Raw genomic sequence first — 140,190 nt, 5'->3', positions numbered from 1 at the left:
ACACATTTTAAAATTACAGTGGAAACTAAAACAGTTATTCCATATTACATTCTGCACATTTTATTCCATACTCAATATGCCAGGAGACAGACTAAGGAGATGCACAAGTGATGAGATTCTTATTTGCAGGAGAGGGGAAAAAAAACCTTCAGTAACGAAGACAGAATTCACCCACATATCATATGATAGTGATAACTTAACTAATATAAATTAGACATGACATTTGGATGCTGAAGAATAACCTACATTCCACATTTGTTGTGGTGATTCACAGCAATGAACTTGACCCAAAAAATGCTACATAAGTGCTCAGTGTTATTAATAATAATCATTATTCAGAGAATTCCCAGATGGATTAATTCAACTTCCTTTCTGCAACAGCTCCAGTCTCCTTTTATTCAGCATGTTCATTTTATTCCTTTCTAATTAAATGTGATTTTCTCAGCAGATGCCTTTATTTTTTTATTTGACTATTTGACTCAGCAGAGCTGAGCAATAGGCATCCCATCCTGCTCACCGACTTACCGCTCCGGCTCTGCCTCGCAGCCCCACGTGCCACGTGCAGCCATCCTCAGAGAAAGTCACAGTTCTGGAAATGCACCGAATGGAAAAGCTGTCACATTTTGATGAGGCCCACGGTGCAGATCACATCTTCCTCTCTGGATTGATGTCAAATTATAATCACAAGGCCAGCCTGTATATTCTTGATACAACATTTAGGGAATCAATCTTACTGCTATGATAAATGAAACAGGCTACTAGGTCCTTGAAAACACAATCTGAAACTGTTCTGGAAAAGGAAGGTGATGGGTTTTTCCTGGTTCTTCATCTTCATGATTCAAAATAACTCAACAAAAAGACAGATTTCTAGCAAAGAGCCGCATTTTCAGGCCAAATTTAAACTCCCCCATCTGCTGTTATCAGTGTAACTGTACCCTGATGGACCCCACCTGCATCCACAAACCAGAAGGGGAGATTGCCCAGCAGCTCAGGGAGTCTCACCAGCTGTATGGAAACCGAATTTATGTAATGAGGGACTGTGGCAGGAGCTTTTCCCCATGACCCCTGGCAGGCTGGGGGGACCTGTGCAAGGCTGTAGAGATGTGCTCTCCTGTACCTGCCAGGTGGCACAAGAACCCGTGGACAATGTCAGGCTCTGATGGGATGCAGGTACCCAGACGCTCATCTCCAGATACAGCACTGCAGCTCATACAAGCATTTGCTGCTGCTTTGCTGGTTGCCTACCTGGATCTTGTCTCAGAGGGCTGCGGGTTTGTTTGTTTGTTTGTTTGTTTGTTTGTTTTTTAAGGATAAATGCTTTCTGGATTTAGCTTGTGCTTTAAAACTTTGGACAAAGGAAGAATCAAAGCCTCAGTTTCTCCCTGGACCATGTGGGTGAAAGAGGCAACAGGCAAATCACCCCATGCTGAGTTTGTATTAGCCTTCACAGCTCACAGAGAGTACGATTGGTCTCTCTCTTAGCCAGCATCAGTGAACATAGTCCCAAAGTTGAGGTAAACTGAGGCAACTAATTTGGAGACATCAATGCAGGGCCTGCAAAGAACATTTGCTGGAGTCAGGAGAATTGTTTTTCCAGTGCCCTGGAGAACCAGAGATAATTATTTCCATATGCACCCATCACGTCCCTGAAGGCAAATGTGATTCCTCAGACAGAGCCCCTTCAACTCCCCAAAGGGGACATACACCCTATGTTTACTGGCAGACGGCGCTGTAGGAAAAGACAAACTGGTCAAAAAGGTCATTTGTCTGATCCCATTTCCCAGTCACTAAGTTCAAATGATGGAGGTAACAGAAGTGACACCACTCTTCAAAATTTTGTTCTCTTTTCTCTCTTTTGTTCAGTATTTTGTTTACTGCTTGATTCTGTTTTCATGAGTGAGGGTTTTTTCCCCATTATTTTTTTTTCCTAACCTCCTGGATACTACCATGATTTATAGCATTTTTTTTTCTTCACAAAAACCAATGTAATGAAAGAAAGAACTGTCTTATGGGTAAGTTATCAATTTCTGATAAAGAAGAGTCACCCAAGAACAGAAATAATGCACAGTCTTGCTCCACTAATGATTGCATGTTGCAATTTGTCCCTCCCATAGGATTACACAATTTCATGCAAAATAGAGCAGCTGCAATAAACCTGCTCCTTTCATAGAAATGAGCTGAGATCTTCACCTGGTAAACAGTCATGTATCCCACTGTAGTCAAGTAACTTCAGTTTTATCAAAAGCAAAGATCTATCCCCTTTGCTCTCTTCACCAAGCTGCCAGAAAAAAACCAGTCCCATTGTGAGCCAGGATCTGCCTTATTCCCTCTCCCCGTCTGTGTTAACTGTGGTTGCTCCTGCACAGCACTATGCCCTCCACCTCAAGCTCAAAGATGGCTTCCAGCCTCCCAGAGCTTTTCATTACCTTATCTCCATTATTTAGACAAATGCAGAACACTTCTCCAGACAGGTTGCAGGGCGCCAGTTTATCTGCATTATTATAATAATGAGCCTTTATCCACAGTAGCCAGCCTCTCCTTAAAAATCAATCATTGCCTGATTAATGTTCTGTAAATAGGGGGATCTCCATGCTACAGTACTAGATGTACTGTTCTCCTCTTTTGATCCCGCTCCACTGTGTTTCACTCCTTGCTTCTTGTTTTGCTCTTCTGACATCACCTGGCCACTTGCCATCTTAATGTTTATTGTTAAATAACCAGTTTGAAGAATATTCACAATCTGTTTAATGGGACCTGTGTCACACATTCAAAGGAGTTTAGCTTTAATGCATTTACCTAGCTGTTCAGGGGCAAAGGGTAGCCAAGATGTCCTGAAGCTGTGACATGTTAAGGATAACTGTTATCTTTGTCTCTGTACTGCCCATGAAAGCTTGCAGTGGTCAGGATGTCCCAGGGCTAAGCATGATACCATGTAATTACATGGAAAGAGGAAGCCCATAACGTTTATTGTGTCCTGGGAATTATATGAAGCTATCCTATAGCAAACCAGTCAAGCGATACAGAGCTTTTTGGGTGTCATACTATTTTATATGTTCTTTTGAGGATCACTTATTTCTTTTAAATGCCAGGTTATAAAAAACTGTCAGAGAAAGACAAAGATGTATATTTTCCTTATGCTCTGGCTTCCTATAATCTTACAAATTATAGGAGGGCTTCTCAGAAACATAATCCTATAAATGTAGCCATATGTGCAAATAAATAGCATTTCAAATGCTGCCTTCTAGGGGCTCTAGCTGTGCTACTTAAGACAAGATATGCTTTTTACGCTATCTAGAAGCCTTGGCAAGAAGAAGAAAAGAACAGTGTCTTTAAAAAATGTGGTGGATCACCATGTTTCACTTAAAAGAGATATGGACACTAAGATATACAAATCTAACATAGTGAAATAAGATGGAATATGGCTTCTTTTTGAGACACAGGACAAAGGACTTACAAGAGTCAGTCCCAATTTTCTGACTTGTCTATTGGAATAGAAGTTCCGTTCATTGCAGAAGGATAATTATCTTCTTTTGGCTCCATGTGTGAATTTCCATCCAGCTACGGACTCTGCCTTATCGCAGATGGGCATATCATGAGAGAGGTCCAGTTATGCTGGGCACTGTGCATACATATAACAGAGAAATATCCTGTCTCTGAAGAACTGAAGAGATAGCAAAAGCTAGGAGAAATTGAGAAATTTTACTCCTATTTGACTGACCTGCACAAAAGAGAAAGCTCACACGGAATAGCCCAAAAAGCCCACACTTCTTGCGATGCCCATAGCATCCAGTGAATTGGGGAGGTCTCAGCAAGAGTCCAGGAAGCTGCCTCTTGTTCAGAGTCAAACCTTGTCAGTGTGGCCCTAACCCCCCAGTAAGCACCTTTGGTCACAGCTACACTCTGATCCACAACGACCCATATTCTGTCACTGTCCGTGATGGAAATTACTGCCTTCTGATGCTGCTTTTTCCTTGGCATTTTTCCTTTTGGAAGAAATGCATTTTTCTTTCAATGGAGAAAGCAGTTCAAAGGCAGGATATCTTTCCCTAACTTTCCTAAAGAGAAAAAGGAGGTCATATATGCTGGCATTTTCTTGTAACCACTTTAAACATCTGCAGACCCTCACGGTATGCTTGTCCAAACCAGTTAGGACAGGAAGGTTTCTATTTTTCTTTCTAGCTGGGGGAGAAAGTTCATAAAACAAAAGGAACATGCCTCAGAGCAGCATTTCAAACAGAAAATTATCTACCCTGAAGATGTGAAAACCCATTTTGCTATATTTATCAGTTTCATAGCAGAGAAAGGTCAAAATGTGAATTTATCCAGCAAAATCAGCAAAGCCTCCTAGGCTTCCACCTTCCCAACTGGCATGAAACTAAAACTGCATCTTATGGTTTAATGTTGGTGGGGCTTGGCTTTTTGTTGTATATGAAAATGTTCTATAGAATGTTTGGGGTATTGAGACAACACAGGGCCAGAAAAATCAGATTAAAATTAGCAGTCCACAAATGTGGAATTAAAAAAACAAACAACAACAACAACAACAACAAAAAAAAGCCACTAGGAAAAATGATGCAGAACTTCTACTCTAGAGAGAGCCAAACCCATTAAGCTGTTAAGCAACTGACGTTTGGACCTGACATTTTTTCTTCATTTAGGATCTTTCATTCTTCATGCAAGAAGACCTCTCATCATTTCTTATCTAAACAAACCCAAATATACAGTCATTCTTCTGCAAACAGTTTGCTGATAAAATTTTCCTCTAAACAGTCACAATCTGAAATTTGAACAGTGTGACTTATATGACCTATTACATAAATCCTATTTTCTCTTCTTTTGTGAACCAATGACCCAGACTTTATAAACAACTTCCTTTAACCCTCCTTTAACAATTAGTTTCACTCCAAAATAAGTTTCCTTTTAAGATTTTTGTTTTTAAAACACAACAGGGAGATGGGTGACAAGATGCTTTAACGCAAATCCCCGTTCTGTCACGTACTTCTCGTAGGACACAGACACGACAAAGCCAGATCCCCAGAAGACATCTGGCAGAGCAATCCAAAAGACAGAGCTTTCAAATGCCTCTTCAGCTGAGAGGGGCTTAAATTCGCAGGCTGCTGGGATCCCCCCAGTAGAGCAGCTCTGTTCTGGCCACACACATGACTCCATCCATCCAAGCAGAGCTGAGAGCTAAAAAACTCATCAGGAATCACAAACCAGTTGTTTCTTCTGCCCCGATCTGACCAGGGCTTTACAGCCTGGGGTTAGGGCACGGACCAGAGGCGGGAGGAGTTTGTAATCAGTGCCCCGGTCTGGTCAATATTGTGCGAAGTGGGGAGAGAGGAAAGAAAAGAAAGAAATCCCTACCCAACAATGCCAGGAAAGTCCACAGACTGGAGGTAAGCGCCAGATTCAAACCTTGGTATAAATCAAATCGGCAAAGCATCTGCTCTATCTGCCAGGGAAGTGGGAAACATTGCATCTCCCCATGCCCCACCATGGTGGCTGTACTGCATGCAAGTAGAACTGAAATGAGTTAGGTGTTTAACTAAAACCGGCTAAGTGTTTAAATACTGTTTTCACAAATGCTAACTCTGCACCGAGGAAGGCACATACCGCCAGGAATCATTTAGGCACCGAAGGCCATGAGCCAGACCAGTGATGGCCACTCATTTCTGGTTTACGGGCTCCTGTGGAAAGCCTCCTTAGAAATATCAAACAGAAATATTACTGTAGGTATATACAAGCTTGCTTGTCTTCATCAGCTTTCACAGCTTCCCAGGAAGTATTCTGTAGGCATCCAGGGGCCTGGTGTGTTGAAAAGCATCAAGTTAGAGACTAAAGACATGTCTGTTCTCCGAGTGCAGCCGCATACAGAGGTCCCTTAGCTAACACTAAGTGAATCATCATTGAAAGTAAACACCTCCATTTTCATGACAGTACGAGTGGGCACGCAGAGGAGCTTACATGCCTTGACTCCATTCCCTTACAATAACTCATTCATGCTTCTGTGTTTTGTATAAATATTCATATCTTGCAATAGCACATCCATTATCGCTCTCTCTATCCTATATAAATAGCCACCACTGAAGCCAATGGATACAGACCCACTTTATATGACAGCAAAGAAACAAGTATCTGTCCTTCGGGATGGCTCTTCCACACCACACTCGTAGCACAGTAAGCAGGCAAGTGAAGCAAGCCCATGCTGAGCACGAGGCTTACACACCATCATCCCATAAAGAGGGAGAAAAAAGCTGAGGAGTGGGGCAGGCCAGCGGACTGCAGCGGGGTGGCACCATCTCCATCCCTGAGACCATTGCCGTGCCAGACATTAAAAGGCTCTGCTGTCTTTTCAGTACATTTCTGCTCCTTCCCTCCCCCAGGGAAGTTTCTGAGATTAAAAGCTTAGAAAGTCTTCTAGTCATGGCAGTAAAAGTGGGTGCATTTCATAGGGTCCCTTTAGCCTCTCTGTCAGGATCAGAGGAGAGGAGACCTGCTCACATCCAGCCCTGAACTTCCTCTAGGTGAAGTGCGTAGCATCCCCGGCAAAGCTTCTGGGATGGGTAGTTAAATTGTTCCAGCACAGGCTCGCACACCTCCCAGGGCTGGCATGGAGGGGGTTTAGCAGGGAACCAGGAGCACGGCAGGGAGTGGGTCTTCGGATTCCAGAGAGCTTGTTTTTCTGTGCTTTTCCTACTCCATCATGGTCTCTAGAAAATGAATGACCAAGCTTGACCTCTAACAATTTAATTTTCTGAGTGTGTTTTGTCATTGATCAAGAAGTTGCCTATTTTGGACTTTAAGTGATTGTCTCTGAACTGTTACTTTATATATAGATGCCTGCAACTGAGGCACCCTGTGACATTTTTGCTAAGCTAATCGGTTCCTGCCACTGAAGCTTAATAAACGTTACTCCTCTGCCATGCAAGGCCTGAGGTTGTTCTGCTGAGGAAAAGACGGGTAGAAATTGAATTTGAAGATAAAACACTTTCTGCAGGATGAGAATTTGATATAAGCCTTAACCCTTGAATGTTTCTTACTAAAATAACTCATCAAAACTAAGAAAATGAAAACATCCACTTTTGTAAGCAGCAATACTTTTTTCCCCCCAAAATTAATTTACTTACATGTCTGGAGAAAAAATGCAGACTGGATTGCCTTTACGGGTCAGATTCTGCCATCCCTCCTATGTTGAACCCACTCTATTGCCAATACAAAGTTGAATTATCATTGCTGATAATTGTAAAAGGATAGCACTGGATTTTGGTCTGGTATTTGGAAAGTTCCCTCTTTTCAGTCTTTTGGGGTATTTGATGACTAAATTTCAAGCCTTTGAAGGAGTGAAGAACTTTGGATTTTTAGCAGACGTTTCCCGTAACATCAAATCCTGCCCCACGAGCGGGACCGCATGCACCGCTCCTTGGGGGAAAATGGGCTACAGCTCCCTTGCGCAGAAGCAACAATTTAATGAACGCCTCTTGCATCACAAGTAGATGTCCTACATATACCAGGGAGCTACCTCAGGGATATAAATTACCGTAAAGAGATCAGACGTGTATTGTGTCACATACTCCCATCGGTAGCTTGGGGTCCAGAACTTTAGTGATACAAAGCACTGAAGGGATCAGACATTGATGAAATTAAGAGCCATCTCTCTAGAGAAAATACAAACTATCCCAACAGCCTGTCACACTATTGCTCATCTCTTCCTTCTTCTGCCTTTTTATTGCTAAGACCTTTCTTTCTCAATTTCCCCTTTTGTTTAAATTTAAGAACATCTCTTTATGTCTTAACAGGAGGAAATATTTCATCCCAGAAATGTTTATGGGTCACTGACAATGATGCACAATTTGTGTTTTGCTCATTAAGGACCTCCCAGCCAAACTTCGGCTCTTCCCTGTCCATTGCTTCAATTAACCTTCCATTTGGCATTTGGCTGCCTATTAATGCTAACAAAATATTGTTATGAAAACATATCAAGTTGCCCTTCTTAGGCTATAATCAGTCTTTCTGGCATGAAGTGCAGTCAGGTTCAATCTGGACTTTAAGTTCACTTCTAAATTTCAGAACATGATGCAATCTGTAAAAGTTCAGTAAGTTAAATTCTTTCTGCGCCATCTGATATGTGAGCTAATCTACTTCTCCATTTAATTTTTATATGCCCTCAAAGCCAGATATCACATCCAGAAATAGTTCCATCTGAAATGTTTGTTGAGTGGGTAATTTCCCCTCTATGAGTACTGGAATCTACTAAGAATTGTCAAACAAACTTTTGATTTGGCTTTATTTGTTTTGCTTACAGGTCCATGTGGAATTTCCTCTGCTGGCCTGTTGAGACCCCATAGCTACCTCAGATCTTCATCTCTTGGGCCCTTCAAATTCCTTTTGAACCTGCTCATCATTTTTTGTGCACAGAAGATCTTTACACAGAGACACTGGGGGTGGGCAAGTTCCTTTTACATTTCTCAGAAGGCTTCACAAATATAAAACTCATTTTCATAAAACTGTTCTGAGGGAGGTCAGTCTCACCTCCCTTGCAGTATGATGAAGGAACTGAGACACAGATGCTTTGTCTAAGACTAGTCCCCCTCTGGGACTGAGAGGATGGAAGCCACGTCCGGTCCCAGGGCATTCCCGTGCAGGCTCATTTGGTTGCTGACAATTACTCAAGTCAATGTAATCACTGTATCTCACTTAATGAATACCACAGACTAAACAAAGTTTTTTTTCCTATATGCATATTACGTAGCAGATCTATACAAGTCCCAGATTTAGTTTGCCTCACAAAAACATAAAACAGTTGTTTCAGTGCTTCAGGGACAACTTAAACTTGTGTATGCTGGAATTGAATGTAGTATCAAAGTATATACGTTTGAAAATATGACTCTCCGTGATGGCAAAGGAGATATAAGATATTTTGAGGACAAACAAATTTAGTTATGTAAATATTACTTTTTTTATTCCAAATGTTTTGTTCCTAAGTATTAATTTAGAGGGGATTTTAGCTTGGCTAATCCAATAAAGAGCAATGGCTTGGAATAAAACCAGCAAAATTACTCCAAGTCCTCTGCTTTCTCTTGTAGCAAGCAGTCTATTCCACCATTAGCTTTTAAGCTTTCAGTCACAGCCTTTCCATCTCACCCACTGCTGACATTTCCCAAATGAACCGCCTCCGTGGACAGCAGTGTTTCAGCAAACAGTCATCGTCTCCTGCCACAGGATATCCTACAGCTGTCTGATCCAGCGAACCTAATCAACCTGCTGGGGAGACCTGAATTATTGCCGAAGTAAGTCTGACTGAAATTAATGATTCCCTCCACTTAATCCCAGTGTGAGAAAATGAGACCTTGCATGTATAAATACCAAGTTATCTCAAGCAAGTATGGAGCAATAACGACCTGAAATACCTGCGTTGTTCTGTCAGTACTGCATGAATTACTGGAATATTTGGTAAACCAGTTGAATGCCGATTCCAAGTTTGTTTGAGATTGTCATCCTGAGTATAGCTTTGTATATGAATGAGTCATAACAGTTACAACTTATTAGATTTCTTAGGAAAGATCTCAAGGCTCTAGCCTCAACCATCTGCATCTCATAGGAAGAAGTCTTAAATAAGCCTTAGCAGATGTGGCCAAGAGCCTTTTTGTGACTGCTGCTGATGCTGAAATAAGAGCCTCCAGGGACAAAGGAATCACAGATTCCCAGCCCTGGACATGGCACCCTGGATCAGGAATAGAATAGAATAGAGTAGAATAGAATAGAATATTTCAGTTGGAAAGGACTTACAACGATCATCTAGTCTAAATGACCACTTCAGAGCTGATCACAAGTTAAAGCCTATGTTTGCCATGGCAAAAGGAAAAGTACTGTGGAAGTCAAGGAAGACTGCCGGACTTCAGAACAAGTCCAACACCACCATATCAGTCAGGGAAGAAAACTGCTCAGCCTGTCTGAATGAACAGCTCAGGTCCGTGGGCGACATGAGACCCCACCAAAAGTACCACTTACTTAGTCTAAAATTGTTCTGCTGGAGCAGTACTATTGCTGGCCATAGATGCCTTGATATATAGGTGCCCACTATCAGTAAAGCTTACTTCCCTTCCCACATGGGATGAACAACCTGCTGTAAATGAGCTGACACCAGCACAGCTAGGACATTGATTGCTGTTGCAGACAGGCAAGCCTGCAGTTGTCCCCAGGATGGGAGATCATGGTCCCAGCCAGTGTCCTGATAGCTACAGGGATGCTGCTCTTTACAAGAGTCAAGTCCTCTGAAAGTACTGCGTACATTCAGCAGGTGCTTTTTAAAAAAAAATAATCATAAAGACCTTGCTTTTTCACCATGGGTTCATTCTCAGAGAATACTCCTCCTTATGGTTTCTAGCCCCCATAGGCCAGATGGTGAAACTCTGCTCCTGAGAGGGTTTCCTGAACCATGAAACCAGTGGAGGACCATACTCCAATCACCCTATTTGCTCCAAGCAGTGCCTTATATCACAAGAGACTGTAATGAAGTCATTAGGCCTACTGGAGGAGAAAAGAGCTATTTAAAGTAGATCTAGCACCAGAACTGGACTGAAGTGGAATTTTCCATTTTATACATATGAAAGATTAGGCTGCATCTGCGCCACGCTGCTGCAGAATTAGCCATGGATCCAATTATGACTCTTTTCCCTTCAGCCTTGTAAAGATCCCTATCTGAATTCGCAGTCAGCAGTAAAGCAGTCAATGTTTATCTAAAATGATTATAATGCTTCCTTCCCCCTTGTGCTCCTTGTCAGTTTGTCCTTAGATTGCAAGAAAATATATTGTTTATCCATCCTGGAAGCATTTCCCAGACATCTAGGGAAGACCTTCACGTGTAGCAGGTGCTGCTTTTAATGACCAAGGCTTTTAACTTTCATAACTATGATGTCACTACCAGAAGTGCTATTTGCTGCATGCTGTGGTTTAAGGGTGAAAAACAAAAAACAAAAAAACCCCACAACAACAAAAAAATGCTAACAAGCATGTCAGCTCAGCACACGGCCTCTCCCTCTCCTGGGCTATCGCAGAGTATAAGCCCTCTGAAGGTTACTTCTCTACCTGTTTCAAATATTGACCTTGATGTCCTGTCCCTTACAATATTCTTTAAAATCCATCATCTGCAAACGAAGTTAAGTCAGAAAACCTAATTAGTAACAGAGACAATGAATAACAAGCTTAAGGGGAGGGAGGAGAGAACCTCTTGCAGGTGGCCAGCTCTTAGCTGAATAATTCTCCGTGCAATGGTCATGCTTCAAAAATTTAATTCTCTGTAATTTCATTTAGGATGGGGAAAACAAAACAAAATGAGCAAAGTGATATAGGATTTCATTTATATTCTGACAGGTACATTCATCTAAAGTTTACCTATAATAGCTGCAGTTACTGTACCTTTCTTCCAAAGCATTTAATGGTGTGAAACAAATGGCAATAAAAAAATCATACAGGACCTACTTGGCATTGCTATTTGCTATTTTTATACCAAAAAAAGAACTCTCCCTACTGTCAGGCTGATTGTATTAATCTGAGATTCCTACAGTCCTTCAGACTTGATTGCTTTTTGATTCTTGCTTGGTAGAAGTGGCGATAAAGAAGCTGAAATCGTAATTCCTATTTAGAAGGCAAAGGGGAGGCCACTTCAGTTCTGTGGTGAGTGGCACATTTTGTTGCTTTAATTAAAAAGTTGTTCTGAGAAGCTTAACTGCTTCTGCAGTATTCAGAGGACATTCAGAGGACAAAAAGGATGGTATTTACAGAGACACTTTGGGGATCACCCTTGCAATTTTTCTGAGGTATGTTGATGCTCTTGTTTAAGCATACTAAGAGAAGCAGAGAAGTAGTCATTGAATTTGAAATATTCTTTTATCTTAAAAAAAAAAATCAATCCTCTCATTGATGGAAATATATTTTCCTTTATGTAGTTCTTAAAGTGCTATCCATCTCTATTAAGGCTCCTAAAGGGAGATTTTCAGCAACAGGACACCCTCTAAAACCAAAAAAAGACTTAAGTATCAAGCAGTAATTGAAGGCCTTTAGCCCAGAACTGCAGTGATTTTCAAGATCCTGCTCCCTTTGAGATGAATGCCCAGAAACCTCTAAGGGTCAAGGTTTTTATTCCTTGAGAGTAAGCCAAAAGTGAGCATCACTGTACAACCATGAGCTACCATTCTTTTCTGGAGACAGCAATGGCTGACGGATTCATCAGTATATTATGCAATCCTCTGAGCTAGCCAGACTCCCTCAAGACTCAATTTTCACTTTCAAAAAATCAATACACTTCACTGGTACTTTCAGCTTTTCATATAACAGCAGCATTGAGAATTAATATTTTACTGAGATTAATAACAGTGGACTAAGGAGGGCATGTAAGATTTGGGTCCATTTCAGGATCATGTGAGAGCTCAGGTGAGATACTGTTGGCTTAGAGATTCTAAATTAAATCACATCTGGGTTTTTTATTTGATAGTGCCAGGATCCTTCATGTTGTCTGTAACTGTAAGATCAACTGTTCCTTTTGCACTGGAATCATGACAAAGGCCCCTGCTAGCTTTAGATCTAAGCTCAACCCAAACTACACAGATGTATTTGATGTGCCTGCTATGTTTTCCTCTGCTCTAGGTAGCAGCAGAAATACCTCTCTCATGTCAAACAGTAAAATTAGCTGCAAGGGATGTAAACATCCCAACATCCAAGGTTCATTTCCTGATCTCTGAAACTATCCTTTACCAGAAATCTGAATTGCAAGTTAAGCTTGTTCTCACCAAATCTTTTGCTACAGGTCAGAGTTGTCCAAACCTACAGTTTTCACCTTCACTGAACAGGGAAGGAAAAAGCTCAGTCCTACTCAGTTCTTCCAGTGGGACCCTCAAGTCCATGTCCTTAAACAAAAAGGGCAGTAAAAAGTCAGAATCCGTCCTCCTGTCTGCAGATGGCACCTGAGAAGAGGGTATAGCTGGCGCAACTTTATTTACTCAAACTACCTAACAAGGGAGGTAATTGCTTTGTAAAAGCCATGCCATTAGGGCTAGCAAAAATCAACATGCAGCATATGCAGTCCTTCCTTGAACAAAGCAGCTGATGCCTTCCAAAGGAGGACTTCAAATTTGAAAGCTTGCTGCATCCTTGTTACTGAACAGGGGCCCAGCTCTCGAACAATCCACCCAGCACCTTCAGGAGGGACCCAGATTCCCCTGTTCTGTCAGGCAAGTTTGCTCCCTAGTGCCCAGCAATGCCTCCAGCTCTCCCCTCTACCTTTGCAGGGACATTGGTGGTAACTAACGCTGGGTAAATGGGACAGCTTGGAGTCCTCCCGTGAGGGGTCTGAGCATCGACTGCTACAGAGGTAGCAAGGTTCAGGCTGCCTAGAAGTACAGTAGAGGCTGTGCCTAAGATGTACCTTGGTCTCAGGCCCCGTAGTCAGCTTGGGCACAACTCACACACGCGCTACTGCTCCATCCTGCTCGTGATATGCTGCCTTCGAGGCCATGCCCCTTGGCTGTGGTGAGGATAGTGAGTGAATGCCTGTGATGTGAGGCAATGCCTTTCTAGTTATGAACCGAGATCTAGCTTGAAGGGTTTCCCAGCATCTTCAGATGCTAGTTGACCTAGGAGAAGCTGACCCTGTGCTGATTACATTATCTATGTTGCTTATCTCTAGTTTTGCTTTGGAACTCTCTTGTAACACCTCAACTGAACCCTAGTATGTGTGTGCTTTTAAATACCCCCAGCTGCTTATCGCTTCCCTGAAAACTAACCTCTGGCTAAAATTTAAGATCCGGGTTCCTCAGTAAAACACCAGCTGGAAAAGTTGGTCAGGGAAGCCTCAGACTGGCAGAGGTCTACCTGCGCATCCCAAAGCATGTAAGTGTGGCCTCTCCCACTCACACCTGGAACAAGGGAGGAACAGCTAGCTCTTCCTTGGGTCTTCAGCTCTCCGCAGGCCACGCTCTGTGCATTCATGAAGAGGTAAGGGAGACCAAAGTCTCACCAAACCCCCTCTTGTTTTGCTGAGTGGTGAGGGAGTAGCATTATGTCACGCTTGGGGCTGGTCCATCAATGGAGGCCATAAGGGGGACCGGTTATTTGCCCCCCTCTCCTTTACACATCCTAACTAGCACACACTCACTATGAAGCCCAGGAAAGATGCCACAGTACATAGGAAAACACTCTTGAGCTGGGACCAAGCAGAGCCTTGAAATGCTGCTGTGCATTTAACTTCCTAGCCATGTCATTCTGCTCCGTTTTGTGACACTTGAGGCAAAATTATTAAATTCCCTACTTCTAATACCCTCATTTGAAGGAAAGCATCTTCAGCAGCCCTAATGTTTGATCTCAGCCTCACAGCTGGGGAAAACTAGCAGCTGTTTTGCGATTCAAAAGGAACAGAACAATAACCCACTGAGGCTACTTCTCCTGTATGTGGATGGGTGAGTCAGATGAATAATTGGACAATGCAGATCAGTTAAGCCTAATTCAGTTAATAGAATTAATTTGCAAATTAGTACACATTAGGTGAATCAGCTGCAATTCATTTTGACAGAAACGTTAAAAAATATTAAAGTAGTTACAATGAAACATAGATAAATATTGCAGCTGAAAATGTTCCGAAGAAGGCAGTTGCTACGTGTAAGTTTTTGTCTGTAAAGGCTGGGGATGCATACGTCTGAGTTTCATAAAATCAGCAGGAAGCATATTTTCTTCCTGGCTTGTACAGCTTTTATCACCCTGACAACTCTCAGTGGATGTTAAATAATCATTGGAGTCAGGCTGAGAAAGTTCTGATTGGGATCCAGGCATAGATGTTGTTGGGGATGATATGGGGTCTGGTACAAGGAAAAGGAAAGAAATGGTTTTAAATTTGAAAGCTGGCCTAAGAAAATCAGTTTGTAAAATAATCTGGCCCTCTCACACTCTTCCTAGGAAAGCCTGGAAACATGTCTGGGCTACTGTTATTAAGTGACACACACTTAGATCAGATGAGCATCTGATATTTGAGACAGCTTGATGTCTTCACGGTGGTGATCACTGGGAGGAAAACGCCAGTAGTATTATTTTATATGTTACTGAAAGGCTGAAAAATGCTTTGGTCAGGTACAGTTAATAGGATCGCCCGAGCAAAAGTAGAGCTGCAGCTACTGGAGCACTAAGATGATTTAGGAAGATGCTGAGCTCTGAGGTGTGATCAAAGCAAATTGAAGAACCAAGATGAACGCAGGAGAACAAATGTGCAATCCCCCCTGTGACAAAGAAGAAAACCTCCATTGTTGGCTTGATTGTGCAATGATGGCAAAACCTGGTGTTGAATAAACGTATCTGGAGGAAGATCAAATCATGGCTGCATCAGTTTAGCAGTTTAATCTGACACCTCCCTGGAATTGACTAGTACCAGAAGCATATTGCTGTGGTGCTCGGTTGCTTCACAGTATCAATCCTTGTTCCTTCTGAGCTATAAATACGGAGTTTGATCCTTAACAGGTATGAATTGTGCCTTTCTGTAGATTTCAGTACATGTCTGGCAGTTTGTACTTGCTTTGGATCTCACTAATCAACACCATGTACACAGGATTTCCTCAGTAGTGCAAAATGGGTAACAGTTTTAATTATTTATTTATTTATTTTAATGATGCTCCTTTGTGTTCTGCTTTACTGACACTTTCCTGTATGGCAAGGATTCACAGGTTTGGAAAAGCTTTTGTAAAGAACTTCACTGCAATCAATTTGACCTCACATGAAAGCCATGGAGCTGCCAGAAAAGCTAACCTGCCTAAAGAAACTATTACCTATAAAATTTTTATTCTGTGTGTAAAACTTCACAGGCACGCTATTGTACATTTTTGAAAGGATTTAAGATAGTAAAACAGCCGTAGCAGTTACGTTGCCCAGCTGCTGAATTATACATCAAGAAAATTGACCTAGCATTACATTGTGCCTATCAAACTTAGAGCCTCCCGGCTCACAGTCATGGCTTGTCAGGTTTGATGGGGAGCTGGTTAAATGCAATGTCAGAGGAGGTTACTTGGGGCGATGCACAGAAGGCTGCTCGCCAGTAGGCTGGCAGCCCTGTGCTATCTATCAAATCCAGCAAAATACTGGAAAGTAATTCATGATGTAGACCTCCAGTGATTGAGTCATGGGTTCTGCTTTTCCATGTTAATGCTTCATAACTATGAATGAGAAACCAGCCACTCTTCCCAAGCACCGACAGCTCTTCACAACCTCCTGCTCCTTGCCCACAAGTTACGATACACAAACCACACACGGCGATAGCTGAAAGCCCCCCAGTTTCCAGCTGCAGGATTTAGGCACCACAGCAGCTCACCAGGCTGGCCAGGCCTCATCGTCGTGTGGCCTTCTGTAATCTGACCCAAGGCGTTTCCAGTGGTGGCCCGTGACTCCCCCTCAGCAAGCCCTGGGGAGGCTGATGCCAAGGGTGGATTCAGGTTCTCTGCCTGATCCCGTTGCAGTTGGAGAGGCATCAGGACACCTACCCCTCCAGTTGCTATTCTCACTGCCGTCCCTTGATGCTTAGCCTCCAGCTGAAATCGTGCTCAGCAGGGAGAGGCAGAAGTGGATGGAGTAATTTAATTCAGAGTTATAAATCAACAGACAAATGCAGAGCCCTTCCTTTCAAATTTGCATCAAGCCAAACAAACAGCGTGTCGACTTTAAGCCAACTGTAACGCTGTTGCCGCCACCCGATTTTAGGCAGACTGCTAAGACAAAGACCCACATCGTTGACTAAACAGCCCTTGTGCAATCAAGATTCAGATCCTGCTGGAAGAATATAGACTTCGGCCCTGCTGAAGAGTCACATTAAGATGCAACAAGAAAAACAGTGGATGAAACCCTCCCAGAGCTGTGTGCAGCTGGGGGAACAGCGCAGGAACCTTTGCTGCAGAGCTCTTTTCCAGGACACACTAGCAAAGACTAAACAGCCCTGGGCTCTGGTAATCTTCATCCAGCTTGAAAGGAGGCCATGCAGGCCGGAGTTCAGAGAGATTTTCAGGCCCAGAACGTTCATTAGTCCTAGAGCACATTGATTGTTGTCATCACATGAAAAACAGAGCCAGAAAACTGACTGTGATTTTAGGGCTTTTGACCTGCCACAGCTCTAATGAGATGTTACAGAAATGTCATGTATAAGATAAGGCACGTATGTAGATAGTAGCTGATATGCTGCAAAAGCCTTTTGTTTGTGCAGTCCTGCATGTAGCTCAGACAGTGGCTTTCTCAATAGGCAGCAGGAAAGCACTCGGAGGTGCCCAGCGTAGATGTTAACCTTGCTTTCAGGACACCGAGTTATGTAATTCAGCAGTACAACACGCCATGGCCGGTGTGGGGTTTTAACTGTCGCTTCATCCAAAGTGCCCCACGTTGTTGAAAATTTCACAGTTCAGCGCACAGTAAATTGATTCTTTTACTAGGTCAGGCCTGGTAACAGGCATTGATTTAAGCAGCTTATTGCAACAGATGACTAAATGCTGTTCCTAAACAGCAGCTCTCTATGATCAGACAGAGAACGGATTCTGCTCCTGGTGACATCCCCAGAGACACAGCCGTGCTGGGAGTGTGGCAGAACAGGAAGATTGGCCTCTGTTATTTGGTAGCATTTCAGGGAACACCAAATGTTGTTTACTTCCTAATCTTCCTACAGAATGTAAAGAATTGCTGCTCTGGGCTATTTCAGAGAGATAACATGAGTGACTCACTTGAGTTGTCTATTGACCTCAGGCACTGTAAAGATATATTTTACAGTGCTTTTAAAAACAATTAGTGCAGATTTCTGTACTTCTGAAGATGCCTAGAATGCACTTAGAGATTTTCATGAGGTGTTAAACCACACACATCTGGCCAAGCCCCATGTTACTTGTTACATTAGTCAACACATCCCTAATCATTGGTCGTACCATCTTCCAGGCTGTATTCTCTATGCTAAAGCAGCTTCTCAATTCATATTTACAGTCTTAGTTTGCCTACATATAACAGCTCTATAAGAACCATATTAACTATAATCAGTGAGAGATCCTTACTAAACCCTATGTTCAGACATGGAAGTAGATTCTGTGACCAGCTCTTATCTCTAAACCCTGAGCTGAAACCAGATCTACATTCCCACAAAGTCTTTAAGTGTTTAATTATGGACCTGGATTCAGCAGGTCTGGTTTTGGCTTGTGTTTAATTTTAGTAAGTACCCACCACTATATTTGCATTCTTTTTGTGTTTTGCCTGTCTGAATACTAGATGCTTTGAAGCAGAGATTTTGCTAGGCAGGGAAAGTGCTTGTGCCATGTTGCCTACATTCATTACCTACTGAGTGAGATGCCTGATCATGGCTTCTACTTTCTACAAGTGACTTTTAAAGACAAACTTTCTCAGGCTGTCTCTTCCCTGTAAATCATCTGTCTTCATCCTCTAAGTTTCCACAATCCCCATTATACCCATCTGAGTTCACCTGCCTCACACCCAAGGGCCTCATACTCCCTCCCTCTCCTTGCCTTTCAGTTGTCTTTCAGATTCACCAGGTCACAGTAGATCAAAATACAAAAATCTCCCCTACATGTCCCGCTTTCAAGGGTCCAATAGCATTTCCATTCCACTAGGATGACCCCAGACCCCATGATAAGTGAACCTGGGCCCTATTTACATGGTTACCCAGCAAAGTTATCATCTGTATTGCAGACACAAACGTGAAGAAGACACAGCCCAGGAACAGAAGGAGTCAGTCCCACTGAAAACACAGTCCACAGCTCCTTTTTGCCTGAAGGCCAAAGTTACAACTGCCTCCCACTTAGTTTTGAACTGCACCCCTGTGAGGCAGTGACAGACAGGTTTGATGAACAAAGGGCCTGGGGCGATGTGACAGGAAGGGATCACAAAATCAACAAAACAGGGCTCAACCAGGATCACCACCAGCATTTTGCATGTAAGCAAGGAAATGCCTACAGGGCACCATTATGGAGAAATCCCCAAAACCCATTCTGGGAAATCAGCATGCTGAGGGGTCTCTCTGAAGTGCCTGCACATTAATGCACACAGTATGGGGAATAAACATAATGAGTTAGAGATCTGTGTGCAGAGACTGCAAGGCTACAGTCTCATTGGGATCACAGAGATGTGGTGGGATCGTTCCCATGACTGGAGTGTTGCAACAGAGGGATACAGGCTCTTTAGCAAGGATAGGCTGAAGGAGAGGGGAGTTGTCCTTTCTGTAAGAGCAGCTGGAGTGCATGGAGCTCTTCCTGGGGATGGATGAGGAGCCAACTGAAGGTTTATGGGTAAGGATTAAAGAGAAGACAGGTAGGGGTGACATTGTAGTGGGTGTCAGCTACAGGCCACTTGACCAGAAAGAACAAGTGGATGAGGCCCTCTACAGACAGATAAGAGCATCCTCACATTCACAGGTCCTGGTCCTCATGGAGGACTTCAACCACCTCGTTATCTACTGGAGGGACAACACCACAGGGCATACACAATCCAGGAGGTTCCTGGAGTGCATCAATGACAAATTCCTCACCCAAGTGATAGAGGAGCCAATGAGGAGAGGTGCTCTGCTGGACCTCATACTCACCAACAATGAAGGGCTTGTTGGGGATGTGAAGGTCAAAGGCAGACTTGGCTGCAGTGACCATGAGATGGTGGAGTTCTGGATCCTGACGGGAGGGAGAAGGGTAAAAAGCAAGCTCACAACCCTAGACTTCACGAGAGCAGACTTTGGCATCTTCAAAGATCTGCTCAGAAGAGTCCCATGGGATAAGGCCCTGGAGGAAAGAAGGACCCAAGAAAGATGGTTAATATTCAACGATAAACTCTTCCAAGCTCAAGAGCAATCCATCCCAATGAGTTGAAAGTCAGGCAAAAAAAATAGCCAGGAGACCTGTGTGGATGAACAACCAGCTCCTGGCCAAACTCAAACACAAAAAGGAAGCATACAGAGGGTGGAAGCAAGGATGGCTATCCTGGGAGGAATGGAGAGACACTGTCCAATCATCCAGGGATGAAGTCAGGAAAGCTTAAGCCCAGCAAGATTTGAACCTGGCAAGGGATGTCAAAGACAACAAGAAGGGCTTCTGTAAGTACACAGGTGACAAAAGGAAGACGGGGGAAAATGTGGCCCTACTGCTTAATAAGACAGGGGACCTGGTTACAGAGGACATGGAAAAGGCTGAAGTACTGAATGCCGCCTTTGCCTCAGTCTTTAGTGGCAAGACCGGCCTTCAGGAATCTGTCTGAACATCAGGAAATTTTTTTGCTTTGAGGGTGATTGAGCACTGGCACACGGTGCCTAGAGAGGTTGTGGAGTCTTCAACCTTGGAGATACTCAAAAGCCATCTGGACATGTTCCTGGGCAACTGGCTCTAGGTGACCCTGCTTGAGCAGGGAGGTGAGACCAGATGACCTCCAGAGGTCCCTTCCAACCTCAACCATTCTGTGATTCTGTAATGACTATTAGCTGATTAGTAAGTGACAAGGGAGGGGAAAAAGGAAGGGATGGGAACATGTATAATCATTTCTGTATCACTTTGTTCTTTCTTCCCCATAGCCAGTCAAAAGCTGGGAAAAGAAAATGCTATCTCCCTCTCTTACCACTATGAAAATTTGGGAAGAAGCCCTCCCTTATCAATGCATGCAGGTCTGTGCAATCTCAATTCAGCATGACAAAAATCAATGCCTGAAACACTGAGAAATTATCATCTGGTGGATCTCTTAATAATCTTCACATCAAGACAGAAATGTTTTCCAGAAACTCAGAAACTCTGCTTAGTCAGATGCAAGTCACTCACCTCAAGCAAATACAAGCAAAACTAGTTACAATTAAATAGCTTATGATTAATCTTAGATTTTCTTTTAGATAGTCAGTCCAGTTTAAGCTTAGACTCCATTAATGTGTGAATCTGAGAAAGCCAAATCAGTTTCTCTCCACTGCAAACACACACAGGGGCATCTTTTAAGCAAGCTAGCACATGCTTTACTGTCTTTCGTTTGATTGGTTGGTTAGTTTGGTTCATTGGTTTGGGGTTTTTTTTAAAAGCATAATGGTACTTTAATAGCATATCTGCAAACATTTCAATTTTTTCTTTGGTAAATGCACTGAGGAAAGATTGACCCTCCACAACAAGTGAAATGTACTCAGGCAGTTCTTTACAGGTATGCCTTTCCACTTCCATGCAATCAGAGAGGAAAAATGTTGATTCTGAGAGTGGTAATAAAGACTAGGAATTTAATAGCATTCTAATACACAACTTAAATGTGTGTTTGTTATTCTTCCAATCAGTGCATTATAGGAATAAATACAGAAAATACAACTGTGATTGCACAGAGGTGGTAAATCATGGTGCTCTCAAGATTTTATGTAAAATCCACTGAATTAATTGAGTCTCCTTAGATTCCAATAGCCTTTGGCTGAGTCCCTTAATGATACTAAAATCCATCTGTTATTAAATGTCATGTTTAATACAATAGTATGCAAATGCTGTGATTTGTAAATATCATTATGCAAAAGTTCAGGTCCAATCATGCTCCTCTTGAAGTCTGCAACATAATTTCTGTAGACATCAATAAGAATAGGTCTGGGATATCAATTTTTAATTGCACTGTGTACAAGTATTGACAGAAGAATACAATACGGTAGTCACGAAATTAAAGAGGCTTCTATGAAACCTACAAAGAAGAGCAGCACAGAATCAATGAAGTAAAAGCAGTATTTCAAAAAATAATAAATCAGACTTGGCAGTTTTGGAAAACAGTACTGAAGAAAAAGACAAATGAATTGGCACAGTATAACAACCTAATTTCTAAGTGCACTTTATAATAACTCTCCTTACAAGCTGCTGTTTCCCCTGAAGATGATGACAAAAAGCCTCATTAGAATATCACTGTTTTATAGTGACAGGTTTTATTGCATTGCCAGCTGTGAATCTAAAAAAAAAAAAAAAAGACACCCCCCCAACTCCTATAAAGGTTCCTAAACCCCCTGTTTTCTTTTGTTATCGTCAAAAAATAGCAACATAGCACTTCCATATGTTTGTGAATAACCACAATTCTATTTTTAAAAAAAATAGAAGTTAAAGAAAAGTGATTTTTGTCTTAGCTTCAAAAATAATGTAAAGAAACATTTAAGAACAAGATATTTCAATGATCAGAGAGATATGTACAACGTGATAGATTTGAGTCCAATCCTGCAAATACGTGTTCATGAATGCAGACTTGAGAACCTGTTGATCCTGAGTAAGTGTAATTAAACACTGCAGGATCAGGCTCTTAGCTTCACCCATTATAAGCTTTTCCACAATCTGTCCTAGGCTAAAAAGTATAGATACAGTATATACTCTATATACTGATTTATACAAAAGGTCTTTTACAGCTCTAACCCTGTTATTGCTAGGCTAAAAATGAACATTTGGAACAAATTACATGAATCACAAAGGATAAAATTGAGATGCAGCTTCTGACGACTGAATTTCCACTTGAGCCATTTTAAATTGGGTACACTGCAGCCATTTGCGGAGCACAGATGAGCTATTGTTCATTTGTCCTGACCCCTGTAACATCCTTAGGCTGTGATGGTTGACATTGCTCTGGATGGCTTGGAGGCGTAGCTGGAGTCCAGCAGATAAATGCTGTTGAAATAATGCAAAACATTCAGTTTCCTTCCTTTAATACATATATTAATACAGCACTGTGAAGGGTACTGGTTGTTGGCCAGGGAAAATTCTTCCACTGCCCCAATGTCACATTTTTTTCTTCCACATCCTGCACTGTAGTGTTGCCATGAAAGGCCAATGTGCTTACAGAAAGAACTCCATAGTGAGACCAACTCCAACACTTTTATTCTCATCACCAGAATTCTCTTGACTGGCAAGCCACACTGATCTACCTTGCTCTCTCTCACAAACAGGGCCAGCAGTTTCACCCAAGCAAGCAGGCCCACAATATCTGCTACAGAACCTGAATCTCCTGAGTTGAGAGTCCCAATCCTGATTTGTCAGGGGACTCTCAAGCCTAAGACATCAAGAAAACCACAGCTCAGGGAACAACCAATCTCAGTAAACAGGGAGAAAAGGCCCTGCCGCAGAACCTGTTAGAAGAAAGTGTTTCAGAAGGGAAAGGGAGAGCCGTACTGATTACAGGACAAGTATCTTAGCTGATGATGCTCACACTTGAGACCTTCAGTGCTGAGCCATCCAGTGCATCTGGATACACTACAATGATCTATTTTCAGAGAGTCTGGAGACCACATCTAATGATTTTATTTCCAGAATTTACAGAAATGTATAACACTAAGAATAAAAGGATAACGTATTAGAAACAACTTACCTTTAGATTTGACTGTATCATTGGCAACCACATTGGTATGAGCTGTAGGAAGAGAGGTATATTTTGTTACTACACAAGTGACCGTAAACATGCTCCAGTTACTGTGAGACAGAGATGGGTATATCTAACCCATTTAGCTGTCTGAATGGACATAGCCTGAACAACAAATCTGAAAACATGGTTATTTTTAACTGATGCATATGTTTTGGGGCAGGTAACTCTCAGAGGTAAAGAAGCCAGCTTCACTTGTTTGTAGCTTGATGAATCACCAGTAGCAATTACTGATACCCTGTTTAAGGCAACGGTGAGAGTACAGAATAAACTCATTAAAGGAAATCACTTCTTATTTTCCATGTGAGGGCGTTTCTGTATGTGCAGGTGAGCAATACTGCAATAAATACAGTAAACATTCTGCATGGCGAGGCCTACGTTAAGAATTGAAAAATATGCAGCAGAAGTTCCTAATAATAGGCCAGATATTTAAATGGTAACCAGCATTTTATAAACCACTAGCCACATCAGTGCTTCACTTCAGAATGTGACCTGTAGGCCTGGGAGCACAGGTAAAAACTCTTAGCTATCCGGAACAAGAAGGCAAGGAGGTCTGTGAATCTGTCACCCATGATTGGCTTGATGGGTATTTCAGTCTCCTGCTCTTCAGAGAACTTTTATTTCTGAGTAAGTATAACATGACAAGCTTATGGAAGACAGAGAGGCATTTCTAGCAAAAGTATTCATGTTCTCCAATATTAATTTAACCACCAAGGTTATTGCTCTAAAATGTTCCTCCAAATGGCATTAAAATTTGCAATTTGCCAATTATGCTACTGGGAGCTGCAAGTTAAACCTAATCACTATTGACAACATTAGATAAAGTGCTGCTTCCCTTGTGCAAGGAACGATAATTGTTTCAATTTCAGTGCTGTTTTGCTGGAGAATCATATGCAGCGCTGTCAGGACTGATTACTTAGTCTACCACATGAAGAACCATATTCAAACCTCAGCATTTACAGATAGATGAATGCCAAAACAGCTGGAATGCAGCCAGATGCAGCAGACACACGAGTTCTGTACATCCTTCCATGGGCTCTCACACTAATGAAGTGCTTAATAAGATCCAGTGACTGCAAGTCCTGATGTGTTTTTTAGAAAGCAGAGAACAGGTAAGCATACTGAGAAGCCATGCTCCATGCCCCACTGCCATCAACAAAACATCACTGAAAATTTCATCCAGCATTAATGAAGTTCCTCTGGAGCTAGCCAGTGGTGACAGGACTGGTGACAGAAGTATGTCAAGCAAGGAGGGAAGCTAGGCAGAATACTCAAGGTACCCCTCTGCATCTGAACCAATTCACTGGACATCTTTTACAGTCAGCTGAGAGAATCAAGCACTTCTCACATCCAGTTCATCTTGTCCCAAAGCAGGTATCTAAAATAGATCAAGATGAATCATATCCAAAAATACCTGTTTATCTCCACTGACTATAAAGGGCACTCAGGGAAACTATTGATATCTACACTGTAGAGGTCTAAGGTTAGATACAGATCATTGTCCTCCATTGCCACTTCTGTCTTCAGGGTCTGGACACATTTAGGGAAACAAAACATTCTGCTGCAGGCACAAGCAAGCAAACCCTCCACTCCTACAGCTTCCTACAGTTAGATAAATGAGACAAGAAGACATTTTTATTGAAGCACTTGAGGTTTATAACCTAATCCCCAGCCAGTCTTTTCTTCACAAAGGAAGAATACATAAAGCTAGTTAGAAAGAACAGCTGGAAGAACAGACTGCTGTCAGACACTGTCAGTTTTTTGGAGTTCATATTTTCAACAGAATTATGTTGATTCCAGTGCAAGTTTTGATGGAAACCAGGCTGGAGAACAGGTTGGTCACTGTGCTTTTCTGGTTCCCCAACTCTGCTGCCTACCCAGTTCTCTAGAATTCTACCCAGCAGCTGCTGGAGCTGCCTAAAACCCCTGGGTGTCTGGAAAAGACATTGCAGTTTGCTGAGCTGCTCCCTTCTCTGCTGTAGGCTCCTAAATTCCTCAGACATACATCTGATGGTCAGACAGAGAGCTGTGATAAGCAAGGAGCTGGTCTCCATCATCAATGGCTGTCCTGGGATGTCTATTTTCCCAGTTCCTTTGACATAGAAGGAAAGCTGAACACTTTCATTTTAGCCCTCCTAAAGCAGAATGCTTCCCCTCAGAGGAAAATATAATGAATTAAATATATACGTGGGTATGTGTGCATCTGTGTAAATGTGCGTATATATATCTATCTCCAACTTAAAAAGAAAAATAAATACATAACACTTGAAATGTTTTCACAGGAAAGAAACTTTGTTCTCCTCAGCAGATTGGTAAAGATAGTCTAACATCAGATCAAAAAAATATCCTCTGAGAATACAGAGAATGGCTCAAAGACATGTCAATGCTATCAGTGTGAGTTTAATTTAATAGCAAAGGCCAACACAGTACCAGGAAGAGGAAACCTCACAGCACCAACAAAAGGAGGAGATGAAGGAGTGCTTATCTCAGGTATAAAGCTCTTCTTTCAGTGAAGGAAAGCTGAATTGTTTACATGTTCTCTTTCTCTCTTGTTTTAGGACATATTTTCCCCTCATTTGTCATACAGAAAATGGCCACCTAAGACAGCTATCCCATAAGCCACCTGGCATCATGTGACATGCACCACCTTCTCATTGTGGTGCATTAAAAATACATGTGTGTTGAGTCATGCAATGACTTCATTAACAAATGAAGTTTCTGCAGCACCTGATTCTGTATGTGGAATAAAAGACACTGCAGTAAATATATGAATGATAAAAGGTCAGGATTTATCATTGCTACTGTACTCAGTTCCAAGAGGAAGTCATTGGGAATTATTAATTTTGCTGAACGAATCTCCAGAAGACTGTTAAGAATGTTCTTTTTTAAAAATCTCTCTCACTACACTATGTACTTTCCTTCAGTGAAAACTAAACCTTGTTTGAAAGGCTTGTATCTAAAATAAAATTTAAAAAATGCTTTAAAACACAAGATAAAATGGTTTCATTATCAAAGGCAGGGCAATAGAAGATTGTCTAGCATAAAACAAACCACCAAAAAACTGCCCAGTCAAGTAATATTCAAAGAATTATCATCCTTGCAGACTTCTGAAGTAGGAGTAACAAAGTTCAGGTCTTCTTCAGAGCCACTGAAGAAGAGACAGTCTCAAAGCTGATCTTTTTTTAAATTACAGAGATGCCACTCACTTACTGGTTCCTGTGTGAATTAGCTTTACACTTTTGTCTCTTTAAAGGACTTCAAACATACAGTCAGTCTTTCCCCAAAATCATGACACTTACTTTTCAGATCCACAATAAATTTTTTTGCAATTAGTTAGTTTTGAAAAAAAATAAGTAACCTGGGACTACGAATCCTATAACACTACTATGCGTATATATATTGTTCCTGCGGGATTTCACTTCAGGGCTAAGTAAAGCGGATTTGGTCAACCAGATTCTACTCTTCCATCTCCCATCCACTGAACATGAAAGAAAGCTTAGCACTTTTACCTCTGAATTTCACAGGTTTATGAGCTTGATTTTGTAGTAACAATGTCCTTTTAACCTGATTTAGCATATTATTGATATATACTCTCAAATATACCCCCCTGAAAGCATTCATTTGAATTGTGACAGGAATTTGGCCCTAAAGGCCTCTCTTCTCACAGCTTTAAAGCCATTCTTCATCCTTGTCAAATTCTGGACATCCTGGATTGGCTGAAAGAGAAGCCCATGTCTTCCAGGGCCAGCCATGATCACTTTAACATCCCATAGTGACAGAGTTTCTATAGTGAATCAAGTAATTACTGACTATAAATCTGTATTTTCACAATGAGTGTGAATACTTTCATGCCAGTTAACATCAAGACCTTCAATTTTAGCTACTTTATTTTCAATTCCTGCTTGACCATAAAAGACTGGAGTAAAACAACAGTCAGAAGTTTCCTTTATGGCAACAGAAGAACTATATAAACCAACATATTTCAGTTAGATTCAGAGTGCATTTAAATACTTGATTTGTTGATATTTTATGTGAAAACTCCCTTCAGAATAATGCAATGGGAAAACATGTAAAAAAGGCTAGTGAAGACGATTTATGCTTGTGAGACTACTCCAATCCTTTGGGCATCAGTTCTGAAAATGCTTATTTCCACTGATTTCCAAAAAAAGAATTTTACATGAATGGACCATGCAGGATTTGATTCTCTAATGAAAGAATACCCTGTCACACGTCGTAGGGGAAGAAGATCGACTATCAAATAGTATTTGACTGTCAGACACGTAGGCATATAAGAAAACCACTGTGGCACGAAGTTTTTGTTATCAAGAATGATATGATCAGAACAGTGAAGTGATCTGCAAAGGACCTATGATGATTAAGTTACAGAATGGCTGAAAATTCAGAGACTACCTAGAGGTTCTCAAAGTCAGTGACACCAGTTGAGTCTATTAGAGGAATAAGACCATTGCAACAACGAAAGGAGGAAGAAGATCAGAAGTTCATTTAAAAAAAAAAAAAATCAGAAGAACTTGGATTTGAGATTATGGTCTGGTCTTACTTCTTACCAGAGATTTTATTTTTTGTTACAGAATCACGGAATCACAGAATGGTTAGCATTGGAAGGGACCTTAAGGATCATCTAGTTCCAACCCCCCTGCCATGGGCAGGGACACCTTCCACTAGACCAGGTTGCTCAAAGCCCCATCCAACCTGGCCTTGAACACTTCCAGAGATGGGGCATCCACAGCTTCTCTGGAAAACCTGGTCCAGTGCCTCACCACCCTCACAGTAAAGAATTTTTTCCTAATATCTAATCTAAATCTACCGCCTTTCAGTTTAAAAACATTACCCCTTGTCCTATCACTACACATTCTGATAAAGAGTCCCTCCCCATCTTTCCTGTAGGCCCCCTTTAAGTACTAGAAGGCTGCTATAAGGTCTGCCTGGAGCCTTCTCTTCTCCAGGCTGAACAACCCCAACTCTCTCAGCCTGTCCTCATAGGTGGAGGTGCTTCAGCCCCCTGATCATCTTCATAGCCCTCCTCTGGACTTGCTCAAGCAGGTCCATGTCTTTCTTCTGCTGGGTGCCCCAGAGCTGAACACAGTACTCCAGGTGGGGTTTCACAAGAGCGGAGTAGAGGGGCAGAATCACCTCCCTCAACCTGCTGGTCACGCTTCTTTTGATGCAGCGCAGAATGCGACTGGCTTTCTAGGCCGCGAGCGCACATTGCTGGCTCATACTCAGTGTTTCAGCCACTAATAGCCCCAAGTCCTTCTCCACAGGGCTGCTCTCAATCCACTCATCACCCAGCCTGTATTTGTGCTTGGGATTGCCCTGACCCATGTGCAGGACCTTGCACTTGGCCTTGTTGAACTTCATGAGGTTCATACAGGCCCACCTCTCAAGCCTGCCAAGGTCCCTCTGGATGGCATCCCTTCCCTCCAGCATGTCAACTGCACCACACAGCTTGGTGTTGTCGGCAAACTCACTGAGGGTGCACTCAATCCCACTGTCTGTGTCGCCAACAAAGATGTTAAACAGCGCGGTCCCAGTACCAACCCCTGAGGAACGCCACTCGGACATCGAGCCATTGACTGCAACTCTTTGAGTGTCACCGTCCAGCCAATTCCTTATCCACCGAGTGGTCCATCCGTCAAAACCATGTCTCTCCAATTTAGAGACAAAGATGTCATGCAGGACAGTGTCAAATGCTTTGCACAAGTCCAGGTAGATGATGTCCGTTGCTCTTCCCTTATCCACCAACGCTATAACCCAATCGTACAAGGCCACTAAATTTGTCAGGCATGATTTGCCCTTAGTGAAGCCATGTTGGCTGTCTCCAGTCACTTCCTTACTTTTCATGTTATGCTCTCCTAGGTTTTATTTCTGCATTAGCATTCAACCTCAGCTTCTTCCACTTTCTTTTTCTGGGTGGGAGGGGAAGCAGAGGACAGTATGTCTAGAAATCACAATAGACACGGAACATCATTAACTAAATATTCATGGTCTGGTATGCCTACCTTTACAAAGATAGTAGAGTTGCATTCCTGTAGAGCTTCCATTAAACTAATCACATGCAGGCATACCATTTCCACCATCTTGAAAAAAAAAAAAAAGGCATAAAAACAAATTAGTGTCCAGCATAACAGTGTTGTAAGCTCAGCCAACAGTCTCTAAAAAGAATCTTCCTGCATTTGCTTGGCAATTATACTGAATCGCTAGATATGCATTTATTAACCACTGACATATAAGATTAAATATTACATGAGCATATAAAGGACATTTTTCTTTATTTAGTTTTCCCCTGATGCAGCAACACCTATCTGTTAAATATTTCAAAGTGCTTGATGTATTTTAATTCGTATCACACATCAAAACAAGTTGCCTTCAGCTTTGTTCTTTTCAGACATCATAAATCCTTTTACATGCCTTTGCTGTGTAGTTCTCATCAATCAGTGTGTCAGAAATTGATATTTTTATTTACTGTATCTTTGAAAATTAGCATACCCACAAAAAACATCTTTTTTCCCCCCATCAAAAGACAATTTATTGTTCTGAACTGGCAGCTAGTCCATAATTCTTCCATTTTGTACCATGAATTATGACAGATGCAAATATCAGTTATTTGGTAGTAGACAGCATTTTATGTTTTATATTGTGTAAATTCATAGGTACAAGACAAATACCCTGAGCCAGCAGTGAGTATTTACAGTGCCTGTCTGAACTATGTGTAAATTCCCCTTGATAATAATAAACTTAGCTTTTATGTAGTGCTTTTCATCTTCAGAGCACTTTACAAACACTAACTAATTAACCTCACAACACCCGTGAGATGGGCAAGTATTATTATCTACATTTCACAGAGCAATAGCTGAGGCAGAGTGTTTAATAACTTGCACTAAAGCCACATAATGAGATACTTTCAGAATAAGGATTGGAACTTCCAGGTCATATTCTTGTTCTAAGGCTTGACAAGAAGCCTTTGTGTCTGACTAAACAACTGGCTAGTTAGAAGCATTATGCAAATTTCCCATTCATTCAAATGGAGCTTCATGAACTACTGTTGCCAACAGTGGCTTGTCAACCACAGAGACCTCACTAGATGTCAGAGGCTAAAATATAATTTAAAGACAGCTTTAGGTGGTCCTTGCCTGTTATGGACAAGACAAGGGAATAGTAACTGGTTCAAAGACATTCAAGTGCAGCCCACGCAATTACAACTGAAAGGGCAAAGGTCCATACCTGCCTGGGGTGAAGATGTTTCACATGGGGAAAGGGGATTTACATAAAATAATTTCCATATAGATAGCAGGTCTCCATTTAAAAAAGAAAAAAAAAAAACAAAGAAAAAAGGAAAATCCCAAACCTTAGGAGCACCTGACTTAGAGGACTGGGCCACATATAAAGAATCTTTCTCTCTCAAAGCTAATATCAGGTTCACCAGAGCCAGAGCTACTAGTTACCATTTTGACAAGTCATGACAGACTTGTCATAACTCTCTGGGAAGTGGGAAAGACAACACATCTTGCTCATCAGAAACGAGCTCTCAACCCTAAGCCTGCAGGCGCAGAGAATCATTAGTCAATGGGAAGCAAAGGTAGTACCTATGAAAAGACTGCTGGAATCCCTCTGGGTTCTTATTGTACAAAGCTGCTCCAACAGCAGTGAGTGGTTGGGATAAATAAATGCTTAAAACTTATTTCCAAAAAATGGTCTGGACAATTTCTGGATGGAGTGAACATTTCCCTTTCAAACCTTATCTCTAGAGATACCTCCCTCAAGTCATTGATTACTCAAAAATGTTTCCAGAGATATTTGTGTAGCTTATTTTTGATGAGTAACCAATGGGTTATGAGTAGTCAAGTGTCAGCATTTGTGTATTTTTTCACCATCATGTGGTAAAAAATATTCAAATGGATATCCACAGAATTATCCTAAAACACTTGGTTGCTCCTGTAAGGCAGAGTCAGATGAAACAATAGGACCACTGTGAAGAGCAGGAAGATATATGAAATGAGACCTGATGCAGGGAGCCCTTAATCCAACAAGCAGCAACTCTAGCTCTTGATTGTTTCAGGCAGATCCTGGCTAGATCCTTTCAGGTCCACTGCAAGGTTAAATCACTACCAATTAGCTTTCCTTTTAGTTTCTCAAAAGCATCAAAGCTGCTTTATGACGTTATTCATAGTCTTGATGTATTCCACTGAAACAAAGCCAAACCCTCAGAGTTTAATCTGTACTAAATCTGTACACAGCACCTGACTCACCACTTTGTTATGTGCCATTAGCTGTAGGATGCTAGGTGTCACTCGGCTCCAGAACTCCAGGGCTGTAAGGATTGCTGTAAAGCTAAATTCGTTCTGATTCTGGACTGTTGGAGCTACTGCTGTTTGTTCACAATACACCGTCCAGAGCTGAGCAAATATAAATGCATGGAAGAGGGAACACATGTGCAGAACAGATGTCTGTAGAAACAGAAAATAGAGGAAAATGTTTATTTAAGTAAGTGTATTGGGATACAGTGCAGACGCTTTCACCATCCTCTGTCTTGCACCCCACTGTGCAGTCTTGCCCCTCCCTTTCCCATGTTTCCCTCCCATGAGAAACTAGTAAGTCAAGTACCCTTGATAACATCTTCTCCATGTTTAAAAACTGATTTTATATTTACAGACTAAAAACTGCATTTGCAAACACACACTCCCATGCAGTCTTACTGTATGGCATTAAGGTCAGTCCCTTTATAGAGAAGGTTAGTTTTGCAGAACAGCGACTCAGGACTAGTTCTGAGACTTTCTTGATGGAAAACTCCACTGCAATCTGTGGAAGGCCTGGAGGCTCTGGCATGTATGACTGCATTTCAAAAATGCTGCTGCAGTAAATCATTCAGATTCTGATCACCTGAAAGGAACGCTATCGTACAAAATACACAGTCTTACATCTGTTCTGTTAATCTGTCATCCATTTCTAGCTTGCTGGGACAGAACTTCTCACAGTCAAGGAAAGTAAGTTTTGAAAAGCTAACAGAGAATTCATTTTGCATACTCAAGCATGGCTCTTTGCTTATATCTGTTATATATCACAGTGTCTGAGCCTCCAGGAGTGCTGGACATTAACTACTTCATTACAAGAAAGATGCTTCTGGTAGAGATGTTTTCTCAGCTTGCAAGTGCAATAGTGATTCATGCTCTGTGGTAGTATGACTGCACCAAACATTGCAATGGTTGCTTGGTAACTGGAAAGAGGTATTTGAAAGAGAAAAAAAAGGCCAAAGAAATGAATGGGAAGCACCAGTGTCTTGGCCGGGTGAGGGGAAAGAAAGGGGGATTTTGCATATGAGATAAATGTGTGATCATTCTGTTTCTGTTGCTAATAAAAACCTGATTGGTGTCAACGAGTGCTGCTATATCTGTGTTAAACTACTGTCACAAATGGCTTATGATTTGCAATAACTCTTCTTGTCCAGAGCAGCTTGAGAAAAAAAGTTGTGCTTGAACCATCACTGTTTGTAATTAACTTTTGATCATAACATTATTTATAGGTTATCCAATTCTACTACACAACTAGAATAAATAACTGAGAGATTTGCTACAGAGATGGTCACTGCTAAAGCTTCAATTTGGAATTCAGTTTTTCCTTCCTCACTCCTGTGCTGAGATATTTTGAAATAGTTGAATCTCAAACTTAATTGTAGTGATTTCATCACCAGTTTTCTAGGCATGAAGAGGCAGCTATGCAAGAGAAACTACAGAGATTTCTTTCCCTAGATCCGAGGTTTTAATAAGGTTTTACCCCTCCTTTCTTCTTATGAAGAAATAAAGAACTGTTTGCAATAATAAGGCCAATATATAACACATCTCACTTAAAACACAGAACCCTTACCTTTGATTGCTCTGGAAACCCAATCAGAATAACAATAAGGTGGTCAGCAATTTGTGAACCCGCATCCAGTGGAATAGGCATGCAAGATGATGGAGAATTTGGACAGACAACATTGTGTGTCAGAGACCCCAGGAGTAGCCAGGACAGCAAACGAATGTGTGAGACACATTCTATGAACTCTTTGGGCCTGTCAAGAAAAAGCAGATTTTACAATGATGCTAAGTTTTCTGGTTTTCCCCAAAATACGGAGTCTCCTTATGCACACTAGGCAGATGCAGTCTCAGTGTGCTGGAGGCACAGATCATCGGTACAGCTTATGGGAAGACCAGAACCACACAGAACTTAGCGGACTTGACGTACCATTAACAAGTCCAACAGAACATATTTGGTGGGTCTAAGAAACCGTGTCTATAAAAGGCTGAAACATTCACAGAGTCACTGCTTTCATACACAGTGACTTTTTACACAGAAATCATCAGATGGGAAGGTTTGCCCAAGTGGAAATGCTCCTCTCAGCTCCCCTAGACAGCACACAGCTGACAGGGCGATGGCAGGAACTTCTTCATGCCACAGCGAGCTCCAAGGCAGGCACCATGCCTTACTTCCAGTGTTCCACTTCTCCATTGGTAGAGTTAATTTCTCTTTTTCTTAGCCTCTCCTTGGACATTTGGACTGCATGCTTTTGAGGGCAGGGACTATGCTTTTTTGTGACAATTAAGTATTCATCCACCATCTAGTGTAACGTCTAACTGTAAAGCAGTGTGCTTCTATAATCTAAAAGGGAATAACACTTTTCTGGTATCATCTTGTCTGTTGCCTTGCTGCTACAAAGTTCAGATTACATACTCATTTGAATTCACAGGCACAGGAAAAAAATAATTGGGTTTTGATCAATAAATCACTACTTACTAGGCCACTCTCACTACTGTTTTTAATTTCTACTTTGATGTCATTGTCAAGGACTCATAGAACCAAAGAGGTATTCCATTAATTTATTTTTTTTAATAGACTCTGATACGATGCTCTTCTTAAAGGAATTCACTACCTTCAACTCAGAACAAATACTCCTTTTTTTACATGTAAGAAACTAAAGTGCGAGGAGATAACTCCATATTTCCGAAACTAGATATGCTGTACATGAAAGTACACGCAGACGTATCTACAGGACTGGAGCCTAAGCAGCTTAGTCCCCAGAATCCTGGGGCAGGTAGACTGGGACAAAGCTGGGACAAGAATACAGGTTTGTTGAAACACAGTCCAATGGTCTACACTCAGAACACCTCATTTGTTGTCATTGTAAGACCAGGGACAGTATCTCCCTTCTTTTTGAAGGTAAACCACTGCAGATTAGGATTTCTCACAGCGAAAAGGGATAAAAAACATGTCTTGAAGAACAAGATTTCTCTCATCTAACTTTAATCAGATGAAGTTAGTATTTTTATCAACATATCAATAGGCTTACACTTACAGTTCTCGCTCATTTGTACTCCATAATTTCAAAGGACATTTCCCATTGTATTCTCTGTAATTCCCAACATATTTTCTGTAATTCTAGGACTCATCAAGTACCTGTGTGCTTTTCACTGTCCGTATCTAGATTGAGAATCAAGTTAATTTCCAGGGCAACGTCAGTAAAGCCAATGGAGTTACCTCCACTGTCCCTTTGGCATGTACTCTAAATATTGGATTGATGAACTCCTCAGTTAAGGATCAGGGAGCTCCTGACCAGCTGTTTCAATTTCCCGCGGCCACCATTCCCTACTGCGGGTCTTATCTATGGAATCTGGCAATAAACACAGAATTTTGTGAAGACTTCTAACTCATTTTAGTATTCCTTTTTGTGGAAAAGGATTCTCACCCTTGTTGCATTGCAGAAGGAGGATGGTAAAGCCAAGGCAAATATCGGATCACAGCTTTGTTGTCTCTGTGGTTTCCCCGTGTGATTTCCATAGCAGCAATCTGAGCTAAACCAACTTTCAGATGTCCACCAAACGTGTCTTCATGCAGTGGCTGAGAACAAGTCTTCATGTGACTCTGCAAGGCAAAGATCTGATTTCCTACCCAAAAAGATTATTTCATTTGAACTAAGTTCTTCCAAGCAACAGCGCATCCTAATTAATTTCCCTTCAATTCCTTTCTCAGGGTCTCTAACTGCGTCTACAAAACTGCAGAACAAAACTCAGAAACAGATTTTTAAAAATTCTCCAGTCCCTATATTAGTAACAGCTTTATGATGCAGATCTTTCCACAGAGGACCACATTTTCAAGAGCCCACACAAAATATGAATTGTGCGAAATGTATAGGCACCTTTTGTATCAGCAAACTCAACAGCTGATGAATACAAACTAATGGTTGCACATCCAGACAGCTTAAGTGAAGGTGAAGGAATCTAACCATTTAACAAGATAGCATCTGGGCAGACAATGCCTTCCCTGTGCAATATTCTATTTACACGTACAGAAATAAGCTGCCACTCATTCATTGGCAATATGACTATGTTGCACTATTCAGCTGCTACAAACGCCTTTAAGCCCTGGAAATAAAAGGGCTAAACCTTTTACCAAGAAACATGCAAATATTTATGCCTGGAAAGATAATTCCCTCACTACAGGAAAGACACTGCGGTGCTGGAGAGTGTCCAGAGAAGGGCAACCAAGCTGGTGAGGGGCCTGGAGCACAAGTCTTATGAGGAGCGGCTGAGGGAACTGGGGTTGTTCAGTCTGGAGAAAAGGAGGCTGAGGGGAGACCTTATTGCCCTCTACAGCTACCTGAAAGGGGGTTGTAGCGAGGTGGGTGCTGGTCTTTTCTGTCAGGTGGGTGGTGATAGAATGAGAGGAAATGGCCTCAAGTTGCGGCAAGGGAGATTTAGGTTGGATATTAGGAAAAATTTCTTTACTGAGAGGGTTGTCAGACATTGGAATAGGCTGCCCAGGGAAGTGGTTGAGTCACCATCCCTGGAGGTATTCAAAAAGCACGTAGACAAGGCACTTCAGGACATGGTTTAGTGGACATGGTTGATGGCTGGACTCGATGATCTTTAAGGTCTTTTCCAACCTAAATGATTCTATGATTCTATGAATTCATTATCCTGCTTTGTCAGCTCTAGGGAATGTTTCATTGGTGCTTCTTGAGATACTTCAATATTTCTAATTAAGGTAACTTTGCATTACCTTCTGTTACTAGACTAACAGAACACATGCTGAGTGCATTTACTTGCTTAAAGCAGAGACATATGCTTTGCACAAGAAAATCCAGGTCATCAGTTATTAAATTATTATAACAGGATAAAAATCAGTGGACCAATAATATTTTATAACAGATAAATATCTGACCCCAGCAACTTACACTCTCAGAAATCACTTACTTGAAGTCTCTTTCAAGAGAAAAATAATAATGTATCAGCACGAGTATCTAATTACTTTGTTACAGAGCCAGGTAAAAAGGATAGGCAGGTATGCAGGCAGATACATTAAACTTCTTCAAAAATGGTGGAATTTTCTAAATAAAACCTTACTGAGGTTTACCAATTAAAATGTCATTCCAAAGGGAAAAAAGATGATAAACTGAACAGAAACAATAAACTGGAACGTGATTATCGTGAGAATTAATATTTATACTTTTTTTATAATGCAGTAGTTGCTAATACACAGGACTGAAAATAATTAACCTCTTTCAAAGAAACTATTCTCAGACACGCAAAATAAGACATTGGAAATTAATAAACAACTTTAACTATTTCTGTTCACTGAACTTCTACAGAGAGTAGAAATTTCAAAATTTGAAAACCAAGATTAAAATTTTGCTGTTGGGATTGTTACTGGTCATATAAATCATATAGTATTCTTTGTGTTAGTTTGGTAGTCCAGATGCTGTTGATAATAAACACTCGTAGTAAGAAATTTTACAACTGGATAATCTTAGGACTCACTTCCTAGAAACACATCTATTAATAAAACCCAAGCAACATAAGTAAATATATTAAATGAGCTTACAAGAATTTGAATCTAGATGTTGTGAATTTGTTTAAAGTTCTGACTATTTGTAAACTTAGAAATGCTTACAAATATTTTCCCAACCATGTTGGAACCACAGAATAAGTTTATCTGGTCTGGTTAAATAAAAACTGCCTTTTCATTTTCCAAAGACAGCCAAAGCTTATTCTGTACAATACATAAAATTATGGTAGTATTTGACTCTCCTATTACATTAATCTTGTTTTCAGATTCTTGTATCACATGGCTAAATCAAAACAACATGAAATTTTAGAATATTTGGTTCTGATTTAGTTTTAAATGGCCAGACTACACATTTGGGAAGCTTCTTGTCTAATTTCAAAACATAAAAGTGAAGAACTGGGTAAAGTTTTAGTTCATGTCCTACCTATATCCGTGTATGAAAATTTAAAAATAAATAGTCCTACTAAGCATAAGAAATTATCATCTTATCAGACTGAAGCATTGTAAGAGCATTTCTAAAAATCAGACTACAGCTCAAGGGAGAAGGGGCAGAAGGAAAAAATGCAAATGGCAGAGAGCTTTCTACAGAAACATTTTACAGAGGAGAGAGGATACCTGCAAGTATTTATAAATAAATTTTCCCCATTCCTGGTTTCAGGTAAGCTCATGTTTTTCTGTGGAACTGGCAAACCAGATGTCTGTCTCCCTCATTTATGATTCATTTGCCTACCTATTCTGAAAGCAGTTCTGAACTGTAAGAGAAATAGGTGAATAACTTTAAAGGACAGAGTGGGAAGACAATCCAATTCAGCTGAAAATGATTAATTAGTCTGTGCTTTGAAGTAAATTTCTACTCCAGCACAAAAGGCTGCTTCCCTTATTAGATTATTTTTTTAAAACTCAAAGGGATTCAAGGCATATGGCCAACAGGGTAAGAACTTAAAAAAAGTGATATTTTGTCCAGTAAAACAAGGTTACTGCGAGTTTCAAGAGACATAAGCTTCAGTTTAGCTGGGATTCTTCCTCCTTTGTGGTAAGTATTATTAACTTGCAATAAGGTGTCCCCTCTGGGGCATGAGGTAGGATGGAGGGGGCAGGGGGACAGTGAGCAAGTAAGTGTGCGAGAAACTAATAGGGTAAAAGTTCTCATCTCATTGCTTCATAAATAAACTCCAGTATCTAAATCCACTACAGGTTATCATTTACTCTGTCTTGCCTGCTACACAATGCTTGCATGAACTTGTGGCATAAGACGCTCTAGCGCATTTCCAGTAGCTTTCAGCAGAGGACTGGTGCAGTAGTAGAAGGGCCCTTTCAGGGAAAGACTATACTGATTTATCAGGAAAACAGACCATCAACACCCTTTATTAGCAGATGCACTCTGCTAATAAGCAGCACAGTGGCTCTTGAGGTTAGAAACAAATGCAAGAGCTTGGTCAAAGAACTTGCCTAGAAGATCACACGTGCCAAAGCCCAGGCATGTAAGCAATGGCAATATGATTCAAACTAGCTAGAACAGGACAGCACTGTTTTCCTGTATCTGTCAACTGAGCTTTAGATCACATAAAAGCAGCTTGGCAGCTACTTGACTGTGCCCAGTAATGAAACGCCCTATTTCAGTTGACGTACTTCCCCTTGGATCATCAAGTTGCTGGTGTACGAGGACTAAATCTCTACTGCCAGATTTCAGATTGGCTGCATCTTTGACAGCATAGACTCTCCTCCATATCTGTAATGGTCCCTCTGCTGCGCTCCCACACCATTCATTTGTCTTGCCAGCTTTGCAGAAGTTAGAAGCATCAAGGCCTAGTCACACCTCTGCCTCCATTTTATGTGCTGAAGGAAATCCACCCTTGTGCAGGGTACCAGTATGTAGCTCAAAAGGCTACGCTCTAACTTTGCCTGGCATTGAGAAGTGACAGATGGTTCCACTATAAGACAGGTGTTTGCCCTCTACATAAAGGAGGATTTTAACAACCAAAATTTCACTTCCAGCTCAATGCTCACTTAGTACTCAGCTTCAGATGATACAATAAAACTGCCTAATGGGATAGTGTTATACTAAATAGAATAAATATTGCCCCCTCCACAGCATTACGACTATTAGCGATATATTAGCTGAAATATTATATTAATTCTTTATTTAAGCTATTAACAATAGATGCTACTTTGCTAGCAATTGAAACAGCTGCACTTCTATTATTTCCTGTTATACAGCAGCAATGTTACTTAGCCTAGTTCTTTTCTAAAACATCTTAAAGAATTTCCATTTTGTAGGAAATTTAATAGATACTGGCTTCTCCCATGAAACAGAAATTCCAGATTTTGACCAGCTAGTTATTACTAGGATGTTTTCATGAAATAAATAAATAAATTCCTAAATAAAATATTTTATGCTGACAGAAGTATTTTCCTATCACTCCTGTTAGAATTTGGCATCAAACTAACGTACAGAAACCAAAAAGCAGTTTGGACTACAGAGATAAGAACTACTCAGTTTTCCCCACCTCAACAGAATATAACCTGACAATGAAAACAACAGTATCCATAAGAAAAAGGACCCCCACCTGCCCTTTTTTTTTTTTTAGGTCAATTACTGCATTTTAATAACCTCTGAACTTCCAATTAAATTAAGTGTCTGTTTGTGTATATGAGACACAGGATTCCTCCAGAAGAGTGTAATTACTTGTACAGGCAAGGAGTTTTATATTTCCAAGGGTTATATTAAACATGACTACTTCTCACAGTGATTTTGGTATGACATTAGCTTATCATCAACATTTCAGAAAAACTTACCATTAGCTTATCATCATTTCAGAAAAATCAAGCCTGCATTTTTATTGTGCTCACTACATTTGAATCAGCTTCCATTTCAACACTGCATAAGCTACTTTTTACTGATCCCCCAGAAGTGTCTAATCTATAAGAGTACTAACATTTTTTAAAAAAGAAAGAAAAAAACCTGTCAGTCATCCTCAAAGACTTCCAACCGTTTCTCCCAGGCAGGTTCATTACAGAAAACATTTTCTTGTTAAAAAAGCACATACACTTTAGATCAATGTATGCCCAGAACCAACCTTTAATTTGGTTAAGGTATGCATATCTGCAATGAAATCCAGCACTTCCCCAACATACTGCCTCATGCATTCCATTGCTGCTGTTCCACACTAGAACACAAAAGAAATAAGTTTAAGTACCAGGTTTTGAATATGTTCATGTTTTTGTCTTTGTTTCTTGTTCACCAGAACACAATTTGTCTGTCTCAAATTCTTTATTTTACTTTTTAGTTAGATTACTTTAATTAGGAATAGGTATTCTTTGATGTTTTTCTTCTCACTGTAATATGCCCTCGAAGATAGTATAAAAAGATAGCCCAGTCACTGTAGCTTCTTCACGCATCATAAAATACCCTTGTCTGTGACAGCAATAAAAGATTAACCGATGAAACTTTCAAGAATATCCTTGTTATGTCATCCTGAAATTTAGTGGTCCAGAATCAAAGTCTTAAAAAGTCACTGAGAGTTTAACAACTCAGTTCTTCAAGCAGCTGAGCGTTTCTGCAAGTGGAACCAACCAGCTACAATCCCAGAAAACAAAATTCAGTCACAGGCACAGATGCCCTTATGTTCACATTACTCATGATGGAAAAACAGTTTAAATGACTGGCTTCAGGTATTTTATGTGTAAACATCACTAAAATGAACACCACTGAAATTTGAGAGTTACTTTTTTTTTCTTTTTTTTAAACTAACAAATGTTTCTGGGCTATTCCTAAAGCAAAATCATTCAAAATACAGCATTCTAATGGTACTTAAGCTAGTTTCAATTTTCAAAAGGGGAGGCAAGGACTATAAGAGATAAATGAAATCCTTCATGAACTGCTCCAGTTTGACCATAAAAGTGTAAGAATTGAGAAGCAACCTGTGCCAGAGCAAGAACAACCTCAAACGGAAAACAAGATGACTCAATGTGGTGCTTGTTGTATTCCCACAGTACAAATTTTCTTAATCCTTTTCCTAGAACACAATGAGAAACGTGAATCTGGCCTTTGGCTAGTACAAGACAAGCCCAAGGTGTGCAAAGCAGTCAACAGAACAAAGCTGTCAGATTAAATAAGGGCTTCGAACAGACCAGAGAACCCTCAAGGGAAGCTTTCAGAAGGTGATATGACTGACCCACTAGGTATCATATAAATTTCTGTTTACATGTTAACAGTCCGAGGTGAAGATAATGCTAGGTGAATTCAAGGGTAACTATGAATGCCTCATTCTTAGGGGCCAAGTAAAAGCAATGCTTAACTTTTGAGGCTAGATGATGACATTATCAAATTAGGTATCTTTAAGTCACCAAAAACTACTGTATCCAAAATCATAGGCTCAGGGCAAAACACTGCAGTAAAGTTTACAAGGGAAAACTACTCTTCTTTGACCTCTATTTAATTACCTACACTTTGAAGCACAGAAGCTGATTACCCTATCTGAATATACAAATTAACCAGATTTAGTTTTGATCACAAAATTATTAAGCCATAATTGAGTTTTAGTGGCTGAAATTTGAAAAACTGCTAGCATTCTATTTTTAAGCAACTGACCTGGGCGCTTCTCATTTTTGTATGTTAATATCAATCTACACAGTGTTGAACTATGCCACCTTCTGGCTTTTCAAATGCTATGCCTGTCAGTTCCCTTGACAGAATAACAAACAGTAAAACAAGGTCACTGGCAGCCCTGTCATCATATCCTCCATCCAGTTTATGTGGACTAAGGATTCCACATGGGTTCCAATATATTGAATAATAGAATTATAAAAGATACTATACTCAGATCTCTGAAAATAATGCTCAGTTGCAAAAGACTTCTCTCCAACCATCTATTCTGTTTCATTTAAGCAGCAGGCAGCCTGATTCTCTATGATTTCTTCTTAAATGATCAGTTTCCTATCATAACTTCTAACACCAATGTTAGTCTACCTATTTAAAGCAAGTATAAATTAAAATATTCTGTTGGGAGGAAAGGTATTATTAAAGATTTGCATTAAAAAAAAATCACACATTTCAGAAGATGTACAGGAAAGATCCTGTTAGGTCACCCCTAAAGCTGAGAGAGACACACAAAAAGGGAAATGAGTTTTCCTCAGCTTGTGAAGCAGATCTGGGCTAACCCTCATCCATCTGTTTGGGTACTCAGTCACATGTGTCATGCAACAAGTCAAGACCTCCAATTGTGCTACTTCCTCGCATATTCACCAGGTGCATTTTCAGCGCCTAGGCAATTATCAGTACTGGTAATTTAGCTACACTCATCAGCAGGATGTAGATGAATGCCTTATACATTACCAGGAAAATACCATTAACTCCATTCCTTAACCAGCTAATCTTTTGTGAGCATGGAGGCAATGGCTTGTAGCTTTCTTCCCTGCTACCATTTTTTGAGGTATTCAGCTGTTCTCTTTCCCACATGTTGTCTTCTTGAGCATAGGCTCCAGCTAGTCTGTTACATGACTAAAGAATATCAGTGAAAGTAAGGGAAGCAACATCAAGTTCAGAACTTTTCCAATGTTAATAAAAAGGAAGAAGCATCTCAACCTCTGCCTGCAATACACCTTGCCAACCAGAAAAGAAATGAAAAGGAAAGAACATTAAAATGAAGCAAAATGAGCTGAATAAGATACATTTTTTAAAAACCAAAACTAAGAGATGGAGTTTGATTCAGTACTCACTCCAGGCATAGAGGCAATCATCTGTTTATGCAAGATTGTTGACTCAGCTAGTTTTGTTCCAGCATCTGCACAAACAAACTAAGAAGAAATTAAAGACAAGTTATTTTTTAATTATTTTTGGAGGAACCTGAAGACATTAGTAAGTTATTCATTACTTTATTAAAATCAGTTCAGAACTCTTCTTGCTTTTATTCACAGTAATTTGCCTTTAGAGCTCTCTTTCTTTATAAACAACCTAGTTAATTCACCATTATAAATGAGGTAATTTTAATGAAAAAAAATCTGACTTTAATGTGCTTAATTAACACATATATGCTGTGCAGGAGCAATTTGAAGAATATTATATAATAAATCAGACCTTTTTTATGAGCAAAAATATATATCTTTGCTATTCCTTGCATATATCAAATGTTCCTCTTTCATAATGTAAATCACGATAGAGGATGATAAGGCAGCATGCCATGTTCTTCACTGTGATATTACACTTTCACTGAAGTTCTACAATGATGAATTATATGAACAATTTTGAAGTTGAGAACACACTGGTATGGTGTGGTATAACTTCTGCATAATACAGGCCACAATACTACAAAAATACAAGCGGTTTCTGAGAGAAGGTCTGTTACAGTAGAATATCTCTAATTGCTTTTCTTATGCTTTTAGTTTCCTTGCTTTTTTTTTTTTTTTTTTGCTTCTTTGTATTTCCAAATCCCTTGACCCAAAATCTCTGATGTCCACTTCATTCATACATTAGACCTGCTAATACTGTTATTTAATCATTATAAGCTTCAATAATGCATTGGACACCCTGCAGATGATTTGCCTGTTCCTAAAACTTGTCCTAAGAGTGTAGTTGCACTTGAGCAATTTCTCTCCGTAGTGATGCAATGTAACTTTCTAAGAAAGAGCAGACAGAAAAGAACTGTCAGACTAAGGCCTAAACCTTAATTTTCTTTCTTGAAAATTAATACTATGGTACCTTCACAAGCTGAGACAAATATTGACTACACAATATATTTTACAGTTGTCTGATGCATGTGTGTTAGCAGTACTCTCAATGACTGACCGCTCTTCTTGAAAATATTTCTAAATATTCCTTACAGACCTAGAATTTACTCTTACACTTCCACGAGCTTTACCTTTCAATAACAGATTTAATCTGAACTCAGACTGCCTACCAAGACTTGGAAAGTACTCAACCTATGTCTTCATGAATAGTCTGTTCTTTGGGATAAATACCAGAAAGACATACCTGAGTTTAGATTAATAATCTATTTAGGTATCCTCAGACATAGGCCTGGCTCCAGCTGACTCTTCTAGTTAGAATTTATTTTACACCAGAATAAGACAAGTGGAAATAACATGGGAATCTAACTCATATTTCAGTTGAGAGATGGCCTGGTGCTCTTCTGTACCACAGCTCTAATAATTACATGGGAAGCAGAAGAAAGCCCTAGGGTTATGGGCTGTATCAATCCAGTAAAGACAGTTGAGTCTTCGTTCAAACAGCAACCATGACTCTCCACTTCTCTTTTAAAAGAAGGACCATTAATGGACTTAGGCAAATAGATGACAGATTTTCTCCTAATGAACCCTATCTCAGAAAAAGCAATGCTGACACTGAGACCGCTGGACAACAGATATGTTGTTTTCCTGTGTGAAGAATTTCTCAGTCAACCATTTGTGTGTAGATTAGGGTTCCCTTGTACTACATTAGCTGCAAAAAAGCACCATAATTCCCTGAAGAATCTGGCTGAATATATTTAGCATCCAACAGTGAGTTCAGTGCACTGCTACAGATATTGTACAGCACTTACCATATAAGTCAACAAAAAACCCTTGCCAAAGACAAATGTCATTTATTTCAGACATTTTCTTTTAAGAACAATAACAAGAAGCGGCAGGCAAAGCAACCTCTACTGGCCTCCTGTAAGCTTTCTACATCTTTTGCACAGAGGAGTTTGTGTTAAATAACAGATACTAATTTATATGTGAAAAACAGCTGACAAACTCCATTCCGTTTCTAATGAATAATTAGGCCTTGTTTAGCTTATCTTTCTTATCATCAGACTGCCAGTTCCAAGGATCCTTCCTAAAGTTGCAATGCAGTCAAAAGAGGATGGGGAAACCAAACTTAAAATGACAAGTTTCTTACATTTCCAGTCCAACTCACTGTCATTTATGTTATCTCCCTCTACAAATACCATAATACATTAAGACATCACTAGCATGAGATTTAATGCCAGCCATATGTAAAGAAAAAAGGAAAGAAAATTACCCCCACGATGCAAAAAGATGAGAAATGGGAAAATAATTGCCTTGCCTCTTACTAGCATTGTCTGCTAAGATACAGCTGCAGAATAATTTCTAAATAGGAATGTCTGCTGACTGTAGTGAATTATCTATATACCATAATCTATCTATATTATACCTCCATACATAATCAGAGTTTTTAAAAATATATATTCTAATAAACATATATGTAATTTGAAATCCTTCCATTCAGTAATTAGTAGATCAGATCTTCACAGAAACATAAAGTGGAACCACTAGATATACACAGATTTACATTAGCTGAAGGTCCAGCCCAAAATAAGAGTCACCTAAACAAAACAGATCAGATGATACACTGAACCTTAGAGCCTGACTGAACAAGCAAATCCTAATGAGACACTAATATAATTTGAAGTCAATGGAAATCCTGAAGATGTGTGCTGATGGAATGTGAGCGGAAGAAAAGTACTGGGAAACAAAATGCTGGGTGAAGAAGCAGTTCCTATGGAAACCCATGGAACAGCAGCATGTACATGATGGCTTTCATTTGCTAGGACAAATCAAGGAGACAGACTTTCTGTACCCTTTATCATCCAGGACACCTATGCAATGATAGGGGTGATCTGGTTAAAATTCTCATTCTTTGTAAAGTGGGATAAAGTTAATTCTCATCTTAGCACTGATGTCACCAGTGACACTGATGGCACCATGTAATCTGGATGAATGGGGGTGTCAAATGTACGTTCCTAGGAATACCTTTGTTAGTCAGCCCTCAACTGATCTCTCATTAAAGTGCTCTGTCTCCTTTGTTATCTCGAACATTTTGACTGAATCTCTGTATTCTGTGCGCACTGTCTGTATAGAATCTTGTACACAGGCTAACATGTCCATAAGGACATGACTGTCTTGGAAATTAAAACCATTTCCATTTGGTGCTGTGTTAACCCTGCTGTAGCTTTATGGATTCAAAACCATACAACTTGAACTAAAATTGTGGCTTTGTGTGGTAAAGAGGTGAACCAATCCCTTCATTCTATTAATGACACCAAAGAAAATTAAAATAATCAGATACATATGCGTTTTTACTAATAGGTTTCTTAAATTACAACGGTGCTTAAGATGGGCTTAGTGGTTACCATGGTATTTAAATTCAAGAAGCTGTTGAATGATTCAGACCACATACTACCAAGGGCTGCCAATTTGCACAGTCAATGGGAGAAGTAGTCATCATGCCTCCAGTAGGCATCTATGGCAGATGGTCTGAATACAACCCCTATTCTTTACCATTGACTGCATAAAAACAGAAGCTGGCTGCTTTGGATAGCAGGAAATATGAATCACTTCATCAGCCTCTGAAAGACAGACATCATAAAAGACATTTATATCCACATTAGGTGCTGTTGTGTAAGGTATGAATACACCGCAAAGTGAATACAGCATATGGGAACAGTGCTAGGAGGAAAACCCAGGCAATTATCATTTTATCTTCTCTCATAAAGATAATGTATGAGGGAGTTTTCTTACTGTGCCTATCAGGCGATTGACTCAATGTGAAGGACAAGCGTTCACCAGTTAAATCCCACTGCCAAAACTGACGTGGCATGTTTTGCATTCTCAAATGAGGACTTCAGGATTGACTAGACTGTGGGATTGTCACCCTTTGGGGTAGCCATAGGACTGAGCTATACAATAGAGCAGTGCAGAAAAACTGCTTTATTCTGTAATACAGGAAATAGTCAGTTCAAGTCATCAAACACTGATGCACATGGTATCAAGCTGCATCACTGCACCCATAAGACAGAAAGAAGTTGGTGGTTGTTAAGTGATTTGATGGTCTTGGCTGGGACTGAAAAAAGAAGTCTGGGCTTAAAAAAATTTTTAAAAAAAATGCAAATTTCTGCTTTTGAAATTAAAATGGATTTAAAAAAATGACCTTTTACGATCGAAAGGAAAAAACCCAAGTGTTATTCTTCCCCACGCCAACTTCTTCCCCTAACACTGATGGCATAATAATTGTTTTCAGAGTTATCCTAACTGCTATATAATTTCACCTGTCAGTATTATTTCTCTGTCAACTTGCAACCACTTATTTACTATGAGTAATGTGCCAGTACTCAAAAGAAAACGAGCCCATAGTAAGCTATATGAAGCTTTGGCCCTGTAATGGGAGGGGAAAGAGTGAATGGAGTTGTGAGGCTGGGAGCATTACGAATGATCCACATAACGAACATCTTGCTTGAACCTTATGGAGTGCTGTTATGCTGGTCCCCTATCGTTTAAAGTTACTAAACAGATATAATGGTTAGCTCATTGTATACAATGAGAGCCCACTACCTGTGATTAAAATTGATGGACTTCAGTAAATTGTTTTTGCGGGACAGGCTTGTGGTGCCAAACAGTGCCACACTTGGCATTTTGGAGGCAGAAAGATTTTTCACAAGTTTGTATCTTACTTCATCAGATTTTCCTATGACAAAGCTAGCTTAACTCCTACCTCAGCAATCCACAGAATGAAATGAATGGAAATATTGTCTATGTATTCTTTGCTGGAAAATTCCGTGTTAAAAGAGAACAGCCTTCAGGGACTGGAGACAGCTTACTGCCTGCCTGAATAGACAGAAACTGAGTTCTGGCCCATGACCAACTAGCATCTCTTCCCACACAAACTGCTAACTGGTTTTGGGGCTATGGTATGAAGACAAGGCAGCAGCTGGGGCAGCTGTCCCACTGGGACATGGTATGAAGCTCAACGGACTCCATCTTTATGGGTCCCTTCCAACTCGAGATATATTCTATGATCCTCAATACGTCAGCAATGATGCACAGGTCATTATCATCCCGGGAAATGTGGATTTCCAATTTAGTTTCTTAAATTTTAGTGTGACAGTCTAAATGTATGCACCTACAGTTACAAATGTAACTGGATTTTGATTCAAAAGATTCTTGCTTCCCCTGACATTGCTGGTACTTTCTGCAACCATGATGGACTTGCTTTTTTTTTTTTCCCCTCCCCCTGAATCTGGGCCGAGACGGGATCAGTATGCGAATTACATGGGAATCTCCTGTACCTGCACCAACAGCAGCAGATTCATGTCTGGTAAGGGTGACTTTAACTTGAGTGCCTGCAGTAATTCCAATATGACACTGCGCGTCAAGTAGAATTTGTCCCTTTCCTACAACAGAAAAACACAGAATTATGAATGTCCTGAGATTCACTGACACACACCAATAAACCACAAAGATACTTTTCATCTATGTTTGAGACTAAAAAAGTTACAAAAGTGTACTGGTTTCTCCTGTCTTACAAAAGAGCAGACATTCATCATTTATGTAATTCTACAGACTTGATTGAACAGACATCAGTGAGGGTGATTCTCATTTGATGTTGTATCAGGCACTATATCCAAGATTTTAATATTTCACATGTGAAATATAGATAGATTTCATAAAACAGTTATAACGCCCAGGCATGCAGTGTAGCTTTCACTAAGTAGTTCCATATAAAGGGAAAAGCAGTAAGAATTGACACAGGAGAACAAAACTGGCAACAGTATTTAGCATTATTCTTTCATTAAACCTGCCAGAAATGGTCTACATTTTACCATACTTTTTTCCTGTTGTCATTCCCCTTAAAGTAAGGGTGCCTGCACGAAGGCAGCTTGGACATCTATTTGCATTCATTAGACCAGCAGTACTTTTCCACTTACACAATAAAAACCGTCTTGGCGATGGCTGCTACAACAGAAACATTTTAAAACATAGCGGAAAATCAGCCAATGGAGATTAGAACACAGAAGCCTAAGAATAGAGTTGTAGAGCTGAGACAGCAAGGAGGTACAAGAGATAAGATGAGCTTGTTACACATCTTACTTTGACATTCTCTGACTTTAGATGATAAGATAAAAATGTGGAACAAATTTATAACCTGCTACTGACCAGACCATCAGAGATGAAATAATGTTGTCTAATAAAGAGAGCATATCCAAAGTGTGCTTAAGATTTAAAGCCTAGTATCTTCCATCTTGTAAATCACGTGCACGTGCCTGCTCACTTAAGTTAAATGCGTGGAACTTTTTACTCAGTCAGGGCCTCATTTCCTCTGTGACATCTGTAAAATGGGATAATAATGTTTGCCTCTTCCTCAGAGAACTCTTGTGAGGTTTAGTTAGTTAGGGTCAGTTTGAAGGCCACCTCCAGCTGCACACAGTACCAAGTGCAGCTAAAAGGGAAGGAGTTGGAAGCGATGAATAGCTGGAAGTGAGAGTGAGCTTTGGTTGCAGCAGACCAAGAAGCCAGTCACCAGTGTTCCTCTTCAGAGAGCTGATGTCACCACATTGTATCTGCGTAGCATACTGCCAAAGCTTACAACAGTGTGTATCTCCCCCAGTACCCACATACCTTTTAATGAAAACAGATTTTAAACATCAACCCCTGATTTGGGAGAAGGTGCCAAAACAACAGAATGGTATGTCTTTCATGAACGTTATGAGGCCAAACTGTGAATCAAGAGACGTTACTTCAAGTTCCTAGTTTGATCTGCAATTACATGGAGTGTGCAGACAGATAACACATTTAGCTGATGGAACAGGCCCCAAACTGCAGTGGTCCTTGTCTACCTACATTGCTGCAATCTAGGCAGCTAAACTCACGAGAAGCTAACACTCTAAAGAAAGAAAAAAAAAAATTCATTTCCTTATGGGAGCAGCAAAGACTGGATCAGTTCAGCTGTATTATGAAACCATTACTTGAGGGGACAAGTACTCAAAAGTCACACATCGCACATGCTTGAGCGGTGCTCTGATAAGAATAATACAATATAAGAACATCCAGGAGAGGCCAGACCAGAACAAATGTCCTCAGTAACTCATCTCCAACAAGGCCACAAACAGATGCAAAAGGAAGAATAAAAATAAGGCAAGCATGTATAATTCCCACTACTACTTTCCTAGCTACCAACTATTTTCAGCTCAGGGAGCTTCTGAGCTGAGTGTGGTTTCTGTATAATTCATAACTCTCAGTGGATTTCTCCTCCACGTATATGTCCCTTCATGTCTTGGACCCACGTCAACTTTTAGCACCCACAGTACTTGGCAAGGAGTCACACGCTGTTGAAGAACCACTTCCCTTTACTTGCTTTGACACTGGTTCCTACAAACTTAGTATGTTCTTGTTCTTGTACTGGAAAGGCATGAAATTACCCATCCCTGTCTGGGTCACTTGTGACCTTACAGACCTCTCTCACATTCCCATCAGTTGTTGCTTTTTCACATTGAAGAGCCCTAACTTAGTTCCTCTGTATGTGGAACTCATCCCACTGTTTGATCATTCTTGTTACCGTTACCTGAACTTCCTCCAATTCTACTATATTCTGACTGGGAATGGGGAACCAGAATGGTGCACAATACTCAAGGTGCAAATAGACCCTGATTACTTGCTAGAATTCACCAGCAACAGTGACCCTTCCCACCGTCATATGCCTTCACAGTCCTGAGACACATATAGAATGCAGTGCCATGCTTAGACAGTTGACAATTACATCCCCCAGAACACTGGACAGGAGTTCGTATCAGTAACCCAGTACAGTAGCCTACACATACTGGAAAAGAAGAGAAGTAAAATTCTTTCAAAAGCATTCAGCTATTTTACAGACTAACACCTATGCTACACAGGATATAACTGGGTTATAATAAATTGTTTTGTCAGAACACGGGGAAGGAAGCATAAGCTTCATGAATCCCAGCTTTCCTTGGCTCTAAGGATAACATAACAGTGAGCTACCTCTTTCTCAAAGAAGTCTCCTATCTCACAGTCTAAACTCTTAATGTTTGTTAAGGACATGCAGTGCAGAGACATGAAGCAAAATCAAGCAAAATGTTTTTGATATCTGACCTCTTGCTTCCTGCACTGTAAATCACGAGTGATGACACTGATGTCAATAGCCCAGAGTACCCTTCCTATCGAAGTCTACTTATTCCTATCATTCTGCTGGTGATAAATATGTTTAAACATAGTTTATACATACTTTAAGAACTTTATATTCTGCCATGGAGCTGTAAATGGGTATTAGCTCCATGAGAACAATGCCCAGGGGAGTCACATGTGTAAACCTGGTACCAAAGAGTCAAGAATACAACCCCTTTAGCCTCTGTTAAACCAAATTAACCCTCTTTAATGTCTATGCATCCCTATAAAAAAATGCCTTGCAATCTTCAAACTGTGACTTGCCAGAGGTCTATGTGTAGAACATGAAACTACTGAAGTTTGTTTCTAGCAGTATCTCAGGGCCCAAACTTGGTAATAAGAATAGTAAATTTGGTTCTTTAATGGAGTGGTATGCTATCCTCCAAGTAAGCCAGTATAAAGCCAAATTCTTTATTTTAGCTCTGTTGCTACTACAGTAATTACAAATACTGAAGATTGGCCACTTCAATATCCTTTAAAAAAATTCAATAGCGACATCATGTCATGTCCAAGTCAGTGGCATTCTGCATTTACTTAACAAGGGTCAACAGAATGCTAGCAAAAGGCTAAGTTTAGGTTCAAGCTTCTGCAGCTGTAAGGGATAAGAAAGCCAGAAAGTGTCCATTTTGGACCTTAAGATACTTGAAAGAAAAACTAAAGATAAGAAGATTACAATCCACAGAAGAGATGTTACTTTCATGTGAGAGTTCCACAGGCACTGAAAAAAATCATATTGCTGACCTGGAACAGACACTCAGACAAGGAAATACCAGATTGATGTGAGTCTTCAGGCTCCAAGACAAGAGAAACCAAGATATTCCTGCCACAGGGTATTAGGAAAATGTTGGAGATAAAAAAGATTTGGAGTGGCTGTACAGCACTGACCTCTACAAAGTGCATGTCAGAGTGGCTTGGTCTTTGAAAAGACAAGAATCCTCCACAGCTTAGCTGAAAGTTGGTGTTTTGTTCCACCCAGCACATTCGAAGTACTAAAACAAGTAATTAAATCTGAATAGTTTAAATGTTCACAAATTATACCCCTTCTGGAATTCACTTCTACATGGTATTCTACCACAAACAACACTTTTACTTGGCTACAGTGATTTCCACTGTAGAGAAACACAGACATCACAACTGATTTGTTTTTTTCTAACAGCAGTCATTAATTTGATATTTCTCATGCAAAACCATGGTAAGCTTTCAGAAATAACAAAGATAATGTAGTGTGGAGTTCCACTAAATTAAGCGTTTTGTGGCTGTAAATTGCAGGAGACCATTCACTAATGATTCCATTTCTGGGTCACCAGGTTGCATTAAACTAAATCAAGAAGGAGATTTTACCAAGCACTATAATTCAAGCTTCCTTTGTGCAAGTATGTACTCAGTATATTAATAAAACATTGAACCAGGAAGCATGCAAGAAATACATGGGGGTTTTTAATACCATGGTTTTAATAAAATTTTTGTGAAATAACTGAAACTGTGGAGCATAATGGGAGTGAAACGTTTCCTGTATTTCAAAATTTGCTTTAGCAGGCAGATGTGAAATAGTCCTATCAGGCCACAAATGCAGGAGGAACTTCTTTGCTGCAGTTTTAAATGTGGTGGGTTTTTTTGTTTCAATGAAAAAAACCCACTGTTGGGCTTTAAGTTAACATTTTTCTCACTTTACCTTGCCCAAAGCCTTAACTATAGATCTAACTCAAATTACTTCCAAAAGCTGGATGGTTCTTTCTGTATTCAGGATTTTTTTCTTTCATAAACTCTTCTCTTTCGAACGAGACAAAAAAGGTAGTATTTGCTTGCTGTAATTAAACATACTGTTAGTTTCTATTTAATGCTTCAAACCATTACATCTGGTAAAAGTTTTTCTTATTTTCTTGTGGTGCAGTTTTTCTGTGAGAGTGTCATTGCTTTTATCATTTCTTCTCCATTGTTTGTCTAGTGATATTTTAAGCCTTATCAAGACCGAAGCAATGTGTGTTCCAGCTGCACATTATCAATACAGAAAATTATGTAGCTACTTATGAGAGAATGTTTCCTGAGGATTAATTACTGTTTTGACAAACCTATCAAGGATGGAAAACTGTGCACTTAGTGGCTGAAGCAACATTTTTGCTCAGTACCTTAACAATCTACATAATGGAGCATATGGGGCCTTAGTAAAAGGTTTGATTGTTTTTTGTGGATTTTGTTGATGTTCAACTTCTCACCAGTAGCTACGAAAACGAACTTGAGTAATAACTGAGTGTTATTTGTACACCATAGCTTTCATCCAGGAATCTTAAAAACTTTTTAAAGGTGCACACATATTGTTCTCTTTTCTACATAGCTTACAACCATGCACGCCAAAGTGAGATACCTAACACAGAATGAAACAGGATCTAAGCTGGGAAGCTCCTAACTTGGAGTCTTCCACTTTATTTAGCTATCTGTTGTCTCCCCTCACAGCTGTGCTCTCAAAAGGCACTACCAGGAATAGTTAAGTTTTTACTGCACAAAGTATGTGGCTAAACTTGTGCACTAGGAAAGATATGACTGTACAGACATTAAGTCATGCATGAATATCAGATATTATCTCTACAAGAGAAGAAAAATTCCAAGTCATGAAATCACACGGAAATACTTTTCCAAGCAACTTTTTTGGCAGGTTCCCTTTATCTGTGTGTATACTGTGAATGTGAAACTCAGTGTTATTAAAAGGCACTGAATTGTGATCACTACTTGATTAGCCAAACTACATTAAAACTGTTGACATGTCTGAAACTTGACACTAATTTCATCTTTACTTACAAACATACTACTTGAGGGAAGTAGGACTTTGTCCTATTTTCAGTTGTCCCTAAAGGAAGATATAGTCTCGTTACCTTAGTGAAGGCTCGGTAGCACAAACCACACAGTTCCACCAGGTAGGCCAGAGTGAAGACAGCATTCTGAATTACAAAGCTTAGCAATTTTGAAAAAGGCTCCAGAAGACTCTGCAATGACATGATTTAGAGAAATCAATAACTGGTTGCTCAGCAAAACAAAAAGCATGCCAAATCTGAAGTGCCTGAATGGAACAGCATTATTTTTAGCTCAGAGGCTATCTTGCTGGGGTTTACACTGTTTCAGTCAAATGGCTATTCTATTTAGCATTTGCTTTCATGCTTGTATGAGAAATTAGAAGCAAAAAATTAGAAAATAGTTTCACTTCTGACACAGTGCTTATGAGGTATAAGAGATTCTGTAGTGTTTATGCAGGAAAACCTCCTTGACCTCAGTGGAATTGTACTGCAGAACTTCTAAGGAAGTTCATTACTATCTTTTTTTTTTAAAAAAAAAAAAAAAAAGAGGAGGGGAAAAAAAAAAGGGAACATCAAATCCTTAAGAAGATATACATTCACACCCACACAGGAATGTAATCCCACCCACACTTTACTGTAACCTAGATTCCAAAGCTCTTATCATTCTCCAAAGAGTATTGGACTGCACAATTTTATGCTTATATATAATACTTTCCTAGCTAGGGGATAAGAACACGTTCATAGAATAGCACAGGCTGGCTAAATCTGAGGCAACAGAGTTTTGTCTTCTTGGAACTTACCCTGGTGGCACTAGTGGTAGGTATCTTCAACAAGCAAATCATGATTCTTAAACTAGAATCTAAAGAACACTGTGAACATATTTGAAGGCAGGAAAGAAAAAAAAAAGAAAAAAAACCCCAGAGTTAGTACCTTTCTGTGCACATGTCTTGCTTTTAGTGGTAGCAGCTATGAATAAGTTATAGGTGAAGTCTGAAAAATGATCCCTGATGATCTTTACTTACTTTGCCTAAACTGGCTTACTCCTGAACACACAATCATACCCCTTCAGTGGTAACATACCACAGCACGGGCCTTGAGATGAGAAAATTTCACTAAAGGGCTAGTTTAGAAAAGTTAACTTTAACCCTTTTATGACAAAAATTTCTAGAAATATATTTCCACTGTAATAAAAATGGATTGGGGGGGAAAAAAAAAAAAGAGTGGATTAGCAGGAGGTATGCACCATCTACCTCATTTTATATTTCTGTGGTTGCCCTGGACTATGACATTTTCCCCCACACCCCAAGACAGGGCTGCAAGTCACACCCCATAACATCAGAATGCACCCTGGCAATAGCTGCTCCAGATGCCCCTCTGAAATTGTTCCTCATGGTGTAATTGATTTTTCTTCTGAGTAAATTACAGACGTTGCAGCAGTGAATGGGACTTTTCAGGGTCTACACATTGTCTTGCCTCATCCCTGCTGCAAGCATCTAGAACAGCAGAGTCATTTATGACCCTAGAGGAAGGAACAGGAGATGGAAAGCTCAGGAGCAAGCAATTTTTTTACTTGTATCACTAATGATACCTCCCATGAATAAAAGGGAAATCAGAGCAAACACTCCATCTAAATGTTCTGTGAATGGCAGCTATGCAGTTGGAACCATTAAGATCCAATTAATTTCTTTTTATTTATTTCAATTAGACAAGATGCAACAGATTGGGGTGGCTAGTATGCAAAGGGAATGGTTATTGCCTGTTTGGCTTAGTAAGTGCTGCAAGATAGTGCCTCAATTTACCAAAACCTGAAGAGGTTTCAATATCTGACTATTGCATAATAGTGCCAAGGAATCTAATATCATTCATGTAATTTGGTGGTGACACCCAATTTAGAAGACAATGTTATGTCACAAAGGTAGATTTTGGATCCCTCAGCTCATATTGAGCAACGCTGCTTTGCACAGAAGAAATTACCACTGGGTTCATTCACACCATAGGAAATAGCGTACGGGCATCAGAATCCCATGTTTACTGGAAAGACTCAGAAAAGTTTTTGCTGTGTTTACTGAAAAGACATCTGGAAATACACACAGTAGGAGATAAGATCCATCTGTATATGCTCTGAGCACTCAGAAATCAGAGCCCAAAGCTTCCAGATTCAGTTTCTGCAACTATATTCTGATTACAGCCAGAACTACAACCTGGTCAGCCAAACACGCTAAGCTCAATTCCCAGTAGTCTCAGTTCTCTCTGCCTGCCTGACTGTTGTGTACTTTTAGCAAATTAATTAGGTGGTGGTGCTCTTCTTTAGAGTTTTATTTTGTTTTAACAGTTAAAAACAGATGGATTTTTATTGCGAAAATGCTGATTCTCTCAAATGCAGTATTCTAATCTGACAAAGACAGGGCATGGAAAGTGTAAAGGAAAAAAGCCAACAAAGAGGTGAAGAGTACTCTGGTCAGAGTTGTTACTGTTACCCACAGAAAATATAATTAAAGGGACGGATCAGACATGTAATAAGTCCAGTCCTCTGGAAACTTTAGTTGAATCATTAGAAAATATTCACAACAACCCGCTCTGATTTCTCATCCACAGCTTTCCCACTGTTTCGGTACATCCTGACCAATGGCAGTATAGGTCATTTCAGATATCCATACATCATACCTTTAGTGGCAAAACACAAGGGAGTTTAGTAAGAAAGGTCTGAAACTGATTACTAATTGTGGTCCAGAGGTTGCTGGGTGAATCCATCGGCAAGGCTTCCATAAAGGTAGCAATATTTTCCAAACAGCGTAGCATTGCACCTCCTGCTGGTAAATTCTTTTTGTTGTTTAAACCCTGGGAAACAAAACAAGAACTGTAACAAACATACACATGCAGAAATGGTCCCTTAAACAGTATTTGGAAATGCCGAGGTTAATTTGTTCAGACCAAATACTACTTACCTCTTCTATAATGGTAATGATAAAAAGTTGTGTAGGGAATTTGAACTGTGTTTGTGACAGTTAAGTCTAGTTCAGTTCCTAAAGTACGGGCCAAAAGACTTTGAGCCAAAATGTTATAAGCAGGGTCCTAACTCATAACATGCTTAGACTGACATGGCAGCAAAAAAAAGCAGAACTAAAAGTATTCACCAGTGGATCATCCATGTCTTCCTTCAGACAGTTTTAAACAAGATATGTTCATTAATGTTCAGTAGACCATGTATGCTTTTTTGGCTTGTATACTAGGTTCAGGCCTGGAAAGACATGAGCAGTTTTGAAGTGAGGTCAAAATCTTCCTATGAAGCAACCGCCATGTTCTTGGAAGAGCAAGATACATGCAAGTGACTAGCGCTAGTGGGAGGATAAAAGTTACAGTAGAACCAAGCCAAGTGCACAGAAGGCAGTCAGGGAAAGGCAGGCAATAAATCTTTGTATTACTTAGAGAAACTGCCATCAGATACAGGGGAGAGGGAGAACTCAGATGTATGAGCAGAAATACTCCTGAAAACCAGAAATAGTGCTGGGGGAAGGGATGGCCCACACTACCAATGTGTAGGACAGCTCCAGGAGCTGGTCTAAGGGGAAAAAAAACCAACCAACCAACAACAACAAAAAAAACCAACCCCAAAAAACTCAGTGAGAGCAAAACCCAGAAGGAAAATGGCGAGGACAGCCTAATCCTGCTTCCAGGGAGGACAAAACAAAAATTCACATTGTTTTTGGTGATGCAAGTCTGAGCTCTTAATGAATGAGAAATGATTCAATATGCCTGATAACGCTAATAAAACTAGCACCATTAACAGAGCCGATTGCCAACGTACCTCTAACAGCTGGCTCAGAGCAGCAATGGAACTCAGCTCACTGAAGTCCATAAGAGATGTGGCCAAGGTCCTTAAAAAACTTCCATCTGAAATTCGAATGACATTTTTGCACTGACTGTCCACACAGAGGTAACTAAAAGGGTCAGAAATGCACTCAGGTACCACACATTACCTTTAATATTGCTCTGGAAGAGCTGGGGGAAGATGCCATTGGGAGCCAGCTGATGGAACACACAACGGAGGAACTGCTTGGCCACACCTGCAGCATTTCCAGGGATCATCATGCTGAATGAAGGGAAGGAAAAGAAAGAAAAAAATTGCATTGCAGATGAAACGCTTCTCAAAGCTGACTACATGGAGAAAATAAAGATGATCCTATTCTTTTTAATTATGTACGTGTTCAGTCATGAGTGAGACAGTCAAAAGCAGAACTATCCTGACCCCCAAAAACAGTTCAGCATATTGATTTTATGACTTCAGCTCAACTATGCAGAGCTGAAAAAGTTACAAACACATACCTAAAGTATTTAAGTCTTAATAAATAGTTGCATTTTTCCTGATTCTCCACATAGTTTTATCTGTGAGTCATCTGAGTTTGAACTATAATCCTGTTCTCACCTTGTGTATTTCAGTGATACAGGATGATGTTCTTGGCTTTAGCATAAAACACATGAACAACAGGTAAACACACACATTATAATACTAATATGCCTCTGGCGGTTTCCTTCAAGAGATTAAGTACTTCCTAATCAGTCATACAATTAATGGTTTCATTTAAAAAGCTAAAGTATTATCTATTTACTCATAAACTGCACATCTTAACATGTTTTACAGCTTCTCAAAATTAATTTATCCTATTCAGCATCTGATTTACATAATGAGACATCACTACCAGGGGTTCTACATGGCCAACGATGATTCACTTGATTGAATGTATGAAGATAGTTTATCAAGACAAATACTGAACACAGAATAAGCTAGAAAAAGCTGCACTGAAATTGCAGAAACCAGAAGCCATCTTTAAATTATGTCTGAATCTGAGTTTTTTCAAGTTCAATACATATGAATATGGGCTCCTGTTCATCTTCAGAACACATGAGATATTTGAAACAAGTGGGAAAGGACATGTTTTTCCTCTTACTCACGAACCTTAAATAAATTTTTTAAGTTAAATTTAGTTTCTTTCAGGGCCAGGGAGGATGATGCTTTAATTATTTCATTTTGGCCAAGGTATCCTTTGCTACCATACCTTTCTGCTTGATTAGAAAAACTGGTACTTGATGCCAACCTGGAATAAAAATAAAAAAATAAGTGAAGCTTATATGCTTTTTTTGTGTTTTATTTTTAAGTAAGCCAATAAAGTACCATTTTTTTAAAATAATAAACACGAATTTTAGAGAACATTTAAAATGTCACCAGAAAGGTCTTCTGAAGAGCACATAAATTCAGTCAACTCATGTTTGCACAACATATAAACTCTATTCAGTCTTGCAGTCTCACAAATACTTAACAGCTCTAAAGACAAATCTACTTGCCTCCCTGTACTAGCACAAAGATAATGAAGTAAAGCTATTGCCTTAGATGCACACCACGGATAATTACTAACTTAAGAGGGACTTGGAGAAAAAAAAGTTTGCCAGAAGCTGCCTACTGACTGAATTGTTTCTGATTAACACAGTAACATAGACTAAGCCAAAATTCTCTGCTTGGCAGTCTGAAGTGAGGCTTCTAGTTCCAGATTTTGGCACCTAAATAACTGGCCTAATTTCAGAAGCACTAAGTACCTACGAGCTCTTACAAAGTCAGATGAGAAACACTGGGTTCTCAAAAATCAGGTCATTTATTTTAGTACCTAAATGTAAACTTTAAAGCCAAATATAGGCATTCAGTGATGAAAATACTGAACACAATCTTAAAGCAAAATCATGCACTTCAATATCCAGAACATGTAAATAAATAAAATCAGGGCTTATAATATCAAAGCAACACACCTTTATACTAAAAGTCACTAAAAAGCAATTATAAAGATGTACACTGGAAGCATCTCTTACATACAAAATACCATGCAATTTTTACTGTCATCTGCTGTGCATCAGTATGTCAGCTGGTGTAAGCTGATATGTCTAAACAGAAAGTTCATAGAGCTATGCTAATTTACATCTGCTCATGATCTGGCCTTCAATGTTTATCTTTAATGCATGATCCTTCTACGCTGGATTTCGCTGTTGCTCAATCCTCTGTCGGCCTCTGTTCTGAAGACAGTTTCCTCTTTAATCACCACTGCAAAATCCAAAAAGGACCCTAAGGCAGCTCAATCAAATGCATCATTGTAAACCAGAATGGATGGTGATTTTCATTAATGATGCTTGACAAACTGGGGACACAGCATACTTTCAACAGTGCAATAATCTCAGGCCTGATGGTGCAGGGGATTGAAGATTATATTCTCCTCAATTGTCCCAGCATAAATCAGAAAAATTCATTAGAGTCCCTGACTCCACTGTTGTTAAGAGGAGTCCCCACTAAAATACAACATATTAATTCTGGTATGCGAAGCTAACTCTGGGTAAAACAGGTCTGAAGCTACCTTCAAGCAATACAGACCTTGATTCTGGAATAACTGTAGCATCTGCTTACATTAAAGCACATGAGGATTTCTGCAGAATGCAATAAGACTAATCACATGCCCAATGAACATGACACTTATTTTCAAAAATCTACTAAAGCATACAAATACAACAGCATAAAACATTTCTTCTAAAAGAAATTAAAGTCCTATGCAAAGTTTTTCTCTCCTTTCAAATGCAATAATGCAAGTATGGTTTTTATGATAAACAAAACATTTGGTTTCTAACTTTGGAAAAACTTCATAAGACATGAACTACACTAAACGCTTGGGAACATCTGAAATTTTTGAAATTTAGTGCTTGTATATATTTATCATTACTACTCTAAATATTTTGTTGCACAAAGACCATGAACCCCCATCGTTATCTTTGCAGACCACAAAGCAGAACAGTAAATGGACAGTAGACAGTAAATGAATGTGTTCAAATTTGTACATGTTAAGAACAGAAGTTAAGCTTTTCAAAGCTCCTCACTAACACAAGAGCCTAAATGCCATTTTCAAACAGGGCTTTGATGCTTGGAAAGCTAAATCTCACTGGAAATCAATGAAATAAGAATCAATAAGTCAAAAATCTTGATTCAGGAACTAAAGCATAAAGTTAAGTGCATGCCAGAGTCTTATGTCAATCTCTAATTGTCAGTAACTTGAACCCAGAACTTTTTCTCTTCTGAAAATCCTATTAGATGCCTGCCTGTACCTGCAGGTACCCAAATAACTTTTGAAAATCTTTCTGTGTATTGTTTAGGTATTCTGAAAGACCCTGGATTTCCTAACTCCTTGTTTCCTCTTCTAAGCATGAAAGTAGTAGCTCTTTTTCTAAGAATAAAAATGCAAGAAGTCTAATTCATTCTCACCTCTGCTGTCAGATGGGTATTTGGAGGTAATGATATGGCACTGCTTGATGAAAGACAGCAACTTAGGTTATATACCTGAGGCACCTGAATGCCTCTCTGCTTGTATATGCTACTTATTTTGCATGTATTCAAAATAATGTCTTTGTGAGGAGCCTCTTACTGGAGTTGTCAGAAATGACAGCCAGTATGAACAACACAGGACATTTACCAGGAATACCCCATGTTGCATGCCATCTGCTGCTCTAAAACAATCAGCTATCTCACTCCAAAGATGCATCATTTCTTCCTCAAAGAACAGAAAAAGGTAGCCCACTCGGCCCTCATCTCTTGATAATTTATCTTCCAAATGATTTACTCTCTGTGGCTGTAGCACTGCTTGTATTTACAAGAATCACACAGAATGGATAGCATCTGTCTAGATTAGAAATTTTGCCTCCATCACAGTTCATTAGCAGTGACAGCAGGGAACTGCATCCTTGCAATTAATGGAAATGGAGGACTTGAATAGCTGCTGTGTTTAAATGGAATTGGGAGGTAGTGGAGAGGCAGGGCTGTGAAGAGCCATGCCCCTGCAGAAGTCACAGTCAAGCAATTTTAACTTCAGTCACTGAAAAGAACATGGAAAAGGAGAGCTGTGCATCATTTCTGCACTTCTAGTGCTGCTCAGAAGTTTATTCTGAAACACCCTCAACACATCCCACCCAGCTCTTAGGCAGGAAGTTGTGGAAGTGGCCGAGGCAGCAATGACAAGTAATACAATAGTAATGATGCACTTCAATTATCCCATGCACACCAGTTAGAAGTCACAAAATAAAAATAATAGACACCACATGTTTAAGACCGTACCAGAGACAATCTCATGCAGCAGCTGGTTAGGAAGCCCTCATAAGGAGATGCAACTCTTTATAAACTTAGTCTTAATTAGCATACAAAATATGGTTGAAAAGCCTGAAGAGCTTCAAGTATGCTAATGAATGATCATACCTAGGAGTCAACAGTCCTCTAGGAGCAACAAAATTCACATTCATGCATAACTTCTAAAGCAGGAACTACATAAAAGTGAAAAATTCTGTCAAAGCAGCAAAAAGGGGTAGCCAAGAGAATTCAGTCTTTACAAGAAGCACAAAAGCTGTTTCAGAACATTACATTGGAAGCACAGGTCCAAGGTACCCCACTTGTCAAGAAAGACATCAAAAGAGAAAAAGAAAGGAAAGGTAAGGGAGGTTATTAGAAAAAAGAAGGCTTCTTTCAAAAAGCTGAAGTCATGTCTCAAATGAAAGCAGAAAAGAGCATAAAGTCTGACAAATCCAATGTAAAAACCACAAGAAGGCAGGCCAAAAAATGGTTCAAGGAGCAACTAGCAGAAGCAATAAAAACTAACAGTAAATTTTACTTCAAATAAAAGGGGATCAAGAAGCACACCAATTGCTGCATCAATTGCTGTTCAGGTAATAAACAGGGCACTCAAGGAAGATAAGGGTACTGCAGAAAAACTGAATTAATTCTTTACATCATTGCTTACAGTGGGACAAGCCAGGGAGATTCCCAAACTGGAACCTCCCTTTGGATAGTAAAAGGGGAGGACATCAAAGGAGCTGCCCAAAATTGAAGTGACAGTGGAAGAAGTTACATAAGAAATTCATAAAATGATGAGTAACAAAGAAGCAGACAGAACCAGATGTTTTTCACTTAAGAGTTCTAAAATATATAACTTCATATAGTGAAGTTTATGTAAACACAATTCCAGGCAGAAAATTCTTTCAATCATATGGGAGAGAGGAACGTCGTGAATTTACCTTCCTACAGACTGCATGATGTCCAACAGCAGAGGAGCAGCCAAGTCTGGACTAAGGTGAATGAAGGTTGAGAGCACAACTATGGCCAGGCCTAGTGTTTCTTCATCATATTCTTCAAGAATAGCCCCACAGTCATGGCACCTGCAAAGAACAGTTTTAAAAACTGACATTAACAAATTTAAAACAAAGTATTACTATATATACACATGTGTATAATTTTGTCTTTTAAAAGACATTTACTACATTCTATTCAAAATTTATTTAGAAAGATAGTGTAATTGTGATCTTTCTATAATTAATAACAGTCCATGGCTTTCAAACATTAATAAAGCTTCTTACTTGCTGCACTGGCTGTTTCTTCACTGATAAATGAAAGAGGGCCACAGGGCAGGCCTTGGTTTGGGTCCTTCATTGGTAATTGTTAGCCAATTCCCTCACTGTATTGGACTGCTTCAGTTTGCACTATCCAAGAGAAATCTGCAGCAATGAAGACTAGCCCTCAGCAATGTGAACACAAGCCAGTTTGTGCAACTTGGGCTCAGGCGAGGGCTCAAGTCCCTGGCACTCTTCTATTTAGCAGCGCAGACACAAACAATGACACTCACAGATGATCTTAAAGAGATGGAACAATTTCACATTGTCCTTCCTGTCAGTCATTAATTATGAATAACAAATTATACAATTAGGAAACAATGACCTGATTGGTTCCCACAGCAGTTATAGCTATTAAGAAAGAAATGAAAGGACCTCTCAGGGGCAGAGAACCTTAGATTTCAGAGAAGTCTCCTCTCCCAGGCCAGATTTGCTGCTGAGTCACTTATCCTTCCTGAAATGCTCAAAGACAACTGATGAAGTTCTGAAAAGGCTCCGTAATGTCTAATTATAAAGGGGATGTCAGATTTAGGACAGATGAGACAGGCTTTCACAACTTACAAAAAAGGCAAACCAATGTGGGGAAACTGGCTTATCTCAGCCCAGTAGGAACGTTTGCTTAATTTGATCAATCAGTTGCTAATGACTTCAACAGATTGTGATATTGTAACTTAATGGAATTGTACAGGCAATTTTCTTGCCTTTGTTACTGAACAGAAAGAAAATATGCCAACAAAGTCATAAAAGTCAAGCTCTGTATGTTAACAGGTGGTGCTAAAGCTTTGGTGAAATGGCCAAAGGAAGTGCCAAAGATAAGCCTAACTTTTGGGATGCTTCACTTTGTCACACAATAAGGCCCACTTCGTCACAGCCTGCACAATGGCTCTGTCTTTCTCCAGTGATCATCCTGGCATGTCTGTCTGCTGGACTGAGCACAGGAGCACAAGCAAGAACTTCCAGTTTCTCTTCCCAATTTTTGACCAAATTAATGCATGGCTCCCTGCTGACTGCTTTATCTCTCCATTAAATGAGTACACTTACATTTAATCCTTCCTTTAGAGGCATTTTAACCAACCAATTAAGGTTTGCAAAAACTTTCGGGATCAGTGAGTATCAGCATTAAAAATGCTATGTTGATTACACATGATTACACATCAGCAGTTACCTATTTCAACAGAAACCCAAGGAATTTTAAAAAAGAGCTTTTTTTTTCCCCACGGTGAAAGTGGTTTCTGATGGATCACAAGGAACCCTTGATTTAAAATAGGACGGGAAGTGCTTCCACTGCCCTCCGTGCACATGCAATAGTCTGAGTCATCATTTCACCTCTGGAAACTCACACAGGTCCTACTGAACTAAAAGCACATCTTGCTGGCAGTGTTTAGAAACATGTTTACCTTGGGGTAAAAAAATTAATTAAAAACTTAGCATAGAGATAAATGAGAGAATGGACTTGATATTTCCATAAAGTTTATCTATACTTTATTTGACCTATTTGAAGTTCAACTAGTTCTTTGAAAGGAATAGAAAAAGAACTTACTTGTCAGTCATCACAATGGGCTGGTCATCAGCAAATTCTTCTGGTGCAGGTACAAACATACTGACTATGCTGGGTGCTGATAGCAAGCTAGATTTTGTGGCACCTTAAGGCAATTGGGGGAAAAAAATTAAAAAAGGAAAGAAAATCACTAAACAGAAATCCATACTGCTTGAAGAGTAGACTTCTAAAGAAGAGCCATAATGGTTTTATTGTGCATAGAAATAAGAAACAAAGTGTGTCTACAAAAGGATATATCACATCCCTTGCTTCTGCCAGATTATTCTAATTGCCTAGAACTATCAATTAAAAAAACCCAAAAACTTAAAAAAAAATCCTTGGAAAAAAGATAAAGAACAAAAATTCCAGGAAGACGGATGTAATTGTATCTACTAATTTTTTAGGAAGAGAGGATGATTCTACAGTTGCTATGAGACTGGACACCAGAAGATTTGCAGTCTTCCCCCATACTTCTGGGAAATTACATTCCCACAGTTCTCAGTGACATGAAGAAAGAAATAAGTTCATATGTCTCAAGACCAGGTCATCAATCTATTCATACCATCCCTAACAGAGGCATAGGAGAGAAATCAGGAAAGGACATCTAGAAGAAATCATTCATAAGGAGTTGAGAAAGACTGAGAACATTGGAGGGCTGATGATTAGAAATGCTTTCCATTTAAAGTCTTCACAAGCAACTTTATTCTCCAAAGCTGAGTTGTTCAGCTGGGGGCATAGCCACTGTGATCATGCCAACATATGGGGTTCCCTTTGCCTTTGGCACTTTTTGTGCACCTAATTTCTGATAGACGCTTGTTTTAATAGGAAAAGTTATGTACAATGGAAGATTCAAACTCTTGACTTCTCTGAGTTCTGCTTTCCAGAATTACAGCAATATAGAGTAGTCTGACAGTCTAACATCTCTCCAGTATGGTGGTTTTCCTCCCTTGGTCCCTTTGTTTTCATTAAGCAGACAACAGCAATTGCAGAAAAAAACATACAGAAGAGGCAACTCTCCAGCTAGTCTGGTTGCTAAGAAAACCTTAAGAAGAATAATCAGACTCATTCACGAGCCATCAGAAACTTGGATCAAAGCAACTGTGACATACGAGCTATTTCATTCATCTGCGATGCCTTGTGATGATAATTTAAATATTGTTAGCAGCTTCGTTCTCCAGGTCACTAAGACAGAAAGAGAGATTCAGTTCTTAAAAAAAAATCCCTTTTGGTTGCCACATGTAGCTGACATGATAAAGACAGTATTACTCCTGTTCCCATACAGTTCAGCTCCAATAATGCATCCAGGGAGCTCAGCTGGTAGACACCATCATTATGTATATCAACTGTCCCCAAAGGCATCTCATTCTAAAGACCAATCTATGAAAAGCTCATTTTGTGAACCAATATTTAGAAGAGTACCAATGCCCTTTTGGTGCCAATTCAACCACAGATTAAGTAATCCATTATTGATTTTCTTGCTGGTTGCTTCAATCTGCAGATTCAGATTTAATGTTAACATTAGCCTGTTCTAGTAATATTTAACTACGGAAAAGGAGGAAGCTTCTCCACCTAAGCTAGGTTCAGATGGACCTTCTGATGAGATAATCCCAGTTACTGCAGGAAAAGCAAATTTAATATTAGCTCTCAGGCAAAATAATCTAAGAAGCTCCCACAATTTCTGAACTCAAAATATATGGATTGATGAGGGCTTGTTTCCCAAGAATAAGACAGGTTTTAAACAATCATTTTACTAAGTATGAAAGGAAACACTTCTTTTGCATAGAGTTTAGCACTTCATAATTGTCCCCCGAGATTTTGTTGGATATGAGCAGACACTCCAGGAAGTCCAGAATACTCTTCAGTAATGTAGGACACCATCCAGAATGCAAGGAATAGGAGTAGATTTTCACATATTTCTAGCCAGGTTCCACTCCCCCCCCCCCCAAATCAATAAAGATCCGTCTGCCATGACTTTGGAAGTTTCACTGTCATGTTCTCTAGATGTAAGTCCCATTGCAGCACAAAAATGCTAAAAGCTGTCATAATGCAGGTTACAATGTTGGAATAAGACTTAACTACTCAAAACAAAAACATCCTCTCTCGTGCACTGAATAGTAGGAAAAAAACATGATTTAGGCAAAGAAGCTAGGTCACTGCCCCACTGCAAGGCTGTAAGAAAGTCTGGATGTATTTCGTCTGTGAGGAAGGAGAGTTCATAAAGAAATGAGTTTCAACCACACTCTGCATACAGTGTCTTTTATTTCCAGGTTGACAGCCAAAACAAGTACTAGCAGAAAGCCAGTACTTCTTATCAGTTGTCCCTATCTTGAATGAAATGTCTTGTCTAATAATTTTTCAATAACCTACATTCTGCAGGACAGTTGAGGGCTTTAATACAGCTGAATGGAACATAAAATTCAGCACCATTTGCTACTAACCAAAAAACCTTCCTGGCAGTCTTAGCAGAACGATCAGGTCAAATGAACACTGAACCAACCTCTGATTCTTAGTGGTGGTCCCTCCAAGTCAGGGTTTAGGCAAACAGGGACATTGCACAGCCGCTTTCCATGCTGCATCTGCTCTGTGAATAAATACAGAACTTCAGTCTCCAGAACTATGAATCCAGCATCTGTCAACAACACCGCAAGTCTTACACAGTTAAAAGAAGAGAAAGACAATACAACAGCTATTGGGAAAGCAAAGAAAACAGTTAAATTTTTAAGCATAGAAAAGAGCGGGGAGGGAGGGGGAAAGATGAAAGAAGTCCACAAAGGAAAAAGGACACAGATATCCTAATACCAAAGAAGGCATTTTAGTAAGTGTCATTAAACAAGAAAGCAAGTGCTAGCCATAAAGATTCAACAAGATACGGAATATATGAGTCACTAAAAGAGAAAGACAGCGTTTAGAAATAACCAAGAGACTAGAAGTCAGGTATAGTTTGTGCTGACAGGAGCTAGACAGAAAATGATTTTATTTTACAGATAGCAAGCTTAGGAAAAGAGGGGTTTGCAATAAGAAATGAAAGAGACACATGCTAACTACCAGTGTAAACAAAAAAAAACCCCAAACACGCATGAACCAAGCATGCATCATATACTTATGTGGGATAAATTATGCACACTGAGCATTTGTCCTGAAAAAAAATCCCAACTGTTTTCTGCCCAAATAATAATTTTACTTTGAAGCCAGTGGTTGAAAAAGAGACTGAGATGCAAAGCTTTCTGGAAAAGAACATTTTACTTTGTATCTCCACACTTGGAGGACTTTAGCTGGAATGAATGTTGGAAGGAAAAGTCATAGATGTTCTGAAGAAAGCTAGTGGACTTGGAACAAGATTAACAAGACAGAGTTCCTAAGTGGTTTTGAGTATTGACTTGTTCTTCTTGAATATAGGCTAACTACTTCTTGCAGAATGAAATCAGTAACTTTTTCACCTCTAAACCCTTGCCTGAGAAACTCAGTGATACCAGCTAAGTCTCTTCAATAAATAAACTTACCTGCTGATAGGACAAAAAAACCATTGTTATCATTGACAAATTCTGACCCTTGTGATTTAAGGATCTCATGCTGAGTATGCTACTCAGCAGACTGGAGTAGAAAGGATAATCCTGAACTACATACCATACCTTTAGCCATCCTTCAGCTACAAGATTTAGTTTGATGGAACTTAACATTGAAGACTGAATTAAGCAAAAATTTTAACTCAGCTGTCCAGAACTGGTGGTGAGACATTAATTCAGCATGCTAATTTCCATATAGCATTTTAAGCACTCCTTTCTATGGATGTGTCTGGATCTGCTGATAAATTCCCAAGACACATGATTCCGTAACGTCACTAACATCAAGACAGGCAATAAAATATCTACCATTTATGATAAACCGGAAAGAATTCATTGTTTAGTGACATCTGCTATGAATTTGGTCATAACAGAAAATCTTTTATAGGAGAAAAAAACCAAAACACTTGAGAAATGAGTAAATTATGTGCATAATTCAGTTTTCACTGCTTTGCGTTCATCTTAAAGGGAGAAAAAACAGGTCAGTGAGTGAACAGAAACTTCAGGTGTTCAGCATGAGCTGGCAGAAACTCCTCTAAAGAGAAATCAAACTGGCTGGTATAAGGCACAACTCCTTGGTGTACCTACACCATTGTAAACATACATGTACGCAAATAAATGATTCCATGCACCAGCGATGAAATCCTATACCTAATGAAATCAACAGTGATACTTCCATTTCATTCAGTGAGGCCAGGAAATAATCCAACTAATATGTGAAATTGTAGGAACACCACTGTACCAGAGGGACTACCTCCCAAATATGTAACTATTCCAATTGGTACCAGGTGAGAATCTGGTACTTGCTACAAAGTTTCACTTTAGACTTGAGATTGATTACTTATCTGCAGTGGTAGAACAGAAATACTCACTTTTTTAATGGATTGATACAGAAAGTAATTGGTTTAGGAAACAGAATAAGGAACAATAAATGCAGCTCACCAGTATCCCAAGTGCTGATATTGTGGGGAGCACTAGACTGGTGTTCCAGCTGCCTCTTCATTAGCTGGTTCATTGTCAGAGCTCCCAAAGAGCCTCTTTTCATTTGTCTGAACTGAGCTGCAAGTCAGAAATGCAAAAGGATTTCAGGGGCTCAGACAACATGTAAAACGACTCTTATTTCCTGATCTTACAAGCCAGCATGAGATAAATACTGAAAGGACAATGACTGCTTGCTCTAAGGATCTTGCTCAAGTCAATATGCACTTTTCACACAACTACACAGGGTACGCTTCTGGCCCCAATGAGATCAGTCATCAGTGACTTGGATTCAGGATCTCATCCACTGTGTCAACTGTCAGTGCCTTTTTGTCTCCAAATATCATGAAAGCTCTTCAGAACACTTGGTATCTGTGAAGTGTAAGATACTACCCCAAAATTGCCACGCTGACAGGTGATAGTTGTATACTTCAATCTCACTCACATACAATGTACCAAACAAGGAAACTTGGTCTCCTCCCAGCAAAGTATGGAGGCCTGCTCTGTCCATGCTCACCAGAGGAAAACAAATTCACTGACTGTGTACCAGCAGCACACTTCATGGGTGACAACCTAAACAGGTCTCCTAAATACCCGCCACTCGGGCATAACACCTGCACATTCTTCTGAAGTGTGAAGCCAGCATACCTTTGAAGATGTGTCCCTTTTGTAACTTCACTGCCATTTTTCTTACATGGAGCTATCAAGCAACAAGCATTTGATTTTTCCTCATCTCACTATTTACAATACTTCTTTAAATGGATATTACCGTTTGCTTTAAGAGACGTGTCTCACTGAATAATGCTCACACATACATTAAAAAAAAATAGTGGATTTAAAATTTAAGACTTTTGTGATCATGTATTTTCTCAGTGCTTAAATGGAGGAAGAAATAGATCATATACAACTCCTGACTTTCTTATTTTTTTCTCCATTCATAAGAAAATTCAGATTGAATGAGCATAATACATTCGCTTTGACAGTTGAGTCTGAGCAATATATTTCCACCACTGAAACCAAAATCATTGTTCACAGTATGAAGAGAGAGTTTTAAGGCCCTGCTTGAACAACACATGTGAGACTGCTCCATCTCCATGCAGGAAAGCTTTTAAAATGTTGCCTTAAGTATATGTTTAAGTGCTTTCATCAACAGGGCCTTAAAGCAAGGGCAACAAAACAAAATCTTCTCCTAATGATTATTTTCATCTGCAACTACATTCAACATCATCAAAAAGAGTATTAACATAACATCAGGTAGTTCTGTTCTAAAATTCCAAACAGTACCCAGCTAGGCTCTGAAAATAAGCCCAGCATTTCACACTATTAACTGTGATGAAGAAGTACAGACAAGGGATAAACTACAGCTTTCAGAAAACTCAGAGGGGTTGAGTGCCTTCTCCTAAACTTGTTCTACTCAGTTTCTATCTAAGAGTTTCAAATTCAGAGAAAGCAGAGTACTCCCTAACAAAACAAATACAGGCCCTGAATAATAATAAGCACAATGGTAACTTCAGTGGGAATCTGCACACTGAAATTATTTTGTTAGGTGAACTATTTTAAGTTTTCCCCCATTATATCCTTTCAACGTATCAGAGTGCATTTAAACTATATTTTTGGTCCAAGTACAAACTTCTCCAGAATTGCTGCAAAGCAGTCCTTGTATATCTGAACTTCTGGAACTGAACCAGACCAAGAGACCATTCCATGTTTCACTTTTAAAAGTTATATTGCAGCTGCCTTTCACAGCAAATTAGGAGAAAAATAGAATTTCCATCGTTTCCAGGGCAAGGATTTTAAATAGATGCTTTATCACTTTATCAAGCATAGAATTTCCTGATGAAAGAACAGCAATTAACGTAGAACTGACAAGACTGCTTGGAGTGCAGATGACTGTCAAAATATAGAAATTTATCTCTTTGAATTTTCTTAACAGCTTTTGCGATTGTAATTAAAAAAATTCCATGCATATTTCACATAAGCAGGCTATTGTTGAGCAGGTTTGGATTTCCGGGGTTATTTACCTGATTTCTCAAGGACAGCCATGATTTCAAATATTGATAAGTTAAGAAAAAAATCTAAAAAACCAAAAAACCCAGAAAGCTTCCAGCCTTTGAACAGTGTTGGAGCCAGACTGATTGCTGTGGACCAGCACGTGACTTTTCATGCCTATGACTGACTAGTGGCATAGGGAGGAAAGTTTTCATCAGGTTTTCTACAAGAAACCTAACGATCATGAGAAGATCGGTAATCTTCATATAGTAGCTGGTGAGCCTTTCATATGTTAGCTAGTGATCTGGTCAATCATCCCCCCACTGCTGTGGAATTCTCTACTCAAGAAGAGAAGTCCAAAGGCAAAATCCTCCTGTCACAGTTAATGATGTATGCTTTCTGTGGCCAAGCACTGGCTGTACAAGTAATGTTATCTATTTGTGTTACAGAAGTGCCTTGTGCTCACAGTCCTGATCAGGGCTTATTATGCAAAGCACTGTAAAGACACACAGTAGAAGGTCAAAAATATTTCAATCTAAATGGACAAGAGACACAATAGAAGCAGTCATGCCCCTTTTTGCAGTTGGAAACTGAGGCACACAGAAAGAGGAAAGGTATATTTACAAAGGAATGTAGGCTCAATATTATATAGATACTATTCCCTATTTCCTATATTGGAATTTACAGGAACACATAACACTCGGTTAAACCAGAGAGATTGATCTTAACTGGCATCTCTTTAGCTGCTTTAGTAACTGACATCTTTATCATTAGGTGGCCAACAAACGTACTCGGACTATGAGATGCACACAACACAAGACACTTGTGGTAAAACCATGTTCAGAACATGGTTTAGTGGGCATGGTTGATGGTTGGACTCGATGATCTTGAAGGTCTTTTCCAACCTAAATGATTCTATAATTCTACGAAAACTGGAGAGGGAACCTCTAATTTGTAGTACTCATCTAGCATGTCTAAAATAACATCTTCCTTTAATAGGCCAGACACCCCTTCCAATCAAATCAGCAGATGCTGAATTTCAGAAATTAAAATTTAACTTTTCTACAGCAATCTGAAATTGCAGTTCAGCAGGATGGTTGAGCTGATCTAGCAGCTCACTGGTATCAAAGCAGGTCATCATTTCCCCTCCCTTTTCTACTAGTCAGAGTCCTGCCCCATCAACCTTCAGATGTGTTACTTAACATTACCTAGATGGACACGCCGTTCTGGATTTTGTTAGTGTTCTAAGATGCCTCCACCTTGCAATATTATCTACATCTGCTCTGTTAAGCCATGTGTTAATGTCTACTTAAACCAACCCAGTTCACTTTCCATTGAAATGGGTATGGGAGTCTCAGATAAATAATTACCACATTTCAGCAAGTAGCTGAGGAAGTGGCATTTCAAGGTATTTTACAAAAATTGCAAGAGATTTTTTTTCCTAAGGTACAGCAAGAAATGTACTGAAGACCATAGTAACAGCCCTGTGGAGCTCTCATCCACTGCTTCTGTGCACTGACAGTTGACAATGCTTTCTCTCACTAGAAAATAAACATTCAGCTTTAGTGAAATACTGCTTTTAGCTGCTACCTACTCTAATTCAAGAAAACCACATTTGTCAAATTTGCCATGTCACAACAGAAAATCTTGCAGCCACTAACTGCTAAAATCTTGCTGACCATCACAGATTTAACAGATCTAATGATATCCAACACAGCTGTACTTCCAAGAATCAATGAAACTCAGGGGAAGGCATTTACCATAGATGATATGCATCTGATGCACAAATACAGCAACTTAGATTTAATCCTCAAACCAGAGGTAAACTTACTTGATATGGAAGAGTGACTACTTGTCTCTGGGACACCTGCTTCAAGGGTCGGTGCGGATGATGACTCTCTTGGCATTTCCAGTGTTGAAAGTCCTTTGGCAGCAGGATCTGCATGTGAAAATTGTGCTTAAACTCTCAGTATTTAGAATCAATAAATATTTTCCATCCGCTTTCTCCCTGGATGCGTTTTTCACATCTTTTCAGTCATCCATTCACCATCTGGCATTCCCAGCAGTTTTAAAAGGATTCAGTGTGTGCACCGTAAGAATTTTTATAGAGGCACAGGGATCTACGGCTTAAAATCCCTTTTTAAAGGAGATTCCTACCTCTGCTCTTTAGAGCTCAGAACTAATAAAAGCACATAGAGTTTGATTTTGATCCCACTCACAGAATGATTATCAGAACAACCAACATGGAAATAAGAAAGGTACCACTGATATAAAGCTAGTTTAAGTGACAGCTTAGCATCTTTTAAAAGCCTTATCTCATCTCCAACATGTTATTGGTTTTCATTCAAAAGGCTGCTGATCTGGCAGTTGATCCTAAAGATTCAAAAAGTTTAAGATTCTATCATTAAAAAGAAAAATAAGCCATTAAAACTGTTTTTATTTTATGATAACTGATACTGACAACATAGGAAGAATAAAGCAAAGAAATTTTCAAGTGTTGATGGCTGGTTTCAGCATATCCTATAAAAATGCCTACGTATCTCTGCTGTAAAAAGTTTCAGGCAGGAAACCCTGTAATCCAGTATTGTGCACTTGAAGAAACAGCCCATTTGGGTATTTAATTCAGAGATCAGTTATATCAGAAGCCCTTCTAAAACATATGGAAGTATAATAGGCTGAAAAAGCTTAAGTAAGACTTTGAAATGATAATCAGCCCATTATGATGGCAATATTAAGCCTACTTAAACGAATTACAAGACATATGTTCTCAAATAAACTAATCAATAAGGATAAACAAAACAGAACATGAGATACATTAAACTACCCAAGTCACTAAATTACCTAGTTATCTGAATTGCCTGCATCAACCTGTGAAGTAAATGAGCACTTAATGAGTCATTGTGAATGTTTTATGCTCCCCTTGGATGACATACTTAGATGCATGCAGCCAAATGACCATCATATATGCTATAATCCTAGGTTCCATGTGGTGTTTCAGAACTGGGACAGCCCTTCCAAACAGTTTCAAGGATAATAGTGTTAGTTATTGCATGAAAACTGGCCCTTACTAATGGTCAAAAAAACATTTGAGTCTAATTGCAGAATTCTTTCATGATGATTCTTCTCCAAGAACCTATGTGAAAGGTTCAAAAGTACTCAACTCCCTTTTGTTTTTACAAAGCTCCAGCAGTTCTTCAGCTTACTGGAACTATAAATGGGACAACAGGCCTGAAACATAAGGGGAACAGCATAACTATCATCACACTGAATGATTTCTCCTTGTAAAAGTGGAATAATGTAATAGGAAATTATATTATGGTTCCCTCTGAAGCAATTAAGAAAGAAGAAGTGAGGTCAGGAATGCATAAATATTCCCCCTCACCTCACAGGCAACAAAGAACTAAGATCTGAAGGATTTGTGCCTTTTTTAATTAATATGTTAAAAAAAGACCAGTAAAATTCTAATAACTGAAAAATCCTGAAAAAAACCCAGCCCCAGAAGTAAATAGGCAGCAGCATACAGTGTTTAAAACTGTTTGACACATCCAATTGGAAACTGAGGAAACAGCTAAAACACACTTTCTCTCCACCTCAAAAGTTTAGTAACAAAACCCTGTACTGAAATTACCTGAAAAAACTTGGGATACACAGAAATACTGTATGGCTTTCCCCATGCTTGAACTTTAAATCTTTAACAAACACAAGCCATGTAAACTCTGTGGATACCCAATACAGAGAAGGCTACAAAAAGTCTTTAGTGTATAAAAACAGAGTATGTGTGTATGTCTGATCCTAAATGAAAACTGCAGTTAATTCCAAGTTCTGAAGTCTACAGCCTGCTCAGATTTACACTTCGTGATCCAGTCTGCTTTCCACTGCCTTATGCTTGCAGAAGAAATACAGGCCAAAAATCACTACACACAAAAGAAAATCAGTGTAGCACGGACTAGATTAGCAGGATAAAAGGCACAGAAGTATGACAATTTTTCTGACTCCCCACATAAAGAGGCCATTGAGTTTCACTCCCTAACTTGGATATCAGAACCAATGTTTTTGTCACTAAGCTCCACTTCCTTTCCAAATGGGCCATCATACATGCACGATACCTGTATGGTTAGTACATTCCTTGTGAGAAACAAACAGCTGAAAGCATTCAGCTCGCTCAGACCACATCAGATGCTATATATACACATCTCTTCTTACACTGTCCTGTCCTGTTACTAAAACCTTCATACAGTAATAAGCCTTTTGATTGGGTCAGTGATTGAGCTCACCTGCCTCCTTCTGCTCTCCCAGCTTGTCAAGGATGTTAAAGGAAATGTCCAGGTATTCTCTCTGAATAGCACTCACAGCAATCTTCCTCTGCTTCCTCTGGCGAGGAACAATCTGAATCTTAAATTCTGACTCTTCAGTCTCCTCTTCTTGTTTCTGCTCCGTGTTTTGTTCAGTGTCAGACTCTGTGTTGGTATCAAGTTTATCACTTTCCGTTTGGTTTTCGGAATCTTCGGGGACTTTAATAAGGACTGTCTTCACATTTGGGCTTGGAATTGCTCCACTAGGTCTAATTTCCTCCACACTGAGCTCGGAGTTATCATCAAGGGACATTTCTGGAAGGGCAAATGACTTCTGCAGCAGGTCCCTTTTCTGTTTCAGTGTTAGTGGGTTCCCACAGGACATGTCCTGAAGTTCTTCTGACTTAACTAACTCTGAAGAGTCCTTCTGATCTTTGGGAGAAGTTGAAAGTATCTCCTCTATTCCTGATGAAGCATTGTTGCTTGTATCCTTAGAACTAAAGTCTTTGGAGCAATCTTCAATGCTGAACTGGACCAGTGGAGTTGTGCTGAGGCTGAGTGCAGAGACATTGATAGGAGTTGAGGGAGACGACACAGCAGTTTTGCCAGAGACCTCATCATTCAGCTGGTTTGTTGTTTCTTCTTCTTCATCACTCTCCACTATTCTAAGGGGAGGAAGTGGTTCAAAGACTAAAGAGTCACTGTCTGAAGTGGAGAGTACTGAATGCTTTTCAGGACCCGATGTTGAGTCAGAGGACAAATCTATCAGATCTAAATCTTCCTTGGGATCAGTATGTTTAACCGGAGAGTCCACTTTCACTTCATAGGTTTCCATGCAATTTAGCCTAACTTCTGGTATGACAGGTCTTCTTATTTCCTGGAAACTCTGTGTACAAGGAAGATTTTCTTGTGTTTCTATATTTTCAGCTTTAGTAGAAGAATTCTGCCGACATCGTCCATAATCACTCTGCCTGTGTATGGCGTAAGCAGCAGGGACAGGTGGTTTTTCTAAGTCACACCGGTCTATGCAGGACTTCCTGCGATGTTCATCTAATGAAAACAACAGGGAGTCTGCATTCCCTATATCAAGAGATTTTTGTTTTAGAGCGCGCAGTTTTTTTTTCTGAATGCTTTCTTCTCTCACACAGCGTAGAATACTGTCTTGTAAGGCCCCCGTCTCTCTATATTCAGCCAGCTCTATTTCACCTGATTAAAACAGAAAGAGCTAATACTACCTCAGTTGGAGACTTCTGGCAGATATCTTCATCTTTATCTCACAATTCAACATGACTGGCATTTCAAATACAAACCCAGTATTAGTCAAAATTGTCTAGATTTTGTTTTAGCCTCAGAGCCACATTAGGTAGATTTTTACAACAAACAACAACAAAAAAACCTACTATTTGGATAATAGGGTTTATCTAAATTCTGTCCAAATTCCACTCATCCTGGACAGATGTACCCTGAACACTGAGAGTTTAACCTTATGCATTGAAAAGAAGATGGCAGAGGCAAGTAATTTCTACAGACACTTGGGATGGCTGCGTTAGGCATGAGAGATGAAAGAAGAAATGAGCTACACAGAACGCTCTGAAGAGGTTTCAAAATAATTTTGGACAACAGCATTGTGGACATCATTTGACCATCAGCATATATTAGAGTACACCTACATGTTATTTACTGCAGCAAAGTGGGCTTAAAATGGTTGCCTCTAATTCAAGAAGCAAGGGTAGCAATAGCAGTGAGGATGTCACAGCACAAGCCTGAGAACAGACAGGTTTTCAGAGAATTTTTCCCCCAGTGATCCTAGACCCCAGCAGAGTCTAGCAACTATCACACCACATAGTCATACCTCCTCATCCTAGGGAGGAGTAAAGTGAGCACAGTTATACTTGCTGGTACTACCACTGCATTGGTATTTTGCTGTGTGAACACATTCATTGAGAATATTTTAAAAGGTTATCACTGTTGTTATTTTGAATTACATATTTTCACATAAACCAGAATATTCCTGATCATTATTATCCCCATATTTCAAAATGCTACACATATGAATCACCATGCAAAAAAAAAATCAGTGAGAAAAGCTGAGGTAGATGTTCGCTGTAGTCAGAATCTTTCCCCCAGTCATGCAAACACCCGAAAGAAAAAAAGGCATGCGGGTGGTGGTGGAAATCTCAATTTTTTTAGAATATTCATTTCAGAAAGCTAAATTTGAAAACAAAATCCTTCCTATTTTTTGAAACCACCAAATGACCCTTTTTACCAATAGAAAACCATAATATTTGCAGCAGCAACAAAAATTTGCTTACCCTAGAGTCCCACCTCATCAAATATCAATTTCTGGGAAAAAATAAATTTGAGCAAAAATTTTCAGCCCAATGGTGGAAGAAAATTGCAACAAATCCTCTTAAAAATTTTTACATTCAAAAGAGCTTAAAGGTTCAAAAAACAACTGCTGAATTTAGGTATTTTTATTTTGGAGTGCCTGCTTTGAGATTCCTGTACAAGAATTCATTCAGGGAAATTAGGAGTACTTGCTCTCAAAAGTCAGACAGAGTACTTGTATTCAAATCAGGCAGTGCAACAAACTCTACAAAGGTGGTAGCTTGAGACTAAGAGTAGGAAATTGTATTTCTGCATGAGTTTATACCGACAAAACAATTCATACTTCTCTGAGCATTCATCTCAACTGGTTGATATTTCACCATTTTGCTGCCACCAATTCTTTTCAGTCTTGCAAAGAAAGTTTGAGATTCTTTATTGCAAGGTCCAGTTGGTGTATCATGAATATCAGATTCATCAAAAACACTGTCTTCCTCTGCTGGAGAAAGAAAAAACTTTATTACTCTTAAGAGAGTGCAATTCCTTGAATGAAAAGCTGTCTATGTAACAAAACCTCAGCTAGTTTCAATTAAACTTGAATTGGAAAACGAAAAATCATCTGAAGTTTGCAAGAAAATTTATATCCCAGATATAACTTTGCCATTCTTGTTACATCTTGAATTAAGGTCAGAAAGGACAGAGATAAATGAAAAATGGGTTACAATGCAACAAAAGTATACCAAAGCTTTTACCATTCTAAGCTGATCTTTTCTACTAATAATAATACAGATTCTGTAGATGGAAGAAATACAATAGATCTGAACACTGACTTGAGTAAATAACTTCTATAGTGCTCAGTGAGAAATGGTAAATGGAAGAAGATCAAAATTAGTACAAGAACTGCAAGGTCAGGAAAAAACCAGCAAAATAGGAAAGTGAAAAAGGAAGAAATAGATAATCTTGGAAAGTTGGTAATAGTAATAGAATAAGACCTAAGAGTATGAATTATGAAATTATTGCTCTAAGTAGTAATAGTGAAACATTATGCTCTACTTTGAGACCTGCTGGTTGAAAATGGCAGAGAGAAAGAAAGTTCCAAACCTATTTATCCATCAAAAAATATCCACATCGCCTGTATGAAATGGCTATAAAAAAAGAAATAAAAAAAGAAAAAATCCATATCTATTGTGTCTAGTGATTCGTCTCCAAGGAAATAGGAAACACTACTGAGACGATAAAGAAAACAGCGCTCGAGAGAAGAAACAAAAAAGTTTGCCTTGTTTATTCTAGGAAACAAACATGAAGAGGAAATGCATTTGGTGTCTAGGAGCAAAGAGGCAAGTAAGCCAACGAGTTAGAATGGCCAAAAACTGAAGACTTAAACTGGACATTAATATCTTTAGCTTTGAAATAGCTGGAAAGTTTCTGCTACATGTGAAGCTATGGAGCTGCCACCTAAAAGCATGAAGGGTAAGACACCTAACTGATATGATGAATCAAGAAAAATCAATCGAAGTTGATAATAAGAATTTCTACAGGGACTGGGTTTAATAAGTTAGGAGATCACTTTTAACGTCATGTCCTATGTGTCTAACTTCTTCCCCTTGGCAACAAATGCTTCTTCTCACAAGATTCATCATGAGCTCTACAACAGTCTGTACACTTGCCATGATCCCCTTAACAAAGTTTGGCAGAAAAATTAGGAAAAAGGTTCAATAGTGCGAAAATCCATCTTTAGCATAGGGATTCTTGCTGCCTGACAATGAAATCCTCATCTGTTGATCATCTAACCACCACCTTGGATGATGACAGCAGCACACACACTACCTGACCGGAGACTAAACAAGCCTCCTTAGAAAAGGTGGGAAAAGCTTCAACTTTCTAAGTCCCTATGGAATTATATTGGCTGCTCCTTGCAGGTAGAAGAAAACTTTTCTGCATCCTCTTTTTTCTGCAGCACTTCAGCAAAGGAGGAGAATCAGCCCTACGATTAAGTCAGCATTTACAGAGTAAAATTTGCCCATTTACAGTCCTTTCCCTCTAAGCAGCCCAAAGCCCTTCACAACAGCTTTGGAAAGCAAGTAAATATTATTCTCCTTACCTTAAACATAGGCAAACAACGATGAAGTGAGATGCAAGGCCACCCAAGGAATCAATGCTGGACATGGAATTGGAACACCGAGTTTTCTAAACCTAACTTGGCACTTACTGTGAACCGCAGGCTGGGTACTTAGGCACCTTGCTTTGTCTTAGAAATGTCTCAGAATCAATCCAGAAACTGAATGCATATTATAAATGTATTATTACTACCCTCAGCATTATTAAGTCTTTATGAATTAAGTCATTAACTCAGCTCAAAATAAAGACAAATTCATAGTAAGTCCACAGTTATCTGAACCCTCTTAGCCCTCCTCTAGCAATACAAAATGTCCAACTGGGTGAGAATATGCAATACATCATTTACATCCATTTTAAAGTTGCTTTAATTGGCTAAACCTAAGTAATAGGGTGTTCAGGTAAACAAAATTTTGTGTCCTTGTTCTGCTGGATATCTTTTTATGAGCAACAAGCAGCAAAAGAGGAAAAGGTACTGACATGCACGAAGAGTCCTTCTTGTATTCTTTGGAAGAAGAGTTTGCTGCACACTAGGGAGACTGTTTGAGAGGGAGGATGTAAATAGCAATAAGCGGCTAAAAGGCAAAACAGCTGAAAGGCAGCTAAAGATTAACATCAAAAGAACCTGTTAAACTTTGATCATAAATACTTATCACATAATAAACTTCACAATTGTAAGGACCTACACTCAGTGACACCACATTATTTCAAGCCTCCACCTTACACCAGTTCACACCATCACAGTACCTCTGCTACAGCTAGCAAGCACATACAGAGTTAACAATTGGATGCAGACTCTAAGGGTTGAATCATTCTCTTCTGCCTTTAGACATCCACATCATATACGTCTGCATGTAAGCTAGTCAACTTCAGCTCCTTTTGCAGAGAAAACCAAACTATAGACTGAATTCATCATTTTCTCTTTTCAACATCAAGTATTTGCTACTATGCCATGTTATTATAAAGTATAATCAGAATGCTGTGTCAGACTGGTTGCACACTTTGTGTGTGGGCAAGATCAGTTATTATCGTAATAGAAAAGGTCAAGGACTATCCAGGCATAGTGACTGAACTACTAAGTCTAAGGTACACTCCCTCCAAGAGATTGTTAGACTGCTGTGCTATGGTAGCCTACAGAGAAATTGTCAATTTCTTTTACTATAGATGGCTATAGCTGGTCAGATACAACACACCTTAGACTTAATTCTGAGTATTATGGTCTAAAATTCAGACCATATTTACCCATTTCTACAATATCTGCAAGACTTGATGAATTAAATCAATGACTATCATATAAATGAGAGTGTTAAAAGTACCTTTTTCCTTTTCACTGTATCGGCTTATGTTACTGTTGTCACTATACAAAGGACCAGCAGTTGCGTGGGGCTTGCAGCTGTGATATTGAGCATTGAGGGTATTGACTGTGATGTGGATTAGGTGAAGTACAATCTTGCTGATTTCACAGTCTCTGTAGGGGTACTGTTCAGTGAAAGAGAAAAACTTCAGCTTAAAAACTAACTTTTCTCCTTGGATAAACATTTAGGCAGTAAAATAGAAAAATGACAAGAATATTGTCAGCTGGATGTCCTATGCCTTTCTTTGATCATACATTTCTAAATACATCATAAGAGGCAGAAGTATTTTCATCTTTGTACACAGAATTATTTTAAAGTTTTAAAAATCCCTATTAGCAACATCTAATACATTGTTTTCTTGACTTCTGTATGACAAAACCAGCTATTAATAATAATGCAAAAGGTCTCTCATCAGAACTGTTCTCCAAATACTCTATTTCAATCAGCACATTATCATTCATTTCTAGTATCTCCACTTCCTCGTATGCCCTATAGACCTGATAGAAATTTGTTAAGCATATCAAAAGTATTCACAGCTCCATTTTAGTGCATAAACACACTACATTTTAACAACACTTCCTAAAAAGCATCACTCAACTAAAGAATACAAGCTGTTAAGCTGACACCCCATCCATTTAAAGTTACTAATATTTTTTAAAAACTAATTCTAAGTTACTCAAAATACTCTTCACTGGAACTTTATAAAGCATTTTCATATTTTCAAATCTATATTTTTCTTTCTCAGGTAACCACGTGAAAGACAATATAGACAGCAGAAGTAAGAGGTCAGTAGCACAGATGAAAGCCTAACTACCTCAGACACTGAAATTAAATGCAGTAAGCAAGCAAATCAAAGAGTGTTCTTTACAATTCCTTTCACTTGCAGTACAGTTAGATGTTCCCTGTAATAAATTTCAAATTGAAGTGTAAATTTGAATGTGGACGGCATCTTTTTAAGACCACTTACCTTATAGAGAATGACAAGCAAAGCCTTTAACCACATCTGCCGAATGTGAGGTTTGAGGGACCAGAGGGAGCAGCGAGGAGGCTGCTGAAAGTAATGCCGTAGCTGAGGACAAGTGCAATATTTCAACACCTGCACCACCAAGGGAAGAAGGTGTTTACCCAGGTTGATGTTATAGTCCATCACCTGAAAAGAATAGTAGCACAGGAGTTAGCTCACCAAAATCAAATCCACTGACATTGAAAAGCAAAATAACTAATACAGTTGAGGTATCAGTTAAATGAAAAGAAACAGATGTTTTTAAGGAAGTCTCACTATCAGTTAGAAACTTTCTGCCAGCTTGCCACATTCCCATTTTAGCTACACAGGTAAAATGAAACAAAAAGATGTGTTCTGAAAATGTTTCATCCTGTATAGTCTAAATTTTAGCATGCATACATCGGCAAGTCATAAAATATATCATGCTGGGATAGCCTTGTATTATAGCCCAAGTTGATCATGCTTCAACAGACAAAATCGTATTAGGTATATCCCGTGTTTTACAGATAGGATGCAATTGGGGGTTTTGGGAGGAGGGTGTGTGTGTATTTTGGTTATTTGGGTTTGTATTAACACTGCATTGCTGGTTTTCATTATCTTCTCATCAGGCTTGTAACATTAGCTGTTGGGTTTTTTTAAGCCCCATGTTCTGGAATCTGGTAATGAGACAAGAATCCCACTCTTCACTATGGCGAAGGTAAGAAATTGTCTGCGATGTTATGCAGAAAATTAAAGCATGCAAATCCTAAAGGATCCAAGAATAAAGCTAATGAAAAAAATCTTGCTCCAAATAAAATGCTCATCAATTTTAAGTGATAGTGTTGCTGTAGACAGGTTACTGTTATTACTGCTAGTCATAAGCCTTGCTTCCATCATGACCTTTGAAGAGCATCATGCTATGTGGTGCCTATCCTTGAGGTTTGAATCCTGATTGTTAGGTGCAGTGTGGCCATATATTCCCACTACCCTGACACAACTGTGTTTTCAATTGAAACTGCATTGCTATTTTTCATTATCTTTCCATCAGTCTTGCAACATTAGCTATTTTTATTTAAAGCCATATGTCCTGAAATCAGCAACTAAACTAGATTATAACAAGGATCCACAAAGACCTTGTCTCTGACGCTGACCTATACTGGTTGACACCCAGGAAGGTATAACAGCAGGCCAAGCAAACTCCAGCACAGCCCCCAAGATCTAACACATCCCTGCAGTTTCAGTGGACTTAGTGCACTTTACCAGGAGCCCTGTACATCTAAACAGACACAAACATCAGTTTCATCCACATGATCCATTTCCTTCAGGTCTGTATTTCTTTTTTTGGTTTTGTTTTTATTAGAACAAGGGGATGAGCTTAATTTACAAACAGAGAACTCATCTCTCAAGTTCCCTCCTGAACAAGCTGACTAGAAGTTTTTTCCCCTAAAATCCTCTAGTTCAATGTGCAGCTGTCTCAAATTTTTGTGCTGCATGCATAGAGCTAAATAGATGAATCCCACATCTATCCATGCAGGGTTAGCCTGTCGAACAGATGATATATAATCACCAAATATGGTCCTACCCTGTATAATGCCTTGTCACCTCAGGGTGTGATACAGTTATACAACATGGTTAGGAAAACTCATCCATACAAGGAAGACAGAACCCTTCCTTAACACAGCACATACTGTAATGCAGACATGTCTTAAGCTGAACAGACACATTTTTTAAGTTGTCACAGGAAGATCTAGAATAAATGATGTTGCAAATGCTGAGCAGAGCTCAGCCTGGGATGCTGAGCAGTGCCCAGCACTGCTGGCTTCCTCACTCCGACAGGCTTGTACAACATTGCCACCATGCGGGGCAATGCCGCAGTGACTGCTAACACCAAAACTTGGCCACTTCTGCTGCTACGGAGTGAAAAAGGCATTTTATGCTTTCAAGAATTCCAAATATATAAAATTTTATGATGCAAAATACTAAGAGACATTTGATTTTTCTTTTTTCTTGAACTGACCATTCCAAGCAAGCTTGGAATCAAAATCAACGAACCAGCAAGTCAGCCCAATCCCAACCTGGAGCTGATTGGGGATAGCAAATATTTATGCCTAGGGGAGGGAGTGTAACTGAAATATCTGTTATAAAAGAAAACTCTGTACTGAGTTTTCACTCTGTAAATGCATCTTCGGATTGCAAACAGCACTTCTCTTGCAGCAAAGGTGATTCCTAACACAAAGCAGCCCTACAGCTATGAAAAAAATCCCCCCAAAATATAAATTAAAGTTTTGATGTCTGCTACATGGAGAAAAATCCTCGCCTACTGAAGTTCTCAAACTCCATTTGACGTCAGGGGAGCCAGGATTCAACTATGAAGCTTTTCAAACAGAAATGGTGAATTCGGCTATCATGAGACATTTTAAAGGTGAAAGAGGAAAGGCAGGGGCTGATATTTAGAGTTGCAGTAAGTAGTACCTCTGAAAATCAGGTCAATTATGATCACTGAAGTTTGGCAATCCAAACTTGGAAAACATGTAGAAAAACGTGGAAGATACTGCCCTGTGACTAAACTGCCACTTCCAGACTCTCAATAACAGACCTGAATCTCCTTTTACATGTTTCAGCTTAAAACTGTACAGATGAGAGATGACTGACAACACCTCATAGCAACGGTGCTCCAAGACAATGGATCAGGATGCATTTGCAGCTACCCAGTTTGCATTAACACCTTCCATTTTGCCTGCTGAAATATGGATACCTGATTTCTCCATAACTGTGAAAGTTTATCCAAGTATCTACATTACAACTGACTTTTTGAAAAAACCACTGATTCCAGTGTATGAACCAGAAAATCCTGAGAAGAACTGCAGATACAGAAGAGGCCAGGATAGCTTTGAACAATGTTTGAAGGTTACAGTGGGCATTTTAAGAGCTGGGGCAGGGGGAGATCTGAAATCACAGCCCTCTCTCTCCCCTAAGGTAATCCTTTATGAGAGACTGTGATAAGGAAAAAGTGCGGAAGTAATGATGATGCTTCACTGCAAATAATAAGAATACTACGCAAATGTGAAGTGTTTTTCAGCCTAGCATCACCGACTACTCTATCAGTAAGAATTAATTGAGCCTTAGAAGAGCCTTGTGAGGTAGAAAATTACAGTCGTCCTTACAAGATGGAGAAAGAAGGCACAAGGCAAGGATGTGCTCAGTCATTTATCACAGAAATATAGGCAGAAGTTCATCACGGTGGCACTACTCCCTAGGAAAGGGAAAACAAAGTCCTGGTGCACTCTAAGGAGAAGAAGAATCAGTCTCCTGCAAAGTGAAGAATGTGGAAGAGTTTACAGACCATTCACGCTGGGAAACAAGCAAGAGCACATGGGTCCCAGGTCCTCCTGAATGGGAAAGGAGGAAATGACATGTGAGGAAAACAAGGCATTCAAAGGCTATGGAAAGAGGGCAAAGAGGTTTGGAGCAGTCTCTGATTTTTCATGCAGTGGTAGTATTTGCATGCCTACACACACACAAAACTCTTACCTCTATGCCAATGATGCAGCAAGTTTAGAGTACTAGTAGGAAGCTATAAATTAGCATACTTCTATTTAACTATTTACTTTTTAACTGCAAAGTAAAAACCTACAAAAAGCACTTGATTAGGCTACATGGAGCCTTCTGAGAGTAAAGAAAAAGCAGCCATCCTTATTCCCAAATACTTTCACCAACTGAAGAGGCATTAAGGAGATTTAAGTAGGATTACTGCACTCAGCCATTATTTTGGTACAAAGAAGGCTGTGCTACCACCATTTCAACAACAGGCAATGAGAAATAGCTGCAAAAAGTAGTAAGTGCCTTCACCTACTTGTGCTATTCCAGCAATAAAGGCATTAAAGCAAGTCGAAACACGCATTTTTTGTGGTGCAATCATGAAGCATCCTTCCTGCTGATCATAACCAAGCAGGACGTACAGATGGCGCTTGACTGTGTTGAAAGCTTTAGCGCTGCTGATGTCTGACTCAGCGCTGCTCTCATCCTTTGCCATGAACTTCATTAGCACAGTAATGAGCTGGTGGACAGTCTGGTGATCAATCCCAGCATCCTCTGGCAGCAGGTCTTTTATTGTGTTATCATTCTCTGGGGAGGGTTGTCCTATCGGCACAGGAGAGACATTGGTATCAGACACTAGATAAGACTGTAAACAGGGTACAGAATACACCAGAATTTTTTTCCAGAGTTCATTGCTCCATTTCTGCCCAAATGCACATGGTGAAGTCACAGGAGTTAGGTAGGCATGCATTTCTGAGGGCATTGCTCCCCTGTTGCCTCAGGCTCAACAGCACAGTAATACCTACTGTGTACACTGAACTCCGTTTCTCAGCTTTCCCATGTTTAACAGAGCTGCTTATCTTCCCATCCCAGTGCATTTCTGCCAAATTGAGTGCTATTATTCCTTGGCATCTATGCAGTAAAGGAGAATCAAATCCCACTGCCACCAGATTCTCATCTGGCATAGTTTTCAGTCTTTCCTCAGCAAATGTTAGTGGACATTAGTCTTTGCCAGCAGAGAACGTACAAAACGGCAAAGGTAAGAGATGAAAAAAATTCTACCAAATAATGATTAAACACAGAATGAAGACCACCCCTTTTAACAATGTGTCCATATTTCTCTCAAATAACTTCAGCCAAAATGTAGGCACTATAATTTATTAGGTTTTGGGACACAATGTATTACATCAAAACTTTGATGGCTTTTTCCCAGAGAAGAAGCCTAAGACTTGGTTTATAAACACTGAATGGAAATAATCAATCAGTAATACTTTGCATGGGAATATGATTGTGTGAAAGACGAGAGACTACTTACAAAGCACAAGGAAGCTTGGGTGCTGGCTATCACTATCCAAGCAAAACAGACATGCTGCAAATAACAGTTGCCAACTGGGCAAGTATTTTCATTTTCATACTTCAATTTTTTTTTTAAATACAATATTTCCAGTTGCTTTTAAGACCATATATCATTAGTAGAATTCTCTAGTAATTGCCTTTGGAGCTACCCTCTTCCATTTCACCCTATGTGTAAGGCCTTTTTTTAGTGCTTAGCAGTTCCTATGATCTATGTCATACTAACACTAGGAACTGAATTCATGAAAAGCAAAACGTATTTCACACATCAGTATATCAGATTGTTTTTATTAAATAATTCTGATGGTTTTATTAAATAATTCTGAATAAATGCATAGCTAAAGCATAGTAAAGTATATTATTCCAACATGCTCTATTTTAAAACAGTAATTTAAATTAAATGCTTCTGTATAAATAAAATGCATTATATATGCATTGTATGCAATAATAAATAAAAATTATTTCCACTAAGATAATCAAAGAGAACAGAAAATATTATTTTGACAGATCAAAACGTGGCAATAGTTGGAAATTAAGTTTTTATTACACCATTAATTTTAGTTTGTTCATTAAACACTGTAACTGTTAACAATTAAAATTAATTGTTACTAAAATGTATTCTGATGTATTTTGTGATCTGTGGTTAAAAATCTGTCTAACGGAATAATTGAGATAAAGCAAGCTGGTATGAAGCAGAATTTTAAAACAATCTACTTGGGTTTATTTCAAGGATAAATCCTTTCAACTATTGGACACAGTCCTTAATTTTGCAAGAACAGTTTAAGTCGAAGTTTACAGGACAGACCCTACAAACAAGATTAGCTCAAAGTATAATCTTGAAATTGTTCCTGCATGTCTATGTTAGGGTTACTAGCCAGCAACTGATATCCACTTAGTCTGTTAGAGTTACTTACATGCCTTAGGATTTATGTAAATTCATAACTATATATTTATAGCAAATGCTAAAAATTATTTTAACATTCTAATTTACCCATATTCTTAATGTAATACGCTATTCTGACCAGGGACTCCTTTGCTGGTACAACTGCATCTGTCTTAGGTTCTTCACCAGCAAAACTGCACTGTCTGTAATTTTTTAAAATCATTTTTAAATATTTTACATTTTATTGGTGGGTGAGCAAAGGGGTTTGTTTGATTGGCTGTTTTGCTGAGCATGGGAGAAGGTTGCTATTTCTATGACAGGTGAAAAAGAAAACTAGGAGGGGAATTTTCAGAATCACTTCTATTAAGAATAACTTTCCTTTACTGGTCTCACTTTGGTAAAAAGAAACCATGAACTTCATATTATATTTTTTATTCCATACACTTTTCACTGTGATTTTTTATTTACAGAAACCTTCCTTCAAAATGAAAATTCTCTATGCAAACTGTTGCTGGACCAAGATTTGCAGATGCAAAAAGAAACCAATAAATTCTGAAATAATTAGAATCAGAAATACAGCAAGTACCATTTTCAGAAGCACCTTAAAAATGTATATAGAAAATAACTTTAGCTTTGTGGACATCAACTGAGAAATAATGTTTCCACATATTATAGCCGGGTTAAAATTTTCCATGAAATTGTATCAAAAAGATGCCATTTTCATAAAGATTATATTAGATTGTTTTCTTCAGCTCTACTTATTTTCATCCCTATTACATGTTGTGAGATTTTCACTAAAACAAAGAAGGAGATAAAATGAAATGAGACTAAATGATTGTGGGGCTCTAAATAAATCCCGGTTCTCCAAACAGAACTCAATGAGTTCTGACAGAAGGGTGACATCTTCACAAATTGTCAGTAAATATAAAATAAGGGACTTATTTAAGATGTCTATAAGCATACAGAGGAGACAAGTGTAATTTACAGTACTGACAATCAAAGGCATTCTGTCTGCTGTCTCTAAAACCTGAAGGCCAAAGATCGGGCTGAACATAGGTGACCCATGGGGCCAGACTAGTAGAAATTTACTTGTTCCTGCAAGCAATGAAACACAGGAGGGTGAGGCACTGCCGGCATAGCTGAGTGCCTCTGAATAACCTCCTCCCACCCCCAAAGTACTATTTACAACTGGGAGCAGTTTTCAGTACAACTCAAGAGCAAAACTTCAATTTGCACCTTTTGGAACCATGATGAGACGTGATTTCACTGTACCTTTTAGACAACTTCCACCTTGCATAAGTTTATCTCATGAGTCAACAAGAAAGCCAGTGCTAGTGCCTTCCTTTTCCTGTTCCATCAAAACACCCTGCCTTGTCAAACCCACCTGGTGTTTGCTCTGGTGTTCCTCCAAGCGCTGGAGCAGACTGCTCGTGTCTGGTCAAGCTCACAGCTTAAAAAACAACAAAAAAAAAGCAACTCTGTTTAAAAAGGCAGTACTGACATATTACACTTCAGCATATATTCAGTGCTAGCATATTTATGTTCATTTACTCATGCACTGTTGTCACGCAGCGAGTGTAACCGTTTGAAACATGTCACTTCTGTGCCCTACAGATTTTGTGTACCATGTTCTATAACTCTAGTGTTCTCCATCGTTCAGTTTTGCTGATACAAGAGTCACCACACAGAAGCCCCTGTGCAGGATCAGAAATTGGTCAAGAAGGATTACCTGCGTCCCAAAATATGGTGGTGGTTGTTTTGGAGGAAAGAAATTACCTTTTAACTTAATAGTTCACCAGCACCCAAGTTTGAACATTTTATCAGTTCCTATTATATGGGTAGGAGCAATGTGAGAGGTCCAATTTGAACATAAAGACTAATCTGGGTTTGTAAAATTCTCTAATTGAGAATGGGTAAGCTTTATTTCTGCTCGGAAAGGTATCTGTACAGCGGTCCATACAGGCCTATGGTTTTCCAGCACCTAGGTCCTCCTATAGAAGCTGGCAGGAATGATGTGTTGCATGGACATTGTTTTCTTAACAAAGGAATTCTGAAGATATCCAAAAGCTCATTTGAGACATTAACAGTTGTTTTTAAGATGTCTAAGATATGCTGCATACACTAATTAAAAATTACAGTTAATAAATAAATAACATAGGAATTTTTCTGTAAAGACTGTATCTATTTTAGACAAAACTACTGTGTATTAGCCACAAATAAAAATAAAGATCTAACCACAAACTAGCCTTGGAGCATTTTGTTCTGGCATTTTAAACAAATACAGCATAGACATAAAGTTTGTCTATGTTCTTTGTTAAACTCACTAACTTGTCATTATTTGAATAATGCCCAAATCAGTCAGAAACCTAAATTTGCTATCCCAGTTGGGTAAGTGTTGACAATTCTGCTGTGTACCCAACAACAGGATACGATCCTAAGGGAGAAGATACAGGTGTGTCACAAAAATATAAATAGATACTCAACGAATTTTGGTGGTTAAGGTTTCTGGAAGGGAGAGCGCTCTCTTTGACTCCACTGGTCCCTTCACACTGTCCCTCAGGGAACGCACACTCTTCTGACGATTACGTGCGAAACGAGCCCTCTTGATCTTCCACATTGCTGCATCACTGAGGTTGGCGACATTTGTCCGGACAGCAGTGATAGCTTTGCAAATGCAATTGACCAAGTTAGGATTCATTCCACAGCATGGTGAGGCCCTAATGCTGCCAAGTGCCAAATGCAACTGGGCCCCAGGTCCCACTCAAGTCAAGAAAGCTTCATATGGGCTCGAGGGGTCCATCTGCAAGGTACTCATTTGCATGCTCTTGTTCTGAAATCCATAAAACCCCAAATGGCATAACTGTGTTAAAAAAATTATGCTGTTACTTCTTTCTTTAGAGATTGGATAAAAACAGGTTCTTGAAACCAAAACCTGAATTTCAGGCTAAGGGGATATAAGCTGTTCTCTGTTTAAAGTGGCAGAAATCTCACAAGTATGGATCACATTTAGTGCACTCATACCCAAATGTGACCTCTAGTTTTGCCTCATTGACCTCCTGTCCTGCCTATACCTATCATCCTGGATTTGAACAGCGCCTCCAAAAATCTGTGAGTGTGATTATGTGTTTACAGTGGTGTTACCAGCAGTATCACTACATGTCTTAATGGGGTCACCAATAGTTTTCTATACTCATGTCTATAGTGCATTCAAACCCTCTGAGTTTATCTGAGCAACTAAAGCCAGTGAGCCCATCCTTTGCACCACTTTTATCTTTGAAAAGGCAAAGAGAAAGGCTAAAAAGAAACCTGAAAAATATATTTGCATATTTTAAATTTTAAATCACTCCCAAATATTCATATTTAAAGATATGACCCTACATTTGCAGCCAGAGGTGCTGGAAACTAGTGCCGAGATTCCCTCCTCAGGCCACAGCAGCAGTTCCCAGCTTTGGGTCAAGCTACTCACATATGGAGAAGAAAATATGTTTGCAGTTCCAGTCATCTCCTGTATGGATACAGCAGCAACACATGGGCTTTTTTAGGCTCTGAGCTCCATGCAAGTGTAGGAGGCATTAGGCTGCTGAGAGAGAACACGCTGTCCTAACAGCTGTCTCCACCTCCTCCAAGCAAATCACATGGAAACAGATCTGCTTCATGGGCCACCACTTGGCTAAGCAAGTTTTCAATTACTCAGCATGTTAAACAATCATGCACAAACTATTTTTTAGCCTCCCCCAGTGAATGGAAGGAGACATGGTATCTCATCAAGAAACCAAGTATGAACAGGACAAACATTTACAAACATTTGTCACTGCAGGAATAGTTAACTGAGAACCAGCTCTAAGAGTCCATGTACCTCTTGTGCTGTGCCCCATATATTTGTTTGTTTTTCAAGGGTTATACAGCTCCTAGGGCTGTGTTTGTATAGACCACTACAGAACAGGGTCAGGCACGACCTAGGCCTTTGAGAATAGCAATGTTGATAGCATAAGAACATCTACAAAAGAACAAGTGGGTTAATGCAGGCTGCAGCTAATCATAGAACCAGACAGCATTTCAACCAAGGCTGGCAATCACATCCTAGTGAGAGTAAAACATGACGCCCAAAGGTGCAACAGAAGATAGCCTAATCTGTATTCAGGCAGTCAAAAAATGCTCTCTTTGAATTCTGCTCTTTTGGCCTGAAAGATTACTTAACTTCAGATAATTTATGCAGCTGAGACCTACATCTCTCTCAGACCCTTGCAGGCAGCTGAAATTCCAGAAGCTGATAAAAGGTGATGATATTGATTTGGACTCTGCTTACTTGTTGGGAAAGGGAATTCTTTGTTGCAGTCCAGATGAAGCTGTGCTTCCAGAGACAGGGTCTCAAAGCGATTCACAAAGAACTCCCAGCTCAAAGCTGGAATATCCGCTTTTAGAAAATGAAGTAGCAAAAGCTTACTAAGAATTGTGGGCCTGTCCTTGACAACTGTGTCAAACTGGAAATCAAGGCAGAGGCAGAGACCCTATAGAAGGAAAAAAAAAACAAACCAACACAGAACTGAGATGTGAAAACCTTAAGCATTTTTTAAAGCAAAGGGAGGTCAAAGCTCGTAACTTCTCCTGTTAATTAGTACAGGATAAAGGTTTAGCTCCTTTTTCCTATCAAGTCCTTTAAGTCAGAACTAATGCTACTGATATCAATGGAAAAGTAAGGTAAGTAAGGAGATAAATGAACATCATATTTAGAATGTAGAATTTGCTAAGATTTTGAGGAATACAAAGGTATAAGCAAAGTGCCATCCTACTGCACATTTGGTACACAATATCAAACTATTCTCTTCACACACTCCTCCCTGAGAAAAAGCTTATATTTAGGCAACTGAATCAAGCCCTTAATTACAAAAAGAATGAATCACCAAGCCCAAACAGCGGAAGAAAGATTATGCAGTGAAGCGTATCAGAAGCACTTTGCCTCAAAATGCTTCTGTATTTTATTTGCACTGGAATTTTGGGTGTAGCGTCAAGACTTACGTTTGTGAAGAAAACCCACACATTAAATATGAAAGTGCAGTATACTGGTAACAGTCGCAGTGAACTCAGTGAATTCAAGTTCTCTGGAAGCTATTTTGAAAAGACACTACAGGGAATAAAACTAGCAAGTATTAACAGCTTTTTATAGACAGTAACACTGAATTTTTTAAAATACATATTCATTCTATTCTCCAGAGAACTAAACTGAATTGTGCACTAAGAATTTTTTTTTTTTTATCTTGCTTCTTTACATGGGCTATGATCCACTTTCATACCTGCTTAGTTTTAATCATGACAATTCTGATTGGCAGGGTCTCTCACATGCTGAAAATTACATGCCTAAGTAAATCTTGAAAAGATCAAGACCATGTTTGGTTCTGCTTGAACATATTTTCTCACTGTCAGCTCAGCAGGATGTCATAAGACTTAGAAATTATTTTTTTTTAAATTGAAAAATGTCAATAAATTTTAAAATAATAAAAATCATTTACAGCTTTCTACCATAGCAGTTCAAACACAATAGTAATCCTTTGCAGTCATCAAAGTTTTTACGGTTGGACTCGATGATCTTAAAGGTCTTTTCCAACCTAAATGATTCTATGATTCTAAGTCAGGGCTAGGGCACTATCATTTCCCTCGGCTATTTTGTGCATATGTCAATTACCAAGACCCATAAGGGTCTTGCCAGAAAAGGTATTAGCAGTGACCATGATGCTGAACTGCTTTGAACTTCGTGTGAAAACCCAGATTCTTGTTTGAATATACTTTTTCCCATATAATGAACCTACCTGTAAAGCTGGTCTCTTTATGGTGTCAAGTAATAGCCCCGCTCTTGTAGCTACTGCTGGGTTGACATCTTCCACAGCAGTCAGGAAACAGCAGAATGCATGAGCCAAAGAGTACTTCAGTAGGTGGTTTTTTGTCACAGAGTGAATATCCAAAAATCTGCACAACACAGCCACCTTCTCCACTGTAGCAGCCATGCCCCCAGACAAAGAAAATATGTATATTAATTTAGGCAATGGCTTCTTTATGTCCTGATTAATATACCTCTCCTAGAAATATGCACATCTGAGAAAGTAACAACAAAAAATAGCTGGCAAGTGTTGTAATTTTGATTTCATTTTGATTATCCAAAATGTCTCATGTTCTCCTCTATTTTACCATTGTTGTGCCATGGTTTTGCACCAGACTATCTCCAAAACTCCCCAAAGTAGCAAAAAGATAATAATCTATTACAGGTCTCCTCAGTTACAGCAGAGAAAGCTCTACCTCTTCAGTGAAGCAACAAAGAGCAAATAGTGTATATTTCTCAGGCCTACCTGCTTCAAATCTCATCTTCCAATCTTTGCTGTTGAAATTGCTGTTTATGATTGTCCAGAAAATGTCAGCTCCATGGGGAAGCGAAAGTGCATGAAGAAGAAGTGGGACTGCCAGGGAAGAAAGCTGAGAGAACTCAGACTTCACAACCCCCCATAAGCTGGAAAGACCAAAAAGAGCAAGCCTGGTTATAAAAACACTCCCTTGACATCCTTCCTTCTAAATCTCTACACTGTATTGTTGGTGGGAATGCACTTTTCATGAAAATCTCTATGAGCCATCCTGGGCATTTACGTGAATACCACAGAGTTACTGGTAGGAGAAGAAAGCTACCTGCAAATCTTCAAATACATCAGTTTTTCTTGAAAATCCAAGTTCAAATATTCCTTACATTGAAACACTTCAGATTTGACAAGAGTTTGGCTAATTCAAGGCACAACTGCCATGGATCATAGTCTATGCTATGAATTAGCAGTTTCAGCGCGACCAGCTTCAGCGCATAAGCCACATGAACTGTCCTGGCACCACAGATCACATGCATCCACAAATGACTAAGACATTGGGTGTTCACAGTTTGCTTGTATTTAGATTCGGGACAGATTCTCTAGTCTGCTAAAAGCCTACAGTCTCAGGAGATGCTCAATGAAATTGATAGAGAGCAGCTGTAAGCACTGATGAACACACTCTATTTCAGAACATCATATGCTGATGTTTATTCAGTGATTTTTCTGCAAAAGTCTGTTACTCTGAAGAGAATCTTAAAATGCACAGACTTCAATCCAATTCACACTGATTCTAAATGAAAAAACTTCCTTTACCTCTTAAAAATAAGGTGCAATACTATTGTTCTCTCAGCTTTAATGCTAAAGCCCTATAAACTGTGTGCCTGCCTCTACCTCATCCTTTATTTTATTTTGTAGAGTCAGGGAAGATACCTCAGTCTCAGACAATGCTATTAATCAATATGAGCAGCTCTGACTCACTGCAAAACAAGTGGTGCATGACAGAGTAGCCCTGACAGACAATGCAAGGTACCTTACTTGCATTTGCAACTTCTTAATTAGCCTGTGCAACATGCCTTCATACAGTTACTTAACCTTTCCGGACTTCCCTAACACCCTTTGTTAATTTTCCACACTAAACCTGCAAATTCTTTGATGCCAACAACGAATGTATAGTTGGAGAACCAGCTAAGTGTGAAGACAAAACATGCGATAAAAACATACCTTGCAATCAGCATGTGATCTTGAATATAGGCAAGAAATTGTGGATGGTCCTTTCTTGCTATATACAAGCATTCCCCATGAAGACAAAGGATCTTCAGACAGTTCAGCATGTTAAAAAGAATGTCCGGTTCTTCAAATCTTGACATTTCCTGTGTAAGCAGGTGTACTACTCTCAACACAATGACACCACTTAACCAAAAATTCAAACTAAACAAGCAAGTAATCAATGTTACCTGCAATATAGTGTATATGAGCTTCAAGGTAACTGGAAGTTGCTGATAACAAAATTTTCTTTCTGTGTCATTCTTTATTGCTGTTAAAAATGTAAGTTACATAAAATGTTGTTAAAGTTCTCTCATCTGTGGATTCAGAATGAAACTAAAGAATGTCAAAGTGATGAGAGAGAAATTAATTCTAGCCACAGTAACCCTGCAGTCAGTAAAGTTACAACAGCATGGAATTTGGTATGCAATGGTTTTGCTACTTTATATGTTCAAAAAGCCAAGATTTCTTCTAACACTTTTTTGAGAGACAATCACACTTGCTATCAACATAAACACATCTTTCCTATTTAATTAATTTGTTAAAGAATTAAATGCATGAGAAAAAAGTGACTGTGCATTGTTGGACTTGAAAGACTGCTTCAGAACCTTGTATTCTATATGAGTAGAAGCGTTTCATTTAAAGCCTTAATGAAATTCTCAACTTTCTCACCCTCCACCTACCAGCATTGTCTGTGGTCTCCGTGTGATTTCCTGGGTTTTCTCCATGTTTTGGTGCCGATTTGTCTTCCTCTTCTCCTTCAGTTCCTATAATAAACTCAGGTCTAGTATACAGAAGACTATCCTCGAGGTTATCTGTGGGCTCCTTTAAGAATATAATAAGTTAAATTTGTTTCTTGATGTTATCTAAACACATGAGGCCATATCCTGCCGTTTAAGTTACATTTGGTGTGATAAGCTGAGCTCAAATGAGGCAGAAACTGTCTAGTTCCATGTACACTTGTGCATTCAAATCACCTGTGCATTTAAAATTCTGCATCAGCACATACCAACAAGACTATGTTTCAAACATGGATTTAAGTGGTACTACTTAACAGAAATTGTATATCCATATTGGAGCTGAGGTGGATCCAATCACAGGGCTGTAGTTTCACCAAACTTGTCATCCATGCCTCAGAGGAGTAGCAGACGGGAGCAGGGCATGTTTCCTCCACTACTGTAGAGTTACAGGCTTAGAGGTAGGAGCTACCTCAATCACTTTTACATTGAAAAAAGGACGAGGCTGGAGTTACTCCTGCCTGTGGCCAGGAGCTCAGGATTACAGTTGCCATTGTGACATTTATGTTATAAATTGCAAGGTGGATCCTAGAAATTGTACCAAGCCCCAGCACTCAAAAGACTTCACCACTTGCTACTTTATGGTTGAGGTGAGAATTTAAACTGAAATGGCATGAGATGATTTTTCTAGCACAAGTTACTGAAAAACCACATGCACAATACCTACTATTAGCATACACATCCAAATGGAATTCTGAAACTTTTACACATCAAAAGGCATCACTATGCCCACCATTGAAAAAAAATTACTAATAAACATCCTGTCACTACCATGCCAGAGCAAATGAGCACTCAGAATAAGGGGAACGATGCTGTCTTCTGAACTATGAGATGGAACAGTTATGTATAATAGACATACAGGTTAAAATAAATTAATCACACCACAGGTAATGCTTTGATTCTTCTGCAAAGCTACAAAGGACTTTAACGATGACTAGCGATTGGAGAGTACATATCTGTGTCTGATAAAGTTGGATACTCAATCTGAAGTATATTCAGTTTTTCGACAGCACTCAACATTTTCAACAATCAAGCACCAAATAAAACTTGCTCACTTGACAACTGATTCACTCAAAATCATTAATCATTTCAAAATATCCACTCTTAGCTTTTAAAAGATGAAAAGCACTAAGTATTAACATTTCACATTTTATTTAAGACAGAGTATCATAGGAGTGCCCTTCCAAAGTGAAACAGCACTTTAATGTTGATGGGGGAAGAGTTCATACTGGATGAATATTGCCATCTTCCTTGGGTTCTTTGAATCAATTAAAACTTAAGAAATTTTACAGTTCAATGGCATTTTGCTTTAACATCCCAAATCCTCCATGCCAAAGGTCAGTGCAGCTTTGCTCCCTTGCACACAATGTAATGAGAACAATGAAGAGGAGTTTCAGTACACCAATAATATTAGGCTCTTTCCTGCTCTACTTACCACAAGCCTGATTTCTTCTTTTGGAGCAAGCTGTTCCAGCAGCTCAAAACCCAGCTGGTAACACAGAATACTGGACTGACACAGACCACATTCAACTGCTTTTTCATCTTTCTGACAGGTGTGAGAACCACCCCAGGGTGCCTGGAACACATTGTTTATGATGGATATTATATCTTTTGAAATGCTGTTCTCTAAGCCCAAAGTGACACCATCATCCTGGAGTTCCATCTGAAAGAGAGTGAAAAGAGTAAGGACTTATTATTTATTTAAAAGCCAGAGCACTAACTATTCTGCTTTTTCCTACATTTCTGCTAGTGTTATATTACAGTACTGGGAAGAGTTTGAGATAAACTGGAACTCACAATTTTAAACTGCCACTGGTGTTGACGCCCAAGCTCGAACAGCTAGAGTAAACAGACAATTTCAAGCACAGGATCCATGGATTTTACCTGGACACAGTTATCCAAAACACTTGGCCTTGGCTTCACAATGTACAAATTTAGCTATCCAAAAATTATGCATCTAATCTAAGCCTATCAACAAGCCTCTGCTTCTAGTCTGTAGAAATAAACATATCTCCAAGCAGAAGTTCCTTTCGCTCATATGAGCTATCTAACATGAATGTGGAGGTATCTAACTTCTCTTCATTGAACATGCACCTGTAACTCCTATATGGGTAAAGGCAGATGACAGCTGTAGAGGGATTTAAATGTTTTATACTTCACGCCAGTCCCTTAGCAGAAAGGGACTCAATACAGGATTAAGGGAGAGCCAAAAGTGACCAGAGAACTTCAGTGTCCCCTCAATGTGGATGCTTTTGTGCTGCGAGTACCTGCTTCAAGATGAGATCAAACATCAGAATGAAGCAATTAAGATTCATTTCATCATCTTCACAGTCAAAATCAATTGTCTTTCCACTGGGGTGTCCAAAGTTCTTGAAAGGGCTGTGAAAAGGACTACGTATTGGACTCCGAAATGGGCTCTGGAAGGGGCTTGGGAAAGGACTCAGCATGTTATGCTGAACTCTGCGCCCAGGGTCAGAAGCAACGCTTACCTGAAGACATAAAGAATCAACATGTCCAAATGACTGTTACGCATGTAAGCAAACTCATTTGATACGAAACTGCAGAAAATGGCAAGAACTTCGACAGCCTTACTATTCCCTTCTGTAGCTTTTTTGCAAAATCTACATGTGTCCCTTAATGCCATTAAATGATAAAATACGATAGAAGTACAGGAATCATATTCTGCACAGATGTATACATTCTCTCAAGCTAAGTGGCTGACATCCATTATCTTATTCCTACTAAAGAGGAATTTTAACATCATAAACCAAACAGAAAATTGGTGCAGGCAGTAAAGCAGCCATCAGGTTACAATAATCTGCTCCATGATCCAGGGACACGAACTTCAATAGTAGGAGGCTATCTCAAGAGAACAATGTAACTAAGGCTATACCAAGGATACAGGTAGCTGGAAATGAACTAGACACAACAGGAACAAGATGTGCATGTCTGCGTTGATTTATGTCCACACCGCAGTAGGCCACCTGAACCACCCTGAGAACCTCTAAGTGTTGCAGGCAGATACACAGTTAGATGACACATGAGGTCTACTTTTAGGCCAGCTGTGGTCTGAAAGACCAGACAGTAAGTTTCTCCATTTTTTCTCCTTAGTTTAGAAATGGTCATGGACTAGGTGTGGGAGTGCACTCTGCAGAGCTACATCAGAAGAAAGGCAGCCCACATATAAGGAATCAACAACTGCCTAGATGCTGTAGTTCCTTAAACCTAAAGATCTGACCTTTCAAGCACTCTTGTTCCTGCTGTCTTTGAAGCACTTTGTCCAAGACTGGGAAGTTAGTCACAGCAGTCCAAGTATGTGTAGTGTCTACAGATTTGTACATATTTTCTTCCAGACCATAAGCCTTTGACAGACAACTTTAGATCAATTTTTGCATCTCTTGGATGGGGAAAAAAATGCAGGGAAACAGAAATAAATTCTGCTCTGTCACCCTTCCAAAACATACCTAGGCCCACCAGATTTGTACTAGAATACAGAAGCTCACTCTGGGTGACCAATTGTCCGTAACAACTTGTTGTTGACGGTTATTAATAGAAGGTGCAGAGAATGAAAATTGTCAGAAAAGATACCAAGAACACTCCAAACGTATCCCAAACAAACCAGTTCACTAAGGAAAAACTGCACAGTTTTTCTGCAGTTCCTGTCTGCATTATCTTTACACTGCCCATGTCATAGAGTGGTATTAATTTAAGAAGTCATGCCAATTTTCTTCCATTTTCAAAATTTATAGTGCTTCTGATCAAATGCTGCCATACTGAAAGATGACATCATAATTCTTCACATGCATTCTATTAAGAAAACTGTTCTAAGCAAAAAAATAAGCAGGATAAATAAGTTACCCTCCGAGCTGCAAGATTTCCCGCCAGTTCGCTGACTCTCGATTTTCTTTGATTTGCTAACTCTTTTACAGAATTAACTCCATCAGAAAACATGCTAATTAGTAACTGAAGAGGAACAACAATGTCTAGTTCAGATAACACCTGAGGAAAGACAATAAATAAAAAAGCATGAGTGTCAAGTTTGATCAAAAATGCCAGCTACTTTATAAGAACCTTTATCGTATGATCCTCAGTTCAGCAAGTTCCACACATTTAATTTTGGGATTCAATGAGGTGAGCTGCAAGCTTAGATTTCTGTTAGAATCAGGGCAAAAGAGAACTGGCAAAAAAAGGTATTTTCAAAATATTTGTTGGCATCCACTGGTGCACCTTGAGATCAGTTTTATGCACAAACACACAGGGATGTGAGGATGTTCCACAAAAATATTTCTGTAAGCCAGAAGTATTACCAATACTTGGATGAATAACTATTTACTGTATTTATTATTACTTAAAACTGAATTCCTGTATTTATTCTAAGGATCTAGTCAGAATGGTAGCCTACAGGTGTCAACATAGTGACAGGATGGTTACCTGCAAATCACTGAGAGAATATTCATCACCTATTGTCACCAACACTCAGACAAATATGAGCTCATTTGTACTTGTCATTAACTGCTATTATGTCAAGAAAAATCAAAAAAATCATACTTTACTTGAAAACTCTGCATACCTGAAAATTGCTACAGTCATCAGGTAAACTGGTCTCTGCAGAAGCTAGACCAAAATAACCCTCAGCAGAAAAGAAGCGATAATGAAGAATACAGGTATTATTCTGAGATGCTGTGGAAGATTTTATACCCTTTTGAATTCACTGCCCCCAGCTGACATGATTGTCCCTGTAGCTTTTGAACATGAACACTGGGTGAATGCCAGCTTTGTGGGCAAATACAGCACAAATGGGCCAGAGCAGCAGAAAACTTGATGAGTACAGAGCTAGTCTAATCCAGTTCTTCATATGCAGGAAAAACCATAGCTGCTTCTGGAGTCTGGAATTAATTTTGGAATCTACAGACCAAATTCTGTGGAGACTAAAAACCACTGCTGGCAAAAAGTCAGCTGAATGGCCCTAAAGACACAACTGACATTCAAATGTAAAAGGAATTTCCAGGCTTCCATTATATTGCCCATGATGGGCTAGCAACATAAAGCTTCCCAGGATCTGTCTACCAAGACCATTACACTGGGGCTAAGCAAAGGGCAGAAAGGTTCCATGATCCTTGGAAAAGTGGCTTCTTTTCCCACCACCCCCCCTCTTTTTTTTTCTTTTCCAAAATCATAGGCTGCTTCAGCATAACTCGTCAAGAGAGGACACTTACATGCAGCCAAAGCAATGCTTGCTCTTGCACAGAGGATGGATACCCTGTGAATCGACAGCTAATGAAGCCAAACATCTCCTCCATGGAGAAAGGGAGAGGGCAAAGTTCAGTGTCAAACATTTTGCTGAAAGGTAGAACAAAAATATAGCATCAATGAGTTACCATGGCACACGCTGTGTGAGATATAACAGAAAACTGGTAGAAAGGCAATCTCACTACCAGCACTGATGATGCTTCTGTAATCTTACTTGCACCCTCACCCTCCACAGGAGTTGAGCTAGGTTGCCGATACCACCTGTCCTGACTGCACAAGGTCATCTTTGAATGTGATGATGCACCTTAAGAATTTACATCACATCTCATATCGTGCCCAGTTTCATTTGATAGCAATAACTTTTTCAACATCCAGTGTAAAAATTGGAAAATTTCTTATTTCACCACTCTTCCGCTATTCCATGTTTACACTAAAAAAGTTTACATCAATACCTACAAATAAAAACTTACAGTCAGTTTCAGAGCCTCTTCATCAGTTAAAAGCCAATGTGAAGTTTTATTGTCAAAGGCATACATCAGACATGAAATTATGACTCAGACAGCCACGATTCTTATTCTGGTGTTTTCTTTGCTCAACAGGGGAAGGTATTCACTAAATCAATACAAGTCATCACTCTTTCAGTGACAACTCTGCTAATCCCCACCATTTCTCATCAACAGCTGGCCAGGAGGAGAGAGATGCTTCTTCCACTGTGTTGCAGGAAGCCACTGAAAATGTGCCTTGCTCACAGCAAAGAAGCATCCATGTAGTTGGCTCTTGATACAGATTCAAGAATATCAGGAGCAATAAAAGGAAACTTTCCCAAAGCTTATGTGCTTTAGTCGAAATATGAATTATAAAAAATTCAGAAGCATTCACTCACTACTGTCTATTGCACACAGGCATTTTTTTGTTGTTGTCACCATCTAATTGTGCTAAAACCCTCAACAATCAACATATGCAATGATAGAATGGTTCCTACATATGTCTACATACCTCAACACTTCCCGGAACTCTTTCAGCTGATTATCAGGCACTTCCGTCCTTATAGCTTCCAACCACTCTGGCATAATACATTCCCACACCGGCTGGTTTATCACATTGTATGGAATCAAGCAAAGGATTCGATTCAGCCCTTCTTTTAATTGGGTCACAGCACTACACGATTTGTCCCAGTATCCACCAACCTGTGGGTATTTCCAGGAATCATACTGATGAATGATACTTCTAGTCCCCATAACTTGCCCAGCACCATAAATTTGCTCAGTGTGTTGCAGCCAGAAAATCGTGGGGGGTGATCATCAGTACCTTCCAGCCTGAATTTAGAACTCAGCCATGGAGATTGCATTGTTTTTTTCCTCTCTCATTTGACCCACAGTACACAACAGCACTGCCCAAGATTTGCTCACTTCCAGGCCATGACACAGAGCAACCTCTCATTGTTTACAGTTCTCAACAAGGGACAGATTTGTTTGGTCAAACTTGTACCTTCAATTATTTGCTCTGGTCAACTTGTTACAGAACTTGGTCTGTACCAGGTGTTCTTCTGTGGTTGTTTATTTTGGGTTTTTTTGAGGGAAGGCTCTAAGCGATGGAAACCAAAAAATATACTTCTATGTAAATAAGTAACTGGCCTACGGAGATTAATTATTCTAACTGACCTCGGATCACATCTGCTGTCCCTGACTAATGGCTCCAGAGATGCCTGCTGTTTTGGCAGCAACTACTAGTAATCTCAGCCAACAAACTATTTTTTCTCCATTCATCACAGCTAATTTCATGGCTGTTTGTCTTCATGTTCTAGTGAACCCTTGCAAATCTGGCAAGTTGCCAGTCTAGTCTTAAGTATTGCAGCAGAGGTAATAAAACTCAAAAAAGGGGCTGGATCCAAGGCAAGAAAAAGATCCATAACAGATTACAGCATGAGGTTCAGTCCTTCCTTTCCCCTTTAGCCTCAAAGCCCTGATCTCTTTTCTTCAGTTCTAACACTCAATGCATCCATCCACCTCTGTAATTCCCTCGGCTGCCCTCCAATCCACTCACAGCCAGGTGTATCTTCAGAGCAATGGTTCAGAGTAAGACATGTGCTGGTCTGCACATGTACAGCAGATCCCATATATTAGGTCATGAAAAAACCATGGATGCACACTTCATCCCTGATGAGGTAATACATCTCACATGAAGTCTTTATGGCCCTTCCTAGTCTAGCCAGTTGTCCTGGTTTCAGCTGGGATAGAGTTAACTGTCTTCCTGGTAGCTGGTACAATGCTGTGTTTTGAGTTCAGTATGTGAAGAATGTTGATAACACTGATGTTTTCAGTTGTTGCTAAGTAGTGTTTAGACTAAAGTCAAGGATTTTTCAGCTTCTCATGCCCAGCCAGCGAGAAAGCTGGAGGGGCACAAGAAGGTGGCACAGGACACAGCCAGGGCACCTGACCCAAACTGGCCAACGGTGTATTCCATACCATGTGACGTCCCATCTAGTATAGGAACTGGGAAGTGGGAGCGGGGAATCGCCGCTTGGGGACTAGCTGGGTGTTGGTCAGCGGGTGGTAAGCAATTGCACTGCGCATCATTTGTACATTCCAATCCTTTCATTATTACTGTTGTCATCTTATTAGTGTTATCATTATCATTATAAGTTTCTTCTTTTCTGTTCTATTAAACCGTTCTTATCTCAACCCACGAGTTTTACTTCTTTTCCCGATTTTCTCCCCCATCCCACTGGGTGGGGGGGGGAGTGAGCGAGCGGCTGTGTGGTGCTTAATTGCTGGCTGGGGTTAAACCACGACATCACTTAATTTTAGGAAACAAAACCAACATGTCCTCTGGGCATTTTATATAAAAGGGTCACAAAATGAAAGTCTTAGAAAAGCACATGTGATATAGTTGGCAGTGATAAATGAGGAAAAAGTCTGAAATCCCTCTCAAATATAAAATTCCTATTTTTATGCTGATGTTTCATTTTCTATAGAGGAATATTCACACGCCTGACTTTGTTGCCTGCCTTCACTATCCAGGTTAAGTGGTGAGTTCTGCTTCATAATTAATGGACAGAAAGAAAGATTCTTTCTAGAAGTGATTCCAGCAATGGTCTCACTTAGGCACCCTGAATGACCTTCCAGATAAATCTCTTTCTCTCCATGAGCAATAAGGCGAACCATGGGAGACTAGTCTCTTAACCGAGTCATTTAAATTAGGTATCTGAAGCTACAGGGGATCAGTATGCCCAAAGTTCCTTTCAGTTACAACTGTGTGATTTCATGAATCTTAATTCACAGCTGCAGAGATAAGTATGCAAAGAACAGAGAAACATTAGTAAAGCAGACTAGTAAAGGACAGGCTTATATCTGGGAACAGACCAATGATACCTTTTACTAAAGACAAGCTCAGGAGCTTCAGCAGCATAATGGAAATGTGCAGCAATCAAAAATGTACAGTATCTTTCAAATACCTGTAATATTCTTCCAACCTGTCTTCATATTACTGTAAATAATCCCCACTCTCTAACACGGTAAAACTAAAAATGCTCTAAAGAGGAAAAATTCCTGAACTCCACTGCTCCCTCAACCACTGAGATTTCTTTTGCCTTGACAGAGCTGGGGGAGAAATGGTCTTTATACTTAAGACTTTAATCTCTGTGGCAAATAAAGGAACCTTCAGATAAATTATTCTTACCCTGGCAAACTCCATTGGTTTAGGAAGGAGGCACATAACCATGACATCAAACCGGACATCACAAACAGTCTTCAACCACTTAGTAACAAACTGCGGTTTGAGCTTTTCAACCAGGCTACCAACTTCATCATCCATCATGTAAGCTGTAGAGTGAAACCACTGGAATACCATGCTAACCAGCCTTGCTAAACTCTCTGTGGGTGTATTCTCACTAGGAGTGCAAAGGCTCACCTGGAAGACAGAAACACAAATCAAGTTTCATTTCTAGAATTAAAGGTGGGAAATTGTTTGTCTACTGTATTTTGCATATTCTCAGACATATGAGAATGCAGATTACATAGAAGACAAATGAGCTGATCAGTTTCAAGCAGAGTTTGGCACAGGACAATTGACAAAACATTTCCAAACCAGAAAATAACAATAAGAGGGGAAAAAAACAAGCACTGAATTTTTTGTTTCTTAGTTTCAACAATGAAAACATCAATACAGAATGCTTTAACAACCTGAAACATTTTGGTCTGAACTTTAAAATTACTTTCATTTCAAATGGTAATGTAAAGCCTGGTAAAATATATGATACACATACACACATATATATAAAATGTACAAGATAAAAAGACAAACCAAATGAAGTTTCAAAAAGTCTGAAAGAAGAGGTCTACTTTATTATATTAAGTGATCTTTGCTTTGCAAAAAGGTTCCAATTTTTATTTTCTGTCCTCATTTGAGGCAGGAATATGAGTTTTAAGTCCTCAAAAATTCTCAAGTAATTATTAATATTCTTCTCCCCTTCTCCAAACTCCCTCTTTCTAAAATACTGTCTGCATTGTAAAACTGTCCCAAATCTGAGACCAAGTCTGTACCCGAGTTCACAGACCAGGGACACTGCTAAGCCCTTAATTACCTGCTATTTGAGCTCTTGGCATCTTGCGGGGACGGGAGACAAAGTTTCAAGTCATGCTGCCGCACTGAATCCAAAGAATGGAAAATAACAGATGACAGGAGATTTAGGAAGTTCCTTTAACCATCTATCAGCTGTTTGTTGCCACTTCCTAGTGAAAGCTCTACTCTCAGCACTCGGCAAGCTGAAACCAGTGACTGCTGCCTTACAGCAAGTGAACAAAGGAGAAACATTCATGTCATTTCTGGGGAAACAGCTGACAGCACTGCTTCCCAGAGAAGACCAGAATCCATCTTACAAGTGGCTTTTCCTCCATGTTTTTTCTTGGGATGAGGCAGCTAACGACACCCTTGCCAATTCAAAATACAGTCTTTATTGTTCCACTTCATTGCAGGTTGGAGTTAAGGTGTTTGCTTCCTGTTGCTTGTCTCAGTTGAGTGTTAACTCAAAGGCAGTATCGGCCGGCAGCCTTTTTACTAGGAAGTCTTGAAATGAAAGGTATTCATTTTATGAAAGAAAACAGCAACCCACTATTTCTCACAATCTGCTGTCATCTCTGCCAATACTTACTACAGAGAGATCAAGAGATTTTATAAGAATAGAATGAAGTCCGTGAGCTCCCCCTCCCTATCACAAAGGTAGACTCTCAATGTCAAGGATGAGGCAAGTACAGTGTAACAAAACCTGTTCTATTCTCATTTCAATTCCACTTCTGGAAAGGTAGATCTTCAGTCTTTACAAAACATCATTTGAAACAGAATACATGAATATGACATAATAAAAAAATTTTTAAAAAAAAGGCTTTAAGTCTAAAACAACATTAAACAACAAAACCCACAAGATATCAGCAGACTATAGTTTACTCATGTAGTCACTTGAAACAGCAGAGCAGCTTTGTTGGCATTGTGGGATTCTAGACCTGCCACCCTGCTGTCCCTGTCTCTGTTTAGATGATGGATGAGGGGTCCTGCTATTCCCCACTTGTCACTAGGTGACCAAAGAGGAGGGAGCCTGAGAGCTCAAGGTGAATGGGAAAGAGCCTGAGAAGGAGAATTCTCCTTAAGGAGAACTGCAGGATCTAATTTCTGAGGATCTACCAGGTTCCAGCCTGGCCTGCTCATGACCTAGCCAGCAGCAGCCCTGCTATTTTGGAATAATCTCTGCTAGCTACTACAGGGCTTCATTCTGTCAACCCACGCCAGGTGAATTAGCTGGCGTACAATGACTGGAACTGATCCAGCTAGACCAACCTGATGGCAGGAAGGAAAAGCAGGCTACTAAACGTCCTCCAGCCTATTCACAGGTAAGAGAGAAAGCTGAGCTTCCAGAGACTGATGTTGAAAGACGAAGGTGAAAGGCAGATCTTCAGGGGACTGCGTTTTAAGGTTAAAATAATGGAACTCAGCAGGGGGCACTTGTGAACAGAAGATGATGGCACACAGAAAGCCAATAAAAAAACTGAGAGTGAATAATTCTGTCATGCACTCTATACAGGAATTGGAGGCAGTCAGCAGCTCCACCCAAACTAGTTCTGAAATCTCCAAGTCTGACAGCTTCACAGAACTCCTTCTTTTTGCTTACAAATCAGAAAAGTATCCAACTAAAGCCAAGAAGTGGAAAAAAAAGAGATATAATTGAGGCTTCAGAAAGAAAAGGAAAGGGAAGTGAAAGGAGTGAGAGAAGAGAGCAAGAATTTCTCACCAAGAACCAGATTCCAAACTGGCTGAGGAGTCGCTGGTCATGCTTGTCATCATCTTTATTATCAAAGTCTGTGTTGTCCAGGGAGTGATGGGAAGAGGAGAGGCCCATCTGTCTCCTGCGGTTGAGTTCATGCTCCCTCTGCTCAGCATGAAACTCTGCTTCCTTCAGCAAGCTATAAAACAAGCTTGTGGTCAGTGAATGCAGCTTTCCTGCACTGGATACAGGTATCTGATCAAGACTAAAGGTTAAGGCATCCGATGTCATCATTTTCCTGACAAAAGTAATAAAATAACATCAAATTCTAGGATTCAAGGCTGACTTCTTCCATGAGGACAAGCTGATCAGCTGCAGGAGTTCAGCATCCCTGCTCTGAACTTATCCTGGTGAAACCAAAATCAACTTGCACAAGATTTGCAGGCAATATTTTCATGAAAGCCTGATCATGCTTTACATATTGATGCCACCTAAGCTGCCGTATTACCTGATCACAGCTTCCACAGTACACACAAGTTCCTCCGCCCCACACTCCCGGGTATTGATAGGGGGTGGTGAGGTCTGATAAAGATGGGTTTCTGAGGCTGCCCCAACTTCACTGCTGTGATGATTTGAATGGCATCTTTTGCAATAGCGCACTGGCCTGTTGCCATGGCGGCCACAGCAGCCCGCTGAGAAGCACGTGACAACAGCTCTTCTGACATGTGAACTACAGTTCTGGAAAATAAAGAAGATTTTATCAGACCACAAGTATCAGGAAGTGGAACTGAAAACAGGGATGACAGTCAGCACTGGGGAACTGGCTCTAGTGTTAGTCATTTCCAAAATCACTATATATAAGCACAACTGTGTGCAAACTCTTGATGCCAAGTGTCACTGAACTTCCAGAAAGATGAGCTCAGGCCTAAATGCTGGGCCTGGACTTAAAACGTCACAGTTGCTCTTCTTTTGGAGCAGACCAAACCAACACTTAAGTCATCAACCTCAACTTCCTGGCTTGGAGCAATCTCTAAAATTTACAGTAGTTCTTTTAACCCCTGCTTATACTTCAGAATGTCTTTTAAATTACATGTAGCAACAGGCAGATCCTTAGGAGTGTAATCAATGGTGCCACATCAGTTTATGCTATGTAAGGATCTGCCTTATCACAGGTAACTGTCCAAACCTCCAAAATATGCACTACCTTTATTTTTGCCACCTGGTAATCCAGCCCAACATAAAAGCTTTCTTTACCACATGAGATCTAGAATATGTTATACACTGTATTCCTCATTATTAAAATGTTATTAAAACACACTAGCTGGTATGTATTGCAAGCAGATTCTTTTTGTCAGCAATCTTTTTAGAGCCAAGCACTGAAGACTTTCAGTCCATATATTTTTAAAAATGTACAGTTTACAGTAGGATTTTTGTCCAATTTAGGATTAATCCAAGACTTCAAGGAGATGAGAAGATATAAACACTTAGATTTAAAATTAATCTCTTGCTCTATCCTCTTCATAAGCAGAGTTAAAGAATAAAAACTGAGCTCAACTGCATAATTGAATTGCTTTACTAATTGCCATTTCAACAAAAACCTAGAACATCAAACATGAGCAGTTTTAACAAAAAGAAACCTTGCTGCTGAATCATTCCCATCCACCAACAAATGCATTCATGGAAAAACTGCGAAAATTTGGAATGGTACAAAAAAGAACGCACCACATAGTAATGGAATGACACTACACACAACATCAAATCATGCCCCATCACACAAATGACTAAATCTTACCTTCTTCTGACATATAGCAGATATTTCAGCTGTAAGGGGAAGGCATACAAAACATCAACACAGAATGACGATCCTTCTGTTTTACTACAGCAGCCATGGGAAAATGGACTTGCTGCAAGAAGTCTCTCAGGCTAAACTTGTGTTTCCAGATATTACTGAAACCTCTAAGCCTGTTAGACTGCATGAGGTAGGACACTGTATACTTAGGCCTACTGACTATTTCTACACTGAAATAAAAGAACAGCCTTGGTGCATTAAGTGTGGTGCGCTCTGCATCCCATCCACCTTCTGCCTATGCTTCTGCCTCACGGACAGACTTGTAGAAGTACACCTGTAGGCACAATACTGTGGCATGCTGTAGGAGACATGGCTCAGATGTGCCTACACTACCTGTGAAAGCTTGCAGGATAAAAGATTAGTGAATATGGTTGAACAATGTAGAAGCAGCCACCATGTCTGTGGCCCATAACTCCATAGCAAAATGTTTGCAGATTCAACCTGTAAGCAGTAGCTATTCAGTCTGTTGCCCTGGCAACATCTGATTCAGTAAATATAGATGGCTGAGTAAAGAGAAGTACTTCCCTTAAGTAAATAAAACATTCTTAATCTGGAGTAGATTTCAACTAAAAGGAGACAGAAAAAAAATCACCACTGCTTAAGAATTTTCAGTTTGCAGAACAAAGAGAGAGGGAGTGTCTTTGTTCTGTCCTTGAAAGGGTTATTTTAGAGAATATGTGACTGCCCTTGTAAACCCAGGAAATTCTGATTAGTCTGTCAACAAGCTTTGTCTGCATTCTGGTACGTAATAAGGTGTCAGGCTCTCTCACTGGCCAAAGGACAATGATTGGATCAATGACTGGATCATTGAAAAATATTTTATGTCCTTTTCCAATATCCTTTACAGCCTTCCGTTCATAGCATAGATTCTCAGAAGCTTTAAGAGCTTTTGAGTCAGAGCCAGGTTACTGGAACAACTAGCCCCTTTCTTTGGACACCAGTCTGGGACACAAATACTTTTAAAAAACTTGGGCCCAGCAGTGGATGCTTCAAGATTTGAAAATCTGTTTGCTGTCTCTGTTTCCTCACACATAAAGAGTTGCATACTATTTCAGATAGAGGATTAGTCAATATTTTATAGTACTTTAAGGACATTAAACAGTATTAAGTGCAAGCTACTCTAAAATTTTAGAAAATATCTTTAGAATAGAACACAGCATTTCAAGTAATACAGTATGCAGAAATATCAGTAAGCATAGGGTTGTACAATTATGATTAGTTTGTACCTACCATTAAAATACCTCTTACCTTGTGGTAGAAGAACATCAATCAACCATTCACTGTGATCCCTATAAAAATTGTATATCTAATTAGCTTTCCATTTTTTATATATATATGCATTTATTTTTGCACAGAGGAAGTTATCTAAATTAATGTGGCAGGACTGATATTATTCTGAAGCTGGTTTTTTCAAATGTAGTTTTATAAATTGCAGGCTGCTTTACATTACCTCTCTTTGTTGTGCCTGTCTTATTGCAAATTACCACTTTGATGATGTTGGTCCACCATGTTCAAGGCTTTCAAAAAATTACTTTTAAGGCATAAATTTATCAACTTAAAATAGCATGTGCTCTGAAAGTCTGATAGCTAAGAAATGATAGTGAAGAACAACAGATGAACATCGGAAAAAAAAAAAATGTACCACTACTCTTTTCTGTGAGCCTCCTTAGAAGGTATGCTTCTACCAAATTCAATTACTTTTTCCTGCAGCTTTAAATCAATGATGACTTAAAAATCTAAGGTGAGATGTAACTGCTTTTCCTACAGCTGGTGTGATATAAAGGTGTCTTAAACTGGAGACAAAAAAACCCATGTAGCTTCTGAACTACCTGTAACCTTGTCCATTTGAACTAATGACTGGAACTCTCCATAAGTATTAATAGATCTTATAAAGTAATACAATCCAAAAAGTAATATAAAAAAAATATTTTAAAAGGTTTAAAAAAAAGAATAAGTGAGGTTAATTCATCTCAGGCTATATTTCTTCCAGGTACTGGACAAGCCTGGACCAATTTCAATTCTTTACTCTGCTGCTTCACAGTATACCCTAGAGAGCAATCTGAAATACATGTTACAAAAAAGTAATGAAGTCTCTGTGAAAGAGCTTTCATTGTAATGTCCTGCTTTTAACAGCAGCTGAAGGATGAGGACAAAAAAACGTTTCATAAGCAAAAGGTTGTACATTAATGAGGTCCCCCTATCATAGTCAATGCATCCCACAGTATCTATTCATTCAGAGATCTTAACTTTAAAACTCAGTACTGTTCAAGCTAGATGCAAATGCTGATGATGTGGGACAAATTTCTGTAATCCTTATTCATACTGAGTGGCGGTATGCTCCATATATTTCAACAGGGTTATCTATATAAATTATATGCTAATCATACTGAAATAAAGCATAATTCCAGAGTTCTGAATGCTGCAGTCTGACTACATCTGATCATTTTCCAGCTCTTAGTTTACCTACCCTGCAATTCTCTGGCTGCATTCTTCACAAAGATATAGGGGAGGTGGCTTATCACCCAAAGCCACAGACAAGGATGGGTCAATGCACATCTGAAACACAAAGAAGGAAAAGAACTAACACATCGCACATCTGAAACACAAAGAAGGAAAAGAACTAACACATCTGTTCATTGAAGCTCACTAAAAAAGTTCAACACATTAATGCTAGGACATACAATCTAACACAGCTTTGATATGTGTTGAGAGCATTTAGTATTCTAAAAGATGGCACTCAGCATCTGGCAGTACAGGATCTCAAATTATTTCTAACAAAGGAGAGGGATGTAACTGAAAATGAGAGCCTATGGGAAGAGAACAGGACATATTTCAATATCAGTATTATCACTCTCTGAAAGACAAGTATATTTTGTGTTACACATTTATATTGCATAGTCATGATAGACTTACTCTTTGTTTTTTTCCAAAGAGATAGTCACATAGAGGATCCATTGCTTAGGACAAAGTAATGTAAAAGTCTAGATTTTTCTCTCTCAGTAACACCTCTTAGCAAAAGCTAATCTTCAGTCATCAGAGTTGTTAACTATACAGCACAATTCCAGTGACAGAATGAAGACTATGGACCCACAGTTCCCTTGGTAGCATAGGTCCAAACTTTGTCTTGCATTAGCTTTTATCCTTAGCCAGTTACAGAAAACTACATTAGCCAGTTACAGAAAACAGTTAACAGCCAGTTACATACACATTTGTCTGTTTTGTACTATTTAAGGAAGAGCTGAACAGTAGTATGCATGCACAATATCTTAACCACTTAAATCAAAATGTTTCTTACTCCATTCAAGTGCAAGATCTTATTTATAAAGACAAATGCCTCTTTGAATGTTTCTCTTCTTTGTTAACCAAATTTACATTCATCTATCCAAGAGACAACAGGCTGCATTTTTCTGAGTGATGACCGATCAAGACTGGTTGTGTCAAAGTTAAGCTAAGAGATCATTCAAAAATATTCAGGTATTTCATCTGCAAAACTCAGAACTGTAGATTTCAGTGATATTTTGCTTTACTCAGTGATCAGTCTGAATCTAGTGATCACTACAACATGAAGCAACACCTTCCAGCTTTTTTTCCTATGAAAAGGGATCATGGAGAATGAATGGAGTGGGCAGAAAAGTGGTCCCTTGCAGGACTTGTGAGACAGGTGTCACCATTATGCCCTATCAGTATCATGGCCAATGGAAAAGGCTCACTGAAGAACTGCTTGACTAATTTGATTACGTTAGTATACGAATTGATGCCAGGAAAACTGGTTGTACCTACATATTTAACTAGATACAAATCTAATTAATTAGTACACCTAACTGTAGTATGTTCTGGATTTGGGATGCTGTTCTTGCCTCTGCCATCAAATTATGCTATGATTGTGGTCAAGCCATTTTACTTTGTTACCCAGCATGTAAACAGGAAAGACATTTACCTCCCTCAAAGAGGGCTGTAGAAGAGGTAAGTAAAGCTTTGTTGCGATTTGCTTTAGGACACATTCCAAGCAAAGGATCACAATCGGAGTAGGTGCGTTGTATGACCTCAATCAAGATACCAAGGTGAACATGTACCTATGTAACTGACATAATGTTTCCTGTTTATAGCAATATTTGTGCACATATTTACACATATATATGTGTTCAGGAAAATATTTACATGGTTAAACCAGGAGCCAGCTTAGAATTTTATAAAGTGCTCTGCAACCATCCCCATGTTTAATATGAAGACTTGGCCCACAGTAGTTGGAGGAAATATCCCATCTTGCTTTAGGTAGCCAAGGAACATATTCACAAAGCCCCGCCCTGGTCTCAACAGGCTTTGCTGTTCCCTTAGCTCCTGCTCTTGGTCACCTGCACACAACCAGACCATATGGCTGGGGTCTAAGTGCAACCTCCTATCCCCCAGATAGTTGGGTTTGACCCCTGAAGAAATAGCAGTACCTTCACAGCTGGTTTGTTAATCGCATTATGGCATTCAATGTGCTGGCAATGAATAGGATTCCAGGCTGCAAAACCAAAACAGAGCTGATTAATAAATGGAGAAAATATATTTATATTCTTTCTGTCTAGTGGTATCAATTGAGAACAAGATCCTCTTGTACTAAGTACTATACAAATATGAGAGAAGACCTAGCCATTCGTCAGGGAGCCTAACAATTACAATAAACAACCTAGAATATACATGCCTACTGACTTGTTTGGGATATAATTATGAAATGAACCATGAACTCAGCAAAGAAATGGAAAAAGTGAGATGCAGACATCCCCATTGTAGACCCTTCCTGATCTCACCAACACCTTTAATTAACTAATTAATTATCTTTCCACTCCAGGAGCAGGATGGTAGGAGTAGCTGACCAAATTCAGTAACATTCTCAGGCAAAATGAAAACACAGCTATGATAAAGGAAAACTAGTCCAGCCACAGAAGGAGCCTTAGCTTTGTAATGGCTATAAGTAAACAACAAAGGTATGTTCAAGTGGCATCACTTGGATGCTATACGGGATGCCCCCAGGTCAAAATGCCATGCACCTGCAGATAATACTCATCCCATTCTGGGATGCATTAACAGAACATTTACATATAGGAAAATTATTCCAGTCCACCCAGTGCTAGTAACGGTTCAATGGAATATCATGCTTAGTTTACAGACCTGCTTGCATGAAAGAAGTGATGCAGAGCAGTACAAGAAGAATGTTTTTTTAAAAAAGTCAATAAAACCTACCAACCCTTCAAGGGAAGGCTTTAGAACAGATCAGACAAACACATAACAGGAACATTCAGGATGTACTTGGTCTAGGGGGTCTTCTAAGGTCTCTTCCAACCCTTCACTTTGATTATTTAAAATGTCGCATTCTGGTCCAGAAATTTTAAAAGTGAACAAAACACATCCCATATGACAGAGATTATTTGAAACAGGTTGAGACAGGCAAGCAGAAAAAGCAAGTCATGAATTGCTGCTGGAGACTCCCCACCATAGAAGCACAGTCCCATCAGTACCATTGGGGAGTTTGGTGGACAGAGGACTTCGTACCATCTGCCTACTCAGCTCCAGCTGCATTGCTGGCTTTGTCTCTTATTTTCACCCTATAGTCAACCTTAAGAACTTTTCCATTATACTGACTGCACCTGACAAGACCTGACTTTTTTTGACAGTAACAGCCAGATAAGGAGTCTTAGCAACAGCAGCAGTGATAGCAGCTGGCACAACAAAAGCAACCAAAGCAATAATTGAAAGGAACATAAGCCAGAACCCTTGTGAGGCCAATAAGGCAGTTTCACAGACCATTTGGAACACTGTATATATTTCTTCTCCTGTTCTGGTTTAGTTAGTATTGGGAGTTACACAATATATTTAGTAGCCACAATCACAGTTTTTATTTTTTGTAACATCTTTTGGAAATACAGAGAAATAGATATTGTATATACTTATGAAAGTACCAATTTATCAAACAAAAGATTTCAAAATACATCGTAGAACTGTAAAGATGTGACATTAACACACTTCTGATCATCTCCTTTATGGTTATTTTGGCCTATACAAAAACAGCTGCACTGACCTGTGTACTGCAGTCCTCTGTACTCACTGATTGCACCAGGTGGTTTTAAATTGGGCCAATAGTGAAATAACATTTGTACTGCTGGAGGTTTAACTTGAGATGGTCCATAGGCTATCACATACAGCAAATCCTAAGGAAAGACACATATAAAATGTTTATTTTGCAAGGTAACAAAACACAATTCAATACATATTACTTGTGTTCAAAGATACCTGAACACACAAAATGTATATGTTTCATGCCCAACCAAATGTCCTTTGTACGCTCTTACAAGTAGATTAGATGACGAACTTCAACAACATGTTCACAATTGGCTTCTGAGTTTGATCGGAGCATCCAACGGCTACCACGCACCCACATAGTGTACTAACATATAGCAAATGAAGCCTCTGTCTAGCCATGGAGCAAAGAGGTGTGAGATGATAGATAAATAAGTGGATTCAGATCAGATTCAGGCTAAGACAATACTCACAAATAGTCCTTGCAAAAGTTCAGGCCCACATGAACTGAGAAGATTGGTCATTACTAAAATTTCTACTAACTGGAGCCACAACGACATAGTATTTAGGAAATGGAGCTGTGTTCTACAAAACATGAAGCTGCTTCTGTAGCCTAAAAATCAGAGGGACCTTCCTCTCCATAATCCAGAAGGAGGATTGGATATGAAGATGTCATGGTTTAACCCCAGCCAGCAACTACGCACCACACAGCCGCTCACTCACTTCCCGCCCAACCAGTGGGATGGGGGAGAGAATCGGGAAAAAAAGTAAAACTCATAGATTGAGATAAAGACAATTTTATAGAACAGAGAGGAAGAAAATAATAATGATAATAAGAATAATAAAATGACAATACTATTAATAAAAGAATTGGAATATACAAAACAAATTATGCACAATGCAATTGCTCACCACTTGCCAACTGATGCCCAGTTAGCTCGCGAGCAGAGATCCACTCCCCCTCCCCAGGCCAACTCCCCCCAGTTTATATACTAGTCATGATGTCCATTGGTACGGATTATCCCTTTGGCCAGTTTGGGTCAGCTGTCCTGGCTGTGTCCCCTCCCGACTCCTTGTGCCCCTCCAGCCTTCTTGCTGGCTGGGCATCAGAAGCTGAAAAATCTTTGACTTAGTATAAACACTACTTAGCAATAACTGAAAACATCAGTGTCTTATCAACATTCTTCTCATACTGAATCCAAAACATAACACTTTACTAGCTACTTATAAAGAAAATTAAGTCTATCCCAGCCGAAACCAGGACAGAAGATCATTTATAACTTTTTTGCACACAGTCAGTTCAATTTTCAAGCCATCTGGTTTTCATTACTATCCAAATACAGTCATTTACACAAAGTATATATGATCATAAACTTACTTTCCATACTTCTTGCTTATATTTCATGAGGCATTCCAATAATTGGCAGTGATACACTGAGAGAGAAAAGACAGTATAGACATAATATTGAAATGGAAACTCAAGTTACAGAAGTGATGTAATTAGCTGATTGGTTTTGCTTTGTCTGTCCAAAACTCAGTATGTCTATGATTCTATGATTCTATGTCATTTAATTACTTTTTATTTTAAAGGTTTTGCTGAATAATCATTGCTCTGAGAGTCATCACAAAAGATTAGAAATTATTAGTAACTTGTTTCTGCCAAGGAATGCAGTAAGATGAGTATTAGGAGTATACAGCTTTTTGCACATCAATGGAGATCTTTTTCAAACACATCTAGTTTAAGAATACCTGCTAATTCACTTAAACTTTGTCCCTCTGGCACAGTGTAAAGCTGTAAATGGTATCTTGTCATTCATCTTGAGGCAGTAACGGAAGTCACATGTAACAATACATTATCCCCATGTATACCAAAGGCTATAGGAGCCACTCTGCATCAAACAAACATAAGAGCCAAATGAACTACTTTATATGTTTGACTTGCCCAAAACCACAGGGGAACACTTTCTTCAGATAGCTGGAACATGGAATTCAAAAACAAAAATAGAACATTTCATGAAAAAAACTAACTTGTGCGAGTAGCTTTTAAAAATAGTGTGCTGCTTTTATTTACTGTTGTGAACTACATTAGCATGATGTGCATTTCTCATGCACATACTGCAGCGTGGGGTTCCTCCCCACACACACCACCTACCCATCTACATAAAGCGGGAGATAGTTGACTATCCTGCAATGTAACAGCTCCCTCAGGTTAAATTTTGTTTCAATTTGGGTATGTGATCCCACTGATTTAAGTGGCACTGCACCACAGTGAGAAAGAATGGCCTTGTGTTTAGATACTTATAATTACATTTAAATTCATTGTAGTTCTGTTGAGCCTGCAGCCCGCATTACCTGTCGTCTTTAAAAAATAGTATCAGTTGTGAACTTGGTGGGATATGAATCATAGTGTAAGACAAACTGTTACTATGAATTTGTATAGTCAAAGTTAGTGGTGATTTCTCTCCAACGCTGATGTTATATATCAACGCTATTTTCTGATGTCAAGCAAGAGCAGATCGGAGTCTCCAATCCTGGGCCAAATCCTATTTCTTCATCACAATGAGATCTTTCATCTACACAATGATTACTTCAAGCATGATGCTCAGAAATTCCAGTTTTAACTAAAATCACTTAATTTTCATCCTGTGTTGGATGGTGAGACAGATTTTTCCCATTATCTGAACTTTTCTGATTGCATCTGACAGTACTGCATGACTCACAGTTTTGGAGAGAATGATACCACGCTGCAGGTTTACACATACCCGGGTTTGATGTGTACTGCATTGCAATCATTAGCATTGATGATGCAGATAGATTGACATGTGCTGGAACACCTTCTCTTTTTGAGGATCCCACTTAAAAGAAAGGAAAAAAAAAAAAAAACAAAAAACATTTTCTATTGTATAACAAGGAAAATTAGGCAAGAATAGCATATAACTGATTCCAACTGATGCAAATAAAATTCCTAAGGTACTATGTCATTAAAAAAAAAACCAATCAAAAAACGCCTAAAAAACGAGAGACATTCTGTATCGGGAGGGTGTGAAACCCCTCTTCTGTTGGAAGAGAAAGACCACGAAGAATATGGAAGGGCTTCACAGACCGCACACCTGGTTTTCCAGATCAGTAAGATTTCATTCTCAGAGCTGCATTAACCAAAGACAGTGATCTGCTCAGGCACTCTCCTTCAGCACCCACAGACTGGTCAAAACAGCGTCGCTTGTATAGTCAAGTGCACCTAGGGCTTGGATTGTAGGAAAGGTAAGGAAGAAGTGGAGAGTGAAGAAACAAGAAAAAATGGAAAGCCTGCTGTTGAGGTATACTGACGAAGGGCTGGGGCTGGTGGTGGCTGCTGGCTGTTGGTGCATGGCACAGATTACTTCTCAGGGAGCACATGGTATGAGTTCAAGTTATAGCCACATACCAGAGAAATTAGTCCCCCTTGTTATGTGAACTGTGCCAAGATAATGATAAACAGTAGCACTGAAGTGTAGCTAAACTGTTGTAACTTTGACCTCACATATAAAGTGGCTAGAGTTCCTTCTGGTCTCCTATGAAGTGGTTACTATTAAATGGTATACTTGGAAAAACCCTGCAGAGCATAGGTGTTTATTTGCTGAACTATAACATGGCAATATGGCTTTGAAGGCAACCTCCTACACAGAGATGTGGCACGTATCTTCCCATCCTCACTCACAGCACTTTCCCAAGCCTGGCTGCCAGGACCCAAATACCAAGCATTTGGGATAGAAGCACAGAACTGTAGCTACCAGTTCAGTGAGATGCTTTCATCCCTCCCATCTGGATCTCCAGCTGCTTTCACAATCTCTTGCATCCTCCCTTTCGATTTAATTCAGAGCTGAACACTAGGGGAAGGAAAGGTTCTGCACTTGCCTTGTAAAGGGGCATATCATTCCCAGTGGCGAATCAGGACACTAATTAAAAGACCACTCGACTGGAAAAGAAGGAGGGAAGGGGAAATGCAGAATTTCTCTCTTCTATCTGGCACTCCACATGACCCAACATTACTATGGCTCTCTTCATTGCACTTCATTCTTTTTGAATCTCATCCACACACATAAGAGCCCCCAAATTATTACAGCAAGGTCTATTTGCATGGATTTAAATTGCAAAATACTCAGCAGCTCTAACCTGGCAATTAAAATGTGGCCATCAGCAGAAAAGTAGGACACAGTACTGGAAGCCAAATTTAAAGAACAGCAGACTGGTTTCATACAGAGATCTAACCAAAACTGAGGAAAAAGGCAGCATGACAAAGGTGTTCCCATGCTCTATATGGATGCAACCTCTGCCAAGGACAGTTCAGGAATAGTATCTATTTAAGTAAACCAAGGATTTGGCTCAACCAGTTGTTTCGGAGAATAGTTTTACAGATCTGAAGATAGACAGGACAGGATAAGTCAGCTACATCAGTTGTTCTTTAACAGGTAACAGTAATGGAAGAAAAAGTAGTTTAATGCAACATTCTGTTCTTAACCCTGAAGAGGATCTATTGCACATATGTATGAAATATATCTTAGTAATTTTCAATTGCATACTGTTATTAGACCTGTCAAAGGTAACAGAGAAAACATCATTGCGATGTCTCACAAGGGACTATTTTACATGGGAAACCAAGGTACAGAAGAGTTAAGGGATTTCTCCAAGATCACTGACTGGCAGAGCCAGAAAATGTAGATGACAAATTCCCATAAAATCTTAATGTCAAAACACTTGACCATGCTTCTTTCCATGTTCTAACAGCATCTTCTACGTGCTTAAATCACATCAGTGTTGATCTCTGTACAAAAGTTGTTCATCTTTTTTCATAAAGGTCTGGAATACAGATAAGGAAGAGACATTCTCACAGAATCATGAGATGGTTGATGTTAGAAGTGACCTCTGGAGATCATCTTGGCCAACGCCTCTGCTCAAAGAAAGGTCAACTAGAGCAGGTACTCAGGACCACTTATGTTTTGAGCATCTGCTAGGATGGAGAATCTGCAACATCTCTGGCAAACTGTTCCAATGTTTGATCACCCACACAGTAAAAGGCTTGTTGGTTAAAAATGACTTTTAATATTGAGCCTAATGCTTCCACCTGCAGACCATGGTTAAATTTCTCGCTACTACTGAAATCCCATCAAGCTTTTTATCAGGTACATAGACGAGCATTCAGAACACACCTCAGGATTCACATTGTGCAGGGATTATGAAATTATGTAATCATGTGACACCCTTGGGAAGGGGAAGAAAAAAGAAAGAAGAGAAAAAAAGGCAGGCACTGCCAGATTCACTCTTAACACTTATGGATAGGAGACATTACAGGCACAGCTATTTAGTACAGAATTTAAAGAGAAATGCCAAGAAGAGAGGGAGGGGGAAAAATCAGAAATACATCACAACATCATTACATTGAGAAGAGTCATTCTTGCACATCCAGATATAGTCCAGATGCAAAAATTACGCATGTTGCTATTGCATCTATCGTTTCAGGAGCAGTTTGCCCATTGATTCTGTATTCAAAACTCCCATGGCTGGCACTGAAAGTTCTAGGAGTCTGAAAACAGTGTATTTCTTCCATGAGCTAAACTTCACCCTTTAAATGAAGAATTCACACAGTAACGCAGCATAATAAATAAATAAAAATTACAGAATTGTTTCCCTTTGAAAAACACTCACATAGAATTATTTTACATATGTATATACAGTAGATTGATGTCCCATTACAATTCTATGACAGATCAAACTTTGACTCCTACAGTCTGGTACTATTATAGCAGTGCACCATGTTTTCTGAGACATAACAATACTAGAATGATTTCTACTTACATATAGCCATAGGCAGAAAAGATGTGCTGAGATACTCTATAATATCCTTGTGCAGAAATGGAGGAAAGGTAGCTAGTGTTGAAATCATTGTATAGGGTAAAGTGCTCAAAATATCATCATTGAGAAAAGGAAGTAAGCATGTAGTAGTGTAAAAAATTGATTGCCCAAGATCTGTTGAATAAAATGAAATAAATACAGAATCATTACAATGGAAAAATAATTATGACTATTTACTTTTTAGTTTACAAAACTATAAAAGAAAATTACATTTAAATTCAAGTTTTCCCTTCAAAGTAATTTGGGAAGTTAATCACTATAGACAAGAAACTTCACCCATCATTTTTAAGCCCCTCCTAAAATAGAGTGAAACAGCTGTTCAACAGTACTCAGAAGAGCTTGAAGGGAATATGTATACTACAGCCAGTAAAATAATTTATTAAAATCAATGTTGATTTTAATCATACAGTGATTAACACACAATGGTCTGCATTTAAGCAGAGATGCTATTAGAATCAGAATTTGATACGCACTTTGGTATTGAAAGGCCTGCTTTCGCAAAAAGCATGCTGGTCTTTATCAGTCATAGAAAAATAAGATTTTGATCTTAATTACCCTCAAGAAAGCTGCAAAGTACCCCCCACATAGAGACTACAGGACACATCACTGTATTTTTCAAACAACATGTGATTAAACCATGGATCTTGTTTTCCTGAGAAGCCATTGAGGCCAAAAATGGCCAAGGCTTTAAAGGAAAGGAATATTTATCAAGAATTTCCATACTTACTCTAATTAATTATACTATAACTCTTTGGAAGGGATACTTAAGAAATGTGCAACATTTCGAGATCCAAAGGGAAGAGATAGGTTATTGTGTATCTGGGCACTGTGGAATCTCTATACCCTCTTCCAAATGAGGAATTGAGCTGGGACCAATAACCCTCCAAGAAAGGTTACAGCACCCCAAGTTTGAACCTGTATGATGATCCCAGTACATCAGAAGGCCTTTCCCCTGCATGAGAGGGATTCCTTTTGTTACTCACTCTGTAACCTTAAGTATGTTACACAGGCCTTCAGTCTCATCTGTACAACCAGTATGATTTAAAACTGCCTCTGTAAAGTGCTCAGAGATCTCTAGCTGTAAACATCATGAGTCATAGTAAGAATTAAAATTAGTACTTCAGTGGTTCTGGCAAGTCTTCTTGCAAGGGTCTAACCAGACCCTTAATGCTAGAGAGTGCTTCTCTCTTGCAATACATATTTACCAGCTAAGCATTGAGAGTTTTGTGTAATTTGATTGGACCAAAGCTCAGGACTGCCTAGCGCACCAGCTGTACTTACCCAAACAACATTGATTGTTCTGATTAAAAAAAAATATATTTCTCTTAGTCAAATGCTAAGCTGAGGGAGAAATAAATAGCAAGTTTTATTGTAAAATTTAATTCTCCATACACAGAACCATAAAAAATAGCAAGTGACCTCCCCTTGCCCCAACCATGAGTCAACCAAATTATTCCTGGCAGATATTTATCTAAACTGTTCTTAAAAATCTACAAGACAGTTCACTCCTCCTGGCAATTCATCCTAGTGCTTAACCATCTTTATCATAAAAACACCTTTTTTTTTTTTTAATTTCCATTGCTGCGGTTTAAGCTTGTAACTTCTTATCCTGATCAACTGTAACCACAAATAGTTTGGTTTAGTTTATTTCTCCTCACAGCAACCTTTACATATTTCTGTATGATAATCATGTCTCCCTTCCAATTTTATCTAAGCTAGACAAACCAAGTTCTTTCCGTTTTTCCTCACTGTTCACATTTTCTAGACCTCAAATCATTCTTGTTTCTTTTTCCTGGATTCCTCTCAAATGCTCCATGTCTTTCTTGAAGCCAGACTGACAAATCTGAAATTTTTTCTTCAGCTGAGGCCTTGCTAGGGCTGTTAGAATGACAAACAAAATGCTTTGGGTGTCTCATACACAAAATACCTGTTTACATATTGCTGGAATAAAATTAGTGTATTAGTGACTTATGGTCTGCCTCTGATCTACTGTAACACCCAGATCTTTCTGCAGTACTGCTTTCAAGGTAGTATTTCCCCCATTTCATTTCTGCCTTTGATTTCTCCTGCTTAAACATAGTATTTTACATTTCTCCTTTGAAGATGTTTCAAAACAGAATGCAATTTGCCAAGATTGTTTTGAATTGGGTATCTTTCTCACAAAGGACATGTTATTTGCCATCTTGATAACCCCTGCAAATCAAAGTGCTCTCTCATTTCTATCAGCCAAGTAAAAAAATTAAAATATTTAATAACACTAGACCCAGCACAGACTCCTGTAAGATTCCCACTTGGTACACCCTTCCAGCTGACAAGAGCCACTGGTAATTACTCCTGGAGTGTTTTCCTCACTCAAGTGGAGACCATATGTCTCAGATTGCCTATTAGGATGACAAGTGACACAGCAACAAAAGCCTGACTAAGGACAGGAAAACCCCACCAGGAGAGCCATTGTGGTGCCTTAAAAAGAAATTATGTTTGCTCAATGTTATTTGTTCTTTACAGGTCTCTATTGCTTGTTAATTATCACCATGTTATCTATTTAGAAAAAGATTGTTTTGATAATTAACTTCACCATTTCTAGAAATTGAAGTTAAGTCAACAAGTCTGTAATTTGCTAGGAGCCCCCCTTTTGCAATTTCATACCATTTCCTAGTGCAGTAGTCTTTGATTCAAAACATGCTGCTGCCAACTCAAAAGGAATTCAGCATTTAACAGAAAAAGCTTTCCTTCTGAAGAATTTCAGCAGTGTATCAGATTGACAACAATCTTCCTTTACTGAACTATGTAAGTAATACACCCTGATACCATGGTGAAAATTAGTATTAGGCTTATGTAACACAGGGAGAACACAGGGCTCCTGAATCCCAGTCTGAAAAGCCACAGACTAACAAGCCAGACATATGCAGAACTTGAGGGAAAACGATATAAATACAATGCAGTCACAAAAAAATCTTGTGATTAACTACTTCAAAACATAAGGAAATATGGCTTTTCTGTAAGTCAGACAGAGATATTGCTATCTTTTTACCCAGGAATATTTTAAAGCCATCTCAAACTACCATTACCATGGTTTTTCTTCAATTAAATGTATACTATGGTCTATTTAGAGATGGACCTTCACCAAAACACTCAATCTGCATATTTGTTATAGGCCAGATACACATTTGCAAGAAATTTGTGCCTTTTTAAGAGAGCCACCCCAAAAAGACTAGTCTGAAGATATCCCAGCAGATTCAAATTCAAAATCCAGATTTTTTTAGACCCATCTGTATTGGTTTTGTTACATACCGTTGTATTTTAGTTACATACCACCAGCATATCACTAAAAATCAGACAACCTCAGAATTCAAACCCAAATCCACAGTTAGCAAAAAAAATCTTTTATTTAAAAAAGTCAAACCAAACATTTGGATATAAACACATCCCAGGAGATTTGAATTCCAGATCCAGGTCAGTTTAGGCCCATCTCTTCTACTGCATTTACGCATCATTCACAGCACTGAAGTTAAGCGTACTGGAAGGGTTCAAGGGCCTGCTTACCATGTTGACCATGTTGTAGCAAGGGAACTAGATCCAGCAGTGTCACCAGTGTCACGTAAAGTCCTTGATAGTCCAAAGATGGGTAGTCTGATAACTGAGCATCACGACTTTGCTGGCCACGTTCAGATGGAGCATCTCGCAGGACGCTGTAAAGGAGGGAGCGAGTAACAGTAGGGTTGATGGAACTGACCTGTGGTCTTAGAGATGGGGTGAGTGGGAATGGCACAGGAAAAAGACACATGGTCATGGGCACTGTCAAATTGGAGGCATCTTGATTCTCCTTCTTCCCTGTGCGGGACAAAATGCTGTTGGGGGGACAAAGAAAAAAAAGAGACAACAAAGACACAAAGAACAGCACATTACATTGAAATGACACTATAAAACAAATAATAAAAGACCAGATATATCCCACATAAGATGCAATCGCTACTGAAACCAGCATGTCTACAAATCTAGCAACCATTCACTTTCATGCTTCAAGGTAAGAGAATTAAAAATTGACATCTAGGAAAATTTCATTGCATCTCATGTGTTATCTGGTTCATAAGGAGCAAAAATATAAAAATGCATGTTTCAGTGCCCTACCCATGTTTCACAGTTAAGAAAAATTCTGAGAATTAAAAGTGTCTGCTATGGAAAAAATAGCTGTGTCAAAATAGGCTGGTATTTTGCTCTGAGATTTTGAGGATTTTGAGAGATCCCCCCCCCATAATCTTTTGAAACAACTGACTGAAAACATGCAAAATATAGGTGTGGCACTTGCAGAAACATGTTTTAGCAAAGAATAAACATGTGTGTTTGTTAAGATAGTCTTAAAAATCACATGTTTATTGCATTAAAATAATGTCTGTATGTATTTTATGATACTGTTTCATGACCACTCAGTATCATTTGAGATAATGAAGTTTAAACAGGCACATGGATTTAGAAATAATATAATATTTCTAAAATGTTAACTAAACTACATTTGGAAAAGTTATAAAATAATATATAGTAGATGGTCTTTAGCATATGTTTGTGAGCTAATGATAATGGTTGTTTATGTGTGTTTTTAATTTTGCCCATGTTTAGGGAGGAAACATTTTACTTTATGAATACAAACACTCCTTGGGTAAATAGTTACCTTCAAAAATCTAAGGGCTAAGCAAGCAAGACCAATTATGTAACTGCAGATCAGACAGTATGTTACCATACATTCCTGCTGTTACTTACGTTATTATTCAACAAAACTCACTATAAACTAAAGGAGAGATAATTTCAAAAAATAAAAAGGATTTAGTGGGAATCAAAATAGAGGCTATAAGTCAACCAGCTTGTTATGTTGTTTTAAGAATGTTGTAAACATGGTTGTAAACATGTTAATCTAATTTATTAAAAAAAAAATAAAACCCACTGTTTTAAATAGAAATAAATTGTCACTTAAGCAGTGTTATATTTTAGTTATCAGGCAATTATAGGGTTAGTTCATAGTCTTCCTATGTGCCTATAAAATATAATACACCTTTTAAATATATTAAACCACATACAATGCTTATTTTTTTCAAAGCATGTTTTGCACCTCTCAGTGGTTGGGATTTCCAAAAGCAGTTGCTGTTGGTTTAACTCTGTTCCCAAAGTCAGTGTTAAAACTTACAAAAGACAAGTCAGCGGCATTAAAATTTCCACTGACTAATGAAGAGCAGAGTTATGTCAAGAGGGAGCACTTCTGGAAACCTCGGTCCTCTTTAACAGTACAGAAATCCCTATCGTATAATCACCTTAGCAAAGATGTATCTTACCTCAAGTCAATTCAACAATTTACACAAGTAAGCTAAACTCTTGCTAAGGTGCTTATAAGAGAAGGTGTCATTCATTTGCCATATATATAAAACACTTTTACGAGTACAGTTCTATGCCAAGTGGCTACTATCACATCACACTTGCAGTCAGAGATGACAGACATCGTCTGTTTTAAGAAACTACATACTTTTGTTTTTCCTTTTTTATTGTGCCTTACGTATTTGGCAGATTATTTTGGTTTCTGTTACCCAATGTCCAGTACAAGAAACATGGTGACTGTCATGACAGTGTTTATGAAATCATATCAGAAAATCACCTAAGATCTAGTATGACTTTAAAAACAAATTATCAGAGTGCTGATTCCTTTTAATTTGCTTGATGTTCATTTGCCGTACTTTGCAGCTCATGTTTAGAGATATGAAGGTACTAAACTATATTTCTTCCCTGCCTACCGACAGATGATACCAATTACCCACCCCTTTACTTGCCAACACATTACTTCAAGCGCACTTATTTCCAGAAAGGATATTACTGTATTAATTAATCCTTGCTTTGGAAAGTGTAAGGCAGTGATGGAGAGCTTACTCTACAGGCTTCCCTTCCTTTTAACACAGAGCTATGGCCCATCTATGGATCAGAGGCCAAAGCACACCATCTTGTATCTTGATCGGGGCATTCTTCTGTTCACTTCAGGAACAGCAATGAAACCATATATTAATTCCAGCTGCAACCATGCCAAATTTAGAAATGAAAAAAAAAACAAACAAAAAACTTTCAGGCCCCGGCTTTTGCCTGACCCATATATTTTAAAAGCAATAAACAGAAGAGTCAAAACTGAAAATCTAGGAAGTCCCCTAAGACCAAGATACAATGATTGGAGTTTGCTCCTGTTTCTGTTCAAACCAAGTACTGAGAACTCGGAGCGTCTGCAGATCGTAACTCCATACTGAACTTGCTCCGTGACAAGTGACAAAGCTACCACGGCTTGTTTCAAGATTTGTACATCTTTGTTGCAAATCTATCCCCAAATTACTGCCTTCCAGGAAAGGTTTCCTAAAAAGCCTACAAGGGAATTGCATCTCACCAAGGCAGCAAAACAAGCTTGAGCATTAATTAGCCACTGGGCATTTCTAACTATTCCTTACGTAAAACATTTTACTTAGAAATACATATGGAGAATTTTCTCCAAGAAAATGTGAAAGAATGAGCTGTTCTGCAACACGTTTATTCAGTCTTAGATCATTCCTAAAATGAGGGAGAAAACACTGAAAATGAGCAGGGCATGAAACAAATTCATGCTGTAATGTAAAGAAATGCTTTTGCCCAAAGAGAAAATTAAAGAAGAACTAAATGAATCAATGTGCTATGCATTGTGTATGGTGATTTTATGTGATGTTTGTTCATAGAAATAAGGAATTTTATTTTTTTCAGCCATTCCGCATCTGTTCCCCCCACCCTTGAGCTTGTGATTTATTGAGGCTATGTACAGAGCAAGGGAGCAAACTAATCCCTTGTGCAATCCAACTACAGCTAGCAGAATTACACCAGGTATGAATGTGATCCAAAACAGTGGGCATGCCCCACTGAAAAGAACACAGTCAACGTGTCCATAACATGGAATGGTAAAAAGTATAATAAACAGTAAGAGCTACACCGGTAAAACCCCATCATCATATGGAATTTCTCTGACTAATCAGTATTCCTCCATTACTCCTATGACTACATATGTTCATCAAGAAATGTTTGTCCTAAAAAATTCAGCTGCAAGGAGAGTACACATCAAACTGGGAAATATTTTTTAAAGTTATTTTAAAATAGTAGATGAACAAAAGCAACCTATTCTGAAGAACAGATCCAAAATCTCCAGAAATCAATGGGCATTTTTGCTACTGTTTGATCAGTATTCTCTCAGCAGCCCAAACTCATTGCATATACTCTGTCTCAAGCTAGAAAGATTATTCTCCTCCATGTACTTCAATCATTGATGTTAAACCTTCCACAATGGAGTCTCAGTGTAGGAGGCAGAAAGAAGACTCGGCATGCAGAATATTCAAAGAAATTTCTGAACACGCTCTTCAGAAAGGTTCTTAACCAGTCTGTTTAGTTTTAGGGTAAATCTTGTAGAGATCTGCACACAGTGGGTGGGAGTTTCCTTCTTTCCATCTGCCACACTAAATACAGGGTGCATTTTGTTTTGCTTTTTTATCCAGCTTCTTTCTTAGTATCAGCAAGTGTATTAACGCATGCTGGTTCAACCATAGCATTCCACCATTGACCCACAGTTCAAATTCCCAAGTTACAGGGATTTAGAATGTGGATTTGACCTTGCTGAGTATCAGAATTCAGTCCACTTAAATTTAGTCCTGGCTTCAATTTCTGGTGCCCTTTTAGCTCTGAGGCTGATCAGATCCCAGATCATGAATGACAAAGCCATTTGTGTAGACCTGCATAGCTATACTACGTATCAACAACAGGATTTTGGTTCAGTCCCATTGTGAACATGAAATAAAGAAATGGAGTTGCTCAATTGTGCAATTGCTGCCCTGATTTCTGATCTGCTCCCATAGTCGCTAAGTATAAAGCTTTTTCAGTAATCCCAGAAACATCACTGCTCATGGTGTGTGAAGAATTTGTCACACAGGACATGTGAGCTGTACTGCTCAAAGATGAAGACAACAGGGTGGCATAAAGACACTTTCTTTAAGCAGCAGACTCTAAATCCATCCTGTCCCAATAAACTTCTGCCCAAAAAGAAATGGATCTCATTATAGCACTTGGTAGTTACAGCTAAGAGAGAAAATATTCAGAATCAAGTCCAACTGTCTTGCTTTAAAAGCTTGAAGGCCCACAGCATTTGAGCAGGGGCTGTTTTGTCATACAGAACCTTACTTAAATGTGATTTAAGTGTGTGTGTTGTGCAAATAACCCATCAAAACAGCCTGATGTGGGAACAGAACCACATTTCAGAGGTATCTATAGTGACTCTTTGAACATTTTTCCCCACTGCTGCAATATAATGAGACAAAATTTAATTTATTAATCTTAGAAAAAAGCCCTACTGGTTGCCATAAGTTTTTTCAACACTCTAAATGATGAGGGAAACAAATTTCACAGTGGTTAAACAATCTACTCTTGAAATTTTCAAAAGTACACAGTTTAAGTTTGCAGTGAACAGGTGTTCCACTGCTAACGAGTATTTCTATGTATCTTTCCTTCTTATAAACAGGGTCAAGAATTTTGATACATCCCATGCACTAGTTCACCATAATGCACTACTGTCATTCTTTCAAGTTTAGATTCTTGCTTCTCAACTTGTATACGTCATAGGGGTATGTGTACAAACATATGGGTTAATTGTATTTTGTTAATGTTTCCTCATCAACTATGACAACGAGCTGTATTTCCAAACTAGCTTCTGACAGCAGGGACAATCTTTCCAGGTATAATACAGGAAGCTATGCATAGAATGTAGCTTTAACAGCATTTTTCTGGATGTGAAAACTAGTGCCAGCCAAAACCTGGACAGACAAAAATCACCTCTTCAGTGTCAAAAGCCATTTTAAAAACAATTTGAAAATATGAATCCACTAGGTAGCACCGTGGAATGAACGTCATTCCTAATTAAGTCTCACAATTTTTCATATCTTTTTAGCAAGACGAGGTAGTATTCCCTATTCAAAATGTATTCTGTAATCATATGGTATTTAGGACTACACATTATTACTAAATATTGGACTAAATCAAAACCCTGGGTCAGAACAACCCTGACCTGTTGTTGCCAGCCAAATCCACATGTCTACCCAAGCTTTGTGTCTATTCATATTGTTATAAGGGACTGAACCAGAACCCAAACATGACAGCCAGCTGAACTATGGCACAGTAAAAACCTAGCTCTCCTCGTCTGGCTCATCGCTCTAGGATCCGGAGGCACCAGGACTGTCAAGGAGGTCATGAGTATACACATCTAAAACTCTGTAGGTCACAAACTCCTTTCTTCACATGTTCAGCATGTTTGTGCATTCAGCTAAGCCTCAGGAGTGCCAAGCAAATGTGTAATCAACCAAGTTTATTTTAGAATCAGCCACTCAATAAGCAGCTTAACTGGGCAAATTGGGCAACAGCCACTGAAGAGATTAATCCATACCATTCTTTTCTTAAATCATGCTCTGACTCTTTTTGGCTAAGCATTGACCCATTAAATCTTGCAACCAATTCAAAGTTAATCAATACCCCCTACAATTCTTTAGCTCTTTTCTCTTCAAGAGCATTAGTTAAAACTTACCTCAATAATGTCTGAGAAAAGTATTTCAGAGTATTTGCAATGTCAGTTCCAGAGGGCACAGGGTAAATGTTGTGGAGAACGCGGTTGTGGTATTCCTGAAGGTAACGGATTTTGGAAGCAACTACATAAAAGACAAAAAACAAACACAGAAACTTTAATTTAGGTTTTTTGCAGACTTTGACAGAATCACATCTGTTCCTACCATTTCTGATTTCTTTTTTAATTTATAAATTAAACTGTAAGAACCAGAAAAGTCTCTCCATTCCTTCTATTTTGACTTAATAAATTGAACACTCCAGTGCAAGAGTGCCAAAGGGAAAGCACAGAAATGAATGCCTGCATCTGTATTAGACCAAGTTAGTGTTAGCAAATTAAAAAAAAGAAAGAAAAAAAAACCAAACAGTAAAACCACAACAAAAAACCCAACCAAACAAAAAAAACCCAATGCACTTCTGTGTCTCCAAGCATCTCAGGATTCATTTATAATGAATGAGTCACTGGATCACAGGAGGTTCATGGGAGATGGATAAATATTTCTACAGCCAAAGCAGAGATATAAGCTAAGACAGAGAAAGCTTATGTGATTTACTTTAGGCCATACATTTACTTTATGCAATGAACTGAAGATATGAAAAGATCTGTGCTGTTTATTCATGTGTCTTAGGAAGTCTGATCAAGCAGGTGAGGGGATTTCAAAGAGCAGTAGGAGCTCTACACCTTTACTGAAACCATTTTTTTGTTGTTTTAGAAATAGCAGGTTTATTTTCTAATAGAGATCCCTGTTCAGTACTGGAAAAAAGGGATTACCCACAATAGCTGCAATACCCTCCATTGCCTTATATGGTACAAGAGAGTCTCATGCAGAGACACCTGAGCACACTCAACTATTTTTTGCTCTGCTCAGACTAATCAACTCGGCTGAGAAACAGAATGCATCGGCTGTGGCAGAGGGCTGCACCAGCTCAACTGCGCTTCCAGCTAGACTGCTCAGCAGTTGTTCATAGCATCACTCTGTGCAGACACAGCCTCAATGAAAGCAGAGCTGGCTGGGAACTCTTAATCATGTTAAAAATGCACCAAGACTGTGTAATAGGCAGTTAAAAGGAGAGATGCTTCTCAATGACTTCAGCCCTTAAGCATATGGATTATGACAGTCTTTCACTAGACCAAGATATACCTTGTTCCCCTACAGGGCTCCTTCAGTGTGGAAGATAAATCATGCTTCCTAAATGAGCAATTAGTCAATACTTTGTTTTATTCTCATTGTTTCTCTTTATTAAAGAATGAATACCGTTTAGTCCTCTATCGAACAGAAGGGCACTAACTTCCTGAGAGACATCGCTATGCCTCCCACTGCTACTGTATCTGAACATTTCATGAGCATTCTGATTTTTTTCTGTATCATTGACAAGTTGAATGAGAAGGGGTGACACTGTATCCATATTACAGAAAAAGACTGAAGGACAGACACCAAAAGCAAAGTGTCTGCAACTGCTGTTGGAGGCTCAGCTTGAGATACTGAGTCATTTTGCCAGTATAGATAGCAGTATATACTGGACTTTCACATCCAGTAAACAAAAGCATCTGTGAGTGCCCAGTCACACAACAAATGAGGTTTGACAATTTCAAGTCAGTTATCCATAAAATGAGGAACACTCAAACAATCATCAAGCGAAGAATACTGTTTGCTTGAATTGCATGACAAGAAACCCAGTCTTCCAGCACCCAACTGCCCTCATCATGATCGTCCTTTCTCCCGTTTCCTGCTGTACTGACTGTAGCCTTCCAATTTCTGCAGCAAGTGAAGCTCCTACAGACAAAATTCTCCCTTGTGATATTACCCTGCTTCATCACAGGCAGCAAGCCCGTCATGTGACTGAACAGGGCTGGAGTCTATGGGAAAATGGCAGGTAAAAATGCAATTAGGGACACTGTCATAATGCATATACAAAAGTAATAAACTAAGGATGCATAAGCAACTTAATTATATTTCCTCACTTTTAAGTGTTTTACTTCACAAATTTATTTTAAGGTGATGTTAATGGATAATTAAAATCAATCACTACTTCCCCCCCCCCCCCCAAACTGAAAACTGAAGTTTTGTCATGTGGACTCAGATTGCTTCAGTATAGCTAGGAAGAAGATCAGAGCCTTTCAGGCCACCACATCAGCCTGTGGCACATGAACTGTGCTTTGCAGAAGGTTATCCCTGTCTCTACGAGACCAGCCATAACTAGCTTCCTAACACACGCCCAAAACCACTGGGGTAGTAACATTTGGTCATCATGTGTTCCACTCCAGGTTACAGAAGTTTAATTTAGCAGTCCAAGACCTGCTTTCCCCTCCTCATCCCACACCTCGTTCTTTCTGCCCACTATCTCAGATGTAGTCCCAGATTTGCAGGTCAATTTACCAGATTATTTAAAGATAGACACTTTTTTTTCTTTTTTAAACTGTCGTGAAGGCCCCTATAAAAACTAATCTAGATTAGGTTAGATTAAGAAAGGAATTACTTCATAAATATATTTTGTGACGCTACTTTCTCTTGCTGGGGAAAAAAAAGAATATGAAGCCAGGCATATCTGCAAAGAAAACAGACCACATTTCACAGTACCCAACAAAGAACAATTCACAGCAAGATGCACGGTTTACTGTGGCTGCCATGGTTTGCTGTCAGACACCTTTAATCTATTTATTTCTATTAATCAGCATTGTGACACAATTGTATCAGGCAAAATACCAAAACAGAAAACTTATTTATAAAGCCTAAATATTAACAACAGCTTTAGGCCAATGGTTTTAACCTCACTTCTCACTTCTGTTTCCCAGAACACTGACAATTTCAGCACAGCCTCCCAGAACACAGAGAACTTTCTGAAGGAAAGCCCCAGAGCAAAACTTTGCCAGCTTTCAAGATACTTTTCAGAAGTGTGCAAAAGACACAATTTTCTGAGTTTCCGTGCACCCGGAGATATGCTAAAAAAAAAAGTGATGTCACTCTGCAGAAGTACTTACCCATTGTCATAGGGTCATCACATGAAAAAAAATTTTTAAAAAAAGAAAAAAGTTATTCCAGTATACCTTGCTGGGTATCTCTCCAAGATCTACACAGACCTAACTAAGCTCCCTAGCCCTCTTGTAAGCATTGACTGAATGAAGAGTGAAACCATTAGGAGTCTTTAAAGATGGTCTTGGTTGCTCCACTGTCCTGGAGAAGCACAGAGTGGGCATCAGGCATTCCCAGGACATCACTTACCACAACTAAACACCAGTTACTGCTATTTAAGGTGAAAAAGAACTAATTTTCTTTGAATACATAGAACACCTCAGGCATGCCGTGATGAGTCAAATGATGAAAGTCACTGTCAATACCGCTGGTATGAGATATGAGATGCATGTCGTCACAAAAAAGGGAGGCTTCTCGAGACAATTTCCCAGATTGCCACCATTTTACCTGTTGTTCATACAACCTGCCAAGGAGCTGTGGGGTGGCCACAGATTCATGTTTAGACCAGCGCCTCTTCTGTTCTGATCAGTCTGTTGCCTCATTCGTAGTGTTTTGCTGCTGTTCTTGGTAAATTGAGATTCATTATGACTTGTGACGTGACTCCTTCCCGAGACATTCTGGTTCTTGCCTGTCAGCCAATGAGGGCAGAAGCAACAACAGGAACAGCTGGGGTTTGAAGGTTTGCCTGGTAGTGATGTACGCACATCAATATAATCCTTGTCAGAGTCCATCACCACTTGTCAAAAATTGCAGGTGAGGGAATCTTGAAGTTATGTAGTGACAAAGACATTTGGTAATGCCGTAAGAACTAGTCAGGGGTGCAGCTTTGGTAAACAAAATACATTCAGTAGGTTAAAATGCACAGGATATGTCCATTAACCGAATACTCTACCTAGAGCATCATGAAAAAGAACGTTAGGAGGCAGAAAGACCTGAAACCTGGACCCCAAGTAAAACTTAAAATAAGAGCAACAGGAACATGGCAGGCCAAGATGCAGCATCTTGAACAGCGCAAGGGGATGGAAAGAAAAAATAGCCAAGGACAAAATACGAAAGAGAAGCTCAAACAGAGCAGACTAAAAGGATGGAGGTACAGAGAAGGCAGAATAGAAAAGGAAGAAAATGCCAAAGGCTGTGTTGGGACAAAAGGCAGCAGAAATTCTTCCACATGCCAGTGTGAAAGCAGCATAATTAACATATCACAAGAAAGAAGAAACAATTACAGAACCGAGGTGGGGGGTGGGGAAGGCAGAAAGAACAGAACAGTACAGATCCGAACATTGCACACTTCAAGGCTGCTGCATGGTCAGAACATTGTGTCTCTATGAGGCCAGAAGTGCATCCCTAGAACAATAAATTAGCATCCACATCATATTTTAATAGCAACATGATCCATCACTGTAAATTAGCAGTAAACCCTAAAGGAAAAAAATAAAAGTATTATTTTCCTTAGATCAGTTCAGCACAGTCGTATATAAATACAAGGATCCCTCCCAGCGACCTGGAGGAAGGAGACAACAAGTCTCAGCACGTGAGGTATCAGAGCACATCATGTCATCATGACAAACATCAATCCAACCTACTGGTCACAGACTGCCTGGCTCACAACCATGACACTGTATAAGGAGAGAAAGTAGCTTAGATACGGGCGACAAGCTCGACTACCTTGGTATTTTTCTTTAAGCCTCCCACCAGGGCTCTTGCAGACGCATCAGTTGTTATCAACAGTAACAACAGCGGGGAACACTAGCATGGCCCAGCTGCTGACATCCCAACTGCCATGTCATCTGATCTTGCTCCGATGGGAGCTAGCCAACATGGTGGTTAAAACATCCATGGCTGTGAGAAGGCACGCTGGGCCCCGGGCAAGGGGATGTCAGCACCTGGGGGGCTCCTGCTGGGAGAGACTGGGGGCTGTGGCCGGCAGCATAGGCAAGACGGTAACACCCAGCCTACATTCACCCAAAAAGTGAACAGCACAGGCAAGAATGACAGCACACGTCCCTTCTCACTCCATCTTGCAGCAAGACCACCTTCAAGATGGCAATACACGGGTCACCTCCTGTCTCTACAGCCAGATCCCCAGACTCTCTAATGGTTACACCCTTTAGGAGAGGGCACAGCACCGGCAGATGAACCAGGCTGGACCCTTCCCGCCGTGGGGCCGAGGGCCACGCCGGCCGTCTCAACCTTAACTCTCACCCCCCGATCCCCCATTTCTTCCCTCACGTCCCCGGCGCTGCCTTCGCACCAACAGCCGCCTCCCCAGAAGGGCCACCCCGCCAGCGAGGCGCGGAGCAGGAGGCGAGAAGCCCCGAGGGCCGCCGCCGCCAAGCACTCGGCGGCGGCTGAGACAGAAAGAGCCAGAATGAAGGCAACCCCCCCTCCCCTTGCACCAGCTGCTCTGAGGCGGACGCCACAGAACGCAGGAGGAGGCCGGGCAGCGCTACCCCGCCGGGGCGACTGACAGCCGGCAGCAAGGCAGCGCCATCGGCGGGAAGGCGCCCCCGGCCGCCCGGCCGCCCGCCCCCTGCTCCCCTCGGACAGGCCCCAGCCCGCGCCGCGCTGCCCGGCCCCGCCACTCACACTGCTCCGCCTTAGTGGACATGCTGCCGCCCCGCTCTGCCCCTCAGCCGCCGAGGAGCGCCTGCCCCCGGCCGCGCTGAAGGCGGCGGCGACGGCTTCGCCTCAGCAGCGGTGCCGCTGCCGCTGCCCCTGCCGCAGGGCTGCGGGCCGGGGAGCGGCGGGTGGGCGGGGCGGGGCTGGGCGGGAACGCACTCTTAAAGGGAAAGCGCGTCTGGCGGCTGCGGAGTGGGGTTGCTTCGCATGGAGGTCTCGCAAACGATGGGGCGGGCGGAGGGCCGTCCGCCCTGGGGCAGCCCTGAAGCACCCGCCCCAGGCGGGGATGTTACCCCGCCGAAGCGCCGAGTTTGGCGCAGCGCTGGGCCGGCAGCTGCTGGGCCGGAAGATCTCGATGAGCCCCCCCCGGGCCTCGGCGGTGCCCCCCGGGGCTTCGAGGGTGTTTGGGACTGCTGAGGGGGCTGGTGGTGCGCACCTCCCGGGCCGACGCCCCGTTCTGCGGGGAGCTGCAAGAGGGGGAACACGGAGCTGGGCCAGGGACGGTGGCATTGTTGTCAGGGGTTCTTGATGGGGCTGTGTCTGTGGACTCCGTTTTATTCTTTGCTTGAGACAGGAATGTTGTTTCCTCGAGTACTTCTCCCCTCGACCCCCTGGGCTCCAGCTGTGTACCTCAGGAGGACACGCCATCAGGTGCCTCTGGCCGGTTTCCCCACTTGTTTCCATACTGTGACAAGCATCTCAGGACCGTCATGCCTTCCCGGAGACAACGGCTGAGCTCAGCCCCGGCTGCCTCCCCTCTCTGCCACCAGATCCCAGCTATGATTACTGCCCCAGGAGCCATCAGTGCAAGACGAAGGTGGGAACGGAAGACCAGTTGTGGTTGGACTACAGTAATAACAATACAATTCACTTGCTCCAAGAGAAATTATTTCACCAGCGTGTGTCCTGTCAGCTTCTCCAGTGTCCTGACTTGGCCTTACCAGGTCTCGGAAATGAATGGCTGGCTACGAGTTTCCTCTCTGAAACTTCCCAAAACACTTTTTCAGATCCTCACACCTCTGAGAAAGGTATGTGCAAGCAGCAGTATTTCATCAGCCAGGGCATGGGTGCCTTGATGTTTATAGATTAAAAGCCAGTTGCAACAGACTCTCCTCAAAACACTGGGCTGCATAAGAAGAGTAGGCCTGCGGCAGCCAGAGGGAACTGTGCTGTGGAGGTGGAGGAAATAGGTACCTTTTATTATTCATCATGCAAGGCAGTGCCTCCAAATTACTGCTGCCCTGATTTGGGGACGATGCACATTCTGTGCCAGGAACTACGGTAAAGGGGCAGATGCTGTTTGCTGGCATTTAACAGGTTGGCTTTTTTTCTCAAAGCAATCTTCTAAAAATACTGCATGTGCAATGTTTTTTCAACAGCGCTTAATTAGGTCCAAAACAGAGCTCTTACTGCATTTCCTTGAGGCCATAGTTCTTTCCACATGCCCTGCTGCTTGTGAGCCCCAAAGAGAGAGCGGAGCCAACTTAAACCACTACCACTGGCTAGTATGAATAAGCTGCCATGACTATAGTGGGACTGATCAGCAACTAAAAGGCATGAGTTAACTGGTAGAGGAGTCTCCTCCATTTCCCTGAGCAGTACTTCACAAAACCAAAGAGCATGCACCCATTCCCGTATGTGGTTTGCTCCTTCTTCCTGTTGAGCTCACTGCAAGATCGTGTAGGTTGCTACTTGAGGATTCAAGTTTTCTCTTTTACACTTAAACATTTAAGAGTGAACAGTTAAGTTTATTCTTTTATTAGAAACTGACATGTGATACCAGATCCTACTGAAGTCAATGAGAGTTTTTCTATTTATTTTTATTTAATGAAGTGCCCAGGGAGGTCATGTGGTGCTACAAGCCCCACTTCCCCCAACCCTAGTCTCACAACATAGAATATCAGTGATGAAAATTTAGACAAATGGCTTTCGGACTTCATTGAAATAGGCTGTTAAAGGCAGGTTTCATCTTGAGCTTGAATTTCTGTCTGTTGATGCAACAAATCAATCTGAACTGCTTTATTGCTCATTACAGAACAATAGGGAACTCTCTGCACTGAGAGGAACTGAGCTCCCATAGGTATCCTTTAAAATATACCAAGTGTTCACATACCGCAGTGGTGAGCCTACTAAAAACACTCAGGATGATAAAGCAGGAATACACTGAGAAAATATGAATTCCATTTCTCATGTAAAATTTCTTCTTTGGTTTAAGTGCCTGCAAATTGCAGCTATGCCTGCATTTATTGAACAAGGCCTATACAGTTCAGCATGTAATTCAGGTATATGAAAAGCAATTTATTGCTTATGAGTCCTTCTGCATGCCTAAACAATACCTAAGCCCCAGATAAATCCTGACACAAGTCATCTGTTATTTGGTCAAACAATTTGATAGATTTGCCTAGTTTGTTAATACAAGTATAGAGACTTGTGCTTTAAATTGTGAACAAATGTCATAAAGGAGCGAATACAGAAACATGGCACTCTGGGAATTAATTTCTCAAGTCCCTGTGCTGAATAGAAGTCACCATTTCTCAGCAAAATTCTCATGAATTTGCCTAATAAAATGGGTACAGTCCTCCACTGGAAACATTTTTAAGCAGCTAAGGTTTATGTCCATATGCTTCTTACCTCTGCATGCACTCAGTTAAGAGAACACATAAAAGCTGCAGGCATCTGGAAGTCCACAAGTCATTAATGCAAGAACATATTTTTAACTATAAATTCATGGGGAATGGAAAACTTACATACCAACTGATGAAAACCAAAAAGAACAAATGGTGCTTTTCTGAGTTCATGAGTGCAAATTTCACAGAATCGTAGAATCACTGAGGTTGGAAGGAGCTTCTGGAGCTTGTCTACTCCAACTTCCCTGCTCAAAGCAAGGTCAACTACAGCAGATTGCTCGGGGCCATGTCCAGTCAGGTCCA

At 39.6% G+C, this 140,190-nt stretch overlaps 1 protein-coding gene across 8 annotated transcripts; it reads right to left on the bottom strand.

Moving 5' to 3' along the window:
- Positions 1 to 21,588: 21,588 nt before the first annotated feature.
- On the bottom strand, positions 21,589 to 137,371 carry UNC79 (unc-79 homolog, NALCN channel complex subunit). Of its 8 annotated transcripts, none has more exons than XM_052783035.1 (52): positions 137,228 to 137,371; positions 131,635 to 131,755; positions 125,574 to 125,878; positions 121,974 to 122,144; positions 118,904 to 118,996; positions 117,520 to 117,575; positions 116,143 to 116,272; positions 114,524 to 114,588; positions 112,549 to 112,637; positions 111,330 to 111,370; positions 110,025 to 110,053; positions 108,741 to 108,970; positions 108,260 to 108,431; positions 105,658 to 105,888; positions 102,976 to 103,166; positions 101,946 to 102,069; positions 100,588 to 100,728; positions 98,997 to 99,218; positions 98,165 to 98,392; positions 96,616 to 96,757; positions 96,124 to 96,203; positions 95,891 to 96,039; positions 94,667 to 94,824; positions 94,133 to 94,314; positions 92,635 to 92,836; positions 90,813 to 90,992; positions 89,713 to 89,778; positions 86,409 to 86,695; positions 82,541 to 82,723; positions 81,535 to 81,697; positions 78,450 to 78,602; positions 75,761 to 76,984; positions 73,318 to 73,425; positions 69,462 to 69,578; positions 67,457 to 67,540; positions 64,963 to 65,065; positions 63,051 to 63,191; positions 59,021 to 59,059; positions 57,944 to 58,056; positions 57,772 to 57,857; positions 56,631 to 56,804; positions 54,767 to 54,835; positions 54,048 to 54,158; positions 48,288 to 48,392; positions 42,946 to 43,023; positions 40,305 to 40,394; positions 35,129 to 35,304; positions 33,271 to 33,457; positions 31,659 to 31,856; positions 29,412 to 29,489; positions 23,341 to 23,382; positions 21,589 to 22,643 (listed from the first exon to the last, which is right to left on the bottom strand). In XM_052783035.1, exons 1-52 carry the CDS (start codon positions 137,247 to 137,249, stop codon positions 22,443 to 22,445), a joined length of 8,130 nt encoding a protein of 2,709 aa, XP_052638995.1. In that variant the 5' UTR covers positions 137,250 to 137,371; the 3' UTR covers positions 21,589 to 22,442. The 8 variants fall into 8 exon arrangements, with proteins under 8 accessions (XP_052638995.1, XP_052638998.1, XP_052638996.1 ...); XM_052783038.1 differs by having other exon boundaries at positions 75,761 to 76,858; XM_052783036.1 differs by having other exon boundaries at positions 78,450 to 78,599.
- Between the last annotated feature and the right edge of the window lie 2,819 nt (positions 137,372 to 140,190).

The sequence above is a fragment of the Harpia harpyja genome, chromosome 3 (assembly GCF_026419915.1).
Source record: "Harpia harpyja isolate bHarHar1 chromosome 3, bHarHar1 primary haplotype, whole genome shotgun sequence".
Taxonomy (NCBI): domain Eukaryota; kingdom Metazoa; phylum Chordata; class Aves; order Accipitriformes; family Accipitridae; genus Harpia; species Harpia harpyja.
This window is presented reverse-complemented; position numbering and strand designations above follow the sequence as displayed.

Coding starts and splice junctions, on each gene's coding strand:
- UNC79 (XM_052783035.1), bottom strand. CDS start 137,249: ATGTCCACTAAGGCGGAGCAGT. Junction 116,273..117,519: donor ATAAGCAAGAAGTATGGAAA/GTAAGTTTATGA, acceptor GTCTTTCCTTAG/GATTTGCTGTATGTGATAGC. Junction 43,024..48,287: donor ATCTGCTGCTGTTGGTGCAG/GTACAGGAGATT, acceptor ATTTCTTCTTAG/TTTGTTTGTGCAGATGCTGG.